We start from the raw sequence: 144,179 nt of genomic DNA, 5'->3' as shown, positions 1-144,179 counted from the left end.
TAATCCATATAAATGTGTGAATCGGTGAATGGAAAATTCAAAAATGGTTACAATATGCTGTGCTCTGCTGAGAAGGCAAAATTTAGAAGGAGGTTCATAGTCAGGATGATTGCTAGGGTAAGATAATCCTACTTTCTAAATTAACAGGACACAGAGAAGAGAGGAGAACAACTGCTAAACAGTCAAGGAATATAAGTCTTTCTAAAATTCTGAAGTAAAAGTAAAATAAATGAGAAAAATTCAAATATGTCAGGCCAATTCAACTCCTATTTCAAAGTTTTTGACCCATGGAGTACTTTCTCGAAAGGACAAATCTTATATAGCACCTCCACTGTATAAAGACCAACAAGGTCTGCTCTGCTGGGGTGGGTGGGACCCAGAGCACCATCATTTCATTTCTCTCTCCTCTTCAGCTGTCCCTTTCCAACCTGTCCCTTTCCCCAGCCTCTTGTCTGTTAAGACATCTCCATGAGTCTCAATGTGAAAACTATTGTGTAATTTATTTAGCCTTTGAAAAATGATCCATGCTTTTGCAAATTTTATTCAGTTTACCAGTTGTCAACATAACTCTCCAAATCCCAAGTCCCCCACCCCACCCCCAGGACTCTTCGCTGCTGGCTTCCCGGAGGCTGGCACTAGACTGGGAAGGTCCTGGAATCACCAGTTAGTGTGCTGGGTTCTGGGTGGTGCCAAGTGTGTGTCTGAATTATGTATGTTTGTTACTACTTCACAGAGGGGCCCTGCTATGTGGCACCCCCCCCATGTCCCTCACCTTGTCACCAAGGGGAGGACAACTGACATTACTAAGAGTTGGAACCCTCAAACTGCTAACTCTTTGTCTGATAATCCCAGAGTCCAAGAGAGAGCAGATCAAGTAAATTGGAGATATTCTTTAAGCAAAGTATCGACATTTTTAAGAGCATGGACTTCACCTCAGATGGATCTAGGTTCAAATCCTGATAATAGCAGTTACCAGCCAAGAGTTCAGCAGAGTGACTTTACCTTTCTGAGTCTGTTTCACCAAATGTACAGAGAAGACAGTAGTCCCTATGAACAGTGTTGATTTTTAGAAATGATATAGGTAAAATTCCCAGCACCATTCCTGGCTCAGGGAAACCCACTCAATTAATAATAATTATTAGTATTATTTTTATAATGGTTTAGTTTTTCTCAATTTTTGTAGAACCTTATGATGAAACGGCTTATTACATACAATGTATCAGAGTTAGTATAATGTATACACCAGAGTTGCCTGCTTAAGAACACATTGAACGTGGGTCGATACTCCTAGCACCAATACTTCCCTGTCATAACATTCTACTTAAACAATCAATAGACAAATAGAAAGATCTTAATGATTTAGCATATCATTAGCATAATGCAGTGTCTGCTTGGAGGCAACCTAAACTACAATTGGAAATTTGAAGTAAGTGATTTTTTAAAAGGCCATTCTGCTCTTTTGGCAACCATCCATTAACAGCATGTTACTTTTGCTTTCTTTGTCAAGCACAGAAAAACAGGAAGCACAAAATCAATTTGGACTGGGGTGGGGAGGGAGAGCTGGCAAAGACACAGACTGTTTTGCACAGTAGGGTCTGATCCACATTTTGCAACAAGAGATGGCTATGAACTTGGCCTGGGTCTCTCGCTGGGCTGCTAGCACCTTTGAGCATTTCTGGACACACAGAGAAATTCTTCTGTACATGAAGGGTTTGTGATTTTCTCCCCAGGATCTGTTTTTTTATTTTAATATCTGGTGGGTATATAGGGCAGTGCAGTAAGTGGGAGATGAGAAGACTGAGACATGGATGTAGACCCAAGTTTGTAATGCATTAGCTATGCGACCTCGATAAAATATCTTCAAAACTAATGGCACCTATTTTTTCATCTATGGGATTACTAAACAAGTAGGATGAGTTTCACACTCACATTCCAAGTAAGGCATGTACTGTGGGAAAGCAGTGGAGGTGACCTGGAGAGGCTGGTTTGGGCTACGGCCAACAAGATATCTTGTGCCCAATCTAAGGCATTAAAACTCCATTAAAAAATAGTCATATTTCAAGAGAGAACACTTGTTAGCTGTCAATTTGAGCCCTCTGCCCAGATAATGTGTAAGGTCTTTTTTAGCTCTATGATTCGGGCCACCTTGGCACCAGAAGTAGTACCAACGGATATTGAAGAACGTGACTTGACAAATAACACTTAGCTGTGCATTGTAAGAAAAGGTTCAGGTGTGTAAAAAATAAACTTGCTGTAGTTATACTAATTCTAAAACTAAACGAATTCCAGTTTAATTAGAATTAAGTCTAGGATTAATAGGTAGCTCTTCAGGAATTTTTAAGCAAACCAAAAATGTAGTACTTTGAGAAAAATCTATTAGATGATATTAGCTCCAGAATCAATTATCGTCTTCGGTGCAACTAGATACAAACCTAACAGACAGTGCTTCCTTTAATGGCCACTCAGCAGGGACTCAGTCCATCTGTCTCCATTAAAAGAAAGAGAAAGTATTTTATTTATAGAACAACTAAAATATCCACTGGTGCTTTATTCTGCATTTTAAAATAATGAAGCATAGATGCCGCTTCCCAAACTCCTCAGCCCAAGTAGGACTTTATTGATCATTCCCAAGTCCAAGGAATAAGAACCTAGAAGGCAATGACCCAAACTATCACTTGATGGACAAGCATCTCAATTTTAAAAAACTCACATATACTTTAAAGGGCTCCTGATTCTGCAACACACCATGTCATATAGATAGTGAGTTCCATGAAACATCGGAGCCCAATTAGGATTTAAAAAAAATTTTTTGTTTTGAAATCATTACTCTGCATAGGTTCATAGAAAATTGCAAATACAGCCCAGAAAAGACCAGTGTACCTGTACCCAGTTTCCCTCCACTGGTTACCTCTTCAATAGAACACAAGATCAAAACTGGGAAACTGGCATTGGTATAAAGTATGTAGGTGGTTCTGTCATTGCACATGTAGATTCGTGTAACCATCACCAGAATCGAAGTACACAACTATTTCATTACCACATAGTTCTCCATGTGGTACCCCTTTGTAGTCACGCTTATCTTCCTACTCCCACCATCCCTGACCCCTGGCATTAGCTTGTTCTCCATCTCTATAACTGTGTCATTGTGAGAATTTTATTCAAATGGAATCATATGGATATTTACCCATGTTTTACCCCTTTACCTTGGTCTTTCTCCTGCCTTAATGTTTCAAGCATCCTCGTTTTATCATTTCCTTTCTTTTTAGACAACTTTTTAGACATTCTTTTAAGGTAAAACAATCAGCCACGAATTATCTTAGTTTTCCCTCATCTCAGAATATCTTGATTTCCCTTTATTTCTAAAGGACGTTTTCACTGAATACAGAATTCTGGTTGGCGCTTTTAAAATTTCAGCACATGAGATCTATGGGGGATGCATCTCCATTTTGTTCCTTGGGGCTTAGTTAGTCTTTCTTCTCTCTTTTAGAGTATTTGTTATACATATAATGTCCAGGGGTTTTAGTTGTACTTAGTGGAAACTAAATATAAGAAGGGGTTTCTACTCTATCAATCCAACAGCAGATTGTCCCTCAAACCAAACGTATTTGGCCCAGATTGTTCCCGTTCTTGTATTGCTTTTTCTTGAAACTTTAGGCATATTTTCCATGTACTTTCTAACCAAATTATATAAGGATATAATAAATGTAAGATAAAATTGCTTTAATTATAAAAACTGGGATAGCCAACAAAATTCAGAAAAGGAAATATATTTTCACTTTGTTTCAACCAAGCATTTATCTGGGCAGAACAGAACCTAACAATGTGTTCTTTCTGTGGCTTATATTGCTTCTATTTTAAAGCAGAAAGGCAGGCATTTAGGAGAACTGAGCTGTTTTAGAAACTTTGTATGTTTCTTTGGGGGATAAATTTATACCAGACAGTAATTTAAGAACCAAAAAGAAATTGCTCTAGTAAATAAAAATGTGTATGATGACTGAATAGTATACTCCAAACATAACTCTATTTTTGAGTAGCACAAGTAAAATGTAAAAAGACTTTCCTTCAAAGGTAATTCTCACATAGGTATTAGTGGCTAACATATGACTAGACTTAAGCTGACTGGCACAATATTGGTGGCAGTGGCATATGTCTCTCTTGATTTCCAATATTGGTGTCTTAGTGGCAAAGGCATTACTTTTCCGCTTTCCTGGATATCTAATTGAAAAGGAAATTGAAATTCAAATTGATGTTTTGGCAAAACAGTATGTCATGATCATGAGCATATGTATTCATTTGTGGTTAGGCAGTTGAGTATCATTTAGATTAAGATTAAACTGGGAAGTCTCCAATGTGATTTTCTACTTAACTTTATCCTCTTAGACATTGCTCTGCATAATAAACTGGTTCTAGAAGACACACAGTATTTTTATTTTTAATACTCACCTGAGAATATGTTTTTATGGATTTTAGAGAGAGAGGAAGGGATAACGAAAGAGAGAGAAACATTGATGTGAGACAGAAACATCAATTGTTTGCCTCCTGCATGCGTCCTAGTTGGGGATCGAGCTCACAATTCAGATGTGTGCCCTGACCAGGAATTGAACCCATGACTTTTTGGTGTATGGGACAACACTCCAACGAACAGAGCCACATTGGCCAGGGTACACACATAGTATTTTGAGGAGCTTTAGATCTAGACACAATTTTTTATTTTTCATTTTTTATGCTTCATTGGCCTAATCACTACTTTCACTGGTTTCGATGTATCTGAATTAGTCACATACTTCTAATACCAAATTAATTATTTAAAGCATAATAAGATACAGATGTATACACTAAAATGCATCTTTTCTTCTAATTTTGTGATAAAGTCAGTGAAAGCCCTTTGTGTTCCTGAAATTGGCAAAGTACTTCATAACAATGTTTGCAATATATATTATTCTTCAGGATCACTTGTTAAATTATCAGAAGTTATTCAATATTTTTAGTAGCACATTCTCTATAACTTAATTTGCTAAAAGTGGATGACAATCATTCACTTTCAAAAAGCAATAAAATTAAGTTTAGGTTTTTAAAAATTAGATAACAATGTACATATTAACAAACACTGTTCGACCTGTGGGAATAATAGTTAGTTATCAAAATATTTTCTTTCTCTTACAATAGAAATAAATTATAAAGTACATAAGAGGTAAGCATTTGCTATTTGCAATTGAATCACACTAGGATCTTTTGAGAGCAGTATTAAACAAACCTAATAAATGTCCAGACTTCACCTTCTAATTGTGTTTCCTAATTCAACAAGATAAGATGTAAGAATGGTCTGTTCTGCTCATGATGCTGGGTTTTGTGATAAGGTTTACATGCTTGGACCATCCAATTAGACCTCACAATCCCTTGCAGTTACTGTAGCTCAGATAATCTAAGTTTTGTTGTTGTAGAAGTGAATTTATTATTATCTTTTTTCAAGTTCTTCCAATAAGTAAGGTCAAACATGGAAATGAAATCAAGCACTGCTGACTTCAGCTTTGCCTCTTATTCTGAATCTAATCCAAACTCTTATATTTGTTATAAAATAGAAACAGTTTTAATGCTCCCTAACAACAACAGCAACAAAAATGTTTAGCAATATCAATTCTCTTCCAATATTATTTTAGAAAATTATTTATAAATTGATAATTAGTCTAGGAATGATATTTTTTAACTAAAAGTACAAATCACCTATGATTTTTAGTGTAACCAGAGGATATTCTGTTCTGTTTCTGAGCAAATCAGAGCCAGAAATAGCAGTTCCTTTTTGTTGATAGGTTCCTCTCTCAGAGTCATTTTTCTCACATGCCAGTGAAGGCCTTCCCCCTTTTCATATCCAATGTTTGCAAAAGAATAAAGACAACTGCTTCCATCCTGAATACATACACCTGCAAGAGGTTACATCATGATTAGCAAAGATGAAATCCTCATCTGCACCCTGAGAGCAGCATTACAAAACTTTTATTCTAAAACAAAATAAAATGACTGATTCTTAGTGAAGCTTAGTCATAACTCCAACCTCTTCTCTTTGTGGGATAAACTTGAGCACTAGTGTTAAGACCATTTTACATCCCATTGGATGTGTAAGTCTTTCCGAGAGAGGCATACTTGACCAACTCTCCCCAGAGTTAGAGTTTCTGTGATGTAAGAAACTTGAAATGCAAGGTTGTAAAATGCAAGAACCTTTCAACAGAAATCCGTTGGACGAGGTGAGGCAGCTGAGGTCTAGCAGTCACCATTACTGGAAGGAAAACAAAGCCACAAACACACCAGCCAGCCTCTCCCAGCTCACCCTGCCCCCACCCATTGTGGCTGAGCCCAGCCAGGGCACCTGGCACTCCTCTGGCAGTGAGGGCAGCATCCAGTTGCAGGAGACAGAGATGAGATTTCATGGGCTCAGAAGCCATTTCCAACTACATTCCTCCATGAGGATAGCACCCTGAAATGGAGGCAACCTGGTCACAGAGGGGATGCCACCTCCCCAGGAAATACAGGCTATTTTCCCTTGACCTAAAGAGATCCAAGAAGCTAGAGCAGTGCAAGAGAAACCAAAAATCTGCACTTCAACACCACCTACTAGAAAACAAAAGAAAGACTTCTTATCAACCTACTAAACAGGGAAGTGCCAGATATCATTTCCATAGATATCTAGGCAGAGAGGAATCATCAATAACATGACTAACCAAGGTAATGAGGCAGCTTTCTCCAGGAACGGCAATATGTGATTTAAATGACAGAGAATTCAAGATTGCACTTCTGATAAAACTCAGCAAGAAAACACAGATAGACAGTTTAATGAATTCAGAAATAAAATTAATGAACAAAAGGAATACTTTACCAAATAAATCAAAACTTAAAAATGAACCAATTAAAATTCTGGCAATAAAGAGCTCCATAAAAGAGATGAAGAATGAACTAGCAAATTTAGGAAATAGAGCTTATAGATGGTGGAAAGAATTAGTGATATTGAAGATAGAAATCTAGAAATGAAGATGGAAGGAGAGGCTTAAGAGTTAAAAATAAAAAAGAAAGAACTCTACATAAATTATCTGACTTCATCAGAAAGAGCAATATAAGAATAATGGGTATACCAGAAGAAGAACAAAGGGAGAAGGGAACAGAGAGCCTGATCAAACAAATAGTTGACTAGAACTTCCAAAACATATGGTAAGAGCTAGATCCTTGAATCCAAGAAGCAAACCTAATTATCTCAATCCAAATAGGCCTTCTTAAAGCACATTGTATTAAAACTGTCAAAAATTAATAACAAAGAAAAATTCTAAAGGTAGCCAAGGAAAAGAAGACAGTAAACTACAAAGGAAATCCTATTAGATTATCATCAGATTTTTCAGCAGAAATCCACAAGCTAGGAGAAAATAATTTGAAAGAGAAAAATTACCAGCTGAGAATAATATATCCAGCAAAGTTATCCTTTAGATATGAAGGAGAAATAAAGACTTTTTCAGATATACAGAAGTTGAGGGAATTTACCACCACAATTAATAGCAAGGTCATATGAAACAAAACAAATTATATCTTAACCTGAAAACGTATAAATATAACCTGAAAATGTATAAATATAATGTTAAAATATAACCTGAAAACGTATTTCCACAACTATAACTTCATATGTGCACTGCCTACATACCTTATCCTCTTTTAAAAAAAATAATAATTCTAATTCATATTCATTACTAGGACATGGAGAATATGCCAACATGGCTGGTCTAGCGAAATGCTTGTCTTTGGTACCTTCTTCCTATTTCTATGCATTCTGCATCCTTTCCTCCTCTAAGCATTGGTGACCAGATCAACTAGAGAGAGTGGTAATGTAGACCTGCCTAGATCATTATAAATTCTGCTGTAATGAAACAAGAGGAGAAAGTCCTCACTCCCAGGAAAGAATAACTACTGATTTTCTATCCCTTTTCAAGAAGCATTATAAAATGTTGTGGCCCAGTCCACATAGCTCACCCACATAATGTGCATTTCTGAATATTGTTGGGGAAAGAGGTATTCAAGACAGATTAACATATAAATTCTCTTAAATTTACATGTCTCTTAAAAACAGACTTGAACCCAAGCTGAGTTCCTTCTGAAACTAAGGCCTATCTGTGCCTGTGGAAAACTGGCAGGGAGACCACCACATGAGAAACTGAGAGCCTCCAGGAAAAGACAGAAAGAATTCACCTCAAGGGAATAGAAAGTTGACGTGCTTCAAACTAAGGATCATGGAGAATGAAGGATGATTTTAAGCCAGATATGCTGCCTATTGCTCAGGTTGACTTCAGGTGTGGTCATCAAATGTTCTGTGTCCTAGGGAAAGAAGATCGCCATACAATAATGAACAAAGAGCTTTTCTCTAATTACCCTGGCACTGGCATAAGCAATCGCTGCAGCAGCTCCAGCAAGGCCAAGGGAAGTCTGGGTGCCTGTGGACAGGAGATAAAAACCACAGAGGAAGCAGTGGTAGTGACGGGGCGGTGTCTCTAAAGCCAGAGTGCAGTTCTTGACCAAGCAGTGCTTCCCTGTTACCCAGCAGCTGCTGTGACTTGTGAGCTGGTCATTGAAGGTCATGAGTGCCTCGCTGGGCTTCTGACCCAGCACTGGTGAGCTGGAGCTCTCAAGAATGAAGGAAAACAATGTTCTTTGCTGGTAGGTACGTGTTCCTCCTTTTAGCTCCCGGGATATGTGGCTTCCTGGGGTCTTCCAGATGTGTTTAAGGATGTTTGAAGACATGAGTGCTTCTGTAGAGTGTGCAGGTGATAGATTAGACAAGCACAGTTTTGACCTTGCTTGGTTCTCTCTACTCTCTCACCACAATGGACTTCTATTGGATTCTGGAATATGGCAGGGTCATTCTCTCTGAAGCACCCTTGCACTGCTGTCCTCCCCTGAAAACACTTCCTCCGGTCTTGGGTGGCTAGCTTTCCCGTCATTGAAGTCTCAAATGTCAGCCTTTCAGAGCAGCCCTCCCTGGGTTCTCCATCCATCAAGATGTATCATTAATGAAACCAGCCCCAACATATGAAACCTGCCTGGCTTGGAAGTTTTCACATCACTTACAAATACAGCATTTTAAAATAAATGTCTAATATATATATATATATATATATATATATATATATATATATACTACTGTTATTTATTATTATATATTATCATGTGTCTCTCCTAGTGAATTTAAGCTCTGAGAAGATAAAGACCCTAATGGCTTTTCCCTCCTCCATCTCTAGCGTCTGAAACAGTATTGGGCAAAAGGCAAGTTCTCAATAAGAACTTGTTAGTTAACAAGTCTGAGTCCTAACCATGCAATTAATTATGCAGGAAAAAGCTTGGGATGCAAATGCAAGGGAATAACCTTATTTTATCCATATCTTACCATAAAGTGAGCATCTAGAATGATCCTGGGATTCAAGGTGAATAATATTTTTTAAGGTGAAGGTATCATTATTGGGACTCAGAGAGTGGCTTGGATTCAGGTTAAGGGCCCTAAACAGGAGGCTTGTTCTCATGCATCCTTCAGCCATTTCTTGGACTTCAGGGATACGGGGTGACAGAGGTACTCAGGTGGCCTGCCTTCCCCTGTTGCAAGGGTGTAAAAGCAGCCAGGCATATAGCCTTGGCCAGGCAGTATCTTTAATTTCACTCGAGTGGCACTAAGTAAGTACCTCCTGAGAGCATGCATGAGCCTCTCTTGCTAACATTTCTTTGTTCAGCAGTTGCCATGGCACCGACCTGCCTGGTTGATGTCTAAATATAGTGATAAAAGATTTCATCTGTTCTCAACAACTGAAAGACAAATTTGAGGAGCAAAGAAAAATAAATGTTCTTGTACTATTATTTTTTTTGAGGGGGGAGGATACATTTTAACCTATTATTTTTCAGATGTAAGGAAGAGAGTGATTTATAGTTTTTATTTATATTTAAGAAGTTATTTGTTGCATGATTATACAGCTGTTGTATTAAAGTTTGATTTTTTAAAAAAGATGATAAGCTTTTTTGGCAGTGGGGTGGTGATTAACAAATAACTGTGTTTTAGAATGACCATTTTAATAATTCTCAAGTATGTATTACATAGATGAAAATAACCCGGAAGAAATACCCTGTGATAGCTCAAAACAATCCAGACTGAAGAGAGAAAATACATATTGAGAGAAAAATAAAAGAGAGTAGGAGGTAGAATCTCTATCCAAAACCATGACACAAAGAGAAACGAGACACTACCCTGCTTCGTGACCACATACTGTAGAACACTCCAGTTTAGGAACAGCCAAGATGACAACCCAGTGCAATGGTCATATTTATTAAAGGCCAATATGAGAATGTGTTCCTTCCCTTTTCCAGAAGACTGAGCAACAACTTGAACTTTGAGAGAACTCACAGAATGTGAAGCGCTCAGAAGCAAAGGGAAACGTGTTCAATCCCCTGAGCCCTCAGCTTTGTTCAGTATGTGGACCACAGCACAGGCATGATCAGGTACAAGGTGTATGCAATTCCTGAGCCCCATTAACTCCTCCTTTGAGTATTTCACTCAAGGTGTGGTGCGCCCACAGGAAATTCTCATTATTGACTTGAGCCATTGCCTATGCCATTTCCTCATTTAAACCACCTCACTCCACCAGTTTTGTTATAGCCACTCAGGCTAAATTCCACCCAAAACCTCCCCCTAAAAACTCCACTTTAGATCACTCATTTTCCTTAGCTGCCATAATGTTTACAATACAGTCAGAGAATGTTGCACAATTGATATTTCTTCTTTTATATAATTCCCTGGTTTATGTTTATAGTTTTATGTCACTCCCCACATGCCTTCCAGTGTCTTTGAAGTTATTGGCCATTTCTTCATTTAACAAGCACACATCCTAAATTGTTCATTGCTCTGATCAAGTGGAAGAAAAGACACTGAACAAAAAACATACATGCAAATATGATAAATCATGACAAGTGAAAAGAAAAAACACACAAATATTATGAGCAAAAAATCACTGACTGAAGCTCAGTGATAGGGGAGGAAATTGATAGAAGATGATGCAGCACAACTTACCAGAAGAGCACCTATGACGGGTCTCACAAGTCACTATTAAGAGTCTAAGATGGCTTGTTTCCTTCATTTAACCAACACGTAGGTATTAAACACCTATGTGATGCATAAGGACCTATTCTAAATGTTGTTGGAGCAAAATCCTGGGGATGGACAGTATTATGGAAATGCATTCTTCTGTTATCTGTTTGCCTTATTTACCTGGCCTATTTGTGGATCTGAAATTTTATTTCCATTGTTACTGTCTTTGAATATAAAACTAAGTGTGAAATTTAATTCCCATTGACCCTACAGCTGGTGTTTGGCTCAGAAAGGGGAAGAGTCTTATCATTTTCTAAATGAGCTTTCTGTTCATGGCAAATCCATTTCAATATTGATGTTTTCCATTCTTCTTTGTACCTTGCCAACTTTAGAATGCAACAGACCTAATATTTGTGCTCTCAGTAGCTGGGTTGTTTTGTAACTAATTTAATATTTTGACAGCACTTTATTTCAATGGTAAAATATAGTTGCTGTTTACTAGCATCTTTGATAAAGTCTTACAGATAAAGTCTTACAAGAAAAAAGAGTATTTTGTAAGAATGCCAATTCAACCTTAAAAATCTCATTTCTGGTACCTTCACAAATGTTTTATAGTCTGGTCCTAATGGAGCATTTTTCTACCTTAAAACTATATGGAACTTAGGCATAAATTGCAACTACACCTTTTAACTATCTTCTTTAACTCACTAGCCTAAAGCCATAACACTTGGCTATTCACTGAATTCATCAATCTAGTTAATAAACATATCTTATTTTTCACAAGATAGTAATTCCTACGCACTTTATTTTGTTTTGAATGATTTCACCAGTCCCCAAATAACATTGATGAATGTGGAATAGCTCATCAGAGCATAGTAATTAAGAGTTAGGTTTCTGTAGACAGTAGGCTGGAGTTAAGGTTGTGGTTAGATTTAGGCTTAGGGTTAGGGTTGGGGTTGGGGTTAGGGTTAGATTTACTGTCAGAGTTCAAACTTTGGGAATTTTACATTCTAGTCATATTTTATTACCAAGAGCAAGGTATTTAACTTGATTGTACCTGGGTTTAGTCAGCACAAAAGAGGATATTAATAGTGCTTGAATTATGTAATTGTTTTATAGATTAAATGCTTGATACATGTAAGATGCTTAGAAAAGTTCCTGGCACAAAGGAAGACAATAAAATTAGTTTGCTGGGTTTTTTGGTTTTGGTTTTTGTCAAATTTAAATCTGAAAATAATGCTAGGAATACTTGATCTTTTCTTAAGATAAATGCTTATTTTGAAGCATTGTAATGACTGAGGAGGAAGAGAGCACCGTTCTGCAGGGCTTTTAGCTCCCGAGCCTGCCCTTTCTGAGCTTCAGGCTAGAGCACTGCAGGACTGTGTCCCGACCCCTACCTGGGCTCTCAGAAATGCAGCTCTGCCTCCCAGAGGCATCCGCCTTACGTGAGAGGGGTCACTTCAGTGTAAGAAGACCCCAGTTTAGAAGTAAGAAATGACAGTTCAAACACGTTAAACGGCATTTTAAAGACCAGTGGCTTAGGCAGCTCAGAAGGCAAGGTTTTTACTGGGCTCCCTCACTCTGAAGTACAACAGGTTTTGAACTAAGACCCATCTTCAAATTCCTGTCATGTCTTTCATCAGCAACTGCCAACCAGGTTGACGTGTTTGACAGAACAAGGATTTGGAAACACATCCTTAGGTACTGAAGCCACCAGAGATCCTAACAATAATCTCTAAAGGTAAAAAGGCAAGGGTCAACATCCTTACACTAGTTATCATTTCAATCAGCCACTGAGCATGAACAAATTTAAAGCTAAACAGAGAGAGAGAAAGAGAGAGAGAGAGACAGACAGAGAGAGAACACCACAGGACTGTTGTCAAAACTTTCCTGGCTAGAGACTCCCTATTCTGACAGTGCTTTCTGGGTCCTGTTGCTGTCTTTTGAATTGAGCTTCTAGGGTTTGGGAATGACTTGTATTTATTATCTACACCTATGGTTCTCAGTCTAGGAGCCAGGACTCCTGGAATAAACTAAGGCAATTCCTGGAGGGAGACAATGCGTCTGTCAAGATAGGGAAAGGGGAAGAAAATAACGTTTATGCCCTACACAGTTTTATCTAATAAATTGGCAGAAGCTGGTCAATCTATTATTCACTGTGCATTCCTTGATGTCACCTAATTAGTATTATTATTATTTGTTAATTCTCTCAGGAGGATATTTTTCTATTGATTTTTTTAGAGAGAGTGGAACAGAGAGAGGGAGGGGGCAGAGAGAGAGAAAAAACATCTATGTGAGACGCATCAATATGTGGATCGAACCTGCGACCCAGGTATGTGCCCTTGACTGTGAATCAAACCTGAGACCCTTTGGTGAGAGGGCCAACTCTCTAACCACTGGGCCACATTGGCCAGGGCAGTGTCACCTAATTCTAATCAATTATAATATACCGGGAAAGGCACTGTACCCAGATGTGCAAATGATCTTTTTCAGAGGCAACATATCATCTTCAAGAGAGAAATTCCTTTTTTAATTTAGAAGTACCAACGGCCCTCAGGACAAGGTGACCATTTGACTCATGGAAAAGTTTCTTTCTGGGACTTGGACATGCTTCTAAGGAGTCCAAGGTCATTTTCAAATATCATCCCAGGAATCAGGGAAGAATACATTTACCTCTGAAGAAGTATGGTCTCATTTAAGCCAGTGAAGCTCTATTTCAATTAACGGAGCAGTGAACTATTTCCTAAAGAATGTGACAATGTTGCAGAATTCATTCACCTTCAGAAGGTGAAAGGAATATAAGTTGGTGCATCTCAAGCACTCAAAGGAACTCCTGATGTGGACAGTAATGATTGGCTTTATATTTCAAATGGAGAAAACAAGGCGGCAGATTTAAATGATTCTGTTAGTGTTCAGAATTGAGTCTGTGTCCCTTACCCTGTGCACAGATGTGACCGAGGGCAGTGATAATGACAACTGATCCCGCTAAGTGCTGGGGAGTGCTGGCTGCTGTCCTAAGTGTCCTACCGGGTGCATTTTCACAAAAGCCCTAGGACAGTGCTGTGTTCATCTTTGTTTCATAAATAAAAAAATTAAAAAAAGTCACAGAGTAGTGTGGTGGAGCTGGGATTAGAACGAGGGCAACCTCTCTGTGAAGTCTGTGTCCTAAGTGCTGCTACTGCCCCCAACCGAGAGGTGGACCTGCAGGAGGTTGAGAGGAAGCGTGATGCTTTCAACCAGGAAAAACAAGAGAGCACACTGAGAGCCAGCTGGAAGAGGCAAGGCCTGGAAATAGCACTGTCTTCCTTAAGGCAAGACACCTAGTTGACTACCAAGTCACAGCCATCAAAAAATAGGAAGTATGTGCTGAAAAAATTACCAATAGGAGAAAAATAATCTGACTCCTTGAAAAAATATGTTGCCTAAGATGCTATATTTAAATGTCCCTACAAAAAAATAACCACGATTCAGAAAAAAGGGAAAAGTCAGGGAGTTTGAAAAAGGACCACCCACTTTCCTCTTGCTAGACTCTTTCTCCTGGTGTCTGTTGGGGACCCTGAGGCATGCCAGATGTGTCTGCCACAGGGCCCACCCTGGGGAGCCTAGTAAAGATGGAAGGAAGGCCTTCTCTCTGTGAAGCAGAACGCAGTAGTCATCATAAGGTAAAAACACTGTTGACTGGTTCACACCTAAACCGAGTTTCATGTGACCTCTTGACCTGGTTTATTTCCGTTTTAAGTGAAAGAATGAGCTACAGCAAACTAGGACCTTTACATCATCATCAGTTTTCCCATATGATTTGGTGGCACATAAAGTTCTTTGTCCACAACATGGGGGTTAAATCTTACTGAAGGTCAAAACACTCACATTAGCTATAATTACAAATGGGAATTATCTATGTTGTAAAGATGTCACTGTCCATGTTTCCAGCTGTGTATCCATAGGTGATGCCTCCACGAAGGTCCTAACCTTGTGTACAAGCGTGTGACTGCCAGAGGTGGTAACTGTGCAGTGTTCCGTAGGCTGGCATGAGGGGAACACATGGTTAAAGAAGGTAAAGTAAAGAAATAATGGTCCTTTTGAGTAGAACAAGTGTGGTCAATAAAACCTGAGAAGGGGAATCTGGGTCATTTTCAATAAAAAGCAAACTCCTTTTTTTCCTCACAAGAGTAACCTTTCCATGGGTCTTACTAAAGCAGCTTTCCAGTATTTACTTTGTGTTTCTATAAAAAGAGTAAACCTGAGAGTGGTTGAGCCGAGATTATCCACTTTGCTGTAAAACAGGCTTGGGTTCCCTTTCTCTCCACACAGACTACCTGTGTAACCCTATGTAAGTTATTTAAAGTCTCTCAACCTCAGTTACCTTATACATAAGACAGAGGTAATAGTAGTGCCTCTCACAGTGTCTTTGTGAGCAGCACAAGAGAAAGTGCATGCAAAATGCTGACAAATCCCTGGCCTATAGTTCAGACATTCACGAGGATCCTATAATTTATTCACACCATCTGAGATTTCTGGCTCGACACAGAGACAGTACTTTAAAGAGGTTCAGCATGACTAACTGCATTGAAGTTCTTAATAAAACTTGATTTTATTAAGGTTAATATTTAATTCTACTTCTTGTGGAAGCCCTGAGCTGTTTTTTCCACTTGTCATAATTGTCAGCTGCTTGTTCTGATCTTTCTAGTCTTTTCAGTCACTGAGAAACTTTGCAAGTAAAATGACTCCATTAGACAATAAATAAGGGTGTATGTCCATCCAAACTAAGGTCTCAAAGCATTGGGAATTTGAGAATCACATGTAGAATATTTTAAATTGAAGCCCATTTATAAAAAGATGAGAAATCTGAGATCCACAAAAGATAGACAATTGTCCATGATCCCATCATCCGGTTAACTGGTGGATGACCTATCCCAAGATTAGTCTCCTGTAGCTCGCCTCTTGAACATACCTACATGGATTGTGTTCAGGGGAAAAGTGTTCACTAAGTGGCCCATTTTGAGTAAACTACAATTAGGAACAGATTAATGAAGAACATTGTCAAGGTTTTCAGAGAGATAAAACAATTTCTCAAGGATTGTTTTTTATTTTATTTTAATGAAAACGTATTTAGCAAATTAAAATCTGTTCTAGGGTGCACTACATCCCAGTCAGTGGTAGTTACAGTGTAGCACTGGAAATGACATTATGCCTGCCAACCTACTACTCAGAGAGTGCATCCATAAATGATCAATAAGTAATACAACTTAATAACTGTTAGCTTCACTAGAGCAACTTTTGGACATTGTGATGTCAACTGTAGAATTTTAAAACTGAAAAGTAGAGACCATTTGTTTATCTCATTCTTTTTGTGGGTGGGGAAACAGATTTAGAAAGGCCTAATGGCCCACAATATAGACTTTGCATTTTATGTTTAAGTAAAAGTACTGAAAGCAAGAGCTCATTGGGTGACGGGTACCTATTTAAGTAATTTAAGATATCATCCTCCCCAAACATTGTTTGATTTGTTGGCATTTTGTCTCAAAAGCATGGTAAGTGTGACTGGGAGGAGTAGCTGGCCTTGAGGACAGCACCCTCAGCCACTGTGCCTCCTGCATTTGTGAAGAAGCTTCAGGAAAGGGAACCCTAGGCTCACTGACTTGCCCTGGAAGCTAAAGATGAATTTTGGCTTTGCCTGTAATATCAAAATGCCTATTAAATTCAGGCTAAAACTATCTACCTCAACTTCAAGGGTCTGCACCACTTGTTCCTTCTTTGAAGTGCACCAAAGATCTTTTTTTTTTTTTAAATCCTCAACCTGAGGACATTTCTTCCATTGCTTTTCAGAGAGAGTTGAAGGGGGTGGGGGGAGAGAGAGAGAGAGAGAGAGAGAGAGAAAGCGACATCGATGTGAGAGAGACACATCGATTGGCCAGGGATTGAACCTGCAACCAAGGTATGTGCCCTTGAATGGGATCGAACCCGAGACCTTTCAGCCCGAGGGCCAATGCTCTAACCACTGAGCCAAACCAGCTAGGGCAGCACCAAAGATCTTTCAGTGAAAAAAAGTCAAAATGTTGAAAACACAGTTTTCTTGGTATTCTGTACCAAAAACTGAGACTTTCCTTAAAAAAAAAAAAAAATCAACTTTGTGAGTCTGTATCAGTAGTCAGTGAGTCCTCCTTTTATGTGCTCTTGTTCCAAGCTTGGACCTTATCAGAAGGTAGTCCATTCCCCCTGGTTGGTCCTCTGATTCCTGGATTTGAGACAACAGAAATTGGTGGTAGCACATTTACACCTTTTGACTCAAGTAATTCTACAGCAATCCCGTAAAATCGGAGATTAAGCGTCTTGCCCAAAGCTAGTAATCTCCATATGAGCTAGAATAGTGCAGCTTGTGGCCAGAGTCTCAGTTTTGCTTTCAGCATAATTTTGTCACACTTGTGTGGTCGCCATCCATGCTCTGTGAGACCAGGCCCCTGTAGACAAGAGGGTGAAAAATCCCTTAAGGGAAAGATCTAGGATTAAGTTATAAATCAAGTGCGGTAGTAAAAAAACAACAAAACCGCTTATGATTAGATGGCTTTTATGCTGAAAAAGAACAGGGCTGGAAAAGATAATATAGTTGCTAAATGACTAAGACATAAATTGCCTTTATGATAGCCCAGTGGTAAACTCTGAAGCATTGGACTGCCGCTGGCAAGAACCCTGTGGCTACATGATCTTGTGCGTGTTCCTTTGCTCTTCGTGATATCAGGTGTTCCCAGATGAGCATAATCCTATTTTGGAGGCAATGAAATGCTGTGGCCAAAGCAACGCTGAGAGTATCCTCCATTCTAGAATGTCACTAGAGCAACACAAACCATTAGGATATGGTCCCCAGAGAGCCTGAAAGTCAATGTTGGGCCAGGTCACCATGGGCTTCCTGACGTTCGTGGGTTAATAGTGTCCTCTTTGTGAACACACTGATATAGCCCTCGGTTACAGTGCTCTCGTTTCATTTTCGCTGTGGCCGTTGCAATGGGTGATACACCCTACACTGGGAACCAGAAAATCCCACGGAAGTCCCCTGCACAGCTTCCCAACCACGTTGGCCAAATGCCTGCAGGTCTCCAGACCCCCTGTAGAGTAACTTACTTACTATTTTTTTAATGTCAGAGGAAGATCAAACCAGCAAGTGCATATTCAAAAAACGGAACTGCTAAAAATTGTGATTTTGTTGGAAATTACAATATTAATAACGCCACTTCGAAGACAAGGGCCCCTTGTGTAAATTAGTTGAGGAGGGGAAAAAAAAACCTGAAAAAATAAACTTTTGTCAGCGTGAAGGAATGATCATGTACCTAAATACATATGCATAAATCTACATTATTTTATGCCTGGTACTATTAGGCTGATGTTGAACAGTCCTGACATTTCATCACATTGAAGCCTGTGTTTTGAAATTCTGACTCTGAGCATATTCATCGCAAAGGGCTTTTTGGATAATTAGCTAATAGCTCCTGTGGGGCAGGCACAGAACCCGGAGTGCGATTATCAGTAAACTCTTCAGACCTGAATGAGCCGTGCAGGGAGACCCTCCCTCTGTGCTTGTCATGAGAAACTCCGACATACTTAATAACTCAAGGGACCAGCAATGCCAAATTGACAGGCCAGCTGTGCAAACCTTCAGGCTTGGATTATTATTATTACTCCAGTAGCTCTCTTTTAATGTAGCTGTGAATCATCACTGCCTTCCACTGAGGGTCCTGTGCCAACAGTTAATTACAAAGTTCTAGCCCTGGGTATGTGCCTGCTATTGAGACCCACCAGCCAGTGAGGTGAGTGCATTCTTCAAAATTACTTTTGAATTTACCAACTGGCCCACCATGTGCATCTGTCACAGGAGGGTGGAGGTGAAATTGGCAGGTGGGCCTGACGATTAATGTTTGCTGTTTGTTTCATGATCCTACCAGTTCCAACTCTTGACAAATGATACAGATTTTCTTTCTATTCTTGCAAAGGAAGACATTCTTAGGCGTGGGCTTGTAAACCTTCAAGAAGAGTTTTTGCCTTGCTTTTTTTCTTTATTGCCAGGATAAGTGGATCAAGATCTAATCTGCTTACAACTGAGGTACTTGCACAGAGATTTTGATGTGATCAGAGGATTATCTTCAGCATCTGATACTTAAACTATTCATTTCATTTTTAGCAGGTCAACCAAAGTGGCAGATACTTTTGTCAAAAAGCATTTCCAGAAACTCAGTTTATTACCTTTTGGGGATTACATGTCCGGAACATATAACAACCAATTTGGAACTATGGTAATAATCTCTTACATGCTCACAAAAGTGAAAATGGGTTGATATGGGATGGCTTTGAAGCTTGATTTCCATAGGCAACCTCTGTTCCCTTCCAATTGGAAACAATTTTGCAATTTATAGATCATTTAATAAAAATCATAAAGTACATTTTTCTAACACATATAAAATCTTTACTGCTGAGACTTAGCAGCTAAAGTATTTTTTGAAAATAAGAACCTTATTTACCAAAGAATTTATATGCAAAAATGCATAACCCATGGACACAAACAATAGTGTGGTGAAGGCCTGAGGTTGGAGGTGGGGGGGCGGGGTAGAAGGGGTCAATAGGGGGAAAAGGGGGACATCTGTAATTCTTTCAACAATGAAGATAAATAAAATTAAAAAAGAACCTTGCATGGTAGCATGTCATTCACACAATTGTAAAAGAGGAAGTCAAACCATGCTAAGAATTTTATCATTGGAAAGAACCTGTCAAATCCCTGCCCGTGTGGAAGCTGATGCTGGGCCCTTGTATAGTTTCTGTCCTCCAGGAATAGGTACGGAAAGGCAAGACACAAACACAAGAGAACGCAAATGACTTAATTTTTTACTTGACAGTGATCTCAGCTTTCTCCATTTGCGGCATCTGTGATGTGCAGGCCATTTTGTTTATGGTGGGTTCCTCATTCCCAGCTATTCGCACTCCTATCTCACATGCCCATGCTCTCTGAAGGGAGGCTTTGGGGACTAACACAGGAGCACAAAGACTGATCACAGCCAACTACAAAGGCCAGCTCAAGGCTCAAGCTTTGGTAGAAACATCATTTGTCTCCACAGTGATTTCCCAACTTTTTATTTTTTTAAAGCACAAAACGCAGAAAAAGTCACACTCATGACCTTCGATATACCCTGCCTTTGCTCCAGGAATTATAAAGATAAACATAACCTCCGTTTTCAAGTATCTTTACAGAAAGTCCCTGAAAAGAGAACCATGGTGCTGAGATGCTGCTCTGCCTCTAACATGGCTACAGAATGATCTAAAACAATGTTTTTCCATCAAAATGGAATGTATGCCACATATGCAGTGTTCTATCTCCTACTGACCTCATTAAAAAGGTAAAAGAAAAAAGTTAAATTAATTCTACCAGTACGTTTTATACACCATTCTAAAATATCATTCAGCTTGCAATCAATATAAAAATATTAATGAGAGATTTTACTTTTCCATACTAAGTGCTTGAAATCTGTGGTATATTTTACACTTAGAGCACCTCCCAACCTGGGCTAGCTAGTAGCTATTATATTGTACAGCGTAGGTGTAGATGGCAAAGTGTAAATTTTGGACTTCTGTTGATGCAGGTGCTGAATTTGATAACATGTATTTTATGCATTATTGATCCCAGTGTTACTATTTTTATTTTTGACTACATTTGTTTAAGTTTTTGCTTCCTCGTGGTTTGTTTTTTGGGTTATTAACTGGTGCTTTCTTCACAAGAAGCGACGTACTCTAATTGAAACAGTCCTAATTAAGTAAAGAGTGTGACTTTTCTTAAAGATACCTGAAGATGATGTTTGCTTGGGGACATGATGAAATCAAAAGCTTAACTGAGAATTAAGTCTGAAACAAAAATATACAGTTCAGCACAAACTTCTGACTCATGCAAATCCTGCAGAACACATCCTAGGTTCCTACTGTGGCTTTCTGTGCCTTTCATCTGCTGAACTCTGCCCTCTGTTCCAGCTTCCTTGCTTTCCAGTCCCCTAAACCCACCCCATGATCTAGCCATACTGAATTATTTACAGTTCCCCTAGTGTGGTCATACACAAGCCAAAAAGGCAGGTATTTTTACCACTCTGTCGCAGGTAAAGAATGCAAAGTTCAATGGGGTTAAGTGACTTGCCTGAGCTCACACGTGTACTTAGTGGTAAAGCTGGGAAATGGATCTTTTGACACTTGCAGTGATCGTGCCCCTCTCCAGAGGAGGCAAGTAGACTGAGGCTCAGCAGCCCCTTTGGGAAGGGCATCCTTGGCTGCTCAAATTGTACAGTGCAAGCAGCCAGGATATAGAGCAAGCTTGCTGACTGCTCATTTTTAGCCTGTTGCTCTGCATGAGACAAACAAAATATTTTATTACAAGCATGTGACTTGTATTTTGCAGTAGAATACTATACATATTCACAAAATATAAAGAGGCAAGGAATGATGGTTTTGTTTCCATTTCAAACCATACTAAGTATTTAACTTCTGTTATTTCAAAGGCAGATCAGTCTAAGAGCTTGACAAGGTAATTGGAGGGAACACTGCAATTGATGCCTTTGAAACTACTGTTGTGGCTTTGGGTTTTTCTCCTGTTGTTTTGAAAAACCTAGTATTTTATGTGGGTGAGTAAAAAGTTGTTTTTGCTTAGGAAATTGCTGCTATTAAAGGAATGAGTTTGTTGGTTAGCAAATATTTTAAAGGGAAAGATGACCATTGCTGCCTCCATGGTCGCATTGTCCCTGGGCTTATTGAACAGACGAGTGCTAGAGAAAGGTTGGGAGCACACTCACCTGAGATATGAATATTTCCACATCCTAAGGGAATTCCAAAAGTTCTGTGTTCCTCTCCTTTCAACCACCTTGTCAACAACCATCCAGTCTTGTTTCCCTCGAGTTCATGCCCAGCCTTCCAGAGCATCGATCATTGCTCATGAGTCAGTATAGATTTGTTCTTGAAGCTATCTCTCATTTCACACAGTTTTCATTCTGAGGTTGTAGCCACTGAGAAGACTTCCCTCATGCCTGCCTTGGGGGCCACCCCGAGTGGAAGGAAGTGCAGCAGCCGTGTACCTCAAGCGGATGCAGACCCATAAATAAACCAGGCCTGTACTTTTCCCTCTTCAGCTAATTGTTCATAGGGAATTCCCATGAGGCCATGGAACTGGATGAGAGGGGATGGCAGGTCATTTGGAACAAGGGTCCTGGGAGTCTGAGTTAATTGCCAGTGCCATTGACTTGGTTAGGATTAGGAGGAATGCAGAAGACAGAAATGTCAGTGTGAAGTGTGATTCTAACCTCCGGAGCCAGGCCCTCTCAGGCGCTCTCTGCCCTGCCCCTTTGTAGAGGGTGAGAATCTATTCAGTTCCCCCCGCCAGTCCCAGAATGCCAGGGAGCCCCACCTATGGCCTCTCCTTAAACTTACAACAATATAGTAAAAAGCGTAAGCAAACCCAATTTACCAACGAGGAAAGTGAGTCTCCAGAACATTCACTTAGTGCCCACAGAAGTGGTAGAAACGGTACACAGTTTGGGGTCCCATACTTTTCAAGTCCATCGACCTTCCAACCTTATCTCTCTGGAACAAACATGCACCAGCCAGGCTGGGAAATCGTCAGCTGTCACATGAATCACAATTTCTCCTGACACAGGAGCCCTGTTTTCCTAAATTCCAAAATTGCCTGTGATAGCTATCCTACAAGAAGCATCCCAGGGGAGCAGCTGCAAAACCAGTCTCCCGAAGAACTCAGAAAGGTTTCTGATCAAAGAGGACAGATCAGGGACTAGGGGTCGCATGCAGGTGAAGGGCGCGGCCAGGCGGCACGCAAACCCCGAACATGGAGCCGCAGTGCTGGTTGCCTGGCAGGAATCTGCCACAGCACCCTGCCCTTCGATATTCATTCCTATGCCATCTCGGGGCTATAGTGTCTCTGTATCTTCCTGGGTTTTCAACAGTCCTACCAGTCAAGCTGTGTTTGCAAGTTCTCTGCTTCCTTTCCGGGGTTCAAGTCCAGCCCTCAATTGTTACCTCCATGGAATTTTTAAGCTCATGCCTTTCCCACAGGTTTTAGTTTCTATTAAATGCAGACTTTCAACAAAATGATGTGCTTTCATGTTGTACAACCTATTGCCACATCAATATTTTATATTGGTCTGATTTGTTAGAATTTTGAAAACCTCTATATGTCTGATTAGTATTTTAGTACTTACAACTAGTAGAGTTAGTTATATATTAGTTATAATTAATAGTTACTCAGATTTTATCTCACAGGTGATAAGAGAAAGAGGGAGAGAGCATCTCTATGGAGACTTATTTGTCCAGTTTCTCATATGAACATGTGACTAATCTCTCGGTTTATCACTCCCAGTGGGACACTTTCCACTCCGTTATGGTTTTGACCAGCAGTGGTCATTTGTTCTTTATATTCTTAGAACAACCTCTTCTTTTTCTAGAACTATTAAGCTTACACAAAATCTCCAATGTCTTGCCATCTCTTCTTATAGAGAAAGAAAAATGCATAGCCATTCTTCATAAACATATATATTTGATAGAAAAAAGTCAAATAATATACTCAAATGGATCAATACTCACCCAATTAAAGCTTATAAAAACAAATATGTCCTATGACAATTCCTTCAATAGTATTAAAAGTAGCTCTTATATACTTTATTTTTAAATTTTCTCTCTTTGAATACTATTATAAATCCAGAACTTTTCATAGACACGGACTCAACTTGTAATTAATAATGACTTTTTCTTACTGATGCTCAAATATTTACAGCTTGGCTACGAATCGCAGCTTTCAAATGGCTCTTTATCTTTTCAAAATTACCCCAGACATTTTCTTAAAGTGTATTTGCTTACATGCAACAATAAGAGATTCCTGGACCCTCTGGATTCTTTTCCATTCCTTAAAGTGGAATCAGTTACTATCAAAGAAGTCTGCATTCCTTTACCTGAAAAATAGGTCTCGTGAAAGATGTATAATGATGATTTCACATGAGTACGGCTGTTGGTCACTGGATAAGTTCATTTAATCGAGAGGGCCATAAAATATTTTTTTCAAAAATATTCCCTGTCCAGGCACAAGCCAGAGGTTGCCAGCTCGATCCCCAGTAGGGGACATGCAGGAGGCAGTCAATCAATATTTCTCTCATCAATGTGTCTCTCTCCCTCTACCTCTCCCTTCCTCTCTCTTTAAAATCAATAAAAACATTTAAATATATATACATATAAATAAATCAATAAAATCAATAAAAACATTTAAATATATATACATATATATTTAAATAAATATATTAGGACCCAAGTTTACAAGAGATTTCCAAATTAACTCTAAAATTACTAATGATTTCATTAGTGCCGGATATAAAACTGAAACTCATAGACACAGACAGACAACAGCATGGTGGTTACCAGATGGAAGGGGGTGAGGGGTAGAAAAGGGTAGAGGGAACCAAGCATATGGTGACAGAAGACGATTTGACTTTGGTAGCGGGCACACAGTGTAATATACATGTCATGTATCAGAAAGGTACACCTGACATCTATGTGACACTGTGAACCAATGTCATCCCAATAAATTTCATTAAAAGTTGTTCCAATTTGTTTAGATTTTTAACCCCTAACCTTATCATGAGTTTCATTTACATGAAGATCTATTACTTTCAGTAGAGAAATTACCTTCATTTCATTGTCCATAAGAAATATAAAAGAGTGAAATACACAGTGATAAAGACTTTGACCTATTAGTTATATGCTACATGTAACAAATTAATATGCAATACTGAACAGCGCCTTGTTTAGCTTTCTCTCTTCAGACATAGGCCAGGTAATAGAAAAGGAATTTTACTTATAGCACTATGCCTTCCACATGAAACTATAAAATGACAAAAACAAATTGAATAGAAAGGCATTATAAATAATTTCCATAATAGAATTCAAAGCATATTTGGTTATTGACGTTTTTCTAAAATAGGGTGGTATCTGAGCAGTTTTGCTTCCTGTCAACACTGTTGCATGTAACATCGCAGAGCCCAGCCTTTGGAAAATGGTGCGGAGCAGCTAGACTGAATTTTCAAGGAGTCTGCCAAGATTCTCTGGCATTTGGGATTTGGCAGAATGTTACAAAATAAATGTTCTTAGACAATTCTGGTTTTTGCTACATACCCAAATGTCTGAGAAGTCATTCCAAATGTTCCTCTGACCACAGGTTTTCCTTCACGTCTCTTGATTTTGTTACTTTTTCATCTGCCTGGGTTAAAACAGCAAGTGACACAAGCTTAGGAAGAGATCTAATGTCCTGCTTCATTCTGTTCCAGTCAAGCCTTTCAGATGCCCTTTAAAAAGCTAATGTGATTAAAATCAATACTTTTCAAGGTAAACATACCAAATATGGGTTATTATTTTAAAGACTTTATTTGTTATAACAGTTTTAGGTTCACAGCAGAATTGAAAGGAAGGTGCAGAGATTTCCCGCATGCTCCTTACCTCGGCACAGCCTCAGGCTCTCCCACTATCAACACCCCCACCAGGTTCATTTGTTACAACTGAACTCACATGGACACATCGCCACCCAAAGCCACGGTTTACACGAGGGTTAGCTCTTGATGTGTTACAAATGTAAACTTGTGGACTTAGACAAATGCCTAACAACCTGTATCCAGCAGTGTAGTGTAATTCAGAGTAATTTCATTGCCCTAAAAGCCCTGTGTCCTGTCTGTTGCTCCCTTCATCTTCCTTAGCTCCTGGCTGGCGCTGATCTTTTCACTGCCTTCATAGACTTTAGACTGACTTTTCTAAAATATCACATAGTTGGAATCATATAGTATGTAGCCTTTCAGATTAACAATATGAACTACCAATTAATAATAAGGCTTCACTTAGTAATATACATTTATGTTTCCCCTTTGTCTTTTTGTGGTTTGATAATTCATTTTTTAGTACCAAATAATATTCCACTGTAGATGTACCAGTTTATTTATTAATTCACCTACCGAAGACCATCTTGGCTACTTCCAAGTTTTGGCAATTACAAATAAAGCTGCCATCAACATGCCTGTGCAGGTTTTGGTGTGGTTGTGAGATTTTCAGCACCTCTGGTTAACTGTCGGGGCACTGTGCTGGCCTGCGAGGCGTGAATATGTTCAGTCCTGTAGCTGTGCTGTTTGGCATTCCTGCCAGGAATGGAGGTGAGCTCCCCGTCTCCAGCACTGACTTCGCCAGTATTGTTCATTCTACCAGGTGTGCAGTGGTGTCCCCTTGGTTTAATTTGCACTTGCTTGATTACATAAGACTTGGAGCATCTTTTCATACACTTATTTACTTATTTCTTCTTTTATCAAAGCAAGATAACCATTTCTTCCTAATCTTTGAAATAATCACCATTCACATCTGGAAATATTGTTTCTAGTAGGCAATGCAGAGAGGATCATTTTGTGGAAAAGGTTTTTCTTCCTTCACATTGCATCATATGATATTTGCTGGGCTCATGGCACTTTGTAACTCACAATAAAACTTCAATGTCAAAGTGAACATTAAAGACATTCTGAATTAGCGGAGTTTAGAGAAAGGTAAAGTGGGCGTGTGAGTAACACGGGGCTTTAGGGAGGGCTGGGGCTTGCAAGTGCCCCCAGAGATGAATGCCTTCTGGACAGTTAGAGAGAGGAATGGACATGCTGCAGAGATGCTTCTGTAGAAAGTATACCTTTAACATTCTAATGGAAATAACAAGTCAAATAAGTTACAAAAAGAATTGAAACAAATGAAAAACAAACTCTTCAACAAACTCAGGCGGCTTAATTTGGTGAAACTTTCGCAGACTTTGATCTCTATAACCTGCAGTTGTCGCATTTCAATTGGTTGCTATGACATCCTGTGCACGTAACAAAGGTGTGCACCTCATTATTGCTAATTGGGAGGTACCAAGGGTCCAGACTCAGGTCTATGACTAGATGCATGTTGGCTTCTTTCCGTTTGGCACTTAACAGTAATTTCTTCATCAACGAGAGGGATGTTCTATGGCTGCAGAATAGTTATCATCAACACCTGTTACTTAGATCTTCTTTATTTCAAAAGATAAAAGATATATGAAGATGCACCCAATGATATAATCTACTGAGTGCTAATTCTAAATTTATTTAGTGTTTCTGGATGTGTCAAAGACTACCAGTTGCCTGATATAATTCTCTTCATAGTCTCTAATTTTGCTTATGGCACCAGTATGCCCCGCTAAATATTTACATTCCCTGGACTGCTCTGCAACTTGGGCATTGTCGTAGGACGTGGTTCGGAATAGAGATGTAACCCGTAGGGGAGGCAGGGTGTTGCCTCCACGTAAGCTCTTTAGCAGAGCAGACCAGCTGGCATAAACCACCTTTTCCCCCCATTTTCCTTTCGCCTGTTCCTCCTTGGAACAGGAGATGGCCCAGCACCAGTATCTTTTCTCAGGTCATGAAACTGTGGCTCTCACCCTAAAGGTGGTGGAGCCAAAACGAGACAAAGGTTGACACCACTTTTCAATGACACCTTGCAGTCACTACACATTCCTTGGGTCACCCAACTCAGGTCTTACACTTTTAATCTCTTCTAAGTCAAAATCAATTCTGAACAGCAACACTGAATACACTGTTATATTTAGGAAATGTAGCAAATAGGAAAATAAAAAACTAAAAGTATATCCTGGCTGTGGCTCATTTGGTTCAAGCATCATCCTGTGCACCAGAAAGTGGTGGGTTTTGTCCCTGGTCAGGGCACTTACCCAGGTTGGGGGTCTGATCCCCAGTCAGGGCACATGCGGGAGGCAACCAATTCATGTTTCTCTCTCTTCCTCTCTCTCTCTTCTCTCTCTCTTCCTCCCTCTGAAACTCAATTTTTTTAAAAAAGATAAATTTTTTAAAAAGACTAAAAGCATGACTTAAAAGCCTTTCCATTTTAAATATAAAATGGTATTATATCATAAATATTATATAAGTGGTATTATATCATAAAAATTTGAAAGAAGCCAGAGAAAAGAAACACAAGTTATAAAAATGAAAATATGTAAGAAGCCAGATTTTGTGTAGCTTTTCTAAAAATTCTATGGATTTACCATAAAGTCAAATGGCACTCATTGTCTATCACTGTCCCTATTTGATGGAAACCCTAATAGGGAAAATGATTCTTTACATTAGATGGTAAACAATTAAGTCTTTGATTTTCAAAATATGCATGGCCAGAAAAAGAAAAGATCTCTTCTTTTGATAGAAAATAACATCATCTGCCAAAAGCCTGACGGTGAATGCCAAGAACTAGATGAGTCAAAAATCTGCTGGCAAAAATAAATGCAAAAGTTTCAAAATTAATCACATTTCTGAAAAATACTTGTGATATATCTTTACTGTTTGTGATCCCTAGGAGCATGACCATAATAGCATTGAAGCCAAAGTCGCACCCCACACCTGACATATAAAGCTAGAGCTAAAAGCAGAGAAGCGTGCTTGTCTCAGTATTTCAGCCTGGATTCATAGTGGTACATATTGCTGGCATGGGACAGCACCCTCCCCTGGGTAACCAATGTATACAAACAGACTTCTTGGTTACTGCTTACCTGGCAAGAAATCAACTCACAGGAGACAGCAACTGACCTGAATTCTCTGATGTGAGTGAACAGTTTAAATGGTGTACTTAGATTACAACAGCAGCCTCATTTGCTAATCTCTACCCATATACCACTTTAATATTCCTCTTCCGTGCTCTCAGAACTTTGCATTAATACAATAAAGTCTCAAAGTTCTTCTAACTATGGAGTCAGTCCTTTGTCTAAACACCTCCTTATTACACTAATACGCAATATGCAAACCAGAACTAAAGCAGAGGCGCTCAGAGCTGAAGATACTGAGTTACAGAAGAGAACAGCCCGTATCGCATCCGCAAAACATCCCAGCTAGTGCTTACTTGGCTTTTATATGTGAAGTGATGGAAAGGTAACCTACTAGGAAAATAAGATTCTATTTCCCCTGTATTCCTCACCTTTGGATGCATATTAACAGGCATATTGAAAGAGCAGGTGAAGATTCATTCCTACAACACACTCCTAGAGAGCAGGAATCGAGACACCATGGGGGATACAAAGTATGTTTCTCACTCATGTTGTGTTCCAATATTGTTGGATATTTTTAAATTGTCATTTAATTATATATTGACTTTAATATTCTAATTAATTAGATCATTCAAATATCACTTCTATGCATTTTAGAATTAAATATTTCAAAAAATAACTTGGAAAATCAACTCAATTTCTCAGCCTTTTATTTTTTTAAACATTATTTAATTCACTGTTGGATTTCGATTTTAGATAAATTAGAAGCTTTTTAAATGCTATTAAGTAGGTTCAAAAAGTATTTTTATTCATGTTTTATAATATTCAAACAAAGTGTGTATCTGGAAGCCACACAAAATTAATGTCCTGAAGCAGTGGCATGTGTTGAGGTGACAAATAAGTTACATTTGGACTCTAATCTTGCCAATCTAGGCCACCTATAAACTGAAATAAAAACAAATACATGGAAATAATGTTTTCTTTTATATCTCAAAATTTAAAATGCAGGCAGACTCAAGTACAAGATTCTGGACAGTACAACAAGCAGTTTGAAAATTGCAGCCATTTTCTCTCTGTTTCTCCCTCCCTGACTTGTTACTAAAAATGAACTCAATGAATGTCAGCTGTTCTTTCTTCATTGAACACTGATACTTTCAGATAAGAAAGCCCACTGAGAATTTCCATGTTTGAAAATCTGTCATAGACTAACAGTATAACCCAAAACTCCTAAATTACTTGATCCCTGAAATCTATGCACTCTTGGACTACATTCCCCCACACTTGCTTTGAGAAACAGAAATGCGTTACAATAAACTTAAATAATACTACATAAAACCCTACCAGTAAACCTAGTATTTTTTATTTTTTCAGAGTGGGGGGCTTCTTTAAAAATTTCAATTCTAATAAGGATTAAACACAGATTAAATTGTAGCAATGCCGTTCTATTTTAATGTGTTTTCTCTATTTTATTGCTTTCTTTGAGAATTCAATTCTGCCTTGAAAATTATTGCATGTGTTATTACTTAAGAACAATTTGGAGTTAATCTAAAATAATGAAGGAAGTTAAAATAGTAACTCTTCATTAAATGGCCCTAATATATTTAACATATCACCAAGTGGTATGGTTAGCCTAGGGATAATGATTTGATTCCAAACACTGTACCTTTTTAAAAACTCTTGGGATTCCACATGACCTGCTACAGGCTGATGAATGCACTGCTCCACCTGTAATTAAAGAACAAGCACCTTGGGACTGCTGAAGGAAAGATGGAACACTGCAGGGCCCGACTGATTTAAAATGTGTCTTTCACTCCTCTTTTTGTAAGCTTGTGACTGTTTTTGTGTGCATTTAACTTGTGCCGATATTCTTAACTTCTTAAAAATACATCAACACAGCTCAAATAATCCTATTATATTTGTGGCTTTTAAGAATCTTTTATAGATTTAAAAAACTAAAGTGCAGGGACTCTGAGTTGCCTGTGGGTACAGAGCTGGTTGGGGCAAGCCAGAATTGGAACTCAGGTACCCCGAGGCTTGGTCGGGTATCCGAGCTCCACACGTATAGCAGTAATTAGGAATTTTAAGCACTGCCACTGTCGATGATATACACTGTTTTCAGAAGCTTCCATGCTCTTTTTAAAGTTCCACTGAGCATATCATTGCTTGTCAGCTGTTGGGACATACGTAGTAACTAAGATGACACATGATCACTAAGATGACACATGATCGCTTGTGCAGGAAGACAGACAGTGTATCTTAGAGAACTAGAGCCCCCTTCAATGATTACAGCCTCTAAATATTTAGCATTCAGCCTGCACGAGCTCATCGGACCACACAGGGTGATTTAGAATTGATTTTAAGTCTCAGCAGCTGAGAACAAGCATGCACAAGCTACAGAAGGAAACAAAACTTGGGCAACTGCTTAATCTTATCATGAACAGGATATATGAGAAGGGAAGAAAGGTAACATTTCCCTACAGGGAGCAACAGATCTAAAAAATCAACAAAAAACAAACAGTGGAATATCAATTAATCAATTAATAATCCAGCAGTTTATAGAGAATGAAGAGAAAATGTGTGAAGATTTTAGGATGAGAGCCGCTGAGTCACTATTAATATTCTATAAACAGGCTGATACTTTTACATTTTTTTCCATTCTTGAGGCAAACAGAATGCCAATTTGTCTTAATTCAATTTCTTAGTTGTACTAACTTAGAGGTCAATACAAAAGGACAAATGTATGTAAGTTCCATCTGCAAAAGACAAAGATTTTACATTCACATTGCCATTACTAGTTCACAGGTTTTTATACCTATCAGCCTAATTAAAGTGTATTGGATTAAATAAGATAGTAATAAACACAACTGTCTTTATACTAAACCTTTCTCTCATTCTAGCAATTTTAGTTTTCAGTGTATCCATCACGACCCCTTGACCTTCTCTAGGCAGCGATCTTCATTACCCTCCACTTACCACTCAGTTCGGTGGACAAACTCTGGGTTTAGTCACTGTGTGAGTTCTTAGTCCTCTGAGATCTTCAACTGTAAGAGTTCATTCTCTCATTACAGGCCAAACGCAGCCAGCTGCTTATTTCTTCCCTCTCCACCTGCACCCTCACGCCACCAATCTTCTTAACACGTTTTTTTTTTCAATTAACCATTAACTAGTTCTCCTGGCCTAGCTTCATCCCCTAACCAGCCTTGTACCTCTTGACGACGTTCACCCATTCCCCCAACCCTCATCCCTGTCTCAGTCAACCACCAATCTGTTCTGTTTTTATGAATTCAGTTTCATAGATTGCACATGTAAGTGAGATCATACAGTATTTGTCTTTCTCTGTCTGACTTATTTTACTTAGCGTAATGCCCTCAAGGCCCATCCATATTGTCTCAAGGATACGTGACCAAATTTATTGTATTTAAGTAACAATAAAATATGCTTTAAATAATCACACCATTGTAAAAATAATTTACAAAATTTAAAGTGGAAACTGGAAAAAATACTGTAACTTCACACAAAAAGTTGATGTTACATAAACACATAGAGTATCTGAAAATAGAGGGGTAGAAGTTGTTATGGATAAATGGGCTGAAAGCGATTGTACAGTTTAAAAAGTAAAAATGGTTCCCTATGAAAAAATTCTCAGCCTCACTTATAATAAAAAATATAAATCAAAACTACATGAAGATACTATCATTATAAAATTACATTTGAAAAAATATATTATGTTAACAAAGGTACCCATCTCTTATCTTTCCAAAAAGATTGAGCCAAGACAGAAGACAGGAGCAATGTTTTATATGTCTATATAGCTCAATAGCATCTTTATAAGTATCGAGGTAATAATTAGGAGCTAATATTGTGGATGCTGCTAAGGATAATTTGTCACTCTTCAAGCTGCCACAGCCCTCGGAACTAGAAAAAGGCAATAGATTGAGGAGTGCCAGTGGGAAAAAACACTGTCATTTTCTCTGCCTTAAGGTGATTTTATTTCTCGGGAACAGTACATTCAGTAATCTTCCTGTCTGGGTACAATTTGAAAAAAAAAAGTGGTAATCACTATTGGGGGGGTGGGGAACAGTGGCAAGTCTATTGTGGGGTTTGCAGTCTTTTTCTGGCCTTAATCTGGTACTTTAAGAGAAAGCATTTTAAATGACGTGACAATGTACCTCATTTACGGCGCTACATCCTCTTAGGTTAGTAAAGATCACAAAGTGATTTTTAGTCAATCCAGTTAAAACAAAGGTTTAAAACAAAACAAGTTTTAAATCGCATAGATGCAACACGTGTGAGAGAATGGTGGCTGCCTGGGGGACGTGGTCTGACTGGGGAAGTTAGTAAACGGAATGGGGGGGAGCTAAGGAAAAAGTAAGCCCCCCTAAGTTATTTTGATTCACAGGTGATAGGAAAAATGTCTTTAAGATACTTATTTTTAAACATCTTGCAGCTCTTTTCATAAGCTTTTCAAATTGAATGATATAATGAAAGGGCTCAATTCCAAATATTATGACATTTTATGCAGTCATTATTTAAAATGCCCAAAAGAGCATAATGCTAATGAGAAAAGGCAATTTTGCATAGTCTTCTAGAATAAAAAAGACAATCCCTATTGGGAGGGGAAGTTAAATCTAGAATTAATAAACCTAATGCAGAGGTATAGTACTTGGAAGGATATAAATCCATGAGAGAAAAACAATGTTCTAATTTTCTATGAATTATAAAGTGAACAAAACCCATAAAAGGGAAAATAAAATTTTAGGGTCACCAGAAAACTTCATTTTCCCAGCTTTTGTAAAAGACTAGGTAAAGACGTTAAATATGCTATTATATGAACATAATATTTAAAAACACAAACCCATACATTTTTAGGACCAGAGTCAACAATTAAAGGTATTTAAAAAGATTTTCTGAGTACAGGGCTGTAGTTTTCCCCCTCATAAATATGATATATAGCTTTAGAATTGAGTTAAATACTTCTCCTTCAGGTTGTTTCATTTCTTCTGGTATTAGTGTCAATATGTTGTGTGACCCGTGATCTGCTATATGGAGAAAGAAACAGCAGTGAACATGGTAACCTAGGTAGATTGAGTCCAGGACACTAAGTCCTTTTATATCACATTTTTCAGAGCTGTAAACTTTGCTGAAGAATCTATCTGTGAACTCCAGAAGTAACCTCTTGAGTGCCAAAGAGAGAGTCCTCATGTCCCATTCTTGGTTGCCTTGAGAAGGAGCTCGTTCAGCCCTGGCTGGGTGGCTCAGTTGGTTGGAGCATCCTCCCAGGCACCAGAAGGTTGTGGTTGGATTACTGATCGGGGTGCATGTGGGAGGGTTTCTGGTTCAATTTCAGGTTGGGGTGCATGTGGGAGGCAGCCGATCAATGTTTCTCTCTCACAATGTTTCTCTCTCTCTCCCTTTCTTTCTTGCTCTAAAAAAAATTATATAACCATGTCAATAGATGCAGAGAAATCATTTGACAAAATTCAGTATTCTTTCACAGTACAGACTCTCAGCAAATTAGTATAGAAGGAATGTAACTCAATATAATGAAGACCGTATCTGACAAAACGACAGCTAACATTATACTCAATGGTGAAAACCTAAGGCCAATATTTTAAATGCTAAAGATATATTCAGGGACAATAAACCTGTCAGATGGTTCACATAAAGCAATATGAAGACTAAAGACAGATTTTAAAAGACAGGTGTAATTCTAAAATCTAGAGTTTAAAGATGAAAGAGGGAATTCCACATTCAGAGTAGAGGAACGTGCCCAGAATGAGAAGGGAAGGGCACAACCCCAGAAGGGCTGAGTTCAGTTTGGCTTCAGGATAAAATGTGTAGGAAATTAGTTTGAGATCACTGCAAAGGAAGATAGGGCAAGATTATGGAGTGCCTCGAGTAAGAGATTAAGCCACTGGGCCTAGATCACATGGGAAACAAAGTACCTGCGGGCAGTGGAGTGGTTAAGGGCTCAAGCACTTGGAGCACACAGCCTGGCTTGAATTGCTGGTCTCTGATGCCACAGCAGTTCTTAATGTCTCGGCGCCTTGGTGTCCCTGTCTTTAGTATAGGTGCCAATACATGTCCCTTGGATTATGTACTAAATGAGATAATTCAGGCAAATCTTTTCGAACAGGGCCTGGTGTATAATAACCTAAATGTCAATAACTGACTGAGTCTGCTCTAAGTTATGAAGAACCTGTAACCGTTTTCACGCTCTGTTATTTGAGTTTATGATTAGGAAAAGGTCCTTGCAGCACAAGTCAGAGCCCAGGGTGATGAAGCAGGTGTCAAACCGAGGATCCTGGACCCTTCTAGAGAGGGCTCCTCAACCCAGCACCCTTTGTGATCACAGGTGCAGGCCAGGCCAGGCCTGTTACATCAGAGTCTCTGTTTACCTGAGTGTGGCATCTATTGACATAAGAACATCCAAACCTACAGTAAAATTTTATAAGAATTTATTTATGCCACATTTTGTGGATATTCCCAGAAGCAAGATCTCAACAGAATGAGAACATGCTCCTGAGAATGGCAGTTTTGCAGTTGATTTTATACATTTAGAATCAAAGGAGAAAACATAAGGATGTTACATAAAATCCATTGGTGGTAGATTAACGGGGCAGGAGAAAGCACAGCGGGAAAATCTTCAGGATTGGGTAACAAGCAAAATGGAGAAACACATACTTCTGTTACATTGGTGGGTATAGGACCATTAACATTTCATTTTTACAGCACATAGTGATGGTACGTGGGCAATAAGAGAACAATCGGGAGTTTGGGGGTCATGCTCTGGTGTTCTTGTGCTCTGGGGCCAGAAGTGGTGCCTCCAAGGGGTCTGGAAAAGAAAATCACTCTGACATTTCAAAGGTATGTTATCCTAGATGCATAGAACAATGGACAGGGCTCACTTAAGGTGAAGATTGACCTTTGCTAAGAAAGCTACAGGCCTGGGACTTAGCTACCTGCCATGGCTTCTCAGCTAGGAATTTATGGTCAGACGATCCTGAGCTTGTCAGCTCTATTGCGTAGCCCCTTGTTCGTTCACACCTACTATCAGAGCGTGTGCACCGCGGCACCAGGGTGTATGCCCCAGTTCCCGGCTACACTCTGAGCTCCCCGGGGCAGGACCAGGCCTCACTCGCGTTGCTGGATCTAGCCCGGGAGCACTGGAAGAGCAGTGAGAATGAATTTAATCGAATTGATTGTTTTCGTTTCACCTTTCCCTCTTGATATCACCACCAATACTAAGAGAGACGTAGCATTATCTAAGAATAAGACTGCCACTTTAAAGTGAACACCTGTTGTAGAAAAGTATTTTACAGCAATCAAATGCTACACACCTATTCAGTTACTTTCTACAAAGGCTACCTACACGTTTCAGGACGCTTATTAGATGTCATAGTCTCTAAGAGGGAAGGAGGGAGAGGAGAGGAAGAGGGGGAAGGAGAAGAGAAATGGCATGTGCACTCCACAGTCGGCTGATCTTGGTCAGTTGCTGCCTGGTACTTCTCCCAACTCTTGAAGTTTTTCAAAGCAACAATTGTGTCCAGCACAAAGTGGTCCTTCCCAGGGGTTTGCTCCAGTACAAGGAAAGGGCAAACGCATTATTACAGCCAGATCAATAGATTTTTTGAAGGCACAATACAGCAGCAGCCCCAAGCCGGCCCTTTCACAAGGCCATAGATCCACTCTCTCCTACTACACTGCAGCTACTCTCTGCGGGCAGTTCCCGTTCAGTCTTGCCATCATCTTGGTACTCGTCCAGCCATCTGCCAGGGAAAGAGGGAATATAATTAATATGAGAGAATGCTTAAAGAAGGCACATTACTTGGAACAAAAAATAAAATATGGAAAGGATTTAAAGAGGCCTTCAGGGAGGAGCTCGGAAATTTAAAAATCAGTTAAGACTTCAAGTCACATCAAATGATCTTTAGGAATGCAACTTTGGCCAGCCTTTGTCCTATACTCAAGTTACACTGATCCATCCTAAAATGTCAGTTTTTAGAAACATCCTTGGATAACATTACGAATATTCTAATATATCTTAAAATCAATAAAAATTTCTTATTGGGACTTTCCTTAGTGGGAGTCTCTATTTCTCTCCTCTCATGTGACTGGTAGGTGTGTTTGGTTGCTAAAACAGACTCTAGAACAGCAGTCTTCCAGAGATATGTAACATGAGGCACATATATAAAAATAAAGTAAAAAGAGAAAATATTAAATTTTAATATTTTTATTTTAACAAATTCAAAAAATGATCATTTCAACACGTAATCCCTATAAAAAATTATTGAGATATATTACTGCAGTGGTCTGAATGTTTGTGCCCCCCTCCCCCTGAATTCATATGTTGAAATCCTTTGAAAGGTGCTTAAATCATGACAGTAGATCCTTCATGGGTGGAATTAGTGGCTTTATAAAAACAACTCTGGAGTGATTTCTTGCCCCTTCTGCCAGGTGAGGACACAGTGAGAAGTCAGCAGTCTGCAACACAGAAACGGGCCACCGCCAGAAGACAACCAGCCATTTTGACACCTTACTCTTGGACTGCCAGTCTCCAGAACTGTGGGAAATAAATTTCTATGGTTTATAAGCTACCAGTCTATGGTATTTTATGACAGTAGCCCGAACAAATCACAATGACACCATTCTTTTTTTAGTCTACATTTTTGAAATTTGGTATGTGCCTTACACCTGCAACACATCTCAATTGGAAATAGGTCCAGTTCAAGAGTCCAACAGATACTTGGCTAGTGGCCCCCATGTGGGACAGCACAGTTCTAGAGTTAGAACCACCTTGATCTGAATCCTAACTGCACCAATCATGCTTAGATAAGGAACTTAACCACTGTGTGCCTCAGTTTCTTCACCTGTGAAATGGAAGTATCACAGAGGCCACCTAGAAGCCTGTTATGAGGATCAGATGAGTCCATGCGTGCAGTTACAGCTTCACCGTGGAGCCCTCTCCATGGTAAGAGTGCAATCAGTGCTAGCTTTGGACATTCCTCTAAAAGTCTCCCCAGCCACACAGAAGACAAGTGTGTAAACCTTAGGCAATCCCACAGCATGGCAGGCCCCTCTATGTTAGTTAATTCTTTTATTCCCCAATAAACTCCTAAGCAATTTTCTTTTTCAGAGACCTTTGCTTTTCTAGTAATTAGGAGAGGACTTGATTTCAAATGGCTGATAAGTTATGCTGGGGAAACTAGTAAAGCCTGTGTCTTCTAAATTCTCCACAATCTTGGTAGAATTTTCTGACAAGTCAATTTTATAGCGAGCTCAGTAATTTGTGCAGGTATTTCTTCCTTAGAGGGTAATTCACAAAATGATGATGCTCTAATGGAAATAATAAAATGACAGACACTAAATTAAAATTCCCCAGAGTTCCCAAGGGACTAAGAGACTCTGCTCTCTCGTCCATGATTTGTGCATGTCATTTAATCTCTTTAGGTGTCAGTTTCCTCACCTGCCAAATGAGGCATGAGACAAAGTTTTATCTATGGTTTCTTCTACCTCTGTTGGACTAGCAAGAAAATTTTCCTCTTGTCTTACTTATGTAACCTTGGGCCCTCAGAGGTAATGAGCAAGGGGGACTGTTAATAATGCTATAATTCAGTTAATGATAATAGGATGAATGTAATCAACATATTCTATAGATTAATTCATAATTGGGGAAATTAGTTTTATCATTTCTATTTGTAGTGCACTTTGTTTTAAGATGTATTTGATTTTTAATTCATAACAACCCTATAAAGTAGGTCGGTCTGATTTAATTATTCTCATAAAATTTTGAAAACTGAGGATCAGAGACTTTAAGTGATTCGCCTATAAATGGCCAATAAATTACAGAGCTGCCATTGATTTTGATTCTCCTCATTGATATTATATCTACATCATGTTAGAATAATGCTTTAGAGTTCTCAGGTCATACATGTAACTTAGTTTGATTTTAATTCATATGGACTAAGAAAAGCAGGTATTCCCATTATACTTACATATGAGGAAGCTGAGCCTCAGAGAAGCTGAGAGTAGCGCCTACATTCACAGAGCTGGCAGGGAGCAGAGCCAGTGATTGAGAAACAGAATCAAGAACCTGTTTTCTAAGTCCTAATCCAGCTTTCTTTCCATCTCAGCATACTTATTGCAGAAGAGAAAAATATTAAATATTACAAATAAAGAGAAAATTACTAGTGCTGATAGAGAACAGCTTCCTGAGGAGAGAAGGCCTTCAGCTGTGGTCTGAAAGGGGGGAAAATACAGCCGGAGGGATGGCAGGAGGCAGGCTGGTGACACAGCTGGATGAACTGGACAAAGGGGAGCGGAATGTCGCACAGTGAGGTATGAAGTTACCGCACACCTGTTGCATGGAAACAGCACCTCTTGATTGCCACCTTCCTCTTCAGATTTAACAACAATACTCTCAAGAAACCATCCATTACCTGTGTAAGTTGACAAAGGAGATCACTTTGACTCTTTAGCACAGAATATACTAGTACTGTGATTTTATTCATAGACTCTCCAAATGTTCTTTTTTAAGTGCACTTGTCAGGCAATTTGAACACAGAAATATGCACATCCAAATGATACCAGTAGAGAAATGAAAGCATGAGTGATGACCTAATTACTCAGAGTAGTAGAAGCAGAGGGAAAAACAAGACTGCCTATTAGGGACACAAACTCTACTTAATTCTGAAAACAAGGACTAAAAAGCCAAGAATAAAGAGAGGAGTAAATTCACATGAAAGCATTTCAATACATTATTTATAGGAGATTGATATGTTTAAATAATAATGTAAAGTCACAATCAATCATCATTCTTAATGGTGAAAATTTACCACTTACCACTGATTAATGCACTTGTCCATGTGATTAAATAAAGGGGGGAAAGAAAGAAGAAAAGTAATAAGTATTGGAAAAGAGGAAACAACTGTCATTATAGACAATGTGACTTTCTAAATTAAAAACCTAAAGAAGTTTCAGAAAATAGAATTAAAAGAGGTAAAAAATGTTAGATATGTAATAAACATATAAAAATTAATTACATTTCTGTTGACCAGAAAGGGTCACTTAAGAAGTATAATTCAATGAAAGTTATGGCATTGAATTGTTATAAAAATGGGAGACTGTATTGGTAAATCTAAAAACAGATGTATAATTCATAGAAAATTACTTAAATTAAGGAATGACAGTAAAGAAGACATAACAGAGCTATCCCATATTCGTGAGTACAAGGAAATTATAGAGATATATTTCTCTCAAACTAATCTAAAACCTTATTGTAACTAAATCAAATTCACTACAGGGTTTTCCAAAAAAAATTGATGAGCGGGTGATAAAATGTATGTGGATGAGTGAAGCCCAGGAATACCAGAGCCACTCCTGCTTAGAGTAAGGCAAGAGAGTCATCCTAATGGTTATCAGAATATTATAAACCTAGGCTAATTCCAACTCTGCAGAATTGGTGCTGGCATAGATAACGTGACTGATGGAACAGAAAAAGGAATTCAAAATTGACCGACACATTTACACGAACATGATACAGGCAGTCGCTTTGTGCAGTAGCGCAGAGCCCCACGAAAGGCTGCACGCCGAAACCGTGCCAAGCAAACTTATACCAACGGGGAAAATTACGATTGTTCATTGTGAAACATGTTTGCCAAAACATCCAAAGTTCTCTTGCTGCTAGTCAGAAATTTATAAGAAAATAAAAATATAAAAACTAATATTTAGTATACAGCAATTTAAAACAGAAACATTGCGAACTATAAGGTCTATTTCTTTGTAAATTAAAAAAATAAATAAATAAGCCTATCAAGAGTATTTTGAATGGTGCTTGCCTTTTTCCCTTGCCTTCTTTATAACTTACAGTAAAGAGCAAGTATCTTTTCTATGCCAAATTGTGGCACTCCTTTCTAAGTTTCAATCAGCTTGCAACACTTTATCTTCTCTGCTCCTGATGTTGCACAGTACCTCTGAGTTCCTTTAATGTCGCTTTTACCAACATCACTTCCTCTGGGACACGTTCATCCTTTTTGTCACAACCACTTTTCTCGCTTTTGGTCATAAGTTCCCTTCACTAAGTTCCTCTGCCTCTGATCCAAAGTCTCTCAAACGGTGGCAGTGTCCACATTCCCACAGTCACATTTTCCTTCTGTCATTTCATTTTTGTCTCATTTGAACTTTCAGCATTATCGCTTTTTATTTGTTTGGTTGTGCTTTCATCTTTGAAGTAAACAGTTTTGTAAACTGTCACGTGGGTTCATCGCGGGGAGACAGGGAGTCAGGACAATGACATGCTTTGCGCCTGTGCATGAACTCGTAACACAGACTTCGAAAGAAGAGAAGTGATTGGTTGCTGATCGGAATGTGCATCAATTATTTATGTAGTGACTTGTGGACTGAGGAACTAGCAGTGAAGTTTGTATTTTATGCAATAACCAGTGGTACCTGACATTTGAACCATGTTGCCGGGGGACTTGTGTTATTTAACTAAATAATTGTAACTGAAATTTGTGCATAGAGAAACCATGCAAAGCAAGGACTGCCTGGATCTAATAAAGATGACTTTGTAGAGCACAGGAAAGATGGAGTCGGTGATAAATAGTGATGGTCTCACTGCTTACTCACATAGAAAAAAGTAAAAGTGGATTCCATCTTCATGTCATACACAAATATCAACTACAGATGCAGTAAGTGTCTAAAGCTTAAAGATAAGACTTAGCGTGTATATATATGTGCACATATGTATGAACATGTTTAGACATACACACACAAATATATGAGCATTTATTTATAGAACACCCTGGGAGTAGAGTAGACTTACTTGCCATACAAAACATGCTGATCATTAGAAAAAATGCCACACTGTTAAATTCAACTACATTAAAGTTAAGAATTTAAGTTCATTAAAATATATCACAAACTGGACAAAATGTGGTGGTGGTAGCTGCTAGCTGTTCTCCCCTTCAATCAAGGTGACGCCAGAGCCCGCATTTCCCAGGAGTCTTTGCAGCTACGCGTAACTACATGACTAGTTTCTCAGCTACGAAACATGAGGAGTAGTGTGCGCAGTTTCCACCTCACCTGCTTTAAAACGACCTTTGCCTTCACCCTAAGTATTATAGACAGGAACATGTATTTGCACAGAAGAGGAAAATCAATAGGCAGTTAAAAAACTGAAAGAATACTGACTCTTCTTAGAAATTAGGAAAATGCAAATTAAGACCACATTGGGACACTATTTTATCCCATTTAGAGAAAGCAAAAGTTAAGTGTTCCAGGTGCGTGTGAGAATATTGCACAACAGAAATTCTTATACACTATAGGTAAAACAGTACAATCACTTTTAAAAAAAAGTACTTTATCTTATAAAGCTGAATATAATCACATTCATTGATCCAGGAATTTAATTCTATGCATTTACCCCGATGCAGGGTTTCTAAGCCTCAGTATTATTGACATTTAGCTTAACAATTCTTTGCAGTGGAGACTGTCTTGTGCATTGTAGAATGTTTAGCAGCAACCCAGGCCCCTACCCACTAGATACTGGTCACGCCCCCAATCCCAGTCTGGGGATTTTACACACACACACACACACACACACACACACACACACACACACACTAAAGCTTTAGTCTTCCAAGGATATTTTCTTCATAATAACTAGCAGTGAGCTTTTTAGGTTATATAATAAATCTAACCTGACAACACTTCATTTAACTTTAATTTCTTAAAAGAAAATTATTTTCTCATTTGAATGTTGCACAACCTGTACACTTTTGTTTCACCTGCCTTTTATGCTATTTTTCATAAATGCTCAAAAGAAACTTCTTATCAAGAAAGCATATCTTACCCGGGCCTGTGCCATCATGACTAATCAGAACTTTCTTCAATTTTCCAAGGGACACCGCCTCAATGGAAAAAATATCAACCTGTACAATAAAAAGAAACTGAGTGACTGTTAGGACATTCTCTTTATCAAGAAAAGAAAGCAATGCTATGAGTACATTATTAGTAACCATAGTACTATTCTACTATATTGCTATATATTACTACTATATAATTATTACTACTATTACAAAAATCACCTTTTACTACATTATGCACAAAGTCTTCCACTTTGCCTTATGAAAAATGTACAAATATGTAACATAATTCTTGCCCTCCTCCCTCATACAGTCTAGTAAAAAATATTTTTAAAATTTATGCCCAGCCAGCATAGCTCAGTGATTGAGCATCGACTCATGATCCAGGAGATCGCAGTTGGATTCCCGGTCAGGGCACATGCCCAGGTAACGGGCTCGATCCAGGAGGCAGCCAATCAATCACTCATCATTGATGTTTCTCTCTCCCCCTCTCCCTTCCTTTCTCTGAAATCAATAAAGACATATTTTAAATATATATATACACAGATATATTTTTTAAATTTAATCATAACATTTTGTCTACTACTACTAATTTGCCATTCATTTTCTTATTTTACAGTCGAAGAAACTGTACACAGAATTAAATTACTTGTCCAAGTTCAGCACCTAGTGAATGACCAAGCCAGCACTGAGACCCGCAGTTTGGGGGAACTCACATGAAGGTCCCACTTTTCAAATGGGAGTTTACGAAGCCCTATCTTTACCTCTGGGCCCAGACTGAATCCCAGCCTGCCGAAGCCACCTAAGTTTCCACATAGCATCTCCGGCTTGTCACTGTCACTTACTGATTGGCTTCTCGACCTAAGCTTCCACTTACAAATGGCAGAAAGCTATGCTGAGTATCAGGTTCTCCTTCGTACTTTCTTTCTCTCCAGAATCTTGGACCCTCAAGCCCTAACTACCTTGGCAGCTCTCCAACACCTTTAAAACAAATTTAAAAGATATTTATTAAACATTTATAGTTCTCAACAGGATTTTGTTACAAGTAGAATGCCCTAGCTGGAAGTAGAATCTTGATCGCTTTTGTTTTTGTTTTGTTTTGTTTATTTTTAATAGAAGAAACCGGGACTTACTATGAGTTCACTGTTCTGCTTAAGCCCCACCTCAACTCAACTCCAGAACAATGGGTTACACACCAAGAAGTGACCACACCTCTCGGGACTTCCTATTTGGTACCAAATGACCATCTCGGGAATTTTCTGAGTTCGTGTCTTTTTAGTTAAAGAAATTAGAGGAAGGATGGTGGGTAACGGTTTATAAGGATCTTTCTATTACCTGTCCACGTTGAAACTTGACTTTGTTATTTTTGGAGTGATGAAGGCTTCGATTCCCCGAATCTCCTCTGGAGCCGATGAGGTTGATAAATACATTAGACTCTGTCTCGGCACCTGGCTTCCTGCCAGTGTGTATGTAGATCTCATAAACCACCACTGAAACGTCAGAAATCTGATATTATTTTTCTCAGTTTTATTTTCTCTTTGAATTTATTAGCTACCCTGGAGAGGAGTCCGACTGTTCTTTAATCTAGTTGACATGACCTTCTGTGGTACTCGTGCCCACTCCTGTTCTTACTTACGTGTTCCCCTATCGAAACATACCCTCGGAGACTTTATGTTTACCTCATTCATACAGACTCCCAGCTGTTCCCAGACCTACAGTTTCAAAATAATTATTGTTAGCAATTATGCACTTCCATTTGCTACTACATTTTCACAGTTATTATAAGAAGTTGTACTTCAGAGAGGTTAACCAAAGAACTTACATGCATAAGACTTGGACACAATAGTGTGGTAAAGACCTTGGGGGGGGGGGCATTGGGATAAAAAGGAAATATCTGTAATACTTTCAACAATAAAGATAAATTTTAAAAGGCTCTTCTCTCTCTTAATTAGATGAAAGTGGCAATTTTTCTCGCCTGAAGTCTGGCTGTTCTAATCACAGCTGGTCACTCATGCTGCTCCTGCATGGAGATTACTATTCTAATAATGAAGATATTTAATAGCCCTAATAGCCCTCTTGAGAGAGAAGAAATACGAAGGTCCTAGAGAGTTGCAAACTTAGATATAATTTTTAAGAAAGAGCTCAGTGAGGTACCAGCAAATTTTAATCCACTATATTTGACCTTAGAATTAGGGCAATTTCTGAGACACTGGTGAAAGTCACTAATTAGAAAAGACATTATTCTTGCTGACACTACTACTATGAATAATACCTTGGACACAATGAGTACTTGTTATTTCAAGTTCTAGAATCTGTTATAAATCATACTCAGTGCAATTGAACAGTTGCATTGATAGAAATCGACGTTAACATTTTCCAAAGAACTCAGACATAAAAATCCAACAAGTAAGAAAGCAAGGTAAGTGAGAAACATTGCCTGTTTCCATCACGCTGACCTTTAAAAAGACAAATGTGGCATATTAGGAAATGGTGTAAGCAGAGAAGATAAATCAGTTTCTTTGTGGTCTTACATATTCTAAAAAACCCCAAAGTGAAACCCAGCTGAGCTTATGCAAAAAATTAGAACACTTCTCACGAATTTAGGACAATGAAAGAAATCTTTTAAACTACGTATAAAGAAGATCTAGTCTCACAATCTATGCAACTGCCAAAGAATTCTTCATGAAAACAAGTATGTGGACAAGCATGATTGGAAGTCTTTATAGGGAAACCATGCTTTTGTTTATTGAGAATTTTTTCATTTCACATGGTAAGTGAACTTGTTTACAACTTTAAAAATAAGGATATTTAAAATATAAAACATATAAAGTTAAAAAATAAACTAATAGTTCATGGTTTAAAAAGTACACATTAAAAATTATTTAGAAGAGAGACCATATATTTATAGCACAAAATGCAGCGCTCAGCCCTCCCTCAGCCACTATACCTGTCCCGTGATCCAATCACGCCCTCCCTGCTCCCTGCACACACCTCAGATGCTTCTCCTGTTCCCAGGAGCTGCTTGCTATAAATAAGTTTAACACACATAAGCCAAAAAAATTTATTTGCCATCTAAAATACAAAGAAGTAAATGTACCAGACATTTAGAACAAAAAAAAGGTTGTCAATTTTGTTCTCAAACCACATCTAAAAGAGTCACATAGTTTGAATTGGAAGTTAAAAATAATACATGATGCCACCCAGAGAAACAGACATTTTGCTGGAGTCTTTAACATTGATTCCACTTTAATTGTATTAGGTAACATGATTCAAGCATTAGCTATAGTTCTGCAACAAAAGCATGTATATTCTTTTTTCAAAAAAAGCTAAACCCATAACAATATATTCTAACTCCAAACTTTTTCATGATTCTTAAAGCAAAGGGAGAATTTAAAGAATGCTTAGTTAACATGTCGTTTAGATGCACCCTAAATTAGCATGTGTTCTAAAAAATCTTAGCAAGTGAAGGTTACAGCAAATCCTTCGTTCAGTCCGTCTCCTTGGACGTGAAAGTCGGGTCTCAAGGTTGTTCATTTAAGGGCAGGGCCATATGCTCTAGCTAACAGCCATGCATTCTGTTGTAAAACTGCAGGAGACTAACAAATTATCTTTAAGGGAAGGACTCACACCCAAGGAAGTGAGCTCCTGAGGGAGCCCAACAGGAAGTCTAAACTGTGAGAGAAGAACTTACAATTAGCTTGATTACTTGAAAAGTACGAGGCTGGGTTTCTAGAAATCAATGTTATACAGAATGGAAGAGCTTATTTTACTTGAACATATTCAAAGACAAGTATTATGAATAAACAATTCTGACTACAAATAATCATTCTTAAAGCAGCAGATTTTAAGTAATTATTAATATGCCTATTACCATGGTTTAGCTAAAAGTACTTGAAAGTGTTAACTTGGTTTATGTTATCTATATATGTTGGACATTTTTGTCAAAATTTTTAAATGTTCTTTCTACCATAGTTGATGCTAAATTTTTCTTTGTGAGACTTTTTGAGACTTAGTGAAAGCCTTACTCACTCTGACAAAGTCGGCTGTAAGCACAGAATAAAATGATTGTCTTCTTATTTGCCACAATTGTCATCCAATTCATTTGATAGCTAAACTATGTATTTGCACCATTTGGGGGAAATTTTTTCCACTTGTGTTCTCAATGTCATCATCTTCAGCACTCTCATCCTTACATTTACCTTTATTTATTGTCATTTCAACAATTTCCCCATCTCTCAAGGAATACATAGCACACGTGTCATTGTCAAAGCTCAGCATTCTTTGGGCTCACAAACTTGCAGCCCACACAAGATTTAACATCATCTCATTAGTGTCACAAAAATCTTTCAAATTTTCACCTGTAGTCTGTTTTTTTCCAAACATCATTTTAGGCTAGAGTCTGTGTCGAGCGTTTGTTAATGATGATTTACCAGCATCAACTCTAAGCATTAACATCTCCATAAATAAAATTCTTAAGATTTCCTTTCATGAAATCTTGGATTGTTCAGCTTCTGCTTATAGCAGCAAGCATATTCTTCATGGGAATATATATAATTCCTTAGTCATAAGGATATATTTAAAATGTCACATGGCTGGGGAAGGGTCAAAATAAATTCCTCAAATAAGATTTTTCACTGGAAGTTCAGGAGAGGGGATCCAAAGTCCTGGTAGGACGCGTGCTTCCTTCAGCAGAAGTTAAGAGGGAGGAGGCGGTGTCTGAAGGTAAAGTGGAATGAGACGACTCAGGGATGACCAAAGGAAGCAAAGGATGGTCCTCACACCAGAGCAGAGCTCACGCCTTTTTCAGTTTTGAACCCCTAGCACCTAGTGCATGTTAAATATTTACTGAACAATACTGAATAAGTGAATGCCTATTACTCCATCCATCTATGAAAAGTGCTGTGTGCTGCTCTCTGCTGGCTGCCCAAAGAACTGCTCAAGTATGAATCACTAAAACGTTCTGCGGCTGCTCTTCACCCAGACTGTGCCTTAAACCAACCCCACCTTCCCAGGATCTTTTTGCCACTAACTTTGCTCTCGTTACCCAGTTTATTTCAGGATCCAGACGTTTCTGGTCCCTTGGCTTTGTCTTCTAGTGTTAGATCTATATGTGCTAGAATTTGGCTTCCTAGACTGAACCTCTCTAAAAACCGCCATCCACTCCAGTCTTGGGAGTGACTGAAGAAGGCAAGGGGTGGGCAGGGAATTACTGTTGTTAAGTCCTTCATGCCAGACATGTGCTAGAAACTTCTCTTAAGTGAGCTTATTTTAAATGCCTCTTTATCTACTTTATGCAGTGTGGCCCAGAGCTGGTATTCTGCTTTGGTTCAAACCATCCAAGGATTCTCAATCTGCTACAAAAAAAAAAAATTCTCCATTTTTCAAATAAGCAATAAAGTCACATAAAAAAATACTATTCTTCCAGCTGTATCCCTAATGTTGCAGACTTTCATTCTCCTCCCAAGGTACACTGTTGCCATTTTCATTGGGAAGTGACTTATGGGACTTACCCTAGAGATATGCTCCCCTGGGCAAATGTGTGTAAGTGGACAAACACACACTCCCTGCCCTGAGTTTGGGGCAAACATATTAATACTCTAACAAAACTCATAGGGCCTTAAATTTTCAGTAGAGACCCAACTGAAAAATTCTCCACCCAGGGCCTTCCAAATATTTAGCTCCCCAATTCAGAGATGATGGCACTGAAGGGTCTCTAGGCCAGCCAGTCTCCCAACTCCCTCCAGTTGGCAAATGACCTTGGGGCCATGATTTCTCAGTGCCCCTTCCCTCCATTCTGGGAGACAGACTCTCAAAACATTTCAGGTCCTACCAACCTTGGGTGACATAAACAAATAATCACTGGTCTAAGGTCATGCACTTTGCACTTATGCCCCCATCCTTGTCAAAGTGCACACAATAGTTCTAGTGAATGTAAGGTTTTTAATTTTTTTTTTTCCTAATCAGAAAAAGAAATGTAATTGTGTATGTATGGGGGACTTCCCTAGTGCCATGCCTTTATCATGATGTTCAAATATACTTAGGTGACCTTGCCCTGCCGAGTCCTTACGTAGCTGCCCGCGAGGCAGCTCCTGTCTGCACATAGGCACCTGTGATGCTGCTCCGACCACCTCAGGAGCATAAGCAAACGCCGAAACCTGGGGGGCTGTAAGGCAGGGCGACTGAACTCCTCAAGACAAACCCCGTGGTTGAATCTTTAATTTGACTTAATTAATGGACTGTTTCAGTGCTTTCTCTCAAGTCACCAAGAATTAAGCTTTCTCAGCACTCATCGTGGTGTGATCATGTTTATACAAACTGCCCAAAGAAATCAAATCTCAGAGACAGATGGCAAATGAGATTCAATGCTAAACATGCGCTGACACTTCAGTCTGCACTGAAGGTTTGTGGCCCATGACTGTCTATACATTGGTGGTTTAGGGCTGAATCTTCACGGGCCTCTTGGTTGAAGATATTTCTCTTACCTTTGAGCTATAGAAAGAAGTCCCAGGGTAGGGAAGGAGTGCAAGTTCTTGCAATTTTGTAGGTCACCAGGAAGGCCTAGTGAGACAGTCCCTTGGACCAGAGGCTTGACCAAAAGTAAAGGAGCTGGCCATGCAGAGGCCTGGGAGGCAGAGGACACAGACAGAACAGAAGAGCAGAGGCCTGAGGGCTGAGGGGACAGCTGGCCTGGTGCCATGAGGGACCACCGAAGCTGGAGTTGTGGGGAGGGTGAGTGGGCCTTGCAGGAAGTTGTGACGATTTTGGCTTTGACTCTTAGTAAGTTGGGAAACCTTTGGAGGGTTATAAGTAAAGGAGTGACATACTATGATATTTTCAGAAGACCACACTGGCTGTGGAGTTGAGAATAGCCTGTCCTAATGCCAAGATGCCCTTTGTGTTTGCCCTCCCCTTGTGATACCAGCTAAGCACTATGAAGGAAGTAGGAAAGAAAGACAAGTCAAAAGGAGAATGTGAAGGAATTAATTGTCTGTTGAGTGCCTGCTAGGTGGCAAACACTGTATTTATACCCTTTCACATCCTCTTGGTGGAAACATAATTCTGGTCTGCCTGGAATGGTGCCGATACTTATTAACAGAGCCTTTCTCCTCTCTAAAAAATGTCCTGGTTTGGATGGTGAATTATAATGGTGATCATTCTAATAACAGTTATTATGTGCCCCATTTCATAGGCAAACTAACCAAGACTGAGAAAACTTGTGCAACTTGCCCTAATTCCAAAGCCAGTGATTGAGACCAAGATTTGAATCCAGTCTCTGCTTCTCTGAGCTCCAGCTGTTTTGTCAACAGAATGGTCTGTCTCTGTCCGAAGCCCACATTTCCCCCTTGAACACGGGTATTGTGGTAAAGGCCGAAGCATGAAAAGAAGCCTGCTTGTCTTTTTAAACTTATCTTAACTCAACTATTATCATCCAAACCTTGCTGTAAGTTGCCAGAGTTTCAGAAACACATGTATTTTCTCACTCCTCAAAGCCTGATAAATGCATATGTTTTGAAGCAGACACATTTCTATTATGATGCTACTTCCTTACAGTCACAGATAGCTATTTTTTTTATTTCAAAGTAAACCTCTAAACACACCTGCACACTTGCATCCAACGCCTCCTCACTCACAGACGTGGCCCAAGACCTCACCTCACATTATCACTTGTCTCCCCTGCGGAGAGCCTGAAGCCAGAATTGTGAGGCAGTCACTGTGAGCTCGGTTGGCATTCCTGTCCTCTGGGCCATCCCCACCGGCCATTACCTGAAGAGTTTTAAGGAAAACCAACCCAGGGTGATCAGCAGCTCTTGGTGCCCATCCCCACAAACATGGCAGGCACTGAGCGAATCAGAGCCGGTGTGGATGAGCTCAGCTTGGCCTGCTAGTGCCAAGGAGGAGATTGCTCTTATCCGACCAGCCATCTAGCTCAGCCCCCAAAGACTGAAGATTTATAGCCAGTCTCAAAAACCCTTTTTGAAAACATTCCAGCTATCATTTGAAAAGAAGAGGCAAAGTCACAAAATTAATTGGCTCAGAGTGTTAAGTGCCAGCTACAAGGGAAAGGGCTCTTTTTGTGCCACTAAATTGAAAAATAAATAAAACCCTCAAGTGTGTCACTAGAACTCTATCCAGCCTGGCAAGCCTAAGCATTAATAGCTTCATTAAAAAGAAAAGTTCCCCTACATTACTCTTTGTGTTCTTCCCCGGGCCACGTTAGAATATTCTGACAGATGGACAGACAAGCTCAAAATACTGAAGGTCAACCCCTCCTTACTCCTTTCAAACCCAGACCAGGGAAGCGTCAATTCAGTGGTTTGATTCTGCTCTGCCTACCCTGGATGTTGCAGGAATAGTAAATGAACCTGTCGGTGGCACCAAGAATGACTTTCCAAAAGGAATATTAAGCTGGACCACACTGCCCCTTGCTTGCCAGTAGGTTTCGATCCCTAGTTAATTCCTGAACACTGATGTGTCATTATTTTTTTATTTTCTTATTTTAATGATTTTCCCCTAAATGAGCAAATATTCAGTCTGGGAAAAGGGCAGCTGAATTGCTTCGTCAGAACTGGAAAAAAATGAGAAGACTGGGTCAGATTAGCTCTAGGTAGGGTGTATTACATTATCTTATTTAGTAGGAGAAATTGCTTTAAGAAATGGTTGGTGCGCTTCAGCTAAGAAATTACGCCTTTAAGTGGGAGATGCTAATGAGTAAAGTTTCATTAGCTGGTTTGGGAGAAGGGTGATCAGAAAAATGCAGGGGAGACATGCTGAGCTTTTATTGCTGCTCAAGTTAAATGAACCCTAAAGATCAATAGTTCATTTAAAGTACAATGGGTTTCTTTTGTATCTTGAATTTTTTTTAAACCCATACAACTGTTTTCCACTTTTTTTTTTTTTGCCTACAAACTAGTTGTGCAATTGAGTTTAAGTAAAGTTTATTTTAAAACAATGCAGCTTTTAAAAACACTGTGAATTGAGAAATAACTAATACATCAGACCAATAAGACTTCTGTTTCTTATTGGCGCTGTGGATTTAATACATTATTTGCAGAAAGAATGGATTCTTGACAGATGTTAGCAACTTGGTGAATAGTATAGATAGGTCCTAGATTTCTAGAGTTCTTTTTTTTACCTGCTGGATATTAGCTCAAATTTTTTCTCTCACGTTTGCTCCATAATTCCTAACATTCTTATATCAGTTAAGAATGATTCATGTAACAGAGTATATCATTTGCTGAGTCTTTGGAAATATTTATTCAATTTATTTAAACAACAAAAAAACACATTCTACCCATTTCTCCCAAACTCCCACCCCCTCCGCTTATAATCACCAAAGTGTTCTCTGTATGCATGAGCTTGGCTGTTTTTTTTTGGGGGGGGTTCTTTTCTACGTATAAGAAAGATCGAAGGGGATCTGTCCTTCTCTGTCTGGTTTATTTCACTGCATAATGCCCTAGACATCGACCAGGTTGCGGTAAATGGCAAGATTTCCATTGATAACCACTTGGATTGCTTCCATACCTTGGCTATTGTAAGTAATGATGCAATGAACATGGTGGTGCATATCTCTTTTTGAATTGGTATTTTCATTTTCTTTAAACACCGGGAAGTGGAATTGCTGGATGACATGGTCATTTTATTTTTAATTTCTTAAGGAACTTCTATTCTGTTTTTCATAGTGGCTGCACCAAGTATGTGCCTGCCAACAGCAGTCCGCAAGCATCCCCGAGTCCCCACCTCGACCATCTGGGACGTGGTGGCTCAGAGCCCCACGGGCCTTCAGGAGAAAGCTGCAGAGAAGCACCCGATGAAGGGGCAGGAGGAGGGGAGGGGAGGGGAGGGGAGGGGAGGGGAGGGGAGGGGAGGGGAGGGGAGGGGAGGGGAGGGGAGGGGAGGGGAGGGGAGGGGAGGGGAGGGGAGGGGAGGGGAGGGGGAGGGGGAGATGAAGCTGAAGCTGCAACAATGAACGGCTCCTGGGGGTCGGGCATCCCGTCTGACCCCCCTGGTGCCCACTGCCCAGGCCGCTAGCAGCCCAGCACGCAGACGCTCCCCTTTGTGTGGCCCAGCCCCCTGGACCTCAAAGGCCCCAGGCTGATGCGACAGGAGCGGCCTCAGAATCCTGGGGCTCCGGGCAGGGAGGAGGGCAGGGCTCAGGGGAAGGCCAGTCCCCTGTGTAGGGTTAGCGATGGGGCAGGGAGAGACTCAGAAGGACACAGATCAAGCATTCAGACCCACACCCACACGTTCAAGGGAAGCGCGCCCAGTGGAGGTAGTGATTGAATTTTATTTTAAAAAATGGAGGAAGCAGTAAAGAACTATGTTGGTATCATAGGCCAGGGCTAGAGACATATTTAATGACAATGATTGTAATAGCTAAGTATTTATTGCATGATTCCATGTATGCACCAGGAACAAAGTACTATAAGTATATTACCCTAAAGACTAAGTGCATTATCTCAGGGACTCAAAACAACCCTGTGACACAGGCTCTACTTTCACCCTCACTGGACAGATGAGGTATTTTGGGCTAAGGAAGGCTAAGCAGCTTGCTCAAGGTAACACAACTAAATGCATCACCAAGTCAAGGCTAAACCAGTGTGTCTAGTTCCAGAGCCTCTAGAAATCTCTGCCCCTTCAAATGAGAGATCAGCAGTGTCAAATGCATAGAGAGTTCTAGGGCACAGGAAACACACACACAGACATACACACACACATTTAATTTAGGACAAAAAAGCCATCAGCATCCATTGAGAAAATATTTCCAACACAGCAGCCAAAAACAGGGTGATTATCAGACATACATGGAATGGACAGAAAAAAATTAAGGCAGTATGTGAGTTTACTTTTAGGCAAAACAAAACCAACCAACAAAACACCGAGTAAGGGAATTTAGCCGCTCCTAAATTCATGATTGCTAACATTTATCAACACAGCATAGCCAAGAAAAAAGCCACATTGAAATGGCTAGCAGACCATTTACAGAAGATGAATTGACGATACACATACATCCTGGTATATAACTTTTCACCTTTGAACAACCATACTTGTTAACCCTAAAGCCTAATGTTCTAAGTAAGGAAAGCTATGGCCTCTAAGCCAAATCTGCCAGCACCTGTTTTTGTACAGTCCAGGAGTTAAGAATGCTTTTTAATTTTCTTAATGGTTAAAAAAATTAAAAGCAGAATATTATTTTTTAATAAAAGGGAATTATATAAAATTCTAATTTCAATGTCCACAAATAAAGGTTTTTTTGGAATGCAACCACACTATTAGTTTACATATTATCTATAGAAGCTGACTCACAAATGGGAAAGTTAAACAGTTTCAAGAGACTTGAAAGAATAGATATTTAGTGTCTGGCCCTTCACTGGAAAAGGTTTCTATTCTCTGTTCTGTATCATCCCAATTATTTTCATCTTTAATGTAAATCATAAAGGAAGCGAAATTAAATACCTGGCAAAGATGCTTTATTAGTTCTCACAATGGGCAGTTCTTTCCATCTATCTCCATCAGTTTCATTCTCAGCTATCCAGGAATCAACAGTTAGACAAAACAGCTCACATGTGTCTATGTTTTCAAGCCGAATCTCTTCCAGATACCACCTGGGATCCTTTCCACTGTTGTCGTGTCCAATACGTATTTTATAGATTTCACCAATATCTCTAAGATTAATCTACAACACAAAGGAGAAAAGGGAAATAAGATTTCCTACATCCTGATCTGATTTGTCAAATTAAAAATTCATATTCAGTTGTGAACTCAATATCCACTTCCCCCCCTAAATATTTCTCACTAATTTCCTTTAAAACTACCTACTTGTAACACCATGAAATGCTGGTATTTATGGCAAAGCACAAATCCATTGACCGTGGACAAACCAATAGATTAAATCCAGCTAATTTTCACTACATTTTTTTTAGCAGCTCGTTATTGTTACTTTGCAAAATAAATGTTTTATTGTAGTTATTGATCTACACTATTTATTCAGTGGTTAGACCTAAAAAAAATAATCTAATTTTCTGGTGTCTATAATAGATTGTTTTTTCCCCATTAAAGTGGGGTCCTGACGAAAAGAAACTATACAGGCTTCTGGATTTAAACTAAGGCTAATCAAATAGCCCTGAAACAGAGTGACTTTGTATTGGAAAAACTGATTTTTTTTCCCCAGTTTTACTGAAAAATAATTGACACACATCACTGTACAACTTTAAGGTGCACAGCATGATAGTTTGATTTACAGTAGGTTCAGCTAACATCCATCTTCACACATAGACTAAAAAGAAAAGAAAAAGAGAAATATTTTCTCTTTGTGATGAGAACTCATAGAATTTATTAGCTGTAGTCATCCTGTTGTACATTACATCCCTGCTACCTATTTACCTTATAACTGGAAGTCTGTACCTTCTGACCACCTTCAAAAGATCAGAATTCTTAGACATTATACAAAAAGCATAATCCATAAAAGAAAACACTGAAAAATTGAATTTCATCAAAATTCAAAACTCTTGCTCTGTAAAAAATCCTATTAACAGGATGAAAATTCAAGCTACAGAATGGGAGAAAATACTTGCAAATCACACATCTTAAAGAGCACTAATATCTAGTACATATAGTTCATATATTCATATATATCCACATTTACCTATATATAGAATACATGTCCTATAATAAATGTGCGTAGATATATATGTATAGTTAAAAACAAAACAAGCTTATCAAAAATCAACATTAAAAAGCAAAAATGAAATGGTCAAATGATATGAAGAGCGATTTCACCGAAAAGAATACGTAGATGGCAATAAGCACATGAAAAGATGTTTTGCAACAGGGAAGCGTGCGTTAAGACCACAATGAGATATCACTATACGCCTGTTAGAACAGATAAAATAAGAAATTAATGACTACACCAAATGCTTGCAATGATGCAAAACAACAACAAGGAGATCTCTTATACATCTTATAAATTACTAGTGAGAGTGTAAAATAGTAGGCCATCTGGAAAATAGTTTGGCTTTCCCTGAAAAAAATTAAACATACACTACCATACTCTCAGCAATTACCTTGCTGGGCTTTACTTCAGAGAAACGAAATCTTATATCCATACAAAAGCCTGCATACAATTGTCCTAACATCTTTACTTATAATAGTCCCAAATTAGAAACAATCAAAATGTCCCTTGGTAGGTGAACGGTTAAGCAAACTGTGGGACCCACACCATGGACTACTACTCAGCCATAAAAAGGAATAAACTATCGATACATGCAACAACTTGGGTGGATGTCAAGGGCATTGTGCTAAATGAAGGGGGAAATAAGCTAACATCAAAATGCCACAGACTGTGTGATTCCAATTATATAATATTCTCATAGTAACAAAATCATAGCGATTAAAAACAGAATAGTGTTTCCCAGGGATGGTGGTGGTGCACGGCTGGGGTTGAGGGCTGTGACTATAAAGCAATAGCACAAGGGAAATCTTTGGGGGACAAAAGAGCTCTATGCACATGTTGATTATGGAGGTGATTACATGCATTTATGCACCTGATTAAATGACATAAAACTATGCAGGCAGGTTGTACCAATGCCAAAATCTTATTTGATATTAACTATAACTATGTAAAATGAAACAATTGGAGAAAACTAGATGAAGGGTGCATAGGATATTTCTGCAACTTCCTGTGAATCTGCAATCATTTAAAAAAGAAAAAGATATTTAAAAAAATGTACTTACAAACATTTTGTTATAATTAGAAAGGCCGTTTGGAGATCTTATCTCCTAGGAGATGCTTTGTCTGCATAGTTCTCTCCTCTAGGCATCTGGCTCATGTGCCATTTCGGAGCACACAGGACCCCTCCCTCCTGCCCACTGTGCACGGCCCTGGGGCGCAGGCAGCCCTTCCTGGCCTTAGTGTGATACCTGCTTCTTCCTGGGCTATTGAATTACTCAGGGTGCTCTGTGCTCTTTCCTTCCTTCCCACAGAGATAGAAATAAATACATTTTTGTACGTATAAACAGATACATAATTAAAATGAGAAACAAAACACATATATTCATGGTCTACATAAAATAAATTTTCAGTTTTTAAATTTAATACATTTGTATCTATAGAACATATAAACAATTTGCAAAATAGAGGGGAGATAGAATTTACTCATCATTTAAATTAAATTATTAATGATTTACTTTTAATTTCTTCCTTTTATATTCCAGGTAATAAAAACTATGCTGTGCTGAATGACATCAAAACTATCCAAAATCATGGTGGATACATCGAAAGCTAACATTCCTGAAACTGAATGCACTACTCTCTGGGTATTTTTTGGTCACAATTTGCAGATTGTTTACATCCTTTGTAGAATTTATTAAAATTTCAAAGGACATGGAGCTTTACAGGAATCCCATTTATTAACACCCCTTTATTTATTAAAATCATAAATAATAAAACATAAACTATTATATACCCTTCTTTTTATGACAACTACATTTTGTACATTTTCTATTCTCTTTTCTCCTTTGAATGTAATTACTAATTCATGGCTTTTCCCAGTCTCCACTTGTTTCAATGAACTATTATGATTGTTATCACTATTAGGAAGACGGTACTTCCAGCTTAAGCAGTGAAAGCCCCTTTATAGTCGCTCTTTTGTCCGTCAGCACTGCCCTTGACATTTTTGAAGCCATCGTTGATTCCAGATAACAGAAGGACATTCCAGACCAACTCTGGTTTTGTTTTGTATTTTCCTGATCGAAGACATGGAATCAATGTATCCTGGTTCTGTTAAGCAGTTTGTATTATTCGAGACAAAACACGGGCACCAGGAGACAGTGAGAGCTGTGTGTTGGTGCAAATGCAGCTGCCGTTGGGGCAATTAACGGTGGCAGGTTAGAAGAGGCCATTTCCAGCTCACCTTCTCACCTTGATGTTTCTTCTCAGGAGATTCTCTCCTCACGGATCTTCTTGCAGATTCCTGGGGCCCATGGCCTCCTTTACTCTTGCACGGACATCAGTCTCCTGTGTTTTGGCCCTGCGGTCATGACCTCACCTGTCCCAGACCCTCCCGCGTGCCCTGCTCTGCCCCTCCTCTGGCCTGTGCAGCTCAGCAAGAGCTGATCACCCCTGGGCTCCACCTCACCCGCTGCACTCTGTCACTGCTTATTCCCTCCTGCTTTTGGCTCCTTGGTTTCTGGGATTTGCAGGATCTGCCTTGTTCTGAGACCCTGGCAAATAGTCATTTGCCTCTCAAAGTAGTTTCATGGGGGCGAAGACAGGTGGCTGGCTTTCCCCAGCGGCATGCACTCTGGGCCTGGAGTTCAGAGAACAGCTAGAGGTGTTACCACACGCCTTCCACCTTTCCTCGGGGGGAGCTGGGCCTCAGGTTCTGACTTCGATGTCCTGCATCACAGGTCTGTGGTTACTCTTAGTTTTCCATGTTGAGATTTCTCACTGTTGCTGAATCTTAATGTGTTGTGGGAGAGATGCTATTCTGAACAAAAAGTCTCAGCCTAAATAAACCTGATGGCTTTTTCTAAAATAGCATTTCTTAGAGTTGATAGAAGTGAGAGGACAGGAAATCTCCTGTCAGAACAGGCCATCATTAGCATAAGGGTTATTTCAGCTACAGTTTGCATTTTTGCAAAGACACTGCTTATTGAATCCATTTCACAGTTGAGGAAATTGAGCTAAAGTAACGGGTCCAAGGTTGCCCAGGAAGCATGCAAATTAAAAATGCAGCTCTCCTATGCACATTTGGTTCAAAACTGTCTGTCGACCTATTTCCTAACCAAGGCAGCTTAAAATGACTTTGGCATGAGAAAATGACCTAAGCAAGTGTTATTAACATACTTGCAATGTTAAAAACGATTGAGAGTTTTATTTGTGTGTGTGTTTTCTTACTTTGTAGGAACACTCTGACTGTGAGCATTTAGGTTGGCCAAGCTTTATGACAGGAAATACAAGTCCTATAAGAAATGGTTACATTTCCCAATTATGAAATGGCTTTCATAGTTCTTTTCTGAAAGTAAAATGAAATAGGCCATATATTAATTATGACTTTCTCTGTAAGTGGAATTTTGTAATACTTAAACCCAAGACTAATAAATTAAAATAAAGAGTGCACATTATTTTTAGAAAAAATATTATGTTATGTCTGTATGAACATCAATAGAATTGACAGGTGGAATAACGAGGTGTTCTAGAGTCATTTAACAAAAAAATACTTCCCTATATACATAAGTGAAGGAATTATTTAGAAAATTAACTGGGACAATTCCCTCTGTATTAAACATAGTTTTCCTTCCACAGAGCCACCAACCTTTCCTGTGTAGTTTTAGTCTCACCCCCACCACTCCCTCCCGTGCAAGTTCCTTTCTAGCAGACTCATCCCTCACCAGCTCCCAGTGGCTTTGGATCTTCCCATCGATACCTTCCCTCCTACCGATCACCTGACCCTGTGTGCCCAGGTCTCTTCTCTACGTTTCCAAGGCCTAGGAAAAGTCTCTGTCTGATCCCACCTCTTTCAAAAGCATCCTCAAGACAACAACCCTAACCTTCATTGATCTCCTTCGTCTTTGACTACCCCCAGCTCTTAATCATTTAGTCATTCATCTCTTCAGTCAGTCAGTCATGAAAAAACTTTTATTGAGGGGTTATTATATACCAGACGCTATTCCAGGCACTGGAGAGAGAAGCGATAAATAAAAGAGACAGGGCACCTATTTGGGAAGCACACCTTTTAGTGGGATGAAAGAGGCAATAAACACACATGAGAAAAAAATGAATGATGTGGTCAGACCTCTACAGCACTGAGGGGGACCTTTCTAGACAGGATGTCCAGAGGAGGCCTCTCTGAGGTGATGTTCAGGCTGGGATCGGACTGCACGAAAGGTACTCAGCTGGTAGCTGATAGAAGACAGAGCGTCGCAAGCCGAGGGAACAGCTCCCATAACCTTTCAAAGGCCCTAAGGGGGACTGAGTTTGGATTGTTCCAGCTTGAGTTGAGACTCGGCAGCCATCACAAGGCTAGGAGACCAGGCCTCTGTAACACGTGGGCAGGGTCAGACTGGGATACATCAGTATGCTACGGGTTCCTGCTCACGTTGTATTAACATTTCTCAAGTAATAAAGCCACTAGAAGCTAAGACAAAATGTTCATGCCGAGACGTAAGTTAATCCCCATTATAATAATTAGCTGCAAATGAACCAAATATGAACTATCATTCTGAAAAAATATTAACATTAGCAAATAGAACTTCAAGGCAAACATCTATTTTAAAAATTTTAAATACAGAGTGGGGCAAATACAGTAGGTTTACGGTTGTTCATATGGAAAATAATACATTTATTAATAAGTAATAATATAAGAATAAACTGTTTCATGTCAACCCCCTTTTGCCCCGCCCTGTATTAGAAATGGTATTCATCATAACCCCCCCCCACACACACACACACAGACAAACACACCACACGTTTTCATTGCTATAAAAATCTAAGAATTAAAGGGCTGGAACGCAGCTTGCAATACTCTCTGGTCCATTTGTCTGCCATTAAAGGGTCTGGACCATCCCAGACCATGAAGAAAATTTCAGACTTCCTTTGTAATCTACATCAAATGTTAGGAATATTGTTATCAAACTACATTGTCTGGAGTATGATAAATCAACATTGGACATGCTCATAGACGAGAATATTAAAAGTGAACGTTTTCCTTGAGTTGGTGCAAATATTAAGTAATGATTATTAATAGGCCATTTATTTCATTTAATAAAATTACAAGAAGAGAGTTTCTAATTCATTAATTTTAATGGATTTATTGGAGTATGTGATATACAAAAAGTTGTACATATTTCATGTATGTGACTTGATGAGTGGACACATGCATACACCTGAGAAACCATTACCAAAATCGAAGCAATAAACATGTCTATCGCCTCAAGGTACTTGTGCCCCTTTGAAGAAGAGGCTTGATTTTGACTTGAGAGCTAGACAACAAGCTTTTGTAAGCTTAGAGCCATTCAACAAACATAAAGTATTTTGAAAATAGTTCTTCCGTATACCATCTGACTTATAAAAGAATAATTCAGTCATGAGGGATAGAATTCTGTGGTGTGTGGAGTCAGAGGAGGAGAGAGCTGTGTGTCTGTCAAATGACCTAAACCACAAAAGAAATGCTAGACCATGTGCTGAGGTTCTTTTTCAGGCAGAATTTCCAGTACTTTCAATGGGCCACAGGCACTATCATTTTGTGACCAACAGCAAACTTCTCCAAGAGGAGGAACAAAACAGCTGAAGAAATCTGAGCAGCACCAAATGTCAGCTTAAAAAAGTTAAAATTCTTCCAAATGAAAGAGTGTTAAGTAAGCAGCACACCTGAGAGCTCTGAAAACACAATAACCAGGACCGTTACTTCAAGGGGCAAACTGGGAAACCAAATCCCATGCCTAGTGCCTCCTGCCAACATACTGAGTCCCATTCCAGGGCCTATTCACTGCAGAACTTACTTGGTCAACTCCGAGGAAATACGCCAGGTTTTATATGTTCTTATGATCATCCATCAAGCACCTTGTTCTCAACAGACAGAGATAATGCCATCCACGCCGTGCTGCATGGTGTCAAGTCTAAAATACTTCCAAAGGGCCGGTGCAGTTACTTTGAGTTATTTTGAGTTTTGTTTGTTTGGGTTTTTGTTTTGTTTTTAACTTTTGAGTTACTCTGTTTGTTTTTTGTTTAGTTTTTGTTTGTAACGTTTGAGTCCTTTTGAGTGCTCATTTACTCTTTAAGGCTTTCTTCATTCCTCGTATTCTGTGAGCTGCTTGGAGCCTTTATAAGTCTGCTCATTTTTCAGAATTACAATAAGAAGAAGTTGGGGTTTTTCACTTAAAACTAACCCAGTCTTACAATCAAAACCAGGTCAAGATTCAAGATGCTTATGTGGTGTAAGAACAGTGAGGAGATCACAGACTACTCTTGCTGAGGGAAGGAAAATCTCTGCCAGTTTCAAATCCTTATGGCAAGCCTATGAGATACCATTCTTTACATTTTGCAAAAGAGGAAACTGAGCTGAGCTGAGCTTCAGAGAGGTTATGTCATTCGCCCAAAGCCCTGTGTCCCCTAAGCTTCAGAGCAGGAAATTTAACTCAAGACAACAGGAGTTCACAGTGCATGAGGTCCTCTCCACCCCACAGCGCACTGAAACAGTTGGACAATTCTATCCCTAGAGCTGAAAGTGGTCCACAGAGGAAAACAAAGCACAACACAACAGAAATAGCAAACATAATTGGTGTGTTAATGTGTAAATCAAACAGTTGCTTGTTTCTTCCTTCCCACATCATCACTCCCTGTGTAGACACCACCTGTGCTTGTCAGATGAATGTGTGTGCAGGTTGTGTGCATGAGTGTGTATACGTGACTGCACCCAAGAGGACCAGCTCTCACATAATCTACAGTTTTTTCCCAGGAATTAAGTAACATTTTGTTTGCAAGAGCAAGTGATTAAATGATGTTAAAACTAAATAAATTAACGCATCCTTTGCATCGTCTGAGTGGGAAAGTCTTTCCCATTTTGCCCTAAGTACAAGTGGTTGACAGCACCCGTTCAACGGCTCCTGTGCTCTGCAGGCAGTGGCCTGGTTTTACCATGGCACTGTACTTGTATTTGTAAATGCTAACACTACACTATGGCACACCGAAACAGTAAAGCGCAGGTGTGGTGACACTAAAACACAGGCTAAATGGGCGGAGGAGATGCCATTCTGTCTTGGGCCTGAGACTGAGCTTGTGGAGGAGTTGAAGGCAGAGAAGTCTACAGAGGCAAGGGCGAAGTGAAGCACTGAGCAGATGCATCCCCGGGGTGTCCAGGAAAGCTGCTCGTGAAATGCAGTCCTCCATATGGCATGGCAAACCTGAGGCCTGGAGTCCTTCACTTAGCATGCTAGGTTGCTGTCAATTAACTCAGCCTCTGAGTCCAGCTAAAGGAGAGTGAGAAATATTCTGTGGGAGCCATGTAGATATTGATTTCATTGCCTACTGTTACTAGGCTTAGAAAACTGCTAGAGATAATTTAGGTGTAATTAGAGTTCAATGCCTAAGGCTTCTTTTTCATGCTTGAACTGTGACTAATTTTTCTGGCCTGCAAGCTATAAAAGTTGGACTGGGTTTCCCTTTAACACCTCCTCACCATTACCCACAATAAAATTCTCACAGAAAATGAGAGCTAAAACTAAATTTTGACTTGTGGCACAGAAGTGTTGATCCCAGTAAAATCTGCTGGGCAGATGGATTACCAAGAATGAGTTACCACAGACATTTAAGGAACTGAAGTAAGTATAGCTTGAATCTTTGGAGGATTAGTGACAATATAATGCCTACATCCTTTACTTTCTAATTTAATAGATAAATGATGGTAGATGATAGATAGAGATAGATAGATGATAGATGATAGATAGATAGATAGATAGATAGATAGATAGATAGATAGATAGATAGATAGATAGATGATAGATAGACGATGATAGGTGATAGGTGATAGATGATAGATAGATAGATAGATAGATAGATAGATAGATAGATAGATAGATAGATAGATAGATAGATAGATAGAGAAAGGTGGGTAGATAGATGTAAAAAAGAGATGGGGAGAGAGAGAGGCAGAGGGAGAGTATCTAGACTTGTGAAAAATACTCATACTTGAGACATAAAATTAGGGTGTACTTGTAAGACAAAGGAAAATGAATAGAAATGAAGGCTTAAAATAAAATTAAATAAGCGTACGGATATTTCTAAGGCCGATTATCTTGAACCCATAAATGAGGACAAGATATTTGAATATTAATCTGCATGTTGCCATGTGACTGGAGCGAGCATAGCTGGCAGAAAACATGTGCATTTTATAAGAAAACAAAAATCTGGCCAATGTGCACATTTCTCATGGTATTGATGACTCTAAGTTTTTCTCTTGCTCTTGATATATCATGGCTGTGCCCACTCTAATTTACAGGCTAGTTTCAAAGGAGAGGATACAACTGTTCTTAAAACTGACCTCACAAGTACCGTTTTTTAATAAAATATTTTTATTCAGTTATAACTGAGCTCCCTACCCAAGACTCCGAAACGCGTTTCTAGTGAGGAATGGCCAGAAGCTGAAGGCTGTCAACAGAGGAAATATACCAAAGGCTTTCCATTTGGATTTGTCTGTGCAATCCTGGGTTCAATGACAGATGTCAACATCAAGCCAGATACACTCGAATTGATTAAAATCTGGAAACTTTAGAGTGTTCCCTACCCCCAACCTTTTGAATCCTTGAATCCTACCAATAAAAAAATGGCTGGAGATATCTAAACTTTGAAATAGGTGTTTCAAGTTCACTATCACTCTCAAGTTAACCCACTTCGCAGGTATTTGAGGGCCTGTGTCTGGCCAGTATTGAATATTAAGGAAGCAACAATACATAAGACACATACGACCCCCTCCCTCAGGGGGCATACAACTCAGACATGGACTCAGGTCTTCAAATCAGTTAGATCAGTTAGACACAGATGCCATGAGTGCTGCAAGAGGGGGCCGTGGAGAAATGAAAAATGTTGATTTAACCAGTCTAGGGCATCAAGAAATATCACATTTTAGTATTAAAATTACAAATAGTGTTGATGACGATATGCCAAAGGTGCATTTGGGGACAATCAGTTACAGAGAAAACTCTGGCAGGAGGGCCATATAATAAAGACACTGCAGAAGCGCAGATGTGAGAAGACAAAGTCTGGCTAAGGTTGGAAGCGATAACAATCGCACATCTGCACATCACAACAAAGCGAGATGGCTGGAACCTTATGCTATGTGCCTGTCAAAGCCAGGGGCCTCTCCCTTCCCTAAGCTAGGTCTTCTTTTGGTCCTTTTACAATAAGCAAGGCAGAGGGCACTTCAGGGGATCAAGAGGCCTACAGGCCATTCAACAAGGGTTCACTCTACCCTCTCTTCATTCTCTGTACAAAACAAAATTTCACAGAATTCTAAGATTCTCACTGTCCTGTCCCCTCAAATTCATATGTTGAAATCCTAACCTTCACTGTGATGGTATCAGGAGGCGAGATTTGGGGGAGGTCATAAGACCCTGAAGGTGGAAACCCCAAGAATGGGATTAGTGCCCTTATAAAGGGGACCCCAGAGAGCACTCCTGTCCTCTTCCGGCCATGTGAGAACAACGCGAGAAGCTGGCAGTCTGCACCAGGGAAGGAGCCCTCGGCAGGACCCGACCACGCTGGCACCCTTCTCAGATTTCCAGCCTCCAATCTGCAAGAAGCAAATTTCTGTTGATTATAAGCCTGGACTCAGTCTGTGGCACTTTGTTATACAGCCTGAACTGACTGAAACCACCACACCGGGGTGGCCTCTGCATGTGTGTTTCCCCCTTTGTCTCAAGCATCTGTGCAGATTTGAACCTCCTACCATTTGCGGTGGCAGAAACCAAGATTTGGCCGCTAACAGGTTCTGCTTCAAAGCCGGAGGGATGGAACAGTGTCACCTTTCACACCCTTTTCTATGCGTGGCAGTGGTGACAGGCGATCTTGAACCTTCTGTCGGGTTGAATGGATCTTTCTCTCCCCTCCAGTAGCAACATTAAGCAGGGAGCCAGCAAGGCGTTTGGCCAGGGATTTCCACAGGAACAGCGCAAGCATTACATGTTTCAGCTGTTGCAATGATGTGAAATTTATCTCTCTGAGAAAGGAACTCAGGGATCTTGCTGGAGCTTACTTGGGAACAATAGTTAACAGTTGATTAATTTCCAACTATTTTCCAATAGAAGGAAAAAATAATTCAACATATGGTGGGTTTTAAAAGGCTTCATGCCTATCAAGTGGATTTGAAAGTTCCTGGGAACAACACTTTGACAATCAAATTCAATAATAGTAATAATAATAATAGCAAAAATCAACAGATACAATAGGGAAACTTTAAAAAATCTATTTAACAAATGATTAGCTACTATATGTAAGAAAATAATTGCCCAAGGAATAGGACTAAGTATTACAAATGTTCAGAAAGTGCCCTTTCTAGAATCTTTATGCTAAGACCAAAACAACCAGCTTAGCTCCCATCTCTCTTACTGATTGCCTTTTGTGAAGCAGGGCCCTCCGGCATACAAGCCATTTTAAAATATTGCTCTGTATCATTTTTATCCCAAGATAATTACAAGTTCATGTTGGTGCCAAATGCAAATTATGTTTATTTCTTTCTGAAACCATGGCAGGGATTTTAATGGCATTCACTAGAGCATATGGTCAGATGTGTGCATTATTTTGAAAGGTTACTCATGTATGGACTGCAAACACATATGTGACACTGTTTAGAATGGTGCTGGCGTTCACTGGTCTAAGCTTTAATCAACCGATTACACTTTCAGGTGAGATTTTACATTGAACACTCAGCAGTATTGACTGATGCAAATGCTACCATTTGCCAACTGGAACGCTGTCAAATTTTTTCAGCTTTCTTTTTCACACTGCATTTCAGAAGAAAATGCTCTCGCTGTCACGCTGCATCACAAATGACTTTCTTAGTCCCACCTTAAGTTAATACAGCTGAAGTTGCTACTCAGTTTTCAGCATCCCCTAACAACTGCAAATGTCATGCATGCAGTTCTCTGTATCAAGATATGTTGCACAATTCGCTCTAGGAGAGAGTGCTCTTTTTCCCTAGCAAAGCCACCAAGCAAAATAGATTTTCATTTCTTTTACAGTACAATGGCTGTGAAAGAAACAGTCATCTTTATGTACAGCATGTCTTTCTGGAATAAAGTTGAAATAAATATAGAGAATATGTTTGAATTTAAAGCTTTTATGAATAACCCAGTCCCTTATTACTTGCATCCTGCATGAATCTTTTTCATAATGCAATGTCAACAGCAGACTCCATCTCTTCCATTGAACTCCCATCACTGACACTGTCTCACTAGGCTATTTAGATGTCCTGGGAGAACTGGGCCTCCTTTGGAAGCACATGCATAGCTCCCACTGATCCTGAATCACGTTTTGCATCACAGAATGAAGAAAAAGAATGAATAAGAATATGAGTTGCTTATTTATGATAGCATAAGGTGTTAACAAGCTGTATGTACTTCTAAACCTCAGAAAGATCTCCAAGTCAATAAAAGCAAATTCAGCCTCATGTAGACCCACATTCCTTTCTAGATAAAGGCAATAAAGGGAGCAAATGCCCAGGAAGAGTAGGTAAAACTGTTATGTAATGAAGGTTGAAGTGCCAAGTGAAATCATTTGGCTAATTTAAACCTATCCAAACATTTGCTGGAACTAGAGCTTTCGGCTTTACGAATAGCTCATCTTCTTCATTAGCATTATAAAATGATGTTTATTATTAATTATTTATGCTATAGGACAGATAATATTGGCAGATAGAAAGAGCTTACAAACTTAAGCGGACTCTATGAAGTGGATCTTGGTTGAACTGGATGTGACCATCAAGGACTATTTTAATCACACAACAGAGTTTTCAGACAGGGAAGGACAAATACGTAAGCAAGGATATGTCAATGTGTGCATCAGACCCCCTCCCCCCCAAGTTCTAGAGGGTTCTTAAGAAACAAATGGTAAAGAATGAATCTGAGTGAAAAATAAAAAAGGAAAGCTTTCCTCACAACTTCTTGATTGATTAAGAATCCGAATGACAGAAACATGATCTGTAATGGCCAACTAGGTGTCTTCGCCCATGATATAACCAAGCAGTCTCACAATATCAGGATTATGACCCTCCCACTGCTTAGTGCTGCCAAATGGAGTTGATGTATAACGTTACCAAACTCCACATTTCAAGGCCACCAGAGAAGGATAGGAAAGGGAAGGGAAGGAGAAAAAAAGAGATAAAGAAAGAGGATGGTGGAGAGGGGGAAAGAAAAGAAAAATATAAAGAAGTCACACAGAGTTGTGTCAATATCAAAATGACACACTGGCATCAATTTAGCTAATGGCTAATAATTTTTAGGTCCACATGGACATTTAACCTTTAAACCATGAAAGGCCCAAGATAAATGTTCTTGCTATTATTTACACTTTCACTGCTTTATTCTGGTCCAGCCAACCTAGTCTTGGCTCCCTCTATTCCTTCCTCCTACTCCAGCCTCCAGACATGTTTCTTCATAGAACCCCCATGCCAGCAATAGCCACCTACCAACCATCTGCCAAGCCGCCTTCCTGCCTTCATTCATCTGAAAAATTACTTTAAATTTCACCCCATCAAGAAGTGTACCTCAATTTGTGAGCAGGATCATAAGAGTGAGCCTCGGGAGTATAAAGACAATATTTTATACTTTATACAAAGTGTTTTGATTTTTAACTCTTTCAATGTGTACAATAACATTATAAGGTATTTACTGTACCCATTTTACAAAGGAGGAAATTAAAGCTTAGAAATGTTAAGTGGTTTATCCGTATCTCCTTAGCTAGTAAAGGTCAGAGTTGGAACTCAAATATAGGTCTTCTAATTCCTACTAATACAAATTGCATTTTTATTTAAAAAAATGTATTATACATTTTATTCTAGGAACATAAGGGATATGCAAATAATTGTGAAAGTGCCCTATGAGCTCATAATAAATATTAAACCTATTCATCTACAAAATTAATTGACCTTATAGAGTAGTGAACCAGAAACAGGAAACTACTTTCTAAGAGTGAATGGCTTAACCACAAACTTTTCCCAAGCAACAGAGAATACTATTTAGTGTTTTGATTTACAAAAATGCAATAAAAAGCTCAGCTAAATCTCCGGAAAGGTTTATACGTAAATAATAACCACACAAGATACATGGGATGCCTTTATTATGCCCTCAAGGTGAGAATGATCACAGGAAAATTCAACAGTGAATGCCTCAGGTGAAAGTAACAAATATTAAACAAATTCCAGCAGAGTCATTTCCATTAAACTTTCATGCTTTCAACAGATATTCATGAGTGTCTAGTCTATGCTAGTCAATGGATAAGATTACAGAAGCTGAAGAGAATAGCCAAAGAGTATATGTGCATACCCCATGGACATAGACAACAATGTGGTGAGGGCCAGAGGGAGGGGAGAGTGGGGTCTGGGTGGAGGGATGCAAAGAGGAGGGAAATGAGAGGTATCTGTAATAATGTCAACAATAAAGAAAAAAAAGATTCAATATTTAGCAAATGAGTGAGGTCTAACCCCCCTGCAATCTAGGAAAACCCTTCTGACTACTACCTTCAAACTTTCTGCTATAATGAACTCTTTGTTCTGATTTTTGTCTTGGTCATTTTTCTGAGAATGTCTCATTTCCTTCAGCCTAGCTCTCAGAGACATTTCAGGTGCTCTTATAGGTCTGACTCTATAGTCTGTGGAGGGTAGCTGCCAAAATTACTATAAGGTCTTCCATCACTTTGCAATCTCTTATTTGAAACTAGAATCCTCCTCTACTCTCTGTACCATCCAACACTCAAGTTTCCCTTCAAGAGCTATGATTGGGTCAGGGGAACATTAGAGTTGCCTCACATTGCCACATATAACATGAATCGGTTATACAAAAGGAAAATTTTCACTGTTCTGACAGTACTGAGATAGTCAATGTTTCAACTCCTCTTGACTGGTGGCTCTTAAATTCCATGGATTTAATCACATGACATATTATAGGCTCAAAGTCACATTTACATTGGGCCAGTTCTTACTTATCTTCAGAAGATTATAGAAATCACAGCCACAATTAAAAGATTTTATAGAGTAATAGGAATTCCAGTAAAATAGAACAAAATAAATTAAAAATAAAAACAAGTAGAGAAAGACTTCTAGAATGGCATATTGAGGTCTTTCATAAATCCATTTCTCCATAGAAAAATGGGAAAAACTTTTGAAATCAAAATTTCAAAAACTCTGGAAGTTAATCAAAAGCTTGCAACAATCTGAGGAGCATTTATTCAATGAAAACTATGCACCTTGGTTAGAACAGAAGGGTTTGTGCTTTGTAACTTGATCTATTTCCCTTTTTCTCTCCCAAGCTCCACAATATCCTGAAAAACTGGAAATATTTGACTTGATGGCAGATTAGAAGTAAATTTTTCCATAAGTTTTAAATTTCCTAAAGTTCATATACTTTGTTGCCTTTATGCAAATAAAAAGTGGGGAGGAAAGAAAAACTTCGATTTCTGTTTTCTCCTGTTTCCCAACTCTCTTATGATAAAAAATAAAAATAAGAATAAAATCTTGTTTTCCAAGAAAATGTAATGCAAAAGCAAAACAGATAAAATTCTCTATTTCATCTTAGGGAATGTAGATCATAAGATATATTCACAAGCAGGTGATAGCATATCAATTTTACCTTGAATATATCTGCACTGTTGGGGTTAAATAGCTGGTGTTTCCCAGATCCTAAAATAATTGGACCTGAACATCTTGCTTCTCCATAGACATAAAGGGATACTGTTGCCGTGGTGCCCGCATTTTCAAGATCCCCAGTGACAACAGTCACCTTCCAATCTCCTTCTGCAAAGGAAAAAGAAAATCAACATGAAATTGTGGAGGAACGCCATATTAATATTAGGAAATGGGGAATTCTACATTTCACTTAGTTGTGAAATGAATAATTTGTGAAATCAAGAAGTACTACGATAATTGTTAATCATGGACTCCTCCTGAAGCTAGCATGTGGAAAAGTTTTAGAAATACTATAGCATTTTTATTACAAAGCAAATAAGCAGTGAGCTTTTTCCGGACGGCATATATTTGGGGGGAAATGCTGAGTTGGACACATTTGGTGTTGTTTGGCTGGAAAATTTAGGGGTTTGTGTAGGCATCACTGTCAAATCTTTGGGTGGGAATGAATGACAGACATACTGATAACCTGACACAGGAAGACGTTATCTGTACTAGGAGATGCCCTGTCAAATTGGGGTCAGCACAGTCCTAGCGGAATCATGGTGAGAACAAAGAAGACCTAGAAATGAAGCCAAAAGAGCTGAAAAGGTTTCCAGGAAAGATGGCTAGAGTCCCTTATGGGTTGGGATGAACAAATAAATAAGGAGTAAAATGCTGGATGCAGGACTTAGCGAAAGGAGTTGGGTTTGGGAGAAGGATGGTGTAGAAAGGATGTGTTTGAAACAGAGATGATGTGTATGGAAAGCAGATGGCTCACTGAGCTTCCTGCCTGTGAGGCTGGGTGCGCAGGAAGGCTGAGGCCCACTGGCCAAATCCAGGCTTCCACCGGTTTTTGTAATTAAAGTTTCCCCGGCACACAGTCACGCTCATTTGTTTATGTTTTGTCCCTGGAAACTCCTATGCTACATGGCAACTGAGTAGTTCCCACAGAGGCCTTATGATCTGCACAGCTTAAGATGCATATTACCTGGCCCTTTATCATAACAGTTTGCTGACAACCAGTGTAACTAAAAACTGTCCTCTCCAGCCTGCATTAGAACATGTGCTGGTTGAGATCGAATATGAGAGATTTAAACAGTGCACGCAACCCTGCCGGTGTGGTTCAGTGGATTGGGTGTCATCCCACGCACCAGGTCAATTCCTGGTCAGGGCATATGCCCAGGTTGTGGGCTTGATCCCCAATCTATGTTTCTCCATCACTGATGTTTCTATCTCTCTCCCTCTCCCTTCCTCTCTCTCTAAAACCAATAAAAACATATTTTAAAAAATAAACAATGCATATAGAGCTATTAAACCGCACTGATTTCCAAGATTATGTAACAGTTTCCAGTCATGCTCCCATCAAATCATAAATACCAGGCTTATTCACAATGGGCAACCTAGACAAAGTCCTAGACAAAGCAGGCTTATCCTACTATGTCAGATTGCATTATTGAAAGAAGGCCTGACTAATATCTACTAACTCACTTGCTCTGCACTATGACCATTTTATTGGGGTACTATGACTTCTATTAAGAAGTGGGGTCTGTTTTCCCTCCCTTTGAGTCTGGGGTGCCCTTGTCCAAATATGATGCATCACAAGTGACATTCTGAGACTTCAGGGTCTAGATGGGCCCGGGTCTTTTAGAACACTCCCTCTTGGATCCCCAGAGTCGTGCTGTGAAAACCTGAAGCACGTGGAGAGTCCTCATGTAGGTGGGCAACTCCCCCTGGGCTCCCAGCGTCATCAACAGGCAGCCTGGGTGAGCCACGAGGGAGGACCAGCCTGCCACATCGTCTGATGTCTCCAACAGCAGTGCTAGCTGACTACAACGAGAGTTTCCAAGCAAAAAATCGCCTAGCTGAGCCACGCCAACCCACTGAAAGGTGAAAGATACAAATAAATTATTGTTTAGAGCCACTCAATTTTGGGGTGCTTTCTTGTGCAACAGAAAACTGGAACAGCTACTGAAAACATTTCACAGATAAGAGCTCTCGGTTATCCTTTGACTTAAAAATACCATTAGTGTTTTTCCAGGAGGTCTGATTATTGGCATGTATGCCAGGGGGTTTGATGGAGGCATCTCTTTCATTTCCCAGGTAAAGGGGAAAAACAGATTGCAGGCCAGCTGTTAACCTTTTCCTTTCCAAAGCTCTCCTTATTAATTGGAGGTTTATTTTCAGGAAGGCACAAGGGATTTATTTTGGTGAACAAAGTCCCAATAGCTAGTGACGTTGAACAGCCCCTTCCTTAGGTCTTAACATTTTCTCTTTACCTGATTCTGTGCAGAATTCTGTCCCAGAGTTGGCATGCATTTGACTTTGCAGCTCAGAAAATGGAAACATTTGGTTGAATATAGAAACATCTGTGTCTAGACACATTTTCAGTTACTTGGCAACTGCCCACTGAATACAGTACTCAAACAAATGCAGGAAGGATGCATGTAAATTAAGCTCTTACCATGTAATTGTTAGTTCAGCAGACTGAGGAAAAGCTCCGCAAAGCTGCCTGCCTTAAGTCACCACAGTGCACAGTAAAAACTATAGAGCAGGCACGCTTTGCCTGATGCCACACCAGACAGCACGCACATTCACTTACCTTGACAGCAGGGCACAGGAAGACTCTGAGAGTGACAAAACCCACCGCTCCCCTGCAGGTCACGGCCTCGCACTGCCCTGACTCCAATCGGGGGTTTGCTGAGACAGCCTGAGACCAATATCACTACGCATGACATCTCTGTTCGGCTCTCACCCAGTGGAGAGGCTGAGCATTGAGGCAGGGGAAGATGGAGGAGAGAGGGGACAGCAGGCGACTCAGGGGAACAAAGGCTCTAACATTACACAGACCCACCCCCTTTCCCAAAGCCCCGTGATGAGGGCCCTCCAGGCTCCAGGTGGTGAATCCAAGAACGCTTTCCACCCACATTGCCTTGCCTCCCAGAGAGAGGTCAGAATAAATAAAATGTTCTCCACCTTCACATCCATGGTGATATTTTAACATGGCTCACAGACTGGCATGACTGTCAAATGCATAAATTCAACTCCGTTCATGATACTGGTGCCCACTGCCCACGGCACCCCCTCAAGCAGCCTCTGGCCCCTCGAAAGCCCCTCTCACACAGCCACTTTCCCTTGCACCGCCCTTCATCTCTCCTAAAGGGCTGCTGCCCACCTCCAGGACTTTGCCTGAGATACCTCTGCCAGATGGTTCTCTTCTACCTCTCTTCTCCTCCCATCTGGTGAACACCTTTGTCTCCAGGCTCAGCTCACAAGTCACCTCCTCCACGAAGCATTTCCAGACCCACTCCCAATAACTAGGATGGACCCATCCCTCCTGCCTCTCTCCGATCTCTGTGCACACTTCACCTTAGATGTGTGAATAAGCACCATTTGTCTGTGGCCTCCTACCCCTATCTGCCCATCTGGATTGCAAGCCACTCGAAGGGCAACTTTTGGTCTCAAATGTCTCTGTATTCCCATTGCCTAGTACAGTACTTCACACCGAGCAGTCTCCCAAAAAAATGAATGAGTGAATGATTTATAAAACCTTTTGAGATCCATTAATGAGTATTTTGAAAAGTAAGACTGTAGGTGTGAGGAAGACTATTCAAGGTATTATTTAAAATGTTTCAGCACAATATTTAACTATTTCATAATTTAAAAAAGAACAAGTCCTTCTGATGAGGTTACATTAGTGTGATTTTTTTTTTTGTACAAAGGACAAAGGCATTGTTAATTTGTCTCATAATTGATCTTGTTATTAACACAATAATAACAGAAACAATATTGACCTTGCATCACCCAAATTTTGAAAGGCATGTAGATATATTTCAATGAGATTTGGCAACGATACTATAAATAAATTATTACTTTATTTTAATTTTTGATAATTTTATCTCCAAATAAGTCTATGTAAATAAACTCACAAGTCCTTTAAAATATAGCTTCATCAGATCATAAGATTTTTTTGAATTTTTTAAGTACTTCAAAAAGACTTTTATTTTTCCAAGAGACAAATAATACGTATCCTAGTATACATGGAAAGCAATAGAGAAATCACGTGCTGGCCAGCACAGGAGTTGGGATAAATTTGATAGCGAGTTAGAAACAGCTATGCTGCCTAGGATAAAAGGGTTCCAAACAACGCTCAATTTTCTTCACTTTAAGTCCAGAAAACAACCATAAAACACTCTCAGAAATGAATCTATTATATATTTCATATTGACATGGGTATAGTGTAAATCTTTTGTCATTTCCATGGTTCTGATTATTATTTATTGTTGTGGGGCATAGCAAAGGACACCCCAATTTACAGAGCTGAATAGAGAAGAACCAGCAATAGAGGCAGTTGATGGCCGTGGCGGGCATTGCCTGCTGCAGCCCAAATGCTTGCAGAAGGGACTGTTGCCAGGCGCTCGGGACCCATGATACATTTCATCACAAGGAAAATGTGGTCTAAAAATTAATGTTCATTGGGTACAGAAGATGTACCAGGCTCTATTTAAGGGTTTTATAAGACATTATTTTACCGAATCGGCACAGCAACCCTGGTAATTCCTATGATCGTCTCTATTTATAAGAAAGTATCGAGGCAGAGAGAAGCACAGTGACTGCCAAGCCGTGCAGTGACTACCAACCAGGATGCTCAGGAGCCTCTCCGCGTGTTGGAACTTGTATCTCACTATTAATGAGACATAGCTGTCCTTCAGTGCAGTTTACCATGAACCCCTGCCCCTCTGTTTAGTACATTCAGCCCCACTTCAAATCTCGATCCTTGTCAGGGAGGGTAGCGTGACAGAGGAATGTCATGTTCTCTTCAGGGCCCCAGGGGCCCTGTGACCGTCCTCAATCTGGATTCCAGCTTCTCATCAATGGCATTTCTATCTTGTCCTTATTTCGAATTCCCCTCAAGCTTATCCTTCATACCTGCCGCTGAACCTCCCCCAGACCCGTCTTTACTGATCCCCACCTTACCTTAGCTAACACAGAAACCTTAACCTTACCTCTCTTTGAGTATTTGCTAAAAATTCTCAAGTACTTCATTTTCCAGCCTCCAAGCAATTTACTAGGTCAAACCTACCTTCAGATCCACATATCACTGTATGCCAGTCATTAGGATAGCAACTCTTAATCCTCAATATAATCAGCATCCAAATCTTGACCAACATATGCAGGTCTTCATGAACTACCTTCTACCAATTCTATGGCTGTAATTATCTATTGCTTTGTAACAAACCATTCTAAACTTAATGGCTTAAAACAATGATAAATATTTATTTTGCCAATGAATCTGCAATTTGAGCCAGACTTGGCATAGAAGGATCATATCTGCTTCACACAGTGTCAACTGTGGTGACTCAACTGCAGACATAAGGATCTGTTTCCAAGGTGGCCCTCTCACATGACTGGCAAGTTGGTTCTGGCTGCTGTCTGGAAGCTCAGCTGGGGATCAGGGAAATAGCCTTTGTGCCTCTCCATGTAGACCTCTCTGTGTGGCCTGTGCTTCCTTAAGGTATGGTGGCTAGGTTCTAAGGACAAACATCCCCAGAGAGAGACAGAGACAGAGACAGAGACAGAGACAGAGACAGAGACAGAGACAGGGAGAGCCAGGCAGAGCAGTATTGTTTTTTATGACCTACTAGTCTACGGCAGAAACGTCCCATAGCATGACATCTGCTGCATATTAACAGTTGAAAAGTCTCAAAGGTCTGCCTAGGTTGATTCCACCTTTTGATGGGGAAGTGGCAAAGTGTCTGGAAGAGCACATGAGACAGGAAATGTTATAATCATAGACATTTACAGCAAATACAGTCTGCCACATCCACCTTTCCAGACTTGCCATTCAACCCTTCTCACGCCCTCCTCCATCAAGATCACTATTTTCTAAGTCAGTGGTTCTCAACTGGGGGTGATTTTGCCCCCAGGGGGACATTTGGTGATGCTTGGAGATATATTTTGTGCCCACAATGTGGAGAGTTGTATAGGTCCTATTAGCATCCAGAGATGATACTAAACATCCTGATATACTTCACAGACTCCCACAAGAAAAAATTATCCAGCCCAAATGTCAATAGTCTTGCCTCACGGTACGCAAAAACCACTTAATTCTATTTTACCCCAACTGTACTATGCTTTCTATGAATTATCTCTAGGTGTTGAGAGTAGGCTCTTTTGGCCATGTTTCTCCATAGCTGTTAGACATTCTGAAGATGGTAAGATCACAGTATTACTGTTTCAGTGTCACATCCGTTGCATTCAATTACTATGTTAAGTTATGGGTATTTTGTCTGTCAGGGAAAAGTGTGAAACAAGGTTCTAGAATCAATGTAGCATGAATGACTGTTCAAACACTGGCTATTTAATGTCAGGAGAAAATGAGACAAAAGCCAAGCAGGGGCACAGGAAGCACTGCATTGGCTCAGTGATTGCTCATTTAACTCTTCCTGGCAGACCCATGCCGAAGGCTCTGGGCCCTGAACAGTAAGTTACAGCAAACATCTGGCCTCTGCTGAAAATTGCTGTGGGTTCACCTTCCTCCTTTTGGTTCCAAACTTGTTCATACATTGACTTCAACCTTCCAATTTAGCACCAGTAGAATTTGTTAACCCAGGTTCAGGCTATGAATGTTGGGACTGACGAGGGAATCCCACAGATGGTTTCTCTGGAATCCCTACTACACACATTATGGGCACTTATTTGAGCCACTGACCCCTCAGGCCCACCCAGGTTCCCAGGACCCACAGTGTGTCTTCCTGTCCAGGAAACAAGACTGACACAATGGATAGAAGGTTCCAGCATCAGATCTCAGGTGGTCACTTCATTAGTACTCACACAACTTCCAAAATTTGTGGCATAAATGGTCATAGCAGGGGCGACCCAAAGCCATTTACATTAGCTTCGGAATGCATGATGATATTATAAAACAGGTAATGTTCTTAATTATGTTTAGCTGAGATTAATAATTAAGTTTCAGTTTCTTTCCTAGAGTAGACACTATTTGGGTAGTGAGGCCAGTGAGTATGTATGGAAAATGGAATCGAGAAGAGAGAGAAAAATATTTTAATAATATTTACCACAGACAATCCACCAAGCTGCTACAAAGAGTTGGCATTGCCTGTAAATAAATGACTAAGTGCTCTAGGAATTCTATAGTCTCTCCAAGTCAGAAACCCTTGAGAGCATGTAGGGAGCCAAGTCATTTAAAGTGACACAGTTTTGTATGACAGTTAAGAGCTTAATTCCAATACTAGTTATTTCATTTATTAACTGTTTGATAAGACAGTTTTCCGATCCTTCTAAGCCAGTTTCCTGGGACGGTATTTTTAAAGCCCTCTCACTGTACCATCACTAGATTCTGGATAAATTGCAATTAAAAAATTCTAAAATTTTTATTATAATATTTCATTCCCAGGAAAGTAAACAAAAAAAAACATTGCCTACTACTACTGCTACTATTAGTAATACTACTAATAAAGGGACCATCAGCAGAAACTGAGTGGTGAGTATCAGTCATCAAGAAGGCTGCGGAAAACATTACTGCCAGGCCATGAAAATGGGAGGCTACAGTCCACCCCAAGGTGGGAGCTGGACCTGAGACTTTTGAAATGAGCCAAAAGGGGCTACACCCTTAGTGAACATTTGAGCTCCACCTAACTGTCAAAAAAGGAAGTTTAGCAGAAACCTAATTTGTTTCCACAAAAGTTCTGGGTGAAAAACATTAGTAAGAATAATGACAGTAGCAATAACAATCTCCTGGCAGCTAAAAGCACCCTTCCAGTTGGGTATGGAATAAGCTTGAAGGCTAACGACATAAAAACAGAGCTTAAGGAGAAAAATAACACAATGAAATGAATCCAAAGATACCGGCAGTGTACACACACACAAACACGTTCACAATGACTGAGGGCAGCTGGAAAGAGTTCCCTTAAAGCAAGAACAGACTCTGAAGTCAAACAACCAGGATTCAAACTCTTAGCCTACTTTCCACCTGTGCGACTTTAGGCGTTTTAAAAACTTCTGTGCCCTTCAGCTCCATCATCTGCGAAACAGAGCCATGATGTCATCTGCTTCATGGCACACCTTGCGGGCTGAATAAGTTTGCATATCTAAAACACTTCGACACAACATAGCAAATACTGTATGTGTTCACACTGATGCTACCAATACTGCTCCACCCCACTTCGTACCAGGGACCTAGATGGCATCTTAGGACAAGGGAAGGTGTGTCACTATTCACACATGATATGGTGACCTTGAGATGTATATATGTATATATGTATGTGTATGTATATATAGGTACATGTATACATATACACACACACATATACATACACACATATATACAGGAACATAATTGTATTTATTGTTAATCATCTCAAAATAAAATTAACTCAGTGATTCCTTCTTTTCTCTTTCTACCATTACACTAAAACAGCATCTTGCTCTACTTTCTTCCTATTGCAGCTGCATAGAAAAGCACAAGCCACATAAATGTGCTTCATGTACTTTCAAAATCTAAGACTCATGTTTGCTCTTCAACACCCCTAACCATACGTATCACTGTCTCATTAGACTACTTAACTTCTCAGGTTTCTTTCCACAACATAAATTAGTGTATTCATGTAACTATAAGACTACTCATGTAGCCCTAGAATCATATCCCAAGAAATGTGAAAGAACCCACTCTTCAGAAATTAAAAGTGAAGTAACATAAGAGTGCCATTCACAGACAAAATAATGAGTGTCTGTGATTAATCCACATCTGTACTATAAAAATTAAGGACATTTAAATGAGGCCATAAAAATAAACTAAAGCCACAGAAATAATAACAAGAAACACTTTGTGATAGTTTATTCTAATTAAAATTATACTGATAAAGTGTATCTAACAAACGCCTAGGTAAACACCTCTAGTGTATAATGTAGCTCCATTATATTCAGTATCATTGACACTGACTCCATGGCTAATATTATTTTAAAAAGACTTTCAACATTTTCATCCTTAATCAGAATCTTTAGTTTAAAACTATTAACCTCTGTTATTCATATGTACCCCACCAAGGTCTGGAATTAATTGATAATTTTCCTACTTCGAATGTCATTTCAAGCTTATTGCTTAAGGGCTTATTGTAAGACACAGACCTTCTGAGGCCCCTTAAAATTACTGAGATTCTAGAACATTAGCAAAATTATGTCCATGTTAACAGTCTGACACGCGTTCAGCCTTTCCCCCATAAATAACTAAAAAACAAAAAGTAAAATATAAGCCAAAATACAATTTCTAATACCAATAAATGCAAATACTAGTTATCAGAGTAGACATGATGCTTGCATCTCAGTGGCCATCCTAATCAATACAGGGCTTTCTGAACATAATAATGTTAGTGTTAACCTTTGCCTAGTTGCAAATTACTGCACACAGTACAAATATTTTTAAGACTAGGGGTTTGTTAACTTGTTTTGCATATTGGTTATCTGCATTTTCCATCTCATTTAGATCAGCTTTAAACTGTAAACATATTAATAATACTACTGCAGGTTGATTTAAAGAGGACCTAATAGAAAAAGCTAATCTCAAAAGACTTAAAAAAAAAACAACTAGAAATCAATATACAAACTTAGTAAATAAAAAGTGCAATAGAAATTAATCACTTGAAAAGTGATTATTTCTCTTGTATCAGTTATAGAAAGGAAAACGCATTTGAAGCTGAAGTTATTTATGTTACTTTCTTTATAAATCAAGAAATAATTTAATGCCTGTGCCTGTATTCATTTTAAATATTTTTCTATCAAGAGTTTAGACTCAATAAGAATATACGAAAAAATGGGAAGGGCAGGCTATTGTAACAAGAAATAGATTATTTCAGATGATTAAAAGATGAAAAGTGGCAACAACATTTACCATTTGCTTCCTCTTGCATTTTAGGTTGATGATATATTTGCATTTCTGCAAAAATAAAAGTGAAGTGCAGTTAATAATAGATCTGTCTGATGACATAAGTGGAAGAAAAAGAGGTGTGAGTTTAACTCTTTGACAGTAGCAAATCCTTAGATTAATTTTTAACTTATAGTTGGGTATATAACATTGCCAAGACACTTCTTTACACATGCTTTTATTTTCACTGTGAGAAACAGCTACAAATCTGATGCAAAGGGTAAACTATCAAAGGGAACATTCTGGGGGCAACTGGGGCTTGTTCCGTGATGTCCGGTTTATCAAAAGCATCTTGTACTTTCTTGTATTGAAGGTTTCATTAATTCTCACCTTGAAGATAAAGTTCAATTTCTGAATGAATTATGCCCTGAGACATAAAAGGAAGCCACCTGAAGAAAAAAGAGAAAAGAAAAAAAGAGAGAAAATTAATTTTTGTTTTTCTTTTTACAATAAGCCTGATTCTGCATTGATTTTGAACATTAAAAGGTAACTATAAAAATAGCTTTGAGTCAAGCCTGATCCAGTCTACTATGTACTCATCACTGTGGTAAGAATGATATCACAACTGTGGCTTGGAGAATAAAATATATAAATTGAGAAGCCCGCTGACCGCCTAGCTCTCCGGTTTACCAGTCCTCAGTCGCGAGCAGGGTCAACGCAGCCGCGGCGCCAGTAAATGCAGCGCGCTCCCCTCACCACGGGGACGCAGAGGCGAGCGCATCCAAGGCTGTGAACCTGATACCCGGGCCGGGTTTGAGGATAATTAGGCACAGAAAACTAAGACCCACCATTTTCATAAATCCTCTATCTTTAACACATCCCGTATCTTTAACATATCCTCTGTCTTGCTTTCTCTTAGCTTTAATATCTTTTCTTCAGTGTCTCCAAAAAGAGTATTACCTTAAAATTTGGTGAAAATATCACCAGTTTGGAAAATGTACTTAGAATAACGGGAATCCTGGCAGCTTCCCTCTCCACCACCAAACTTCTGTGTTCGAAGCTCCTTGTGGCAGAAAAAGCCAAGGCTGACCTTAGAAAACCCAGCTTCCCACTCACTGGCTTTGTGCTTTTACCCTCTTGGAGCTTAGTTTCCTTTGCAGGGCTGTCGTGAAGCTGAAATGAATAGTCATATAAAAATATTTTATGTGCTATTAAGTGGCACATAAATGTTACTGCCTCACTACAATAACCACAATTATTGTTATTCAAATGACTCCACGTTCAGACCTACTTCCATTCCTCTCTTTTATTCAACAAACCTTTAGAAAGCACCCCTTGTGTGCCAGGCACTTTACTAGGTGCTGGGGACAAGAGCACAAGAGACAAGGAGCCCATGCTGAAGAAATTTCCAGTGTGAAAGAAGGAAACAGATGCGTAAAGGTATAAATTCACGAAGCGTTTGAGTTGTTGTAAAAAATAATTACAGATATTGGAGAAAAGGAGACTGACCAACTCTGAATGGCAAGGATGGGGGAACGCACAACAATAAAGAACAAATTTCAATGAAGACATGATATCTGAGCTGCAGGATGGACAGTAGATGTTCGACAGGCAAACAAGAGGTCAGGAAGGGCACCGGAGGGAGAGGAAATATCATTGGCAATGGTCCAGAGATGAAAGTCCATGTGGCTGAAGCACGGGACGCTGCTGGAAAAGACATGGAAGGTGGGGGTAGGGTGATGTGGTGGTTACTGAAGGGGAGTCACTGGACCCCAGAATACCAAGGTATTTAGAGGCTGAGCTGTGGGACTTACTCCACCACACTGGAGTCACCAGATGATGCTAGAGGTGGAGTAGAGAAGTGAACTGTGAGCTCAGAAAGTCCTACTGAGCTGTCAGTACTGCTCATCTCTTCATTTTTCAAAAGCCAGGAGCTTGCTTGCCTAAGAACACCATACATTTTATGCAGTCACCAGCAAAAATATGCTTAAACAGCCAAGATAACCCAGAGTTCCTAGCTAAGTAGAAAACACAAATACAAAAACAAAACATTCTTTTAATTCTCACCCGAGGATATGTTTATTGATTTTTTTTAAAAAACTTTTTTAAGGAAGAGAAGAAGGGAGAGAGGGAGAGAGTGAAACATGGATGTGAGAGAGAAGCATTGATCAGTTGTCTCCTGTACGAGCCCCAACCAGGGATCGATCCCATGACCTAGGTATGTGCCCGGGAATCGAACCTGCGACCTTCTGGTGCACAAGACGTTGCTCAACCAACTGAGCCACCCAGTCAAGGCAAAAATATTTTTTTCCCTACACTTTTAAGATTAAAGTGGACAACCATGGAATATGTTTGAGTGATCTTGCCCTAAAATATGTGGGTTGTTTCAGTGGGAAAAGAGCATTTAAAAAGTTATGTAGATTAGATCTTGTCTGTGATACATTTTAGATATGGCAACCACTGACTCACACTGGATATAGCAGAAGAAATACTAAATGCACGTAAGAAGGTTCTATGTCTCCACCCCCATCCCAAAAAAAGGGCAAGACTCATCCCTGCGCCTCATTCTGTCAGTTTCCCACCACCACAACTTGTCACTTTTGTACTAGGGAATGGTTCAGACTGACAAAGACCACAGAATTCTGCAGCAGCGCAAATACATGCTCAGAATAGCAAGAAATTATTCACAGTGGCCTCTTTCAGGACAAAAAAAGTTAAATGATTGCTCACTGTCTCATGATAATTTTTATTACTCTCTTTTCCCCATAAAAATTGTATTTTACATTTCTGTATTTTATCAAAAATGTAACATCATTTCTTATCTATGTTAATCATCATTCCCCTCTATTTCCCAGAAAAAGAAAATAAAACCTTTCATATGTAGGCCAAATTAGTTTGAAAATAAACAAATATACAAACAACTTTTAATTGCAAATCTGAAGATTGATATAGATGGGACTCCTGTAAAGATCAGGTGACCTCCAAGGTTTCTTCCATCTGGGATTCCACTGTTTTTTATTAGTCCCTCCCTCTCTGTCACACCTTCCTTCCTTCCTTTTTTCCTCCCTTCCTTCCTTTAAATATAGGCTAAGTCCCACCCTATGGGTGTGGCACAGCTGGTTGAGAAGAGATTAACCAAAGAATTTATATGTATATATGCATAACCCAGGGACACAGACAATAGTGCACTAGGCCGGGGGGGGGGGGGGGGGGGGCAGGGTGGAAGGGTCAGTGGGGGGGAAGGGGGACATCTGTAATACTTTCAACAATAAAGATTTTTTTTTAAACTCAAAAAAAATCAAAACATGTTCAGGTAATGTATAGGTGGTCTAATTTCACTAAGATCTTACAGAAGGACAATTATAAAAACAAATTGGAGGGGGGCAAATAGAGTCAGACAGTATAAAGCCCTTAATGGAAGGATCACGAAGTTTTGTTTTGTTGGGTTATTTTTTGTAGGCAATGGAGATTAATGAAATGATAAGCTAAAGTTGGAATGGTGCTAGTAAGTATCAGACAGATGATTAGCTTGGAAGTGGTGAGCAGGGTACACTGGGAGAGTAAAAATCAAGGCAGTTAGACTATTACAATAGACTAGGCTTAAGGAAACAAGGTCACTGGTTAGGGCGGAGGAAGTGATAACAGAAAAGGAGGAATGAATTAAACAGGCACTCTGAAAAAGGAATTGACCGAATGTAATGACCGAAAAGGCGAAAAAGAGGGAGAGCCCACTGTAGTTCTCATGGCCCCTTTTCAGTTACAGTCATCTTCAATCCTTTTTGGGTTTGCAGTTTTTAGTGGCATATGCTTAGTATTTTTAGTTGAATTGACTCATTTTTCTTTGCTCCATTTTTTCTTAGCAATTAAAGTTGCACATGTTTTGGCATCTCCAAATGTGTACCCTTGAATTTTTCCATGCCCCTGTTTATGCCTAATTTTTTTGCCACATTTCCTGATGATTATTTATTTACAAAAAAAGGCTGTAGGACAGTTCCCAACATTAAAGACTCAAAATGTCAAAATACAGCCCAAGTTTCCACAATAGATTGGGTTTTCACGTGGAAACCTAGTCTTATTCAATCGCATTGATGGGTCTGGGACCCATGCTCCTCCCTGTGACTGAGAGACCAAGTGACAATAAATATCAGTGCCTAGCTAGCAAGCTGGGAGTTTTCTTAAGAGACTCAGCAAGAATCTAGAGAGCAAGGGTTTTAAGCCTAAAGGCGGTAGGGCCAGGTCAGAATTGGAGGGAGTTGGTTCCTGGACTTACCATTATGGGGCTCAAGGGAAAGCCCAAATTATCTAGATTTTAATCGTTGTCTTTTGTCTTTCTTATGCTATGTTCTGAGAGTTCTCTGTGAAAACTGTCCTTGCTTACTTCCCTTATGAAATTGTTATATCACTACAATTTTAGCAATGTAAAGAAACCAACATTTAAACAAATATTCTCACGATGTATGTAATAATTTTCAGTGCTAATCTTTGGTCCTTTTATGATCTATAGCACATTGAAATACCGAGAAATGACAAGAAAATGTTTAATTGCAAAACTTAGCGATAGGTTATTTACTTAAACAATCAATGAGTGATACATGCTGTGGAGTACTGAATAAATGACACAAATCCACTCACCTAAAACACACACATACGCTCACACACACACAGCATTATCCACATGGCAACACACTCTTTTGAGGTACATGGAGACCAGCACTACCTTTCACAGGTGAAGACGGACTCAGACGTCGTGCCCTGTTCTCTGACGACGACCTTTGCACAATACCAATACTGCGACTTGTCACTGGCCTCGCAGCGCAACAGCGCCTTCTGCAGCTTTCCAAGAGACACTGCTTCGACTTGAAATGTATCCGTCTGGAGCAGGAGACAGAGGAAAAACCCCACAGGAATCATCTGAGTCCAGCACATGACAGATGCAGGTAATAATAATAGCCCAAGGACGGCCAGCAGCAGCACAATACTTTAAAAGAGATAATGCTACTCCAGTCGGCCTCAAAAGGGGTAATAAGGGAAGAAAAATACGCAAATTACTTTTTTATCTATTAAAAATATATTTCTTGCTGTGCTCCTTTCTCTCTTGCAGTTTTATCTTCTCCAATTGTAGTAGGATCCACTGTAACAAATAAATAAACCCTGATACAAAGGCTTCCAGTCCGTGGCTTTTCTCTTGCTTGGATTCCTGCCCCTGTGATGCAGCTTATTTGGCGATCAGGTTGGCAGCCACGTGGCCTCACAGGCAGCACATTAGTTTCCGTGAGTGCGGATCTGCTTTGAGGCCCGTGGGAACAAACTTCTCCTCTCTCCCACCCTCCCTTTCTTCCTTCCATTCTTAAAAAATCCTCTCCTATTCCTTTCTCCATAAATAATATAGAGCACATTCTGGGGTTTGTTGCGCTCAAGTGTCCTGGAATCTTCGTTTCTAAATAGAGTTGCTTTGTCATGTCAAAAGTTACTGAATTTCCAGAGAGATGTGGGACCTAAAGTAAACGCTATACTGACTGGAATAAAAAGCACTCCTTCACACACGTTACTTCCTCAAAGGTTGTTGTTGGGAGTAACCGCCCTAAAAGTATCTGAGAAAAGGGTCATGAATTTAATTAAGTCTGAGACGTTCCCAGAAATGCCAGTTGACTATGAGCCACTGTTACCAGACTTTGTGGGAGAAATGCAAACTCAGGATTGCTTATTTTCATACATTGTTACCTGGTTAAATTTCACTTTTGGTATTTCAAGATACACTACCGGGTATCAGCTGTTGGTTCCATGTTCTTTATGGAAATCTCCTCTTGTTTAGACCAAACCAAAACCATTACTAGTCCCATAATATTTCTGTAAATCAGATTATGGTTGTGCATGTTTTCTGGTGTGCCTCTAAAGGGACATTTCATACTATGCATCACCTGTTGTAGCAGATACAACCGATGGCCCCTGTCCTCTAGGTCCATCCCTGGGTTCATGTGCTCCTTTGCCAGATGGCTTTGGCATGCTGACAGCGTGCTTTCTCAGTCCCCTACGTCTCACTGCTTCTTTGCCCGAGGACTTTGCATGGTGGGACAATTTTGCGGGTGTTCTGCAGGGTTTCTCTGAAGGTCCCTAGCATAAAAAAGGTCCAGTAATGGCTAACTCATTAATGTCCTTATTTTGGCTTTTCCCCCTTTCTTGCCTCACTCTCCCCACTCTTCGCTTCAGAGGTACTCACTGGGATCACGTCCCAGATACATTACCTGTACCCCAGTCTTTGTCTTATGGTCTGCCTTAGAGCAAAGTCCTCAAGGTCTAGAAAGATTTCCTGAATCAGCCTTCTGGTTTCTTCTTATTTCTTAAAGTAACAAGTTCTGAAGATAGAATTAAACTAGGTCTTTTATGTATGTTGCTGCCTTTTGATTACATTGCTGGACACTTTGTAGAAAAAATGACAACAACCAGCCCAATCAGTGACTAAATGATGTGAGTTATGGCTGGTAGGAAATTATACTAGTGATAAACAAAAAGATTGTTGCCACAGTTTCTCAACTGCAAGATTCTTGCAATCATTCAGCATTTCCATTACATTCTAGGCACTGAGGAAAACAACAGAAGAATGTGAGATCTATAATGAACCAGGGAAGAAAACACTTTTATATCTCTGGTTCTGAACTTTAAAACCATGCCACTAAACCTCCATTTTTACCCTTATTTATGCATTGAATGCAATTTTAATTTCAAGCTATAATACACCTTCTCCACTCTGTGGTAAATGCTATGCACAATGGAACTGGAAAAGACTAATCAAGAGGATGCTGTCAAATCTTAGCATGTAACCAACTAGCAGGTGACCAGCTAGCAGGCGGCCAACTAGCAGGCGGCCAACTAGCAGGCGGCCAGAAGAAACTGAGGCTTCACCACTGATCACAAAGTGGTAGGTAGGGTGAGAGTCTGGGGCTAATGGAAAGCTGGGAAGGTTCTTCAGTAAATAACTTCACTGATCACTTGGTGTAATAGTAATAGCAATATCACGATATATAAAATTGTGTTTCTGCTCAAAATTTAGAATTCATTTTAACAGGAAAAATTAGGCATAATTTTATTTTACCCCTCCTCCATACCAGTTCTAGCTTTTCTATTCATTCTGATGAAAGCTTCTGTATAACGTGCCAAAATAAATAAAGGCTCAGGTGAGCTTTAACATCTCTGATGTTTCAAAATATTTCATGAACTACAACTACAGAAAAGTATGAGAAACAGCATTCTCAAACTGGTTTGGGAGCCTTCATTTTTAAAAATATACCCTTGGGTTACATAATGTCTACTTTTAATTTCAGACCCTCTAAGTAACACTTTCTTTCTATATACAAAAAGATAACGTTAAAAATTAACTGGATTGCCCCGGCCAGGTGACTCAGTTGGTTGGAGCATTGTCCCCTACACCAAAAGGCTGTGGGTTCAATTCTCGGTCAGGGCACACACTAGGATGCGTGTTCGATCCCTGGTTGGAGCACGCACGGGAGGCAACCGGTTGATGTTTCTCTCCCACATCGACGTTTCTCTTCTCTCCCCCTTTCTCTCTCTAAAATCATTTTTTAAAAAACAACCATATCCTCAGTGACGATTAAAAAACATTAACTGGATTGATTATATATCTTACCACAACTCCTCAGGCATCTAATACATAGAAAGATTCACACATATATATAAAGGACACAAGAAATAGTGAAGGACTTTAACATGTGAAAATGATACAGTTGGCTCCATGCAAGATGTTTGAAAGAAAGGCTATTGTGTTATTATGTGAAATGTACTATAATGGCCTTTCTATATCCTCGCCTTGTAGACAATGCTTTGTACATTTCAGTCTCAACAGAGCATGTTCATATATATTTTTCTCTGATTTCACCTCAGCTTATCTTTTTATTTTCTCACACTATCACTAATTTTTAGGTGAAAGATGTCCTGAGATGAAAACTTGAAGGGTTTCAAGCACCTTTCAGTTTTAATCTTACATGGCCACCTTCAGAGAGAGAGCTAAGAACACGGGAAGTTATTTGTGCAGACTCACCTGTCCTCTTTGAAATTTGACTGGCATGTTGGATTTGTACAGCAGTCTAAGGCCAGAGTCTCCCCTCTCCCCATAGAGACACAGGGAAACTTCAGACTCCGTTTCTGCTTGTTTCAATTGCCCGGTATGGACATCAACACGGTATCTCACTACTGGAAAAGCAAAGCGAGAGAAACAAGAGGAAGTCCATTACATGGGCATTCATACAAACAGAACCCAGATCCATGGGTCAGGCTAGAGTAAAAAAAAAAAAAGAGAGAGAGAGAATTCCTTTAATCTGGACATTCTGTATCTATTGAGAGATTTCTGATCTTTCAATTATTAATGTTCACTTCAAATGGGCATTTTTGCACCATGAACAAATGCCCAGGGGGCTTAATAGCTTTTTCAGAAAGGGAAATAAAAGATTTTTTTTTAAAGGCTGTTTTTTTTATGTATGACATAGGAAAAGATCTCATGCTTAGTATTTTAGCAGCAAGGGTGACAATGTTATTATACATGATGCTTAAAGTTTAAAATTATGTAGGGTTTGATGAGGAACTATATCGCTAGTGAGGTCATGACATGAGGTGACCACTGGCCCCAGGCAAAGCCAGATGAAGCACAGACATGACATTTTTCCCTTTGTCATAGCCTCAGCCCCTGTGACTGCAGCTGACTTGTGCTGTGATGCTGAAAAAGTTACCTTTCAATGGGTAAAACAACTCTCTTAGAAATAGAAAGAATATTCTGTAATTAAGTAGCTCAGAACTAAATTTGAGCCACTACAAAACAATTTGTATGTGCAAAAGACACTACCGACGATGACAACACACATGGAAAAACAGCTTGTCCTCCCTTTATGACTGGAAGCTCACAAACAATGTCTCCATCTGCTTGCATTCGCGATAACCTCGCATTTGCCACAAAATCTAGGGTCTTCTTGCCCTTCACATGCTTCATGGTCACCTGAGGTCAGAAGAAACAATAACCAAATTATGCGATTTCCAATTTCTCATAGAACTCAAAATTCTAAATGCACCCCAGGGATTGCCAAAAGGTACTGCACGCTCTGGTGGTGGTGGTGGTTATCCTCATTAGTAACAGCAATGGCTGTTGCTTTTTAGGCAATATTTTTTGTCAGGTATTACGCTAAGTGACTTACTTTAATCATCTCTTTTAACCATCACCAATTAGAATTTTTAATTTCTTATAACTTTATAGATAAGGAAATGGAGACGTGAAGATTTGAAATAGGCTAATTCAAAACTTTCAGTTTTACCTGTAGCCACTGGCAAACAAGCAATCTATAGGAGAAACTCCAAAAGAGATTTCTGTGTTCATATTAGTCACCAAAGCAGGCATGGGGCAGAACTGTGGCCACAACCTGGCCACATTCCTGCTCACCTCAGAGTTTCACACACACACTTGCATCTCTGCCTACAACAGCTCTCATCTGATTCATCCCCTTGTGGAATCTGCCCATCCTTCAGTACCTAGCTTAAACATAACCTCTTCTAAGTCTAACTGTGTTTTCACAGAACACTCTAAGTGTTCTTATAAATAAGATACAAAGTCAAAGCTTGACTCTAATTCTCCTTATTTCTGGCGCTGTTCCCTGTGATGACTCCCCATTTATTACAAAGGACTATACAAAGAGGATCGATTATGGTATTTACAACTGACTGAAGGACCATCAAGTACAAGAATTTATCTTTGGTTCAAATAAGCTAGCACAACTTTTAGAATATGTCTATAAACTGCTGGAGTTTTTTGAGATTAAACATTTGACTGGAGATTTTGTGACAATAAGTAGCAGATGTTTCCTGCTGTTCATTGAACTAGAAAATCCTCAAAAACAAACTATTTTTCTTACTGCTCTTCAGAACTTGTTCTTTCTTTTCCATGGTTCTTTATAGAACCCTGAAGAAGTAACTGAAAATGTACAGGAACCAGAAATATTTATAAGATGCTTTAAAACTTCAAAAGTAAATAAACAGCTTCTTACCTAGTATAGCTAATCTCAAGACTGCTTGGAGCTCATATCAAGTAAGTTATTATATCATAACAAAAAGTAGGAGTTTAAAAATAACAAACACACCAAAACCTATTTCTCACTTCCATTCAGAGGCTCGAAAGAATCAAGAAACTTCTAGAGCATTCCTACCCTGTTTCAGTCAATTTATCCAAGTCACATGTAGCCCAGACAAAGGCAAACACATAATAAAAGCCGTTGAACAACCAACACTAAAGCTATCACAAAGGTTAAAAGGCAGAAGTAAAAAGATCATGTGTAATTATAAGAGTAAGAGATACACACAAACACACATATACATTGATCTATGTAGGTCAATGAGAAAAACCTGATAAGAGTCAGATAATATTTGTTGTTGATACTCCAATAATGTTTATAATACTATTCTAAATGTTAATAAATTAACATCTTGGTGGAAACTAAAAAAAGTATAGTACAGCTTAGAAAATACAGTCAATATTGTAATAACTATACTTGGTGTCAGGTAGGTGCAAAACTTATTGGGGGGATCTTTTTGTAAGTTACATAAGTGTCTAACCACTATGCTGTACATCTGAAACTAGTATAATATTGAACGTCACTTGTAATTGAAAAATAAAATTTTTAAAATTAAGCATTAAAAAATAGATGATAGATAAATAGCCAGATAGATAGATAGATGATAGATAGATAGATACATAGATTAAATCAGGAAGCAACAAACAAAACAAATGCATAGACATGACAATAAAAGGGTGGTTAGCAGAAGGGAAGGAGTGGAGACAATGAAGAGGGTAAAGCGAGGCAAATATATGTGACAGAGGGAAACTAGACTTTGGGTGGTGAGCACACAGTGCAATATACAGATATATTATAGAGTTGTGCCCTTGAAAACTTACAATGTTATTAACCAATGCCACTTCAATTAATGCAATGGATATATATTTTTATCTTTATTGATAAAGATATATTTAGATAGATATTTTATCTTTATTGCTGAAAGTATTATAGATGTCCTCTTTTTATCCCCATTGACCTCTTCTTCTCTGCACCTTTCCCGGCCCCCACCCCAGGCCTTCACCACACTACTGTCTGTGTCCATGGTTTATGATATATGTATATAAGTTCTTTGGTTAATTTTAAATAGTTCAAATGATTTTTTAACAAAATAAAAAAACAGCCCAAAGAAGCAAATATTTTGTCATTTAGAACCTGTCTGCTTTGTATACCTTAACAAAAACATAGTAAGCATAAAAAGAGACATATAACCATATAAAAGAACCAATCAGAAATAAAGAATAGAGTAACTGAAATGAATAATATATTAGGTGGAATCAAAAGTAGGCTAAATAAAGCAGAAGACCAAATCAGCAATTTGAAAGACAAGGTAGCATAAAAATATACAATCTAAACAACACAAAGAAAAGTGAATTTTAAAAATAAGGATAGTTTAAGGAGCCTCTGGGGCAACATCAAACATAACAACATTCACATCATAGGGATACCAGAAGGAAAAAGAGTGCAGGGACTGGGAAACCTATTTGAAGAAATAATGACAGAAAACTTTCCTAACCTGATTAAGGAAATAGACATAAAAGTCGAGGAAAAGCAAAGAGCCCCAAGATAAACCCAAAAAGGCCCACACCATTAGTGAGATGGCAAAGGTTAAAGACAAAGAGGGAATCTTAAAAGCAGCAAGAGAAAAGCAATTAGTTACATTCAAGGGAGCTCCCATAAGATTTCTCAACAGAAACTGCAAGCCAGAAGGGACCAGCAAGAAATGCTCAAAGTGATGAAAAGCAGGGACTTACAACCAACATTACTCTACACAGTAAAGCTATCATTTAGAATTGAAGGACAGATAAAGAGCTTTCTAGTCAAGAAAAAGCTAACAGAGTTCGTCACCACCAAATCAGTGTTACATAAAATGTTAAAGGGTCTTTTTTAAGAAGAGGAAGAAAAAAAAAGACCAAAACTATGAACAATAAAATGGCAATAAATACAAATCTATCAACAATTGAATCTAAAAAACAAAATAACAAACAGAACAGAAACAGACTCATAGATACAGAGAACATTGTGATGGTTGCCAGATGAGAGATGGGTTGTGGAGATGAGTGAAGATGGTGGTGGAAATAAGAAGTACAAATTGGTAGTAACAGAATAGTAAGGGGAAGTGAAGTACAACATAGGGAATATAGTCAATAATACTGTAATAACGATGTGTGGTGTCAGATGGGTACTAGATTTATCAGGAGGATCACTTAGTAAAGTTATATAATGTCTAATCACTGGGTTGTACACCTGAAACTAATATAATATTGTATGTCAACTATGATTGAAAAATAAAAAAATTTACAAGTATTTGTTCACATTAATAACAACAATTAGAAAAATATGTTATCTCTCTCATTGTTAAAGAAACCTGTTTCTTTTCATAATAACTATAAAACACAAATATAAAACATTACCCTCTGTAAGCTCCATTCAGGTTGGTCACTAGTTCCATCATGTCCAATCCTTATTTTATATATCTCTCCAATGTTTCTTATTTCAACCTGAATGAAATGCAAAGAAGAAAAAATTAGCAGAATGTTTTAAAATAAGTGCATTAACCTTTTTTCTTCCTACCAAATGGAGTTTTTTTGTCCCTAATAGCTGAAAAGCTCTCAGGGACCCTTTCAGAATCCAAAAATTAAGCCCTCTCAAGAAGCCATCAGTGGATTCCACAGACATGGAATAGAAGACAAAAGTATCATAAGACTTGACTAAAAATATGCAGGAGTCAGATGAAAGAATAGGATAAATATGAACAGACATATGCTCAGTACTCTGACTACATGTCTCCCTAGAAACCAATGTGTTTTGAGCTGAGTTCCAATGACATAAACATGAGTTCTCATTTTAAGAAAATAAGCAATTTTCACCAAAGCTAAATATGGTGAGTTCTAAAGATTTAAGGAAAAGTACCAATGAGTCTAGAACTTCCTTCTACTCTGAAAATCCTCTTGTTTGTCTCATAGGCTAAAGACACAGATATTCAAAGTTCACGGAAGAGACACAAACCCACCCACACAGTATATATCCTTGGCTAGTTTTTTATATGGTCCAAGAGTATTTCTTAATCTAGGGAGCACTGTGGAAAACTGACTTTGGAATCACTTTGAGCTCAGTTGGTATCCTGGCTGTTGTAATCCGAGTAAAATATGGTGTTTTACATCTCTGGTTCTCAATTTCTTATCTGTTAAATGGACATAATGTCCACTGCATACAATTTCAGTTCAACTAAATAGATGTCTGTTTAACACACTGATGTAGGCATTGTGCAAGGCCACAGGTATACAAAGATGAAATTAATGGCACAGTCCCTAACTTAGAGATATTTATAATCTAGTGAGGAAGACAGGTTAATAAGCTGACATTTTCTCTATCGTAAATTAATGTCTAGCACACTGAACTTTTTTAATCTGTGAGGATTAAAAACGGTGAAATACCACCTTATTATTTAATAGCTTAAATAATAGTGAAACCATCAGAATTCCTCTTTCATAACACTTCCTATACTTAGAAGTTCTCTTAAACTCCCGCCACCATCACTTCCCCCATAGGCTGTAGAGCTAGACCAGCCCTGGGGCTATTACAACACCAGGTCAGGAAGGAATACACTGGCATTCACTGGGAGGAAGAAACAGAGGGCTCTTAATCCCCCAGAGCCAACGCCCCTGTCCCCCACTTTCTTATACCCAGAGTTGGTCTCAGTGGCAGAACTCTAACTAGCTTTGTCAGCAGACATAGTAAGAAGTTATCCCATAGTCTGAGCCTGGTTTCTCTCTGAGGTAAGCCAACTTTTAGATATACTATTTTTGTCCCAAGAATCTATTAGCACTTAAGGGCAAACTTACTCTTTTTACACAATCTAAGGGAAAAAATAAAATAAAAGGCTAATTGACCAGTCAGGTTACCAAAGTATATGTGACTTCATGCCTGTCTGCCTGTTACCCTGGAGAATGGAACTACCATGCAATGAGCTCAGCTATATGCCAGCCAGGGAGCAAGTGCCTGACATGCACTGTCTCTTCCAATCTGCAGAGCAGCCCTGTAAGAGTAATGCAGAATGAAGAAACTGAAAGAGGTTAAGTAATTTACCTAAGGATAAACAGATGGATGCATAGCTAGTAAGTTCAAAAGTCTAATTCAAACCCTTGCTTGTTTGATCAGAAATACCCCACTGTCCTCCAAAATGGCTATGTGCTCACTTCAGGATTAGAAGAAAGGAAAAGAGAATGAAAAACTAATTCAGAAGTGGTGCCTCGTGGGGCATAGACCTAGGATCCAGGAGATCGGGGTTTGATTCCAGGTCAGGTCACATGCCTGGGTTGCGGGCCCAATCCCTAGGTGGGGGGCTGGCTGCAGGAGGCAGCCGATCAATGACGACTCTCTCATCATTGATGTTTCTATCTCTCTCTCTCCCCCTTCCTCTTTCTGAAATCAATAAACATATATTTTTTTTAAAAAGTGCCAAATGATGATGGTGAAAAAAACAAAGGAGTCAATGTCTGCAGAAGAGAGAGCAGATAGGAATGAGCTGGCTAGTCCTAATTTAGGGTTCTCAGACTATCCAGAGGTCCCACTCACACCTTAGACCCTAGACTGTGCTTCTCAAACATCAGTGTACATACAAATTACATGGTGATCTTGTTAAAATGTATATTCTGACTCAGTAGATATGGTGCGGGGCCTGAGATTCTGCGTGTCTAACCATCTCCCAGGTGATCCCCATGTTGCTGGCCTGAGGTCCACAAAGCCCTAAACAACTAGGGGTCTTTCATGCCCATCCCTGATCTCTGCCACTGAAGTAGTAGCTTAGAGCTGAGTAAGTCGTTGCTCTCACTCCACAGTAAATAGGAGAAGCTAGAAGAAAACATATGCTGATGCCACTGACCAGGAGAGAGAGTCCTCAGTAACTATAATGTCCGTAGAGCATTTCCCATCTACCAGGGACAGTGCATATCACAGACCTTCCCAGACATTCTTTTAAACTCAAAAAAAGCCTTTTTAGTAAGTATTTCATGCTCCTCCCTTTACTAAAAAAGAAATTAAAGATTAGTGAGGATAAGCAATCTGTTCAAGGTCACAGAACTAATGAGTGGTCAATCAGGCTTTGAACCTGGTCTCCATGACTCCAAGACCTCTGTTCTTAACCATTTACTACATTCCCTATATGGCAATAGGATTTTTTTAAATGTATATATATTTTCTCTTTTGGTCATCAGACTACCCTAAAACTTAGAAGAAAAAAAAACAGATATCAGTGCCTCTATTCTTTACGTAAAAATAATGCTGGCCTGGAGAAAATAAGTGAAATATTCAAGGTCACACAGTGAATATATGGAAAGCTAGGACTCCAATCCAGCTCACCTGATTTGTCTTCTAGTGCTATAACTGGGATTCTCAACTTTGATTGCACTTTAGACACACTTGAGGAGCTTCTAAAAATCTCAATGCCCAGGCTGTACCCGAGACAAAATAAACCAGAATCTCTGAAAGTAGAACCAGGCAGCAGTAGTTTTTAAAGTTCCTCAGGAGACTCCAATGTGCAATCAATACTGAGAATCTATACCATCCTTTCCAAGATTGGACCCTGGGTCGATGTTTCCAGAAAAACATTGACAGGATTTACCAGCACACAAATACAAGCACCACAAGATACAGTATGGGCGATCACAGACCTCTGTGGGGTGGCCTAGTGATCTAACCATCACATTTGTATAGTGAATTCTAAACAAGCACCTTCAAATAATCTTTTGAAATGCATATGCGCATTGATCAAAAGTGCTCCTTCATGACTGCATGATAGCTTTTTTCTCACTACCCATGTAATGATTGCAGAAGTAGAATGCCAGGCTCTGGTCTGAAGATCTAGAAACCATGTGGGTATTAGTGATTGGGAGGTACTGTAGCCTGAAAGAGCCTTGGCTTCCAGTGACTTGAGTTGGCCTCAGTCATTCTCTATCCAGTCTCATGATGCAAAGGAATATTCTCCAGGGAGCACAACTGATGTTTAACAGCTTTCACCCTGTGGGGGTGGGGGTAGGGGTGGGGGGATTAGTGAAGTGGAATGTAATTGTCCTAATTAAAATCTGTCCAAAGCCCTGAGGAACTAGGAGAGGCAACCATCGATACTCAAAACAATGCAGCCCAGTGTTCTCTGATGCTAATTAAAACAGAGAGATATTCGAATGGACTTTGGCAGGGCTTCAAAACACGGCCTCTGAAGATGTCGAAAAATGATTTCACACCATACAGCTCAGTTGAGCAACATTTAAAAGTATCTGCGAGTACACAGAAAAAAGAGTTTTCCTTATCAGAAGAATCTCTAAATCTAGTTACAATTTGAGTTGAAGTTGATGGTTTATGGGGACAATTTCAAACCAATGGCCTAAAAAAATTATCTTTAAAGAAAGCAATTTCTTCTACAACTTTCCTTGTTTGTATAAGAATATGCGAGGAAAAAAAGGTTTTCTTTGATGATTACAACAGGCATTAGGATAACTTGTGGGAATTCTAATAGACCTGAAGATTTATTTTACAGAACACACATGCACACACAATCATATCCTTCTGTATTATAGAAATACCTTTGAAATACTGAAAAAACTGTGTTACTGCTGATATTGTTTACCTGAAATTCATCCTGCTGTCTTGGAAGGAAGAGCTGCTCTGGGCTGTCCTTGCTAAGACTTATTGGTCCAGTGACTCCTTCATCTCCATACACCCAGAGTGTGACATTGGCTCGAGTCCCTGTGTTTCCTGTCAGCACTAACACCTTCCATTCATCTTCTGACAAAGAAGTCTCCCTGCTCTGGGAAGGTCTGATTTCTTCTATGGGGGTAAAAAAAAAAAAAAAAAAAAGCATTAGTGGCAGATCACATGCAATGTCAGGCTGACAGAATCCTTTGTCACATGGAGCCCAAGGACATCAAAACAGAGCAGGGATGGGTGGGGCGGGCAGGGAGGCACTGAACTGCTACAACTCCAGAGAGTTGATTTGTGCTCATCTCCTCTCAGCAAGGTTCTGGTCTACTGAAACTGAACTACTGAAGAAAACTCAATTAGGACAATAAACATCTGAAATGCCTAGCAATCTGTCACTTGTCCTCAACATTTCAACGTGGATGCATGCTGGAATTTGCAGTCTGTGTCCATTGATTTGTCATGAAACTGTCGGCCTGGCTTACAGGTTTTTAGACAATGCTACTGCAATATAAAGTAACAAAGAAAAGTGGAATTAAAACACATTTCAAATGAGATGTAAAAATAGCAATTTGAGGAGGGAAAAATTTTCTGAAGTAGTTGGGGGGGCCTACTGGAAAGAGCAATGAAAGGATCTTAAACTACAGATAGAATTTTCACAAATGCAAGTGGTTTCTGAAGTGCTTAGAGTAGGTTAGTCTTTGGGGGCAGGGACCACACAGCGGCAGTGTGTCACAAGGCAGCCTCCGTCAGCCACGGGGTGCCAAAGAGCAGCTCCTTGTGTAGAAGAGATGGTTATTGAGGTTCCCAGCTTGCTGTCTTCTTTGCACTCTGTTTAGACTGTTGCCTCATGAAGGAGATACTGGGGAATGCAGTACTAAGAGCATTTCTCAGGCTACTCTGCATTAGTTGTCTAAATTGCCCCAACAATTGCATGTTAATTCTTAACTGAGATTTCCAGGTAGAAATACAGGGTATCCCCCCAAAAATGTATACACACTTTAACAGAAAGTAGCTCAATTTTGAAAATGAGATGTATTTTAATAAATACTGCCTTGCCTGGCTGGGCATGGCTCAGCGGTTGAGCATCAACCTAGGATCCAGGAGATCAAGGTTTGATTCCCGGTCAGGGCACATGCCCGGGTGTGGGCTCGATCCCCAGTCAGGGCCATGCAGGAGGCAGCCGATCAATGACTCTCTCATCATTGATGTTTCTCTCTCTCTCTCCCTTCCTCTCTCTGAAATCAATAAAGATATATTTTTTTTTAAAAAATCAGGAGAATAAATAAATAAATAAATAAATAAATAAATAAATAAATAAATATTGCCTTTATAAATTATTCAGAGTGTGTAGCCCAGCTGGCCATCGGGGTTCAATTCCCAGTCAGGTCACATGCCTGGTGCAGGGTGTGCAGAAGGCAGCCGATCAATGCCTCTCTCATCATTGATGTTTCTATCTCTCTCTCTCTCCCTCTCCCTTCCTCTCTCTCTCTGAAATCAATAAGGAGATTTTTTTTTTTTTTTAAAGTGTGTGTATACATTGTTGGGGGACACCCTATATATTACAGACTTAGGTAATGAAATGAATTTCCTCATGTCAAATGGTTAAAAGGAAGCCAAGACTCTTCCTACATTTAATTCTGTGGATTGAAACAACAGGCAACCTTGGAAGCACCTAGGATCTTAGTACAGCATTAACAATGACAACAAACCCAGGAAGTAGCTAGTTATTTCTGGCTATGGAAAACAATTTTAAAATGAAATAAAAACTATGCCAAATAACTCTATTTGCTAAGAAAGGGCTTACCCTTCTTTTTTAAAGGTGCCTCCTCTTCACTGTCCTAGATCATCTCTAACATTATAATAGCAAGCATTTTTTTTCAATTACAGTAATAGTCACCATTTATTAAGCTACTACTATATGCTAAGTTCTGGGTTGAATGCTTCATATTATTTCTCATCCCATGAAGTTAAGTCAGATTATGTTGTCCACTTTAAGATGGGAAAAAGAGGCAGAGGCTAAGTAATCTGCCCAAGTCATATAATAAGTAAATAATGGAACATCTAACTCCAAAGCCTTTGTAATGAAACAAGCTGGATGGGTGTTCTGCGTTCACCTAAACACAGGTTAGCAGGACACAAGATTTCATTCAGTGCTAAGCGCTGTCCTAAAAACTTAACATTCATTACCATGTCAACTTTACACAATCCTCACGCCAGTCCTATGAGGTACTGTCCCCTATTAAACAGGTAAACAAACCAGGACTCAGAGGTTAAGCAATGTGCTGACAGCTACACAGGCAGTAACGAAAAACTAAACTTCAAACCCAGGCAGAGCAAGTTTAAATCCCACGCCATTCTGGCTGTTGTATCAAAGGTAGCTGACCTAGAAAAGGTCACAAATACTTTCCCAACAAAATTTTATGGCACAGTTTAATTTTCAAAACTCAAATATTTTAGGTGAACACCTGAGTGCCCTGCCATTTTTACTCAAGCACAATCAGGAGCCTTGCAAACATACCTGGAATTTCTGCAGAGCCCAGACAACAGTGCAATCAGAAATCTACTGATGCAAACTCTATAGCACATCCACGAGTCCGTCCCAGAGGGTAATTGGTGACCTAGCTCAGTAGGATACTCTTTAGGATGCTAATCACCTACTTAACTTCTTATGAATATATTACTCAGCTAAAAGGAGCATTTTTAAGCAATTCAATTTAACTTTTTTCAGTTCCTGTTATTTGCTAGGTGCCGTGATAGGCTCGTTGCTCTCTCAATATTAATGGCAGAGATTAAAAGTTTGAAAGATAACTAATGACAGCTTCACTCTGGACATACACACAATCTAGTAGGAAAGACAGACATAAATATTTGGATTTGAAAAATGCAAACATGTGTATAGGGAACAAAAGAAATACAACAAAGTTCAGATGTAGCAGAGAGTAGAGAGTGATTAACTGTGGAGGGCAGGCAGGAAAGGCTCATGAAGGAACCTGGGTGCTGGATATAGAAGGATGAACTAGAATTTTTCAGAAAGTGGAAGGAAGGGTATTTCAGAGAAAGGGACTAGCATATGCAGCGTGTACAAAGGCTTGGAGAAGCAGACATTACGGAAGAGCTACACGAAGTGATAGACACTTGAACAGGACAATGAGATCATGGAAGGCACTGCGCAGGTTGGAGGTTGGCACACCTTTGTGCAGACAGAAGGGAACAAGTCCAGATTCTAAATTATGGTGGTGATACGATCTGAGCATTAGAAAGATCCATCTGAAAGGGCGAACTGTATATAGCAGGGAGAGACTGAGGCAGGAAGGCCAGTGGATGATGGAAAATGAATGAATAAACCCTGGAGTAGAGTCAAGACACCATGGTTACTTGGTTTTAGTTTTCAGGGTGTTCAAATGCGAACACACGTGTTCGTGTGTGCATGTGTGTGTGTGTGTTTAGCTGGTTTGTTTGATTTAATCTGCAAACATGTTGATAGTCTCAAAAGACTCTTCCTGCTCTAACATTTTCACAAACATAACACATTTGCACAAACATAACACATCATCAGGGCGCACTCATGTTTCAAAATTCATGACTTAATATTGCATAATCTATAATATAGAACAATGTATTAAAGTTTGTGCAGTTATCAATTAAATATGAATTCTATCTAATGCCCTGATCTTTTGGAAATGAACCAAAGTCCATTAGCCTCAGATCATAAATTTATCCATTTGAGAACCATAAAAGCAGTTGCTTTTGTTGACCAGAGGTTTAAAATATTCTAAGCTGGGAGAATATTTGATGGGGATTCTGAATTAATCATCTGACTTATTCAGGGTCTCCCTAAATAATATCTATTGTACCTAAAACTTACTCAGATGACTCAAAAATATTCTTCGAGAGGGTGACAGAGCACTTTAATTAAGTACCACTCAAGTTGACTCAGTCAAAATAAAATTTTAAAAAAGCTAAGCTACCTTTGTGCTGCTGGTCTCCTGAAGCTCTGAAGAAAGAAAAAGAAAAAAATTACACACAGAAATAAATAATAAATTAGCTGATACCATAGTTCATGGGTTGATCAAAGTTAAGGTCAATGAAAGGCATGAATCACCATCAGAAAGTGGGAGCATAAAAAGACAAGTTGTATAAACCTTTGTGTGCTTTATCAAGACAGTGTTTAAGAAAGCTGATTTAAACTAAAATGTAAAGCAGAAATTGAAATAAAATGTCCCTTTATTTTGATAGTACAGTATCACGAAGATGATTATTATTTAACTCTATTTTTTAAATGTAAAATAACCTGGAAGAAAATAAGTTGTTAAAGCATTTTCTCTATAGGTATCACGCAATGTGAAAGTATCTATTTCTGAAAAATTAACATGAATAGTCTTGTTTTACTCATGAATTCGGCAGTGTCTTGATGTAAGGGATAGTAGGCATCTATATAGAGCATAGGGAGCACAAAGCTGGTGGGATAGCTAACAAACAGAAAATAAGATAATAATCAAGGCTATCTCAACATACTAGAGCACTGGACTGACACCAAGAAGATAAAAACCTAACGGCTGTCAAAGTAAAGGCCTAAATTTGGTTCAAAAAGCAGTTACATATTTTTCAGTGAAAGAATATTATAAGTACAATATCCTAATGACCTTAATATATACCAAGAGTGCAATAAGGATGCCTAAAGCATGTACTCCAAGCAAGATTATATTAACAGATACATGGGGTCCACATTAAAGAAATACCTGTTCAGACTAAATGAGAAGACAGGCTCCAACTTAGAGACTCGCTTTAAAAGAAACAGTCATGGCTTCCAGTCAAGATGGCATCGTAGGTAAACATGGTACTTGAATCCTCCCACAACCACATCAAAATTGCAACTAAACTGAAGAGCAGCCGTCATTCAGAACCGCCTGTAATCTAGCCAAACAGAAATTCTACAACTAAGGATATGAAGAAGCCACATGGAGACTGGCAGGAGGGGCAGAGACCCAGAAAGGGCTGGTCCCACACCCACGTGTGGTGGGTAAATATTGGGAGGGATATCTCAGCTGCAGTGGTCCCCCCCTGAGGAGCCAGGCCACCCATCCCAGGATTCCAGTGCCAGGAAGAGAAGTCCCCATAACTTGTGGCTGCAAAAACCAGCAGGAATTGCGGCTGAGTGACACAGAGGGTAAAGGGCCCACACACGGACTCACTCTGACTTCCTCTATGCTCCAGGGCTGGGACAGCAGCTCAAAAGGCACCAGGGACATATAGGGAGGAACTGAATTGTCTGGCATCAGGACAAGAGCAGGGAGGGACAGCCTTCTCCCCGACAGAAGTGCTGGCAGAGGCCTCTGAGCCCTTTCCTCATAGAGCCCACAGGCGGGCACCGTATCTGAGTCTCCATCAACCTGGCTCGCACTGTGAGCCCGGCTCCGGGGATTCCCTGAGACCCTGCCCCACCCAACTTTCAGGCCCACGCAAGCTGTTCCTGTGACTTTGCCATATGAATGGACTATCTTGGCTCATGCTTCTGACTTTCCTAAAATCTCTCAAACAAGCAGCATCTGGCCTCAGTATGCCCAGAAACTCTTGCTAAGTGGCCCCAGCCCCAGCACTAGCAGCAGCAGGCCTTGGTTCGCAAGTTGACCTCTCTTGGGCACCTCTAAGCCCAGCACAAGGAGCAGCCATCTGCAAATCACTCTGTAGCTCATGCCGGGTAGCCCTGGGCAAAACATGGATGGCAGCTGACCTTCCCAGTGGACAGCTTCAGACGTCGTCGAAGAACCACCCAACCACCTCCACAAGTGACATACGTAAGGGCCAGACTCAGTGGGCCCCAGGGCCCTGCTGAAGTAAGTCCTGCTCAGTGGGGTCGGCGTCTGCATAACTGAATCTCCATAGTGGTCACTGTCCTTGCACCTGCTCGGCCTGTAATACCTAACCCCCCAACCACATACATCTTGCTCTATCCTGAAAGTAGGCTGACAAACATAATCTCATTCTTCAGGAACGGGGAGTTGGTTTTGATGCCTTTAAAGTACAAAACATGTTTTCTAAAGTATTTTTCAACTAATTTATTTTAATATGAAAGGCTAATATAACTTAAATCTATCTAGTGTGACAGCTAAATTGCAAAACAAAGAGGAAGGTATTTCTCACAATAAACAACTTTCAACAGGCTGCAGATGTTTGACAGAAGTAGAAAGAAGACAACTAAAGAGAGTCATGATCTAATCATTCAGTAATGAATCAGTCTCCTAAGTAATATTAACATGTGACATTTTTTCCCCACCTGAAGGATACTTAAAAAAAACATTTCTACTGCAATCACAGAAGGCAAAATTTAAACAAATCACGGTCCTTTTGTAGATGACATTTGCATTAGGAAAACTTTATCATCTAGATTTCCAGGATTTAATGTCCAAACACAAAGTATATGCTATATCAATGCTTCTAATAGCTTAATAAATTAAACAGCTTAATTAACAAAGTTAAGTCTTCCTTTTCTCAGTTTCTGGCCCACTCTGCATTTCCAATGCCATTAACTGGTACTGCCAATAACATGTAGTGTTAACATTAACTACAATAAAGAAATTACTTCTTTTTATAATGAATTAATGGCTTAAATTTTATTTTGCACCTAGCATGCCCTGGATGTTTACTTCATATGATCCATCAATCCCACTTCTGAGTATATACAGAATATTATTCAGTCACAAGAAAGAAGGAAATCCTGCCATTTGTGACAACATGGATGAAACTTGAGGACATTATGCTAAGTGAGATACAAAGACAAATACTGTATTATATCACTTATATGTGGAATTTTAAAAAGCCAAACTTGTAAAAGCAGAAAGTAAAGTAGTAGTTACCAAGAGCAGGGGTTGGGAGACAGAAAAATAAGAGAGATATTTAAGGGTACAAACTTGAAGTCAGTAGATAAATAAGACCTGGAGATCTAATGTATAGTACAGCAATTATAGACATCTTACTATACACATCAAACTTACTAAGAGACTAGATCTTAATAATTCTCATCATAGAAATGATAATTGTGTGACATGATAGAGGGGCTAGCTAACCATACAATGGCAATCACAGTGCAATACATGAAAGTATCAAATCAACATGCTGTGTACCTTAAATTTTAAAAATATGTAACAATGGTAATATTTTTAAAATGTTTTTGCCAGAACAGACAAATTTTCATAAAATATATAGATTTTTCTCTGAAATATTTTGCTACTCATAAAAACATATCTACTCCCAGAGATTTCAGCTAACATGATGTTTTTAGCCAAGTCAGATTTTACTTGAGGTGGCCATCCCAGATTGAGGTACCATTTCTCCTGACACAAGACTGAATTTTCTTTCTGTTAAAAAGTTTAACTAAGCACTTGTTTCTCACATGGTGTGATCTGTCCCATTACTCCATAGATTCATGACATGACATGGAAATATAAAACTGGGTCTTCTTGTTCATGCAGCAAAAATCAAAAGGCTAATTTCTCTTTTCTCTGGTTGATATGATGGTAGCATAGGGCTGTCAGAAAGAGACCTATTTTCTGTTGCTACCTGAAAAAAAAAGAAAGCACACCCAATAACTGATTTTCAAGAAGCACTTTTTTAAAAGTAACATTGTAATTTATCTACTGTATTTCTCAAGATGGGTTTTTAAAAAAAATGGTTCAGAGTCAGTGGTCACTATGTCAGTTTACCCAAAGCTGACTAGATCTGACTCACAGAATTTGCCAGATAGCATTCATAGAAGATAATACATTTAAGAGTGAGAAAAATGACCAAACAAAGAATAGAAACTAAAAATTCAAACCTATGAGGCCTACAGTACTTTGTTGCTGCCTCAGTTTCTGTATCAGAGAAATGGAGGAGATTATTTTGGATGTTGCTTAGACTTTGGTGAGAATTTGCTGTTATTTATAAAATCTATTCATAAGATATTTTGTAGGTAATAGCTCAATATGATGTCATAATTTAATGCTACCTTCTTTTCAAGTCATTGTTCAGGGGTGAACATTGAATTCAAGGTAAAGAAATAAACACATTTTTAAAACATATTTATGTTTTGCAATATAAAACCAAAATATAAAAACAGTAAGATAACAGCTTAAAAGCAATTTCATGTGGTATAATGTAACCTGTATTATAAAAATAATGTGAGCTGTTAACAAAGAACCAGTGCAGACAAACAAACCAGAAGAAGAATTTAAAAAAACAAAAACTGTTGCTTACTTGCAGTTGAAGAAAGCAAGGAACCTCTGGCCTCAGGTTCTGGCGGTGTTTCTTGCTGGCTTTTTGACTCCTGGATCTTTTCCTCTCCTTGGCTGGGCGTTGCAGACATACCCATTGGGTTTTTTCTGCCAACTGAAATTAAGATTTTAAAAGATGCCATCCTCTCAAAATCACTTGTTTCTTCTCACAAAACTCACCATATTTTCAACTATGCAAGTTTTGCTCTTGTTTCCATTTCAATGCCTAGTCAACTCTTTTTACCCTGTATTACATAGTTACCAGAAAATGACTTTTCATTCTTAGCAGCAGGCTATGCATGAACAGTATTCCTGTAAAATCTATTCACTACTTTGTAAATCAAAGCAATAATTTAATGTCACAGTATGAATCCAATGACTTATTCAAGATATTTTTCTTATAGATTCTAAACAGGAACTCCTTTGATAACCTGGTATTTTGCCTTCATAAGAAGGGTAAACTGACTAAAACATCATTTAAACAATACTTCAGTGACTTTACTAAACTATGAGAATCAAAGAAATATACCTATACCTATAAATGAAGAAAGCATTAGCTATTTTTCTGCCTTTTATTTAGAAGCAAGTGGCTTTGGCGTGTTGTTCAGGAATAGATGTCTCCAACCTCGCTGAGTAATGACTGTAATTTTATAGTGCATGACCGTGACTGCTATTTGTACTTAGAATTTCAAAGTTTAAGTTGTTTGTGTCTTATTCTTAGAAATCAGTCATAATACAGACATTTTTTAATGATAGTAATTCATACTATGATTGTCAGATTTTAGAGGGATTATCAGCAACAACAAAAATTATACAAGGGTCTGATTCTATATAATAATAAATAATAGCAGCTATTGCTGATACCACAATTGCAGTCAAAATTTAAGATGACTCATAAAATATATGTTAGCCTAAGAAGGCATGCAACCTCATAGGTATGGCTAAAAAACTTAATCTCGTGGAGTGATAGCACAGACCAATACCTCTCAGGAACAAAGTATTAGCAAATTGGATCCCACAATATATAAAAGGATTAACACACCAAGACCAACTGGGATTTACCCCACATATACAAGGCTTGTTCAGCATTCAAAAATCAATTAATGTAAAGATTTTTAGGCCAATAAAAATATTCCATGGATACATGTCATTCATTATACATTTGTCCAAACACATAGACTGTATGACACCAAGAGTGAACTGTTACGCTACTACGGACTTTGAGTGATTATGATGCATCAAGGTAGGCGCATCGATTGTAACAAATGTACCATCTGGTGGGGGATTTTTTTTTTTTTTGAGTCCTCACCTGAGGATATGTTATTATTGATTTTTAGAGAGAGTGGAAGGGAGAGGGAGAGAGAGAGAGAAACATAGATAGGTTGCCTCCCACTTGTATCCCGAGGTACCCACCCCTACGGGGGACTGAACCTGAAACCCAGGCTAGAGCGGCTGGCAGAACTCAGGGAAACATTACATTTACCAGTTTATTAAAGGCTGTTTTAAAGAATACAGCCCAATGAAGAGATGCACAGGGTGAGGTCTCAAAGAGACCTGACCACAGGAGCTTCTATACCATAGAATTTGGTGCACATTCCTCCTGCACGTGGATGTACTCACCCACCTGGAATCTCCAAATCCCAAACTTTTGGGGTTTCATGGGGACTTGCTCACATATGCATGATTAACTCCATTTCCAGCCCCTCTCCTCTCTCTGGAGAAGCTGAGGGGGTGGGGGCTGAAAATTCCAAGCTTCTAATCATAGCTCGATCTTTCTGGTGATCAGCTCCCATCCAGGAGCTCACCCAGAGTTACCTCAATAGAACAAAAGAAGCTCCTAGTGCTCTTATCATTTAGGAATTCACAAGGGTTTTAGGAGCCCTGAGTCTGGGTCATGATCAAAGACCAAATCTTGTTCAAGAGGTGCTCCCAGTGTTCCTATCACTTAGGAATTTATAAAGACTTCAGGAGCTCTGTGCCAGGAACCAGGGGGCAGAGACCAATAGATATACTTTCTATTATCTCACACTGTTTTTCTCTACATTTTTTGTTCACATCTTTGTTTTTCTGCTCTGGCAGAAAATTCAGCATTACCTAGAAAATTAAGGAAAAACATGGGTAAAAGTATGAACAAATATCTACATAAAACAGAATTTCCAATGGTGCACACCAATACAGCAAACAGGAGCCTTTGTACAGCAGCCATTGTTTGTGCTACCTTTTGTTGAAGTGTGCAGGTTCTAATGATTAATTAAAGCCTAAATAAATCCCTTAGAGGAGTTGTGGCAATCAATTCTGCAGGCACCCTTTCATTACAGTCCTAGGTGAGGAAAACACAAACTTGATGTAAAAGCCAAAGGGCTCATGGTGCACACATGGATTTCTCTAACTTTGTGGTTGTCATCTAGTAAACATGAGAATGTATTACTAGAAATTCTGAAGAAATGTTGGAGTTTCCACACACTTCCTCAGAATTCCTAGGACTCGCAATGTTCCAATAAAGTTTCCATAGCAACTTCTCCAGCATTCTCTCTTATTAAAGCAGAAAGTTGCCTCACTGTATTTAGAAATGACATCTTTAGGGTTAATGTTTCTTGGAACAGTCTATGTCTGCACAAATGTTGACATTTATGATACTGGTGGTGAGATTCCCTAGATCAATTAAGAACTTCTTGGCCAATCTGGGTGTCTACAATAGCAGAGAGAGAAGTACTTTGCAGACTTTCAGTATCAATCTTTTCAAAGATTCTGAGAACATTAACAGGTAACACACAGAACATACTACCTTAAGACAGCCCAAATCTTGAAAATGTCAGCCAAGGTCACAAAAGGAAGCTGACCTGTAATGTTCCAAGTATTCTCTCTTGAAGGCCATATCAACAGGTTGTTTCCATATATAATACTTATACCACTTCCTAGAAAATGGGCTTCCTACCTTTAATTCTATTAATTGCTTCTTTTTATTGACTCCATATGAGAGACTCTACCCATGTTCTTGAATTCTCATATAATGACAAATATATAATGAGCCATGCATAATGTATTGGGCTAAAAATATCACATCAATGCAAAAATGGTGCTGGAGTCATTTTTACAGATTGAAAACAGATTGAGAAGGTATGGGCTAAGAATTTTAAGTTTCCTTTTAATTTGAGAGTCTAGAATCCTTTGGGATACAGTAATTCCCCCTAATCTGCAGTTTTACTTTCCATGATTTCAGTTATGCATGGCCAACTGTGGTTGAAAAAAATTAAATGAAAATTTTCATAAATAAACAGTTCATATGTTTTTAAAATTGTGAGAAGCATGATGAAATCTGGAACCATCCTGTTCTGTCCCAAGTGAGACATGAATTGTCCCTTTGTTCAGGGTTTCCAAGATGAATGTGCTACCAGCCTGTTAGTCCCTTATTGGATCAAATGTCAAGCACTGCAGTGTTTGTGATCAAGTTATCCATATTTTACTTAATAATGCCACAGTCATATAACTTTTATTATAGTATATTGTTTTAATTGTTCTATTTATTATGTACTGTTGTTCATCTCCTACTGTGTTTATCATAGGCATGTATGTATAGGAAAAAACATAGTATAGATAGGGTTCAGTGCTGTGGTTTTAGGCATCCCCTGGGGGTCTTGGAATCTATTTCCAAAGGATAAGGGGGGACTTCTGAGGAGAGAGAAGCAATCTTTATAGTGCTGAGATCTATAGCTTTATAGTATGTTTGAAAAATCCTCCCATTTGTTGTTTTCAAGGGAAAAGAGATAACTGCAACAAATGTCTACTATTCACTAGAACTTTCATAAATGTTAATTTAACTAACAAAATTCCATCTTCACAGGTTAATCCAAATACACAGAGCTTGTTAATCACAGGAATTTGCATCTAATCAGAAGGATAAACTGTGAGATTTAAGCATGATACTTGATAGTCCAAAGTCAGGACAAGAGGAAGCTGTGTGCAGCCAGGACAGATACCTCTAGGCAATTCCCAACAGGACTGGCAACTAGTGCCAAAACCACACTATGTGTGTTGATGAAAATCATTTATTTTTAAGTAAACATCAGAAAATTATTTCTATATATAAAAGACTACAGCCCATTTTTTGTTTAAAAATATACTTTTAGTATATTTAGAGAAAAGCATAGATAAATATACACAACACACACCTTCATAGAAAAAAATCATGAAAATATATACATCAAAATATAGTTTTTATTTCTGGATAGATTACATGGGTATATTTTCAAAATTTTCCACAATTAATGTATTTTTATAATAAAGGGGGGAAAATAGATAAACAGTTTACAGATGTCTATCAACCAGTTTAATCAATATAAAATCAGTCCCAGACCTATTTGCTATAAGCTTTTAAAGTTAATTCACAATCACTGAAGATACTCAATTCTTTTCTCAAAAATATTATCTAATAATAAGAGTGCAGTCTCAAAAGATAATAAAAAATAGTACGTCTACTTCTCAAAGTCATATTAAACGATGTAACCTGTGCTCTGCAGTGCCTGGCACAAAACAGCTGCCTGTGAATATTAGCTATTATCACTGAAACAAGAGCTTTCACTTACACTTAACTTGCTCGATCCCCAACAGCTCTGCTGGGTAGATAGGAAATATGTTATTATCCTGGTTACACGAACACAGAAAGCAAAGTTCTCTGATACTAATACACCTGGTAAGTAGAGAAGAAAACTCAGACCATCTCTGCTGGAGCAATAGAACTGAATCGCAGAGCCCGTGAGAAAGAACGCTTTCAATTCTACTGGCCCCACTGGTACTAACACCCTGTTAACAAGCATGGCCTTTTATCATCTCCCCCTTGCGTATCCCACAAGCTATTTTTTTCCTCTCCTCACCTTCTTGTCTGATTCTTGCTCTCTCTTTTTTTCTCACCTTTGCTTCAGCACCCTACCCGCGCCTGCGTTAGGTTTCCTCTCCTCCTGCGCTCATCCCACGTGTGCCGGCCCCTGCTCGCTGTTTCTCACCGCTTTTCCTTCTGCGCCACCCTGCATCTCTCTGCTTTCTCTCACATCATCTGTTTCCCTCCAGAGCCCCTCAGGCAGATGGCATACCCATTTTGCTGAGCAGGAGTGCTGCTCTGTGCCAGTCTGTGGAAAAACAGGCGCCGAGGGAGTGGTGGTGTGGATGGCAGTGAGTTAAGGTGAACTAGCCCAACAATCTGCAAAACTTTAAGTATGGCAACTAAAAGCTAAAAAGGAATTGATGCAGATAGCTCAAAGAATAGAACAGGATATACCATCATGTTAAAATCACACTCTTTTTATTCTTATTTTAAACTATTTTCTGTAGGATATTTTATGTAAATAAATATATACATACTTGAATATATAATACCATATATATATAAAATACCCCACAAATTTTATATCAATATATATACATATAAAGAATACGTAGACTTTGAACAGAAAAGTTAAATAAGAGTAGACTGACTAAGAAAACCATCCAGATTTTGATTAAGCCCAAATCCATGGGCCTACATCAAGGAAAAATTAAACTGCAAACTATATTTTGAAATAATTTAAGAACACAACAGAATTACCTCATTAATCGTGATGGTCAAGCAAATACATTCTAAGTTTAAATTGTTTATGTACAGAGTTCAGATCCTTACTTCAATTTGCTAGAGGCCCTAAACTTAGATGCGAAAAATCAGTTTAAAAATACTCACATTTCTACCCTATCTTTTGGCTTTTTTTTCCAAATCCTATTTTGAATTCAAATACCATTTGTGTTGATCTTTTCCCATCTCCTTTTCTACTGTGATTATTAAAAATTAATAGGAATGGAGCTGAGAATGTTTGTAACAGCTCCATCCCCACTCACTGATATGGAGATATCTTTAAATAACAAAATACAAGCACACACACACAGACACACACACAGATACACACACAAATACACATAACCAATTTAAAAAACTATAAAGAAACTTGATGTAGCAAAAACTTCATACCTAACATTAAATATCAGAATTTGAGGTAAGTGGTCCTTATTATTTGGGGTTTTTTTTACTTCTTCTAGAGTAACAATCATAAAAAGCCTAACAGCAGGAATTTGCTGAGAAAAAGTATGATGAAATTATCAGTGTAAATAAACCATCACAAAGTGAAACAATGAAGTATTTCAGAGTAAACGTACATTTGATGACTTGTGGATAGAAGAAAACATTCCCATTCTTGGTATAAATAACTGGTTTCACCTGTCCATCTGACTGAAGTCCAACGAACAACCCTGGGCTCTTTGTAGATTCCAGGCTTACAGATGCATTTTCCAAGTTCTTCTTAATTTTAAAATGACAGTCAATATCTCCTGTGCCCTACAATCAATACAACATGGTTTCATAACTATGAGCAAACACTGAAGGACAGGATTTAAAACCAGTCACTTCACAATATAATTGTGCTTCATTTTCAAATCCTCATGACAAATCTAGAAACTTTTGCATAAACTGCACTGCGCACTTCACCCTGTTCCATAAGATCCAGAAACAGAGACCACATGGGTAGATGAGACAAAGGTGCACAACTTGGGCAAAAGAGCTCGGAATCACAGGGAAGCATCAACTCAGGAGAGTGCAGTGGGTGCTATATTTTGTTTCAGTGTTACCCATCTCTGTAGATGAATAGAAAACAGTGAATTGTGAAATTTTCCTTTTGGAAAATAGTATAATGATGAAAAGAGTGAAATTTTTACCATAAAGTTTATTTACATTTAAACATAAACCAATTTCCTGTACTAGTCCACATTTTCTGGATTGAATTGCCACCAGTAAATCAAGTTCACATAAATTACTCCAAGACTGTGTAGCAAAAATTCAAGAATTAGAAGCGTAGAAGTCTATACATCCAATCATCAAAATGACCTCTCTCTTTTTATGGCGTTTATAATCTAATATTAGACATTTCAGGGAGTGGGGAGGGGTGGAATGGGTTATTGGGGAGAAAAAGGGACATCTGTAATATTTTAAACAAAAATAAACATAAAAATAAATAAAAATAAGATAAAATGCTTACATTAAAAAAAAATTTTTCACTTTTTTCACATTTTATGGCCTTAAAATGGTTTTCTTATAAGATTTAAGAGTTCTACAATATAGCCTGGCTGGGCGTGGCTCAGTGGTTGAACGTCGACCTAGTATCCAGGCGATCGGGGTTTGATTCCAGTCAGGGCACATGCCCGGGTTGCAGGCTCGATCCCCAGTTGGGGGTGTGCAGGAGGCAGCCGATCAATGACTCTCTCATCATTGATGTTTCTCTCTCTCTCCCCCTCTCCCTTCCTCTCTCTGAAATCAATAAAGATATATTTAAAAAAAGAGTTCTACAATATAAATTTTGTGAGAATGGATTAAAATTTCCAATAGCAATTCTTATATTATTTGTAAAAGAAACTTATATTCTGATCTCAAATGTGAGCTTCTTATAGTTAAGAACCAAGCGTCTATTGTCTGTCTCTCATAAGATAAATATGAATTAAGCAACTTCTACCTTTGGTTCCTGTTATGGATAAAATAAAACTCTGGCTTTTATTTGTTTGTAGCCAAGCAGAGGACAGAACCACATATACAAATAATAACAATAGTATGTAAGACCAATAGGGTAGAGATGGACTCTTTGGACTTAAAAAGATTTTTAAAAGGCACTAAACTCAGAATCAGCCCACTCTAGTCATCCCAGAGCTGAGAAGCACTTGTGAAGTTCACAGTCCAGAGGCATAGGCTCACTAAAAATTTATCATTATTTATATAAAACTAAGTGTCTTTAGTCAGCAGTAACGATGGACCTCGGTTCTTGAGTTTTGCTAAGAAAGAATTCAGAGCCAAGAACTCTAATGCAACAGAAAGTTTATTCAGCAAGCAAAGCAAAAGTGCACTTGAAAGAAAGAATTGAATGGACGGCTCAAAAAGATGGCTTGGCCTTTTAGAAAGAGTCACAGAGGCAGGAGAAGTGAGTCAGCTGAGCTACATGGGCTCAGGAAACAAGTTACAAAGGCAAAAGAAGGGCCCTCAGAGCTTAAGAGAATGAAAGCAAAGATACACACCTGAGAAAAGAAGTAGGGGGAAGGTGTGGGCATGCTCCAGAGAGAGAGCACACCTTGGGTCCTTTGTCTTAAGGGTTTTTATCTGTTTTCTAAAGGTAGAAATTTTAAGGGAGGTCTCAGGGGAGGATCTCAATAGAATATTCATCAGTTTTATAGGTGTGTCCTTTCAGGGTTGTGGTCTCTACTGATTGGTTGGTACTAAGATAAAGGGTCATTTGTCATTGCATCTGGTCCTGATATCAGCCAGGGCATCACTTCATCTGGTTTTGCTGCTTTTCTGGGCCTGGACCTGAAACAACTGAGGCCTAAAGGTTTTTCTAGTTTAAGCAAAACTCTGTCTCTGTGGTTAACAGACCCAAGGCTTAGTTCCTAAGATTATTTGATGCTGATCAGAATCCCCCCGTCCTGAGGGCTTAACGCTTAAGGGAGTGCTCATTCAAGGGAGAAGAAGGCAGGTGAGTCAGGGTGCTGAATGAGGCCAGTTCTAATCAGCAATCTGTCTCAGTTTCCCCATTCCACTTGCCAAGGAATTTTCATAACTTCTCACAATCCTGCCTCATTTTCACTTTTATATATTTCAAACCACTGCTCTAGCATTGTGTACACCTAGCCTATCTGTATGCTTCATATATGACTCCTTAAAAATATGAATTATCTTTAAGTTTTCAGTTATTTGCATGTGTAGAAATACATTTTGAGTGAAGAGGCAAAATTAGATAAATCTGTGATGAGACTCTTTCCTCGTTTCTACAAACTAAACTATTGCCCATAAACAAGAATCCTGCTAGTGTGGGGTGTGTCTGTGTGTGCATGTGTCTTTGGTGCCCTGATCACTTTGGGGTTTGTTTTTCCTACAACTCCTACATCTTTTTTTCCTTTGCATTCATGTCTAGTGACGAGTTACACCGATGTTACTTTGAGGCTTGTTTTTCTGTTTTAAATCAACAATGTTACAATTGTCCCTAGCGAATTGCATGCTGTTTGTTGCTCACTTGAATCTGTACTACATCAAAATCTATTAAAGTGATTTATTCCTACAGCATAACAATTTCATGGTAACAGAAACAGACACATTTGTTATAGAATCAGCATCATTTGATTTCAACATAAGTGTGTTTGCCTATAAGAAATGTTTATAACAAAATAAACGAACAAAATAGGTCCAGAGGTATGGATGCATAGAACAGAATAACAGATCTCTGTTGGCGGAGAGGGGCAGGAAGAGATTAACCAAAGAACATATATGCATATATGCATAACCCATGGACACAGACAATAGTGTGGGGAAAGGCCTGGGAGAGGGAGGGGGCAAAAAGGGAGAAAATGGGAGATATCTGTAATACTGTCAACAATTTTTTTAAAAAAGAAATGTTTTTAAAAATACAGTGGTAGCATCCTGGAAACATTAATGCTTTTATTCAATTTAATTTATACAATAAAATGTTTGTGGAGCAGTCAGCTGGACTAAGGCACTGAGCATACCTTACCATTCAACTTTGAATGCATTTTAAATACCTTAGGAGACTGAAAGCATGCCTTACTATAGCTTCTAAACATGTGCAAATAAGAGCAATTAAAGTGATTGTTATTTTCTGTTTTCCAAGAGTGATGTTACTGCAGCCTAGAGATTTCTGGTCAGATACAGTAAAAGTGAAAAATAATATGCCTGATTGTTATGCATCAATACAATTTCTTAAGACCAAAAAAGCATATGCTTTTTAACTAAAAAGGCCCACTGTACCCAAATTTCAAATGAAGAATTTTAGGAGTATGTAGGAGCCTCTGGCTTCATAGAAAGGATCTTTAAAATTTCAAATTTTTTTAGCAATAACATTCCATTACAATACATTTCTAAAAACAGAGGCATGGAATTTTTAACCGAAACACCGGGAATCTAGAGACTACAGAATAATTGAGCCCCCAATTTTAGAAGTCAGATGGACAAAAGTAACTGACTTATAAGTATGTCATAAGCCAGGAAGACCTTACTTTATTTTATTTTTTAATCTTGTTGAGAGTATTACAGATGTCCCTCCTTCCCTGGCCCCCATTGCCTTTCTCCACCCCATTCCTACCCTGCCCCAGGCCTTCACCACCCTATTGTGTGTGTCCATGGGTTATCCATATATGTATTTAAATTCTTTGGTTAATCTCTTCCCGACCTGTTCCCCTTTCCCTCTGAGATCCCTCAGTCTGTTCCATGTTTTCATGCCTCTGGTTCTGTTTTATTCATCAGTTTATTTTGTTCATTAGATTCCACATAAAAGTGAAATCATGTGATATTTGTCTTTCTCTGACTGGCTTCTTTAGCTTAGCATAATAATCTCCAGGTCCATCCATGTTGTCTCAAAGCATAACGGATCGTTCTTTTTTACAGCTGCATAGTATTCCATGGTGTAAATGTATCACAGCTTTTTTACCCAGTCATCTACTGATGGGCACTTGGGCTGTTTCCAGGTATTAGCTATTATAAATAATGCTGCTATGAACATAGGGGTGCATATATTCTTTCTGGTTGGTGTTTCAGGTTTCTTAGGATATATTCCTAGAAGTGGGATCACTGGGTCAGATGGCAGTCCCATTTTTAAGTTTTTGAGGAAACTCCACATTGTTTTCCATATGGGTGTACCAGTCTGCATTCCCAACAGCAGTACCAATGGCGTATTTCACAGATCTAGAAGAAATATTCCAAAAAAGACCCCAGATAGCTGCAGCAATCTTGAAAAAAGAAGAACAAAGTTGGAGGGATCACAATACCGGATATCCAGTTATACTACAAAGCCTCTGTAATCAAATCAGCCTGTACTGGCATATAGATCAATAGAACAGAACAGAGAGCCCAGAAATCAACCCACACCAACAGGAAGAAGGAAAGAAAAAAGCATGAGTGTCTAGGGTAGGGCAGAAAGATTCAAGATTCTGCTATACACTTGCAGAGGAAACTTACTCACTTGGAGGGACAAGACAAATATCATACTGAGAACGAAATGGAAGAGGCAGACAGTGCCCACAGACCAGTAAGGGAGGAATGGGAAAACCATGAAAATCACCGTCCAACTTGAGTGGTGGAAGGTCATTAAGCACTGCGCTGTCCCTTTGGTTGCCATCTAGGGAAGATACAAATTTCCAATGTTGGTCAATTCTCTTTGGAGTAACTCTTACCTGTGCCCCTACAAACTTTCCTAACAACTTCAAAACACACATATCCCAAAACATGTCATAAAGTAACACACTGTTTGTCTCGTGGTTCAGAATACTCCTCTGAGTCCCAGAAGAGAAAGGTTTGTTTTCTTGTGGATGTTGGGGATATGAAGGAAAAGCTACTTCCTGATGTTCCTTCTCTGGAGTGACTGCGTATTATGAAATCATACTCTCAGCTAGTGTGGCCATGACAACAATGTTACCTTTTTTTTTTTTTTTAATTGATTTTTTTGAGAGAGAGAGAGAGAGAGAGACATTGATTTGCTGTTCCACTTATTTATGCATCATTGGTTGATTCTTGTATATATATGCCCTGACCAGGGATCAAACCCACAACTTTGGCATACAGGGATGATGCTCTAACCAACTGAGCTACCCAGCCAGGGCCTATTACCTGTTTCAATTACTCCATTTACCAGGTTAAAGACCATAAGCCTGACACTGTTTCTTAAGCATGACTTCCTCTTCTGTGAAATGGTAGATAGCCCACTTTATGACGCTCTGGTGAGTCAATCAAGGGCGCTAATTAAACATGTGTGTGCACACGCTTTTCTCTTTTGCCCTGTGAATATCAGGGCACATTCACCAGTCTGCACCAAGACTGAGACACAGAGAACAATGAAAGATCTAAGCCTTCCCTCTTCCCACCCTCAGAAACTCACGCAAACTCTCCCAAATAGCCAGAGCCACACTAGTAAGGTGACAGAGGAGTGGGAGCACCTCTGAGTTTATCCAAAAGATAGAGTTTAAACTAAACTGTTTCAAACAAGAACAGATAAACAGAGCATTAATAGGTAAGCTAAATGTATAATCTTATCACCACTCAACCCATAAGAAAATTATAAATATATAAAAGATGTTATGTTAGTTGCCTCCCACATCCCCTCCTAAGTCTCAAGTTGTTAAAGAAGAATCCCTAATATCTACAATTTAAAATTACTTCCTTATTCAAAATACAGGGTTTCCATTGGTGGAAATTTATGCACCAAAAGAAGCAGTAAGGAATTATTGTTGTACTGAGACTTTCTAGTACCTTGGTTCTCAAAGCATGTTTTGCAGACCAACTCATCAACAGCTCGTTGTTAAAAATGCAGGCACACGGTCTCACTCAGAGATAGAATCTGCTTTCTAACAATTCCCAGGTGATCTGTATGCACATTGTTTCAGAAACAGTGTCTAAAGGGTCATGATTCCCCTCCAATCATACCAAGCATTCAGCCGCCCTCCCCACTCTTTAAAAACACTAGTCAAAGGAAACCACCATATACAACATCCAATTTCCAGAATGTTCATAGATTAAAAAAGAAAATATTCAGAAAGTACTATTCTCGTATCTATTATTGGCAAATGTCTTAAACATCTGCTGAGAAAAATAAGAGCAGATGCTTACTGTTCCATCACATTGGCCATCCTTGATCCTCAGATACATCCGTGCATTTTTCACACTTTCAAACATGCAAATCCCAGCATTGATTTTATGTACTATCCAGTAGGATTTTTCAGACTGGTTTCCCAGTCCAGTGCAGCTGCCATCGGGCTGGAGACACAGGGCCTGGCAAAGGCTCGTAGCAAGTAGAACCACCGCACTGTTGAGGAACACACCCTTCAAAGCAACAAACAGAATAGAAAAGCAATTAATAACAAGTTCATGTTTTGCTGGAGGAACATGGCAATAGAGTCAATTCTCTTACAGAAGGTGCAGTGATCAGGATCTTACCAGAAGCTTGGTGGTTAAAAATGAGCAAAAGAAAAAAATAAATAATTTAACTGCAATGAAAAACACTAAAGGAGGTTATCTGGTAGACTCCTAATTTACATGAATCATTATTTATTGATAGTGTAAGGGTCTGCATCAAGAGGCTACAGAGATTAAAAAAAGATACAAAACTATATATATATTTACTATACTATATATATATAAACTATATATATATAAATGTGTGTATATATATATATGTATGTATATATATATATACACACACATTTATTTGTTTGAGTCCCCAAAAGATTTTCTACCTTTTTATTAAGAACCCCCACATCAATAGTTTAAACCTCCAACTTCAATTGGATATGGGATGTCACTCCCATCAGTTTCATTGCTGCTAATGTCATGATCCCTATTGCCTTTTACTCTGGGTAAAGTGATTAACCAAAGAACTTATATGCATATATGCATAACCCAAGGACACAGACAATACTGCGGTGAAGGCGTAGGGTAGGGGGTGGAAGAGGGTCACTGGGGGGAAAAAGGGGACATCTGTAATACTTTCAACAATAAAGATAAATTTTTTAAAAAATTAAAAGGCAACAGGTATCAATGCCACCTACTGGGAAGACATCTCATTACCCCTATTATGACTAAATTCAAGAGTTTTCTTCAACAGAGCAAAAGAAAGTAGGTATTTAGCAATATAAACTTTAATGACTTTACTCCACTTTACCTTGACAAAAACCACAAATTCTTTTGAAAGGTCTGCATAGCCTGTTGACGATTCATCAGCTATTTTGCCATGAGAGTCAAAAATAACCGTGTGCCCAGGAACCTGCACTGACTCAAGAAGTGCACAGCGGTTGGGCTGATAAAGCACCCGCAGCTCAGTGGAGGCTCGACCACTAGCCTAAAAGAAAAAGTGTGAGAGGGGGGCCCTTTGAATTAACAATAGAAAATACATTTAAAATGTTTTGACATTACATGTATGTAGAGGTCTACTCCACTCTATGGAACCCTTGAACTATTTGTATAACCTCATGTTTTTGTAACTCAATAGCTTTGATTCTGCAGCATAATTTTCAGTGTCTTTCCCCAAGAACTTTCTTCTCCTGATTTCTCAGAACCCATGGCAGAGCACTGGGTAGCAATAAAAATAATTCCAGTGGCTAGATAATTTAATGAGATGTTAATATGTCCTTTATCATTGTTTATTTTTAATTTCTTTGTTTGTGTCTTCCTGACTCAAGACTACTTGGGAACAAAAGCTGAAATTAATACACATGTATTACTAGGTTTTACTTTTAAAAAACTAAACAAATCAAGGAAGTTATGCTATAGGGAGACTTTCTTGGTTTGGAGTACTGTTTGAGGTCTTACCCCATCTCTCCTCAGTACCCCAGGGAGGCATTTGGGCCTGTAAAGGAAGGAGTCTTGGGTGCTCCTTGAATGGCTTGACCCATGACACTAAAGCTACAAACCTCAGCAAAGCTCCCCTCTGTAAGTACGGTAGATAAGCAACAGAGCTATTCACCTTCAAGAAACTATCTTATGTTTGATGAGTACATTACCAGTGACCAGTGTGGCCTGAAGCTAAGAAGGCTGTCCAGCTATTCTGAGACCCCATACCAGGTGAAATCTTGAGTATAACAAGACCAGTCTCATAATAACTAAGATGGAATCTCTCACCAACCTAGTGAAATAGGGGCTTGGAGACAGTTAATTTGATTTTAGAAAAATAAAGCAGTGGAACATTTGTTAAATTCAATTTGAGTAGATTCCATGTCCACCACATTCATATTTATTAAGCACTTACTCTGACCAAGACCTGTACTGAGCAGAATATGCTATAAAGTATAGAACATGGGGTACCTTGCCAAATCTGGAACAGAGGAGAAAAGACTCCATGGAGGAAGTTTGACTAATTAATCACTTACCCTAAATTTCAGTCACACAAATTACACAAGTTTCTTTTCAATAATTATTATTTTCCCTTAGTTAAATGACAAGCTGTGGGTTAAAAATTATCATGTAATACTATATAACATTATATGAGGAAGCTGTAGCATGAGAGCTGGAGTCAGACTGCCTGTGTTCAATTCCTGCTTTCACACTTACTAGCTATGTATGTGACTTTGGGCAGCTCACTTAATCCTTCCATACTTCAGGTTCCTCTTCTGTTAAATAGGGGTAATAATGGATTCTCTCATAGAGTAGGTGTAAAAACTAAATTTTATAACACATATTAAGCACATAGGGCAGTGTATGACAGTTATTTTATGCTATCTCACTTTCCAAAATACACAATATACATGGATTTTTAAAAGATGGCTTTCTATATTAAAAGCTACATTTCAAGCATAAACTAAGCAATACAAAACATAATTATGTGAAATTATTGGGTTTTGTTTCCTAATAACAGAATCCCTAAAAGTGTCTTTGAAAAGTCAGATGATCTCCTTTGAGAGGTTCATTAAAATTTTGAATGTTATCAGAGAAGTGGTCTACTTTTTGTTTTTGGTCTAAATTCTAAATGTAGGCATTTAGGACCATTTATGTATTAGAATCTCAAAAATTAGTGAGGCAAAACAGAATGAAGAAAGTGAAAGTAAAAGTCAAAAGAAAATATAATTTGATAATCTTATAAAGTACCTTACCCAAAAATATATAACTTATGGATAAAATATTATTGATATATATCAAAAGGAAAAATTACTACCTACCATTCCAGTGACAAAGCCATTGTCAAGAGCAAGAGAAAGATGCCTTATTTCATGACTTTGGAATATGCATATATTTCCTTTGTTGAAAATAACATCAAAGAGACCTGGAAAACATTTTAAGTATTAGCAATTAATTCATACTTTTAAAGATTTTTTTCTTATTCAATTATACACTGAAATCTCCTAATACATTTTATATACTGTATTTCTCAGTTAATTTTTTTTAGTTAGTGAAAAGGTAGAATGCCAGTAGCCTTAGATTATGTACATCTTACTTGAAAATTTGGTGGAATTCCCATGGAAAATCTTTAAAGCCTTCCCATGCTCATTGGTAAGCCCCTGAGACAATCCCCCCACACACACCCAAAATGACACCTGATGGTCCCAGGAAGATAAACAATCCTAGTGTTAAAACCTATTTCCATTCTATAAATCTCAGAGATTTGGGGTAAAATAAAACAATGCATTATAAAAGTAATTACGTGTGATTTGGACATTAGTGACTGGCTCGTATGATTATGATGACAAAGACTCTTTCATCCTATATTTGATTGTTTTTAGTTTTCAATGTACTTTTATGTATCTTTTTATCTTAAAATTTAAGCTTTTCAAAGGCATAAATTTTTGTCTACTCTCTATACAGTTATATAGCAGCACTTAGAAGAGTTCCTAGAACATAGTGGGTGCTTAAGAAATATCCTTTAGATAAGTTAGTTAACTTAGGTCCCCATAGCCTATAAACACAAACACTCCACATTGGGCAAGTGAGGAAACTGAGATATAGAGACATAAGGGACTTCTTCCCAAGATCCCTACATAGTCATAGAATTGAAATGGAACCCAGGACTTCAGATCTTAGTCCAATGTTCTTTGCATTACCAATAATCCCTCCTTTAGTACTTAGAGCCAACAAATTTTCAGGAATCTGCTTTTGTAACAACAATAAGTGAAGACCATTTTTGCTTTTACAAATAGATGATTCTCAGTAATGAGTTAAACATGCCAGATATAAAAGAATACATACTGTTTTCTTATATAAAGCACAAAAACAGGCAGAACTCTAGGGTCTTAGGAGCCAAGGTAATGGTTACCTTTGGGGAAGACTAACTAGAAAAAGGCAAGAGATTGTTTCTGGAGTGCTGGTTATGTTCTATTTCTTGATCTGGGTTCTAGTTACATGGGCATGTTCAGTTTATAAAATTTCATAATAAAATATGTATATTTTTTCTGCATATGGATAATATTGAAAGGATTCAGGGTTGAGTATGCCACCGCAAAAGTATGCCCTATGGCATAAAGATTATTTTGAGCTGAAGGCAACTGAGAAAAAACACAGTATGAACTCTTTGTCCCCCCTCTATCAGCCTAAAAGCAGAACATAGATTTATTTTGTGAAGGTATCTCCCAACCCCACTTCCCCTACAGGAAGGGGATAATCATCTCATCACTGAAGACAATGGCACTGAAAAAGAGATGACACAAATCTCGCTAATTAGCCCTTACCTTGCATTAGTTCCCCAAACACATCCCACAGTTGGCAGGCCCTAGAAGCTCAAAGTCCACTTCCTTTGTCTTGTCACTTCTCTACAAAATTATTGTTCTTTTAAAAAATGCTATATAAGCCCCAAGTTTTAACCATCCCTTTGAATTCAAACCATCTCTTTGAATCCATCACTAAGTTCTCTCCCATAAAATGATTTTAAAATAGGTGATTCCTTGAGCCATGACTTATTTCCTAATGAGTTGCTGAGGTTTGTTTGTGTGTGTGGTGTGCGTGTGTGCATATAAATATATATACATAATATAAAATAATGTATCCAATATAAAATATGCAATGTACATTATATAATATCTATAAAATGATTTCATGGTTATAGAGTTAGATTTTCTGAAATAAACCAATCTTTCCTTCTTTACCACTGTCAACATAGCCCATTTTGTATTAACTCAAAACTTTGAGCCTAGTCAATATATACCAAATGAAGCAGGATTATGGTAGTTATTGGGTGATTTAGGTTCCCCAAATCCCAATTTTTAACATGGAATTATTTGCTATAATTATTCACCTTGTTATGTGTATATTCATCTAGTTAACAAATGCAATTAATGAATTCTATCTTTATATTTTTATTTCAATTAACTAGATGGGCAAATGTTTTCAGTCAGGGATCAGGTCTGATGAAGAGGTTAACTCTACTATTCCAAATTTTAAAAGGATTTCACTATATATTGAAATGCTCCTATATTCATTTAAAGTCATATTTCCAAAAGTGAAGGACTTGCATATTAATTCAGCAGACCACTCCAAATGGAAGGCTTTCTGCCTAATTAAGCTCTAATTTCTTTTTGTCTACTTAATAAAATTCATCTTAATGGCTAAAAATTAAGGATCTTTATAAAATTAAACCATGTTGATGCATATTTTCAGATAATCCTGGACATTATGGGTGTGGGGTATTATTAAAATTTGTCTTTCTCATTACATTTTGAATCTCTGGAATTCAGAATAATGTCAGTTATTTTTGTGACGCTCGAATTATTTAACACTGTGTTTTGAACAGAACAGGCACTCAGTATTTAGTAAAACAAACTTAATTCCTTCAATGACCACACCATGTAAGAGCTGCACTGCTGCTTTCTATGAACAGTTACAGAGTTAATTGCCTACATTTTATTCTTCAACTTAGTAATACCAAATATGATTTTCATGGTGTTATGTTCTGGACAATGACATTGTCTGCCCAGATTTAAAGCCTGTCATCTATTGGTCATTTGTATTAATGCAGATAGTAAATTATTTAAATGACCCAATACTTGTATAAAGCCATCTAAAAAAGAAGAACTAAAACTGTAAATTAAAGTAGGTCTAAGAATCTGCATTTTTCCAGCTGCCAAAACTGCCACAGCACCACAGGCTTTGCCAAGCAATTTTACCATATTTGTCTGTCTTCTCTCCAACTGCATCAACTATGCCGTCTGGATGCAGACGGATAAACCCTCCAGTAAGCTTGTTGTAGAATTGAAGAGTATTTCCCTTCATAAACTTCCAGCGTTCTGCAGCCCACTAAATAGGAAAACAAAACGAAAAAAAAACACACTATAAAAAGAAGAAAATTACTAAGAAACACCCCTTACTAAACATTATATACTGTTTTCTTTTAATACATCAAATAGCTATTTGAACACAGTTTGTACCAAATAATTTTTAAGGCCAAAAGTAAAATCTTACTGTTTCCTTTCTATTACGCTCTAGCTTCTGCCCTGAGGAAATAAAGGAAAGAGAGGACCGTTAATTTCAGCAGTGCCAAGCTTTCCTCAATCATCATACAACAGAATTCTTCGAGAAATGTGTATACACGACACTCACTTGCAGAGATGATGCTGTTATCCCTGGCATACAGTTCTCTGACGATTTTACCACCATCTTCCCCTTGATCCAGCCATCTGTGGAAAGAAAGTGTGCCTAGCATACTCTGGCCTCCTATTTATGCTAACCATGGGCAGTTATCTAGCCAAGCCGGAAATAATGGATAATAGACATTGAGAAAAGCCATAGGTATCCAGTTGGTAAAAGCGGAGTAGAAAGTGGAAAAGAAAATGCTTAAAATGACTAGGAGAATGCAGGGGAGGTAGGAGAAGCTACTAGCAGGTCAGGATAAAATATGCTTTTCCCTAATCCAGGGTGCATTACGCAATCAGTCTGTCTAGGTCACACATTTTGCATCCAGCAGACCAATTATTTTATCCTGTTCTTTGGCCACCAATTAGAGTTCAAACTACATCAGTTAATTTATAAATGGCTGTTATTGGTTCCATGGGGGAAAAGGCAGGAAAGTGTTAAAAGAAAGAGCAAATCTATCACCACTACTGGGAAAATAACCCAAAAATCAAGGCCTAATGACAGTGGGTCGGCAATGTCATTTCTGTATAAAAAGCCACACACATTTATTTTGTACGTTTATTTTTGAACCTAACTTGGGACCTAGTCCAACGGGAATAAGTTTTCTTAACAGAGACTTTGATTCTCCTTACTAATATGTAAAGAGAAATTATATTTTAAAAATCTACCTTAATTTCCCAAGAAATATTTACATTTGTATCATCAGGAATATTGAAAAACATAATGGATATCTTCCTAAATAGAGAAGCAGTACCTAAAGTTAATGTTCAAAAAAGTTACCCAACAAAGCACTATTAACCAGGAATAATTGAATAAGCTATCTAGTTCTCCAGAAGCTGGAATTGACTAATGTGAAATGAATTTATTCAATGTAAAAGCACACCTACCAACCTGTGACAGGAGAAGACATATTCATGATTGGTTGTAGGATCCCTGATTACAACATCTTCAAGAAACCAGCCATTTCCTAAACACAAATTAAAGAAAGAAAAATGTGGTATGAATATGTATGGTCCAGGTTTTACTTGAAGTTTTGAGAAGAGGTTCTAGTTTCCAAACATATATAAAGGCCTTGGAACCTTCAAGCTTTAATACTTCAAATAAAGCAAAAAATAAAAATTTAAAAATTTAAAAATAAAGCAAGACATAAGAGAAGTAAGCTCTAAGAAGCATTTAAAACTATTTTTTATACATGTAACAAAAACTATTTCAAGGTGTCATGTTTTGTTACCTACAATTCTGCAGTTTCCCTTGATTTCATAAATTGCATTTGTAATCCTGGCCCTAACATCTCCCAAAGAATATATATCTGAACTACTTCCAAAATACTTTCTACTTCTAAAACATACACCTAGAGAGCTACAGTTTCATATACATGCCTTGATTAGCTAGCAAGTGAACAGTCATTTCAAAATTCTGTCCAAGCACACAGACTTAGCTGGTACACATGCAGGTAATCATCTTTTTTTTAATGTTTACTTTTACATTAAATTTCAAACAAATTGGCTAAAGTACAATTAAATTTTATTTATAGATAAAATGGACTGTTTTAACCAGTTACAGTGGTTTTAGCTGTACAAAGAGCAGCTTAAAATATGTCCTCTAATTAAAAGTCCTTGACGTGATGAGTTAATTCTTATCAACCAGTGGATAAAACTCTTTTGCAAAGCACACAAGGGCCTTCGATGCCTGCTCTCTGCTAACATTTCATCTTCATTCCCAGCACTGAGCAATGCCAAACTCCTCATATTCCCTAGATCAGTGGTTTGCCAGCATTAGCATGCTTTTTGGTTTTTTATCATTTTTGTGGTACATACACGTTAGTACTCTTGTTTATCATAATTTCATCCACTAGCAGAAAATGAATTTATTGGGAAGATGTGGGTCACCTCACGGAACTGGTGGGAAAACTGAGGAAGAAGCATATACAAAACGCCAGCAGAAAATGCAGCTGGGGCCTGGCTGCCAGGACGGTCTCCTTAACGTGCACTCTGGGCTCTACTGCTGGTACTTCATGGGCTCTCGCTGCTGCTGTATCCACCAGCAGCATGCTGAAATGCTTCCACATGCCACAGCTTTTAATCTAAAATCCCCCCAATATTTATCTATCACCTTTTCTAGCATTCTAGGCAGAACAGCTATTCAGTCAAGCCTATGTCATTTCAAAGAAAAAATATATCTACTATAAATTTAGAGAATATCTGGGGACACTACTTTAATTTCAGATAGTCAATATTTAAAGATCTATTAAAAGTTTTCCACAAGTATTCTCTAAATTTTTACAGCATTTCACATGAGTATAATGGAATCAGACCTTGAATATCTACCTACGGAAGACTCTTACCTGGGCCAAGCCCATCATGTCCTATGACAATCTTATACAAATCCCCAAGGTGCACAGCTTCTAGGGAGAAGATGTCAGTCTGTAACAAATCAAAGTACAGTTAGATCTAGACAATGAGTCTGATTTCTGACAAGAGTATAAATTTAGATATAGTAAAAACTGTGAAAAGAATTAGGTTCACTCAGCAAATATTCAAATCTATTTAAATTATGTAAAGGTAAAACAATAATATTAATTTATAGGACATGATAACAAGTTTTCTAAGATACCCAACTCCTCTTCACCACCAATTTTTCATTATAAAAGCATAAATTTTGGGACTTGTTTAACAATATAAAGTTAGGTTTAAAAATTAGACAGTGGGAAATGACTTCAGCAACATGTTGCACTAGGCAGAACCAAGTCTTCACTCTCCGATCAAGACACCATTTTAACAACAATAAATGGACTAGAATGCTTTTGTGAAAACTGTAGATACCAGAAGGAAAGCTGCAGCACCTAGTCCAATGCATAATGAAGAAGGGACTTCTTAAAGAGAGGTAGAAAAGTTTGTGACATTTTGGGTGTCCATGATCTTCCCACGACTTGGTATATGGAGGAAACCTTCTATACAACAGATCCTATCTTAGGACAGAAACAGAGAACAGACCAAGCATACAAAATTCTGGCTTCTCTGGGGGCTGCCCAAGGAACAGATCTCTCTCTCAATTAGGTTGGAACATTAATAGTAATGGCAACATAGCTTGGGAGATAAAACAGAAGAGAGTATTGTGACATGTCAGAGTTACAGAGATTCTGCAGTGCAGCATGCAGACATGGGGGGCGAGAGTGTACAACAGATTATGGGTATTGGAGAAGAAATAGCAGCAAGTAGCTGAGGGAAATTAAGGCAGTTAAAAGCACATATACAAGCCCAGAGAAGACATATAGCCAGAAAAATCTTGAGAGATCCTAGAAACTCTAACCACGCTCATTGGTGAAGGTCTTCCCCAGCAGTCATTCCTTTAAGACTGGATAAGATAGGTTGTTTTTTTCAAATGCCCAAATCTCAACAAAAGATCACAAGACATATAAAGAAAGAGGGAAACATGGTCCAATCAAAGCAACAAAATAAAACTCCAGAAACCGACCCTAAAGAATGTAGATCTCAGGGCAGATAGCTGTTCTTCTGGAGTTCTTTCTCTCTTATGTCTCTTTGCTCCACTAGAACTTACCTCAGTCTCACTGGACCTCTGTCTCACTAAAAACCTATCCAATGATGTTTCTTTTTGCCTTCATTTTAACACTTGCCTGAAGTGAAACACTGTATTGTCATTTAACAAGTTTACCACACAGTTTGCTACTTCTTTTGTCAAGATGGTATTTATCAATAAATATCCACAGCACAATTTCCTGAGATGTTAACGACATGAGGTTTAGAGATAAACTGACTCATACTCATGCATTCTCTCCTTTGTTGGTCATTTGAGAGACACATGACTGGTCATACAGATATGAAAGGGTTGTTGGGTCAAGAACCAAAGTTTTGTTTGACATCCAAGACAGTTTTTCTGCGAACAACTTGGTCGAGAACCAAACTGTTCAAGATGGAAGACATTTGAGAACTGAGGCTTGACTGTATACTTAACACCACTCAACTGTGCATTTAAAATAGTTAAGATGGTAAATTTTACTTTATATATTTTTACCACAATTTTTTTAAAAATCAGTCAAAGGATGTTTTCATCACTTACTTGTCCTCTTAAAAAACTGATGGAGTTCTTCGATCGAAACAGTTGTCTGGATCCTGTATCTCCCTTTTTCCCATAGATTGATATGTAAACATTTGCTACTGTCCCAGCATTCCAAAGCTCACCCGTTGCCACATGCACTTCATATACTGTCACTGACAACAAAAGAATAAGCTTCATATGCCAAGCATTACTTATATGATAGAAGAATTATAATATATATTCATATATATATGATCAAGAGTTCCAGTTTCAAGATGGAGTGACACACTCCATCCAGTCTGTCCCACTGAATACAGCTATAAAATCTTGACAGAAGGCATGGAGCAGCTATATGAAGACTCTGACAAATAAACAGCAGCAGGAGGATTGGCAAAGAAGACCAGAATTTAAAGTACCAACAAGTGGCAGTGATTTGCCATCTATTTTTTTCACCCTCTGTTATCTCCCAGCTGGTACTTTCTATACATTACTGTTTTAATTCTTTTAATTTTAATACATTATTTATGTCTTTTAATAGGGTAATGTGCATCCTATTATTATGCCCAATTCACAGATTGGTAAAGCAGAGAATCTCTAAAATGGGGTGTATACATCCTAGGTGAGCAAAATGACCCACTAAGGTGGGAATAATAAACCTTTAAAATTATTTCTTTTTTATATATGTTTTATACTAATCAAGATCAGCATGCAGGCAATCTCATTCCAGAGCTCTGCATACCCTTAAATATGACCCTCTACCAGCTCTATTCAACTGGATTTTGACATCAGTGGCATGTCTATGTACTCCACTCGCTCTCAGCTAGTACAGAAACAGGGATTATAAATAGTAAGCACTGAAAGAAACTATATTTAGTTTCCAGTATTGTTAACTTGGCAATCATCCACTGAAGATTAATATTTCCTATTATGCTTTTATACAAAATTTAATTTTCTCCTTTTTAAAAAACCAAATGGTCAATTTTGCTAAAGTTGGAAAGGAATAGCAGGAGAGGGAGCAGAGTAACAGTCCTCTACTACTTTCTTTACTTTTTAATTTATCTTTATTGTTGAAAGGATTACAGCCCTGCCAGCATGGCTTAGTGGTTGAGCATCGACCTATGAACCAAGAGGTCACGGTTCAATTCCCAGTCAGGGTGTGTGCCCAGGTTGCAAGCTAGATCCCCAGTGTGGGAAGTGCAGGAGGCAGCGGATCATTGACTCTCTCATCATTGATGTTTCTCTCTCTCTCTCCCTCTCCCTTCCTTTCTCTGAAATCAATAAAGGCATATTTTTTAAAAAAAGAGAGAGAACATAGACAGCTAAACATCATCAGGAACATTGTACAAACAAAAGGAGAGTATCAAAAAATATATGGAAATCATGAAGAAGCATCAAAAGAAATTCTAGAGCTGAAGTATATAATAACTGAACTGAGAAATTCACTAGAAATGTATTCATTAATAGTAAACTTGACCAGCAGAAGAATCAGTGAACTTGAAGACCGGTGATTTGAAATTATCAAATTAGGGGAGCAAAAACATAATTCAGCCTAAAACAGAAGAAAATTCTGTTACATACAACATGGATGAACTTCAAAGGCATTATGCTAAGTGAAATAAGTAGATTACAAAAGGACAAATATTGTATGATTCTACTCAATGACTCTAAAGTAGTGAAAATCATAGAAACAAAGTAGAAATTTGGTTGCCAAGTGCTGGGGAATAGAGGAGAGAAACTCAAGTGTTTAATGGGTATAGAGTTTCAGCTTTGGTTCCAGTTCCACATGTAAGGTGCTTAAAAGGTACCACTCCATCCTAACAAGGAAAAAGCTAAACAGACTGAAAAATCAATAACTCTTCTTAGATTTGTAAAAGAAGTAAGGACGCAGGACAAGATTGGAGGAACACACAGGTAGACACAGGGAGTCACAATTTATGGTAGCAGAGACTTATGAGCAGAAACTGCCACAGGAACCATTGCCAGGGTAGGAAAATCTGAACTGTAACAACTGTTGGAGGCTCACTGCAGACAAATCTGAGTGAAAAACTCCACGAGGACCCAGTCATAGGGGTCCCCATACTTTTGTGAGTTTTGCCTCCAGGAGCTCAAATAGATTCTGACAGTAAATATCAGAGAAAAATTTCCTCCTGTTTCTGGCAGCAAGAGGGGAAAAGAGAGCATTCTGAAATACACCAGAACATTCTGTTCTTAACAAGGCCTATCCTCAGGAGAAATACATTAACCAGATCCTAACCTGACAGGGAATTATTGGAGCCTGAATGACCAGGTTAAGGGAAATACCCAACTCTAGCCAGCTCTAGCTCTCGACTTGTGAGAAGGGAAATATCCAACTCCAGCCCATTCTAGCCTTCCACATGGGAAAAGGAAATACCCAACTCCGAGCCTCTCAAGCCATCCTGTCTGACCTAAGAAGGAAGAAAAAAACATGAGAAATTCTTGTGAAGTTCACAATCCAGAGGCATAGGCTCATTAAAAGACACACCTAATCATAGGACTATAACCCACCCCACCCAGTTCTCCACCAAAAAGGCCTATTGAGCGCAGTTCCTTTTAGCTGGTACAGCATGTCCAGATATCAAGAAAATATTACAACATACTAAAATATAAAAAACACAATTTGAAGAGATCAAGCAAGCATCAGAATTAGACATGGCAGGGCTATTGGAATTATCAGAATGGAAATTTAAAACAACTATGATGAATATGCTAAAGGTTCTAATATATTACGTAGACAACATGCAGGAACAAATGCCAATGTAAGCAGAGATGGATATCCTAAGAAAGAACCCGACACTACATACTACACTGCTGAGGAAACACTCTCTGAGCTTGAAGATATATCAGTTAAGCCCTCCAAAAGAAAAACAAAAAGCATATAGGCTGAAGAACAAGGACTGTGGGACTACAAAAAGTATACATCTAAGGAGAATAGCAGCGGGAAAAAAGAGAGAAAGGAACAAAAATATTTGAAACGATAATGACTGAAATTTTCCCCAAATTAATATCTAACACCAAACCAGATCCAGGAAGCTCAGAGAACATTAAGCAGGATAAATCCCCCCAAAAAGTGTGTGTGTTGGGGGGGGGGGGGAGACTACATTAGGCATATCATTTTCAAACTATAGAAACTTAAAGATGAAAAAAACTCTGAAGGACTATGGAGGGGAAAAACCACCTTACTTATAGAGAAAAAAAGAAAAACATCTGATTTCTCAGAAACCATGCAAGCAAGAAGAGACTACAGCGAAACAGTTAAAGCAGTAAGAAGAAAAAAAAAACTACACCAACCCAGCATTCTGAACCCTGGAATTATCCATCAAAAGTGAAGGAGAAATACTTTCTCAGACAGACAAAAATGGAGGGAGTCTGTTGGCAGTAGACCTGCCTTGAAGGAAGAGTTAAAAGTTCTTTAAAGGAAGGGAAATAATATAGGTCAGAAATTCAGATCTACATAAAGGAAGAGCATCAAAAAAGCACTAAGTGAAAATAAAACAAAAACTTTTATTCTTAATTGATCTAACAGATAACAGTTCATTGAAAATAACAATAGAACAGTGTACTTGATTATGTGTGTTTATATATATATACAGAGAACATATGGTTATGTAAGTTTATTTATAAGAGAAATGGATTGCAGCAATAATACAAGGAACAGAAAGGAAATCAGACTATTTTGTTATTATAAGGTACTCACACTACCTGTGAAGAGTGTAATTTGAAAGTAGGCTTGGATTGGTTGTAAAGGTATATTTGTAAACTCTAGGGCAACCACTAAATAATGTAAAATAAAAAGTATAATTGATATGCTAAGAAAGGAGAGAAAATGGAATGATTTTTTTCAATTAAGTGCTCAGAACAACAACAGGCAGAAAAAAAATGAAAGACAAAAACAGGAAAAAAGAAAAGGGCAACAAATAGAACACAGCAGCAAATATAGTAGACATTAATCCAATTATGTCAATGGCTAAATTAGCTAATTAAAAGAAGAGACTGTCAGAAGGAATCAAAAAATAAGGCCAACTACACATCATCTAGAAGAAACACCCTTTAAATATAAAGACACACATAGATTAAAAGTAAATGAATTTAAAAATATATACCATTCTAACACTAATCAAAAGAGCAGGGGTAGCTATGTCAATTTCATTCAGAGCAGATATCAAAGCAAGGAAAGTTAGAGGAATAAAGAAGGGCATTACACAATAATTGAAGGGTCAGTTCCCTGAGAAGGCATGACAGTCCTCAATGCGTACATGCCTAACAAGAGGGTATTCAACTACCTGAGGGAAAAACTGATAGATCTGCAAGGAGAAATGGATGAACCCATTATCATAGTCAGAGACTTCAACACCCCTCTGTCAGAAATGGACAGAGCCCACAGCCAGAAAACCAGGAAGAGCACAAGTGAACTCAATAATACTATGAATCAGATGTTAATAATTCACATCATAGATTATTCAACAACAGCAGAATGCACATCTTCCTAAGCTCACACGAGATATTCACCAAGAGAGGCCACCAAAGTCTGGGCCATAAAACCCACCTTAACAAATTTAAAAGAATAGGAATCATACAATGTCTACACAGTGGAATTAAACTAGAAATCAGTAACAGAAAAATAACTGGAAAATCTCATAATACATGAAAATTAAATAACATACTTCTAAATAGCACATGGGTCAAAGAAGAAATCTCAAGAAAATTTAAAAATATTTGACCTAATAAAAATGAAAACACAACCTATCAAAATTTGTGGGATGCAGCAAAAACGGTGCTTATAGAGGGCTTTATAGCATTAAATACATACATTAGAAAAGAATAATCTAAAATCAATCATCTAAGTTTCCACCTTAGGAAACTAGAAAAGAACAAACTAAATCAAAGTAAGCAAGAAGAAAAGAAATAAGACCTAGAGCAGAAACCAATGACATTGAAAACAGGGAATCAATAGAGAAAATCAATGAAACCAAAAGCTGAGTCTTTGAAAAGATCGATAAAATAGATAAACCTTTAGCCAGGCTAAAAAAGAGGGAGAATACAAATTACTAATATCAGAAATGAAAGAGAGAATATCACTATGGATCCCATGGAAAATTAAAATGATAATGAAAAAATATTATGTGCAACTCTCTATGCACACAAATCTGATAACCTAGATGAAGTGAACCAATTTCTTGAAAGACACAATCTGCCAAAACTCATGTAAGAAGAGAAAGAATTTTAGCTTTGCAAGATGAGAAAAGTTCTAGAGATCTGTTGTACAATATGAATGTACTTAATACTCCCAAAATGTACATTTAATATGTTTAAGACAGTAAATTTATTATGTGTTCATTACCACCATTAAAAATTTTAAAAAATTAAAAATACCTTGCACAGCCTGAGGAAGCCCACTTACCCTGGTTTTCTTAGCAACCCTTATTGTCTCCAGGAAAATAATTCCATAATTACAAAACAGATTTTTCAGGTACACATAATAGTATACTGGTAAACCAGGCAAACACTTTTAGACTTCCTTTTGCCTTAAATGACAAATACTACTCTACCTCTTTATAGTCTCAAAACTATACAATATAGAAAGAAAAAAAGTCACTAATCTAGCCTTTCCTTATTGTATCACCTGAACTAATGTCTCTAGCTCTAGTGAAGGCTGTTGCTTGTCTATGACATCATTTCATACACAGCACCAATCTTTGTTAGAACATTAGGCAAAAATATAGCTGTCAGCCTTCATTTGCTATATATACCACTGACCTAGATAACTAAAGGCTTACCAGGTTTATAAATAGCACATGAGAGGGTGCAGATAGCACATGAGAGATACCACGTGAGAGGCTTCTCCAAGCCATGAGGAGAAACTGAAAATAAAATTTATTATTAATAAATCGTAGTACCAAGTACTACAGGGAAGGCAAGAGAAATCAGTATGTATTTGCAGAATGTGCCTCTTTTGAGCAGAATTATACAATTAAAATGAAAGAAAGAAGCACAAAGTAACCTCTGCCTCATTACTAACAGTGGGTAGGATCAGGGAACCTGGCAAATGTCTCCTAGGGAAAGAGAACGGGCTGATGGGGAAGAATGCTGCGAGTGCTGAGGAATGGCAAGGACAGTGCTCATACAGGAGCCTTCACTTTTCAGCAACTGGAACTATTCAGATCACTGCAAAAACATTTTAACTTCAAAACTCTTATTACACCTTATTTTAAAACCACAAAGGAATCTCAGTCTCTGTAAATGTTTTACCAGCCTCTGTTCCCTAAAAAAGTTATCCAAGTTATGTACCTAAGCAAAATATTAGATGTATGACATTGTGTAGCTCTTGCTAAACTTCACATAGTATTTATTATCATTTATTTCTTTAGAAAACTAAGCTATCACATTTTTAGTAGAGAGTATTCTAGATTGGAGAAAAATCTTTTTTTATCAACTGCCCATTTAATAATTCTCATTTACCCTTTTCCTGTTCTCTTCTGAAACAGAGGCCAGCAGACCCTACAGCAAATAGCTGCTATGGACAATCACCCTGAATCCTCGCGGCAGTGAGCAATGATAGCCTAACCCCGAGCAGAGGCTGTTTCTTGGCTACATTTACACAAGGTTTGAACACACTTTTGCTTTAGGTCAAATGCTCAGAAAGTCACTGAGCAGTTCTGTTTTCATTTCCTGATCAAATAGATAAATTTTGAAAAATAAAGCAAAGCCTGGTGGGAAAAGCATACACTGACTTGCATTTCTTAGTCCTGGAGTAAATTCATTGGACATTCAATTTTCTCATGACCTTCTAAGAATTAATTTTCTTGTTTTCTTGTTTTAAGTGGCATTTCAACTGGCCTTCTGAAGGGTTAACTGTTGACAAGAACATATTTCTGAACGCCAGTATATGAAACAACTAAAAAATATATAGATGCAGCTGTAACAACAGCAGAGGTAAGACATGAGCAATTCCTTAATCATTCATTCATTCACTTACTTAGCATGTATTTATCAAGTTCCCTGTCCTCAGCATTTAGGCAAACAAGTTTTATGTGTGCTACCTGGAGTTGAATTTTCCCTACCTGGAAGAGTGGGTTGTCCTTTGTTTAAAACAGGAAATTCTCGACAGATTTCCCCATCCTCTTGATCACGTGCCAACCATCGTTTCACAGGTATATAAAACTCTTTTCCAGAATTCATGTTCCACAATTGTATCTACAATAGCAACAACTTGTAAAAAAATTGTAAGAATACTTTTTTTATTTTGAAGTGACTTTACAGACTATTAGCACGAGCTTAGATTTCATGCACTATAGATTCCAACTGATAGTTACCTCTCTGATTTCTTAGTAATGAATGAAATTCAAGCAATAACTATTTAATTGAGTTATTATACCATACTATATCTAATCATTTATCCTGGAGTTAAACAAAGATGTTAATAAATTCTGAGAGGATCATATGAATGACCAAAATCATCAAAAAGTAGGAATTATGTTTTCTAATTCTAAAATCTAGCATTTCATAGTAGGGTACTAATATTATTTTTAAAACTTTCAGTTAGTTGTTATCTGTTAAATTAATCTTTAAAATGCCTTAAATCAGAGATTTTTAATTTAATGTGTGTTAAGAAACTGTCTTGTTAAAATTTAGATATTCAATACCTAAATTTACTAATTCTGTGGGTCTTGGTAGGGTCCAGAAATTTGCATTCATAAATTCACATCAGGTGTGATTATGGTGTAATCACGCTTTTAGAAAGGCTCCCAGAGAACCACACAGAATTACCATTGGTTCACACGGCTGCTGCTACTGCCACCAGCATTTGATTTTATTATTTTAATTAAAGCTCAAGGAAGATCATTTGAGAAATACAAAATAAATCACCGACTGAAACTGTTTATTTTGTAGTCCTCCTTAACGAAACTTGAAAGAATCGAGATTAAGGTCATAAGAGCAATGTGAATATTTTATGTGCTGTGAAAATATTGTATCATTATTGCTATAATGGACTGTCTTTTAATTCAAATCCCTTCAAGTTAGAGATACATACTTTAAGTTGTCTTACTTAAAATTTTAAATTTCAAACTTCTAAACTGTATTATAAGAATTGAACAGAAAATTTCCAGCCAATTATCTAGCATCTTAATTTGGAATAATGAATAAATTATATACAGGCTTTATACACTTAGAATAAAACTTTGCATCAAGAATATCTCTCTGCTCGGCCAGCATGGCTCAGTGGTTGAGCATCGACCTATGAACTAGCAGGTCAGGGCACATGCCCGGGATGCGGGCTCAACCGTGCAGGAGGCAGCCGATCAATGACGCTCTCTCATCATTGATGTTTCCAGCTCTCCCTCCCTGTCCTTTCTCTGAAATCAATTTTTTAAAAATATAATAATAACTTAGAAATAAAGAATATCTCTCTTCTTCATTGGTACTCAAAGACAGATGAGATAAACCTCAGGCAAACAAGTTACCTTGCACTGACAAAGAACTTGCCATAGAAAGAAAGCCAATATGAATTTTCAGCCTGATTTTTTCTTTCCTCTGCAATATTATATAAACTTTTCAGATAACTTAACCACTGTATAGCATTCCAGCTTCATAATGAATATAATATTGCTTATTTGTTATCAATCAAATGAGATGGCAGGAGGATTAATGATAATTTTCATAAGTTAATTAGGAGAGAAAAATCAAAAGATATTATTGTATATGATCACTTATTAATTTGAGCATCATACTTTAAAAGTTCTATATAGTATAAAGAAAGAATTATTTTATATTGAAACCAGGCAGTAATTTTGAATTCTGAAATCAAACTTCTACCTTCTGTATTTTCATAAGGTGAGTTTTATTTTTTCATTCTACCTCAGGATCTTTCATGACTTAATGCAAAGATGATGGCATTATTAACAAATATATATTTCTGCTAATGTGATAAAAAATATGTTCATCTTACATAAAGCTTTCGTTTATTTTCTGGCACTATAAAAGTACTGAACAAGTTTGACAAGAACACCAGGAGTTTGACGAGATGTTCTTTGCATTTTAAGAACTTATTTAGTTAAAGATCATTTGTCTTTTAAATGACAAAAGATGGAAATACGCCATGTATAAAAATGAATGACAAGCTATATGATTTCCAGTTCTAAAGATCTGCATTTATTGGCAATCATGCTAATAAGTAAAGTTTTAAATCCTAAACAATGTAGAAAATTTAAGCTTTTTTTTTTTGCTCCTAGAAGTATTCAGGGGGCATTATCTTGGTTAGCATGAGCAGACTAAATCTGAGAGCTAGAAGTCAAAGTCTAGAAGATTATTATTTCACAAATGCTAATGCTCTATTTTCACAACTCTACTAAAGCAGATAACGGCCACCTAGTCACCTTTTTATTACTAATACAACTATGTCAAGAAGCAATGTGAGTCAATCCAGAGTCCCAAGTATTTTCTTCTCTTTGCAAAGAGGTAAAGGGATTGTTTGGCTGAGGTGCTTCCTTTAATTAATTAGGGATTAAATTATTAATAAGGGCATGTGATACTACTGCCCTAAGGATTACACTGACTAAAAAGGTCCAGGTTTGGCTCCATCAACTCATAATAGGCATGAAATGTTCCCTTGAGGTTTAATTCCTGAACAGAATCTGCACAGTATTTGAAAAGGATAGGAGTGTTGATATGTCTTTACCTGTTTACAGTGCCAAGAAGGGGAGATTCCAGAGTTTGTATGACCAATACGAATCTTAAAGAGTGTGCCAATGTCTCCAACTGTGATCTACAAAGTAACCAAGAGGACATCTTTCAATGAAACTTCACAAAATCCATTTAAAAACAGCTAATCTTAGGATATTATATATTGATGTCCATCAAGAAGATGTAAGAATTATAAACATGTATGCACCAATGAGAGCACCTCAAAATACATGAAGCAAAAATTGACAGAACGGAATGGAGAAATAGTCTACAATAATTGTTAGACTTCAATATCCCACTTTGAATAATGGATAGAAGTAGACAGAAAATCAATAAAGAAAGAGAGGACTTGAACAACATCAACTAAGTCTAACAGACATGTAGAGAACATGTGAACTAATAATTTAAAAGTAAATTTGAAACAATAAAATAGCAAAACAACAACAAAAACAGCTCAAAGACTCTTTTGGTACAGTCAGTTCTAAAACTATTTCTTACACATGCAAAATAATGACAAAGTCTTCATTTTTTTTACTTGTAGTGACCATCAACATAGAGTTTCTTTATATACTGACTCATATAGAAAGTACGGAAAAGATAGTCCAAAATAAACTATTGGTTTGGTTCCAAATGTGCCAGCCTCTCCTGTGGCATATATGGGCTGAGCACAGAGGTTGTAGTAAACCAAACACCAAGGATCACATGGAAGTAGGTATCTTTAAGGACTTACGATACTGAAGGACACCCTTTTCTAATTGTGATTTTATTCTCTATCTCTACCCAGTTCAAAACAGTCCCTCCGTGCATCCATTCATTCGACATTGTTAAGTATACAGAGAGTGCAAGGTGCTTGACTTATTTCAAGTCTTGCCTTTCCTCCTAATCTCTGACTAGTTTAACCACGATACTGGTCTCCCCTGCTACCTGTTGCTACCTGTCTCTCTTTGCAACCTGTTTCTCCCTCGCTCTTGATCTCAATGTGTCTAGCTGTGAACTAGTAACTTAATGGCAGCTTTTTTGACCTCCTTTATTTGACAATTTTATTTCTCCCTTTTTGATCTTGACTTTGAGTCTTGTCTGTTAAAGCCTCAGCCAGAAAGGCATAAATCCTTGCTCTTGACAGTCGCAGGTATAAAAAACAATAAATGTTGGCTATCTAGTATTTTTCTATTTGTACTGCAGTGTTATTTGTGTTTAATCTGCTTAAGCATGATTGAGCAAAACTGCTGTGAATTATTTTTGACTGATCACCTTGGGTTGATCATTATAACAGGTCGTAATAGAAAGTGCCAAATTCAATAGACTGCATTCATTCCAAAGTCCTAACTCTATCAGCTATATTTTCAAGTTCTACTTGATTTTATTACTTACAGTAAATATGTCTTCATGGCCATCCTGAAATCGAGCTCCATCTGTTCCATAAAGATATATGGGGGCTGAACTTCTATGTTGTCCATATAGTATAATATAAATCTGTGAGCTGGTTCCTGCATTTGGCAAGTCACTGGTAATTATGGAAACTTTCCAGTTACCACCTACAGGAGCACAGATAACACACAGCATTACAGCAACTTATAAAAATGGAAGACACAGAACAGCAGGTCATCATAAACCTAGGAGAGTTCAGGACAGGCATAATTTACTCTTCTCCATCTCCTCTTGGAAAGTCTATAACACAGATTTAGACAGTATTTTTTAAATACTCAATAAAATTACTATGTCCTATAATATAACTGTGAGAATATTTCCTAAAAGATCTTCAGTAGTAAGGTTAGAAGATACCATTATCCTGTCATTGTTAGTTGGTCATCCTGGATTCCAAGAAAGTCACTAATATAACCTCTTAAGTTCCCAGCATTTTGACAAAGTATCACCATATTCTTAGCCCTGACATGTAATTTGTGCATTCAGAATTATATCTTTTAAGATAATTTGTTTAGATATGTATTTTCCAAATTAAAATAAAATATACAATAAGCATAAAAATTGGAATCAGATACGTTAGAAGACATTCAAGGAGTCATCTGGTACAATTTATTCACTTATTGTTTTAAGATCTTTAATTAATAGATGAAGTAACTGAGTTCAGAAAACGATAAGTAAATTTTGTATCAAGCAACAAATAAAAACAGTGCTAGAGGAGAGAGGAAGCATTATGGCTGCAGTCTAGGGAAGTTCTGTCGGCTCGCAGCCAGCACCAGAACAGACTTGTGGTTAAACTGCAGAACATTCCACTTGAAAAATAGCTGATCTGAAATACTGTGAGCAGGGAACACCCAGAGGGAATAGGAGAAGATGAGGAGTTGGTGAGCCAACTTGTGCAGCTCGGCTGGGAAGCCAGAGGGAAGGTGCAGAAACACAGCCTCTGCCCCCCGGGAGCATGGGTTCTCGGCTCCACACAGGGATCCCCAAACCAGAGCAACAGAGAAGGGAAGGGGAGCCACCTAGCACTGCGCAGTGGGAATCAGTGGTGATTCAGTCCGCCTGGGAGACTCAGACCTCACTATCCCAGGCAAAAAGCAATTGCTTGGTTATAACACCAGCCTGGGAAGTTCACCCCCATCAGGTGTCTGCAGGGCAGGCCACCCAGCAGAACTCCAGACTGGCAGAGGGGTCTGAGAGGTTCACCCAGCAGTGAATCTGAGGATCCAATTCTTCTCTGAAAGGACTTCTGGTGGAAAGCAGGATGGGGGCCAGAAAGAGTGCCCTGGGAAAGAGGGATCCGCCCCACCTCGAGCCAAGAGGAGGAGCCCCTTCCCCCACCTGTGGAAGGGTTCTGGGCTGGAAATCTGTACCCCTGCTGCTGAGGCAGGCGCACAGGGGACTGGGATATCTGGCCTGAAGGGAGCCTGGGCAGAAGCCCCATCAAGTGAGAGCTGGTGAAGCAGAAAGCTTAGAGAGTGAGGCGGCCTGTTGTTGTTTTTCAAATATCCCCTCCCGCTTAGGGTCGCAACAAAGGGGTGCCACTGACCCAGGCAGAGAGCTGAGGCGTTGGAAGGAGAAAAAGTGCCCACTTGCCCCTCCTACAAGCTACAGGCACCGCCCCCAACCGAATCTGTTTAGACCATCCTGACCCAGACCAGGATACCCCGCCCCCCTCAAAGCCCAGTTCCATGAGGGAAGGCAGAGCAGCTCAAAATAAGGACATTATTCAAGGTTCGAGTCCCGAGGCCGACCCAGCCTTGGGCTAGGGAGGCCTTGCCCACCAGACTACTAGGGAATCCACCCTGCAGGGCTTCAGTCAAGTTGCCCGGGGCCAGGCAGGAACAGCAACTCACACTGGCCTGCACCTGAGAACTTCCCAAGGCGCAGGACAGACACACCAAAGAGCCAGGTCCAACAACATCAGAGCAAAATCCAGGGAGCTCCACAAATATAAGATCCAAAGGTAATTTTTTTGTTTCTTTGTTTTTGTTTGGTTTGGTTTTTCTTTCTCTTTCTTCTATTTTTTCTTTCATGTTCTCTTATTTCTATCTTTCATCTTGGTCTATTTAGTCTGAGACTCACCTCAGAACAAAAGATTCCTACAGGATGAAAGTGAAGGGATGGTACATTTACACCATGGGACACTATACAGCTGTAAAAAAGAAGGATCTCTTACCCTTTGAGGCAGCATGGAGGGAAAAGGAGAGTATTATGCTAAGGGAAATAAGCTAGTCAGAGAAAGACAAGTATCATGTGATCTCACTTATATGTGGAATCTAATGAACAAAATAAACTGAGGAATACAATAGACCCAGAGCCATTGAAGCACGCAACAGACTGAGTATTTCAGAGGGAAAGGGGGGCGGGGGCGGGAAGAGATTGACCAAAGAACTTACACGCATATATGCATAACCCATGGTCACAGACAATAGTGCGATGAAGGCCTGGGGAGGGGGTGGGAGTGGGAATGGAGGGGGTCAATGGGGCAAAAAAGAGGACATCTGTAATAAAGATAAATAAAATTGAATAATAAATAAATAAATAAAATTGGACCATTATCTTATACCATTCACAAATATTAACTTGAAATGAATTAAGGACTTAAATATAAGACCTGAAACCAAAAAATTCCTCAAAGAAAACATGTCCTTGACATAGTCTTCTCAATAATGTTTTTATATATGGAAGCAAAAGCTCAAACAAAGAAGCAAAAATCAACAAGTGGGACAACATCAAACTAAAAAGCTTATGCACAGGGCAAAGAAAACAATCAACAAAATGAAAAGGCAAGGCGACCTACAGAATGGGAAAAATATTGGCAAACCATATACCTGATAATGGATTTATTTCCAAAATACATAAAGAAATCATACAACTCAATAGCAAAAACAAGCAAACAATCCAATTTGAAAATGGTCAGAGCACTTAGACATTTTTTCCAAAGACATACAAATGGCCAACCAGTACATGAAAAGGTGTTCAATATCACTAACTGTCAGGGAAATGCCAATCACAACACAACGAGGTGTCACCTCACAGTTGTTAGAATGGCTGTTCCTACTACTTTTGAACTCTAGCTCCTTACTACTGACAGCATATTTCCATTAATTCTTAACACCTTCTGGGTTTGAGACTCGGGGATGCCTGCAGAACTGGGTCCTCAGCTTTCTTTGAAGCAGAGGCAAGCAGCCCCAAGACTGTCCCAGTGCCTGAGGCACTCCCTTTAGTGCTGGGAGCCTCCTTCTGAGGGAGCCCGGGCTTCTGGCAGCACATGGCACAGCTGACACCTGGTGGGCATGAGCTATAACTGCATCACTCCACATGAGGATCCAAGATCCTGAAACTGAGTGTATTTCCCTGAACACAATAAATAGACTAGAATTCCTTCCTCAGCCCTGAGGCACTTCATCTCTAAAGCAAAAGCCAGGTCTGTGTAACATTCTTAAATTTCCTCTGATGTTCCATTTAGTCTTCTCAGTTTCACAGTGTTACAAGATTTTTTAAATATAATCATTGTGAAAATAAAAAACAGCTTTTGAAAGTTTTAAAAGAAAAAAATAACTTCCAACGACATGTTTAAAGGTGCCTGAAATATTGCTTCATAAAATACAAGAAACTTAGATGGATCCCTCAGCATCTTTGCATATTCTTCTACATGTACGTATCCAAAGTTAATAAGACGTAAAGAAAAAGCAGTTCTTGTTCATTCAACACACATTTACTAAGTGTTTACCATGTTTCAAGAAATATGTTAGATCTGAGATATAACCATAAGATGTGGTTAGAATTCAATACATATGAACATTGTTCATTTTAAATAAAATGTACATTACATGGTTATCACTCCCAATTTCTTTTTCCCAATATCATCTGAGCAACCTAGGCCATTGTTCAACATAGTACTACTGAAAACCATATGCTACCATGCCAAATTTTCTAAAAACTTCTGGTTGTTATGAGCGATTTCCCCAGTCTTGATACACACACACACACACACACACATATCACACTCTTCCCAAATTAAAAACAAAAGTAATTTCCTTGTCTTTCTGCTCTGGGAAAAGTGCTACATAATTTTTTAAACATTTTATCCCTTCTTTCTCATATAAAGAATAAAGACGTAGCAAAAATAGCATTGATTTTCAAGAATGAATGACTGGGTTCTAATCCCGACATGATACTTACTCTGCCCCCTGACAAAAGCAATCTGACTCCCTGCTTCTAGGTTGTCTCATCTGCAAAAAGGTAGTATCAAAGCCAACAGTGTCTTTATGAGGAAGGACTATATACAATAAATCTGTAAGACTACCATAGTTCCTGGCAAACAGTAGACACAAAATTAATGATAACTCTTCTCCCTTTTCTATTCTTTCCCCACAATTTTGGCCCTTTTATTTCACCAAAAGTACTCACTGCTCATTACAGAAGCTTACATAACATTACAACTTTCACATTTCAATTAGGTATGTATCCCTTAATGTAGAAAAACCATACTTTATGTAGAAGCAGTCTTCATCTGGAGAAATAAATAGCAACTCATAACTTTTTATGGATTGATGACTCCCACTGAGCTGAAACTGAAGGTATTCTTTATAAAATTAATTTTTTAATTATATTTTTTTATTTTTTAAATTTATCTTTATTGTTGAAAGTATTACAAATTAATTACCTTTTAGTTTCTTAATGCCAAATTTTTTATTTTAGCACTCCATGTGTGGCTCCACAAAACATTAATTGTTCTACTTTGAGTCAGTTCCAGACAAGAGACATAGGTTTAAACATTTTATAAGACTCATTTCTATGCTATCACATAGTCAGGGAAAGGAAGGAATTTTAAAAGGTTCCCTGATTAAGTCCCAGGTAAAATACCACAGTATTCAAAACAGACAATTTATGGTTCATAGTATAATTGAATTTATACTCTGAGCAACATGTTTTTATTTACATATAATTATTTTTTATTAATGCAGGTTAACATAGAAAGAAATCTGTCAAGTTCCTCTTCACAGAAGCACTTTTTCAATTCTGAAAAATTTAAAGTC

General features: G+C 38.5%; 1 protein-coding gene across 1 annotated transcript; it reads right to left on the bottom strand.

Annotated features, from left to right (window-relative positions):
- Positions 1-36,360: 36,360 nt before the first annotated feature.
- Positions 36,361-140,578, bottom strand: LOC107533119 (lipoxygenase homology domain-containing protein 1-like). Its single transcript, XM_087825600.1, has 27 exons — positions 140,476-140,578; positions 139,084-139,247; positions 137,708-137,794; positions 135,093-135,225; positions 128,035-128,186; positions 126,302-126,380; positions 124,849-124,924; positions 123,925-124,001; positions 123,787-123,818; positions 123,492-123,621; positions 120,558-120,661; positions 118,568-118,744; positions 117,517-117,729; positions 111,027-111,204; positions 104,833-104,964; positions 96,527-96,726; positions 88,709-88,799; positions 87,852-88,003; positions 84,516-84,670; positions 81,613-81,741; positions 80,189-80,247; positions 69,890-70,053; positions 54,011-54,230; positions 43,892-44,046; positions 42,544-42,622; positions 38,950-39,130; positions 36,361-36,460 (listed from the first exon to the last, which is right to left on the bottom strand). The coding sequence occupies exons 1-27, from the start codon at positions 140,576-140,578 to the stop codon at positions 36,361-36,363; spliced, it is 3,522 nt and encodes a 1,173-aa protein (XP_087681726.1).
- Between the last annotated feature and the right edge of the window lie 3,601 nt (positions 140,579-144,179).

The sequence above is a fragment of the Miniopterus natalensis genome, chromosome 16 (assembly GCF_054644295.1).
Source record: "Miniopterus natalensis isolate mMinNat1 chromosome 16, mMinNat1.hap1, whole genome shotgun sequence".
In the NCBI taxonomy this organism is placed as follows: domain Eukaryota; kingdom Metazoa; phylum Chordata; class Mammalia; order Chiroptera; family Miniopteridae; genus Miniopterus; species Miniopterus natalensis.
The sequence above is the reverse complement of the archived record's forward strand: the minus strand, read 5'-3'. Positions and strand labels throughout refer to the sequence as shown.

What these genes read in the sequence shown, in the direction of transcription:
- LOC107533119 (XM_087825600.1), bottom strand. Translation starts at nt 140,578, where the DNA reads ATGGGGCTTCTGCCCAGGCTCCCTTCAGGCCAGATATCCCAGTCCCCT. An exon ending in AATTTGTGGTTTTTGTCAAG is followed by an intron (nt 117,730 to 118,567) that starts GTAAAGTGGAGT and finishes GTTGCTTTGAAG; the next exon opens with GGTGTGTTCCTCAACAGTGC. An exon ending in GGTGACTCCAGTGTGGTGGA is followed by an intron (nt 80,248 to 81,612) that starts GTAAGTCCCACA and finishes TTTTTTCTTCAG; the next exon opens with GTGGCTTCCTTTTATGTCTC.